At 43.5% G+C, this 144,179-nt stretch overlaps 3 protein-coding genes across 11 annotated transcripts; 1 reads left to right on the forward strand and 2 right to left on the reverse strand.

Annotated features, from left to right (window-relative positions):
- Window positions 1–2,035: 2,035 nt before the first annotated feature.
- Window positions 2,036–11,790, reverse strand: FBXO48 (F-box protein 48). The gene is made up of 2 exons (XM_084823906.1): window positions 8,150–11,790; window positions 2,036–5,503 (listed from the first exon to the last, which is right to left on the reverse strand). The coding sequence occupies exons 1-2, from the start codon at window positions 8,474–8,476 to the stop codon at window positions 5,306–5,308; spliced, it is 525 nt and encodes a 174-aa protein (XP_084680032.1). The 5' UTR covers window positions 8,477–11,790; the 3' UTR covers window positions 2,036–5,305.
- A 164-nt stretch (window positions 11,791–11,954) lies between these two features.
- Window positions 11,955–63,066, forward strand: APLF (aprataxin and PNKP like factor). Of its 9 annotated transcripts, none has more exons than XR_014786278.1 (12): window positions 11,955–12,072; window positions 18,741–18,812; window positions 20,596–20,762; window positions 22,868–23,033; window positions 34,723–34,846; window positions 46,326–46,405; window positions 49,595–49,989; window positions 53,532–53,657; window positions 54,864–54,910; window positions 56,550–56,591; window positions 61,093–62,558; window positions 62,904–63,066. XR_014786278.1 is itself a non-coding variant. In XM_084823972.1 (12 exons), the coding sequence occupies exons 2-12, from the start codon at window positions 12,256–12,258 to the stop codon at window positions 61,299–61,301; spliced, it is 1,431 nt and encodes a 476-aa protein (XP_084680098.1). In that variant the 5' UTR covers window positions 11,955–12,072; window positions 12,190–12,255; the 3' UTR covers window positions 61,302–63,066. The 9 variants fall into 9 exon arrangements, 8 of the variants coding, with proteins under 8 accessions (XP_084680098.1, XP_084680054.1, XP_084680088.1 ...); XM_084823972.1 differs by adding an exon at window positions 12,190–12,258 and having other exon boundaries at window positions 61,093–63,066; XM_084823928.1 differs by adding an exon at window positions 16,381–16,546 and having other exon boundaries at window positions 61,093–63,066.
- A 41,401-nt stretch (window positions 63,067–104,467) lies between these two features.
- On the reverse strand, window positions 104,468–120,458 carry PROKR1 (prokineticin receptor 1). Its single transcript, XM_084823993.1, has 3 exons — window positions 120,122–120,458; window positions 116,319–116,966; window positions 104,468–108,280 (listed from the first exon to the last, which is right to left on the reverse strand). The coding sequence occupies exons 2-3, from the start codon at window positions 116,834–116,836 to the stop codon at window positions 107,584–107,586; spliced, it is 1,215 nt and encodes a 404-aa protein (XP_084680119.1). The 5' UTR covers window positions 116,837–116,966; window positions 120,122–120,458; the 3' UTR covers window positions 104,468–107,583.
- Window positions 120,459–144,179: the final 23,721 nt, after the last annotated feature.

A 144,179-nucleotide genomic window follows, 5' to 3' on the forward strand; every position in this document is an offset into this window, starting at 1 on the left:
GGTACAATGCTCTCCACCCAACAACCTCTGTTGAGCTGTGTAGCCTAATTTTTTCCCATAACAAATGTCTAATTTTGGAAGTGTGTCTTTCAGTGAAAAGCAAGCCAGAAAAGTGGTCATGCCCATACACCCATGCCTCACCCTAATTCACGTGTGGGTCTTTTGCCATTATTTATGAGTTGCAACAGTTTGTCTTTTACAGAAATCTACTCACAGCAAGCCCTTCCTGTACATCATCAGTGCTGATGGGACCCCTGATGTTTCAGTGGTTTTGCAATTAAAAGGGAAGCCAGGAAAGGACGATAAAGCTTGCTCATGAAGCTATTGCCTTCTTGATGACTGCTGTGTGGTCACACTTTTACTTCTAAAAATATGCAGTCCTGTCACAAACCAAGGAAACAGGAACTCATCCTATTTTTTATTACTATGTGAAGTGTCAGCCTCTGTGATACCCAAAGGTCACTGGGGCTGACAGCTAGTCACTGACCCATTGCAAAAAAGAAAAGAGAAAATGCATCACCAAGACAGAGAGCAAAAGAGGAACAAGGTTACCAGAAAAAGCTGCATATGCTAATTTATATATTTAGAAGTCAATTTAAACTGAAAATAATTCCTACGATTTAAAAATAGAAATACAGTAAATTGCACCACAGGTTTACAATGGAACCAATTCCCTAGGGAGGTGGTGGGCTCCCCCACACTGGAGGCGTTCAAGACGAGGCTGGACAGCCATCTGTCAGGGATGTTCTGACTTGGATTCCTGCATTGAGCAGGGGGTTGGACTTGATGGCCTTGTAGGCCCCTCCCAACCCTACTATTCTATGATTCTATAGTGAGAAAGACTGTGACCTGTGTGCTTGCTCAGTTTGCTGTCCAAGTGCTAACTCTTCCTAGGCAACTTCAAGGCCCCCCTTCACTCTCCCTTCTTAGGGTCCTTTGACTTCAAAGCAGACTTGGATTGAACAGCCCTTCAAACAGAGGGCACCTTCAGTCATAGACTCCTAGGATTATGGGGTTGGAAGGAGCCTACAAGACCATCGAGTCCAACCCCCTGCTCAGTGCAGGAAGCCTGATTCCCAGGCGGTCTCCCATCCAAGTACTAACTGGGGCTGACCCTCAGAGGATTGTCCTCTATAAACTAGGACATGTGGCCTCCCTAAGATCCCTGTGTTTCTGTGTTACCTAGATTATTAGGGCAGACTCCCCCAACCTGGTGCCCTGCAGGTTTTTAGGGCCAGAACTTCCAGCATTCCTGACCATTGGCTATACTGGCTGTTGCTGATGGGATCTGAAGTCCAAACCATTGGGAGGGCCCAGGTTGGAGGAGGCTGCTTCAGGCTTCCTGTCCTCAGCTCCAGTAACATAGTCTTATGTGTTCTTCACTTCCCCAAGCGCTGGGAAGTTCTTGGGGCAGCTCTTCCCGTTCTGCTTCTGGTTTGGCTTCCTCTTGGAAGAGTGATCACTGGACACTTTTGGCATTTTTGTAATATTTGCTTTATTTGCAGATATACAAATGCAGGTAAGCAGCCTTGTACTCCTAGCAGGCATCTGATGCCTCACATCAGATCCCCAGAGAGAGATACTTGCACCCCAAGACGCCTCCAGAGCTCACAGCTGGTGTTCAGCTCTCTCTCTCTCACTCTCGCTCTCTCTCTCGCTCTCTTTCTCAAATGGCATTTTGTTTTTGCACACACAGATCTCAGATCAGACACACACACACACGCACACACACACAGAGAGAAATACTTAGCTGGGGTGGATGTGGCTTTCACATTCACATTTCAGGGTTGATCTCTGTACACATCCACCATTAGCTCCTATTGCTGGGACATCCGGAGCCATTATCAAGCAATTTCCTCAACAAAAGTTATGGCTGGCATTGCTTGGCCAGCATTCATTACAATGTGAAGCTCTAGAGCACTGGTGCAGAACACTAGTGGGGTGGTGGGCCAAATTCCACCCCTCCCAACAGACCCTCTGTGGGCCAGATGAGTCTGTGGGCCTGGCCACGCCCACTGATGTCCTCACCCTGCCCTCTGTGCATTTTACCTTTCTCTGTGCTGGGAGAAGCACGGAGTTCTGTGCCTGTCTCTCGGCACAGAGAAAGGGACTCAGCCAGCGCTTGGGGGAGCCGCACCAGCTGAGCATCGAATGGCTTTGCACACCATGTGCCATCCCCATAAGGATGCTGTGCACTGTGTGAAGCCACTGAGGACTGAGGCAGAATGGCTGCTCCTCCCAGCTCTGGGCAAGTCCCTGGCTTCATGTGGCATGTATTGTCCCCATGGGCTGAACAGGACATTCATCTGAGACATTCAACCTAGTCCTGAAATGGCTTTATTACTGATTTTCAGTGACAGAAGTAAGGACCTTTTCCTTTTTCCTAAATACATGGTCATTGTAATGGTGGTGACTGTGTGGATGGAAGTGGAGTTACCTTGGAAAAAGCTGGTGATCAGCTTAGCTGGACAATGGTACTAGCAGATTTTCCTTGATTTGTTACTGTTTGATAGAAATGTTTTTCCTGCTTCACCTCAGGAAGCAAAATGTCTTGAGCTGGCATGGCCAGTCCTGCTCCTAGCCCAAATTGACCATATTCTTGCCATTCCTTCTGTTGTGGCTCATCTTCGTATACCAAGGATGGGGAATGTGTGGCCTCCAGATGTTGTTGAACTGCAACCTTCCCCAGTCCTAGCCAGTATAGCCAATGGTGAAGGATGGTGGGAGTTGCAGTGCAACATCTGGAAGGCTTCATGTTTTCCATCCCTGACATATACTTCAAGATAAAATGAATTTCATGCTCAAAACTGATTGAATGACTGTGATTCTACCTCCCATGATTACATCCTCTCCTTGCTATCTGGCCCTGAAGAGACTGAGATAATTGCTTATACACTGGATTACACTGGTGATGCTTTTTACTTCCCATGAAAGTATGTGGCATGCAGTACTTTACAAATGCTCTTTGAAGGGTTTTTCACTAAACCATGCAATTTCAGGCCTCTGACCTAAAAACCACAAATGTCAGGAAAGATAGATGTTTATGATTTCACAACAATATTAACTCAACCACAGAGCATGTCATTCATATAGTATTTTTGATCTTTTGCATTGAATCACTAGTCTGATTATGACTATGTTAATACACTGTTGCAATCCCCTTATGCAGATTTCATGTTTGTTGAAGACTCTTTAATTCCCTGACATATAACAGTGAAAAGCATATTGTGTATGTGGAATGAGTGAAACTATTTGTTCAAGGCACACAAGTAGAACGTTTCAATAATGGGTGATATCCAATGTTGCATGAATGGAAGGCAAGCTCATACAATAAATCCTTCCCTTCCTCTTCCCCGCCCTGAAAAGTCTTTCCATAGGGTCTGGTGGTGGTGTTGGCCTACCAAACTTTGTGGGCTGTGTTTTATTAGGTTAGATGGGGAGGGGAATCACCCAATTAGGCAGAGCAATTTTGCACCACTTGTGCAAGGTTCCCAATTTTGGCAATTTCCCCCTGCCACTATGGTCCTATAAGACACAGCCCACAATAGGCCACCCCAACCCTCTGGAGCAGCTTTTCAGGGGGTATTGGTGTGTGTGGGGGGGAGATTGGTTGTACAAGCTTGCCTTCCATTCATACAACACTGGATATCACCCAATATCATTCTTGATTTTCACAAACTTTTCAGTGTTAAAGTTGGTGTAAGAAAAGTCAGTTGCTTTTTGTGGCTTTTCTAAAACCTGCTGCTAAGGCTGGAGTTGAATGCCCACTTAACAAGGGAGCAAATCTCCATGAAATCAACAGAACCTCATGTCTAGTTCTTACTGAGGTGGTAAACCCATGCCTGCTGTACCAGTTCAGACTCTAGGTGGGGGCTTACATTATTGAATGCATCATATAACAAGAACAAGCACCACAATCCTAGGGAGGTAGAGGCATTCAAGATGAGGCTGGACAGGGATGCTCTGACTTAGATTCCTGCATTGAGCAGGGGGTTGGACTCGATGGTCTTATAGGCCCCTTCCAACCCTACTATTCTATGATTCTATGAATCCCTGCACATATAAAAGAATGTGGGTTTTTATTGGTATCAAGGAGAATTTAGTCCTGTGAGTCTCCACCTGCAGTTTGAAGTGGTGCAGCTCAAACCATGATTTTATTACTTTAGTGAGAATTCAGCTTTACTTACAAAGAAACATAGATAGGACATGACTGTGAAAGTCACATACATATATCACAATTTCACATGCTTCAAAGGTCATCCAGATTGAAAATTAAAGCACTTTCAAAGGATGCATTACATCACCACTTGGAAATATTCTGAAATAGGTACATGCACGCTTAAGAATTATTAGGATGGTGACATTAATAGAATCCTACATACCAGTGTAATTGGTGACCTATCACCGCATATATACAAGCTGCTTAAGGTAATTCTATTTTGGAATAAATTGTATTGAACTCATGGATATTTAATGCCAAGTTATTATGTACAGGGTTGGATGCAGCTTCCTTTTGCACCCGCAGAATGGATGCCGCTGGCAGAACAAGACTTCTGCATCCTCTCCTTCTCCCCTGCAGTCCTCCAAATCTCTATTTGGGGGGGGGGCAGGGGGGAGACTTGGAAGGCATGTGGGGGGGAGCTCAAGGGGTGAAAAGAGGATGCATAAGTCCTGTTCTGTCAGCAGTTCTGTTCTGCAGGCACAGTGAGGAACCTGAGCCAGCCCTCCATGTTCAGCTGCAGCCTTAAAACTGTATGTTTATGAAGGGACCCTTGTAAAACAAATGGTGTGATTAGATAAATGTGGTCCTGACTAGGTATATGCTTAAAAAAATCCAGACAGGGAATCCTAGGGGAAACAGATAGTGGATTATAACCCGCCCCCCCCCACCCCACACACACACACTCCAGACTCCATAGTTTGGTCTCTCTGCTGATTTTATTAATGTTGCAAGCACGCTCCTTGCCTTCTCATGACTATTCCATTACAAGCTTATCTTATAGCTTATTCCTACAACAGGTCAAGAAAGAAAAAACACACACTCAAGCTTTCAAAGCTATTTCACATTATTTTCAAAGTGCATTTTGAGGGGGCCCAAGAAGCATGTCCTTTTAGCAGTACACTACACTGGAAAAAAATAAAAAAAATAATATATATATATATATATATATATATATTCTCAATCTTTAAATTAAAGAATTAAAATATCAGCAGTTCCAAAAGTGCAAAACAAACAAAAGATGGGTAAACAAATGTAAACTATTATAAACAGAAACAGCAGTATTTTTTACAGATGAGCTCAGCTCTAGTTCCTTCTGTACAAGACCCTTATGTGGGCCTCTTTTCTTTCCAGTTCAGCTTCCAAGATTTCTCCCCAGGTGTCAACATCCATAGGATACATGCTCTTTTCTGGCAAACCACTGCGGGAATGAATATTGCTATATTTCCCACTCAACCATTCATACTTCACTTTGCTTTTCCAGTAGTTTCTCAGCAGTGTGACCTGATGAAAGTAAATGGGGAAGAATTAGGAGGTGAGAAAGACATGAAAAAATAATTAAAAGGACAATTTAAAGACTTCTTAATTGTACCAGTAACCACAGTTTGCAGATCACTTCATAAACAGAGCATAAGACTATTATTTTTTAGAATTCTAAAGTCTTTCCACTTTAAAGCCAGCTTCAAGACATCGTATCCTTATTGTTACATGTGAGACTAAAACACATTTGAAGGTCTCTCACACTGATTATGAAAATACCCATGAAAATATTGTTAATGCACAACAGAAGATGGAAGATAAAACAAATATTCATTCTAGCCAATATAGCTTTTAGAGTTGCATTGCAAACCTCTTTAAACCTCACCTTTGAAAACAACTTAAAACTGAGAATGACTTATTCTAGAAAAATGTATTAGGCTGCAGTCCTGTGCTCACTTACCTGGGAGTAAGTCTCATTGAACTCAACGGGGCTTACTTCAGAGCAGACATGTACAGGATTGCACTGCCAGAATTTAGAATGGACTCCTATAAACAAGATATAGATATACTACTGCCCACTACTGGGCCATGGAAACTTTTTACACTCTCATGGTGCAAGATTAATGGCCTAGCAGTATGATTATTGAAACGCTGAGGGCAGTTTTTTAAAAGAGGAAAGCTGCTTTGGGAGGGGTAATTTGGAGTACAGAAGTGGTGGGTGGGAGGAGCTCAACCCTTTCCCTTCCTGTCAATTCCCCACTCCAAATTGCACCCCCTCAGCCCCAAAGCATCTTTTCTCATTAAAAAGATGTCATTATGCACAATCATTTGTAACATTTAGTCGGGCCCTTTAAGTTTGAGCCCTTCTGTATATGAAGTTTAACATGGATCCTGCTGCAATTGGCTTACAATGTGAATGTAAAACCTAAATTGACCAGCATGCTCATTCCCATTACAAATGCTTCTCTTCCACTTTCTCTTCTCCATCAGCAACACTCAGATATTCATATAAATCAGAGATGGGGAATGTGTGGCCCTGCAGATCCTTCACCATTGGCTATGTGGGCTAGGCTGATGAGAGTTGTAGTCCCCCAATACCTAGAGGGCCACACAGTCCCCATCCCTGATAGAAACAGTGTGAGAGAAGCTGAATACCGATTTCACCTACATGTGTAAAAACACAGTTTGTGGTTGGCACCATTCAGTTTCTGTTCGCCATCCTTTTTTGTACTTTTGTGCATTGTAGGTGTAATGTGTTGAATCTTAGAACAGTCGCTACTATTAGAACTACTGTTTTTACATTGGGCAACCTCCCCACATGACACAGGATGCCATGAGGGAAGGCATTCAGACAGGCTTCAGGCAGATAGAGATGCTCCCATATTCTGGCTCAATCATCCTAATAGCTGATAGAGAGATTCCAACCACTGAATGAGGACCAAATTAGTACCAACAAAAAGGAGGAGGGTTAGAGAGGAGTTTTGACAGTTTTACAGATGGACCTTGAATATGACATGGTGTTGTAGCTCTTGTAGTGCAAGCTGGCTATAAGATGAATAACCAATTCCTGTATAGAGAAAGAGCCTAGTATCTGTTTACTTACACAGCATTTCTTTCTTTCATAGCTAGAGGTGCATGCCTCTGCTTACAGACAAGGGGTGGACAACTTGTGGCCCTCCAGATGGTTTGGCCTACAGCTCCCATCAGCCCTAGCCAGCATAGCCAATGGTGAGGGCTGATGGGAGTTGTAGGCCAAGGGATCCGGAGGGCCACAAGGTGCCCACCCCTGTTGTTAGACCTTTTTTTTGTGTGTCAATACCTGATTTGGCCCTTAGTAGGAGAAGACTTTAAAGCTGCTTCTTGTGATAAGTGAATGGAACAGACTGCTAAAAGCTTGACTGAGAATGCTCCTCTTAAAAAACTGGTCTGCTTTTGCCCCAGAAAGGCAGGATGGCTGGAAAAATGTGGAATTCCTACCTTGCACCTACTTCTTCCTATTGTAGGCATCAACAGCTGTACAAAGAGAAACAGTATCAATACTGCAATATCTTCCCAAACACTAAACTCATAACTGCTACACCATGGCAGGGCTTCTTTTTTTAGTAGTTACAACTTGCCTGTTACCCTAGGAGGATTTCCAAGTAAGGGGAAAACATGGTTGAAACCATGTTCTTGTCTGAGAAGCAGCCTGATCCTATCTACTCTTTCAAGAGTCAAGCAGGGCCATTTGGCCAGCTCAACTTTGCTTACTTCTGAAATGACTCTCAACAGCTGCAGCATTGACCCTATGCTAAAAAAAAAGAAAGAAGCACTAACTCATTCCACGAGCCACATGGGTGCAAAAGATTGACTCCATCACATCTCACTTTATAGGGTGGACTCCCTAGTACTTGAGCAAGGAAAGAAAACTGATCCTAGGCATGGTTTAGGCTGATCAGAACAAGCCCCCAGAACAACCATTTTCAGCAGTTTGAGAATATATCGTTCTCTCTCTTTTGCTTTAAGAAAAGAAGCCTAAACTACACTTTTCTGTGTGACAAACTGCCTGTCAAATAGGAATAGTACTTGTGATGATTGACAAATGGCGGTCGTGGCAAACTTGGATGGTACAGTTTTTTGGACTGAAGATCTGGATGCAAGAGGCCACCTACCCTCAATAAGCAAACATACCTTCCACGAATACCCATTTCCTCTGTCACCATCAATCTCTCGCTGACAGACAATCCTTACATTTAAACAATGAGGTTTCCATAAATTATCACAGTTCTCAATGGTCTGGTTCCAGCTCCTGCATGTCATGGAAGCATTGCATAAGCTCTGAATATCAAGTTCGCTAAAAATCTTTAAGCTGACTTCTAGAGGGAATAGCTGCACAAAATCCCTTTGACTTGTTTTTGTCTTCTGCTCGGGGAGTTTAATGGACAATTCCTTACAGGTAGTACTAGCAACAATCTGCTTGTTTCTTCTGGAAGTTTTCTGCTTACAGCCTTTCTTCATAGCTTAGATCTTGCTTAAGTACCAGCCACCCTTTCTGAAAAAGCAAAATTGTCAGTGAATGCTCCAAACTGAAATGGAGTAAGTAACATCAAGTCTTCTAGGAAACACTTGCTGGTATTTTGTGGCATTAAAAATAGCTATACCAATACTGCCTTAATACACACAAAAACATGTCTTTGAGCTGTGCCAGAATACATTTGTTTTAAAGGGCACAATCTTATGCATGTTTAGACAGAAAAAGTCCTACAACTCCCAGCATTCCCCAACGAGCTGGCTGGCTGAGGAATGCTGGGAGTTGTAGGACATTTTTCTGTCCAAACATGCATAGGATTGCACCCTAAAGTGCCAAAAGATTGTTTGGTGTTTTAGCTGCAATAGACGAACATGGATACCCCTCTGGAAATCATTTCAGGAGTTTGTCTCTTGATGCTAGTTCTTCCAGCTTTCCATGTTACATAATTTTATTGGCTTCAAAAGGAATTCTAGTACATTCTTTTTTCTTTTTTGTTACTATCCTTTCCTTTAAGTTAAAGTTGGGAAGCATCTCCAGAAATGAATAAGCAAAGAGAAAAGTAGCAACTGTCCAAAGGAACAACTGTTTGGAACTGACACCTGCATATAGCTGTGAGTTGTATCTGTCATAAGGAGCAATTAGGGTTGTTTTCCCCATAGCTTCAATATTGTTTACTTGGTGCCTAATTTAAAATTGCCTATGGCCTAGAGCAAGGGCTGACCTAAAACTCTTTGTATGGTTTCTTTTATAAAACTGGCTGGCTGGAGAGAGCAATAAGAAAGGGCACAAGAGCAATGCGGGAGAAGTGACCCCCAAGAAGCCATATGTGATTGGTAGTTTTACATAGTGTGATTGCTCTGATTGATTTGTGAGGAACTGTAGCTGTGGTGCTCAAATGAAGTGCTAATGTAGCACTAAGGCTTATGTCTTGTGTGCTAAGGGACTGTTATGAAGGATGACCTAAGGAAGCATACAGAAGGTTGTCTCACAAGAATCCAATGGGCAATCTCCTATACTGCCCCCATGCTAGTAGAATGGACTTCTTAGTGCAACAGGAACTAGTGGTTCCATTTCAGGTGGTTGTTTCAAACCAGCAACACTCATTTCCGGAACAGGGCAGGTTAGCAGAGCTCCACTGACCTGCCCCATCCTGGAAATGAGCGTTTCTGTGCTTATTTCAGGAACGGCTAGTTTGTGTTGCATTACTAGCAGAGGTGCAGTGGCAGTATACGATACTGCTCCATGTCTGTAACTTGGTTTCACTTTTTCGAAAGCTGGCCCACAATCCGTGTCTAGATTTGTGACATGCGTTGCCAACTTTGATTGTACAAATACAAATAACATCACCTTTCCCTGTCAGCAGGGGAAACTGCAATCTAACAAATCAAGGGAAGAGTCAGGGTGAAAATTGGTGGGTCATGAGCAGAACCTGGAGGAATAGGGCAGGTCAGCATCCAGCTACGATAAAATCTGATGGTTGCTGAATTATAGGTGGCACTGAGCACAATCTGGAGTTTACTGGCTTTTCAGCTCTACAGTTAGTTATGCATCAAAACACTGTTTACTGGCTGGTCCAGAAAATATTAGCTGGTTGGTAAGCCCTAGAGTTTTTAATCTCCTCAAATGCTAAGCCAGCCCTGCATCCCACATAATGCATGCAGCCTGACAGGTAAAGTCTGATGACTCAATATTGATTCTGTTAACTCTTGATTACTGCAGCCTGAGTTCAAGAGTGTGGTGAAAAGAAATCCATGGGATGCTATCAGTGGTCCTGTGCCATTCTGGCTGTGCAAATAAAGGGAGAGCCTCTCCCTTTGGACCTTTTATTTTCTTGCTGGCACAGTCAGTGAGGTGCCACACAGGGGTGGGCATAGTTTCTTTGTCTTTGCAGCAAGCATTGTGCAAAGGTGGGAGCCCACACTGGTGGGAGTGTTTGTTGGATCAGGGCTGAGGAACTGTACTGTAGTATTCTATCCCAAGGCCAAGCCTTGGTGGTGGTTGTAGGAAAGTTGTGAAAACAGGTGTAGGAATAAAAGAAAGGCATCACAACCAGAGCATGGTAAGCAGCTGAACTGTTCCGTGATAAGCTAAGAAAATCTAGGGCTGGATGCACAAGATACATAGCTCATACTCAGATAGGTTACCTAAGTGCAGCCCAACAAGTAATACATATACTTTAGCTGTTGCGGTCTGTTCGAGATGTGCAACAGTTGCCCACATAGGCAGACACCTAGTATCGTGTGCAATGGGAGAAAAATTCGATACTAAAGATACTAATGAAACTAGGGGCTACTGTTTACCATGCTAAGATTTGAATCTGGGATCCATTTTGGATTAGATCCAGATTTAGTCATGTGCAATGGGAGTTCCCCACATCTCCTTCCCATAGCAACCCCTCCAGACTCCCATAATGTTACACAGTGGGTTAGGGGACCTGCTGAATGGGGTGAACCGTAATGTGTGTGTGTAGGATTCCCAAAAATTGAGCAGAAGCCTTCCATCAATTGAAGGCAGATCTTGGATCCAACCCCCTTTGTTGGCTTGTTTGTACCAGTTAGCCTCAGTGCAAACTAATTGGCAATTTAAAGTCTCACAATTATAAACCGATCAAAACTCGTAAATGAGTAATGGCCTTCTCTCTCTCTGCATGTGTGTGTGTGTATGTGTGTGAAAGATGTGGTGTCATAAACATGTTTCTGAGAACTCTTTCTAGAATTATTGCACTTCCTCAAGATGCTAATAAAGATTAGCCCCCTCTTAGTATACGTACGCTTTTTTGTCTGCACAGCTGCAGTTGGTGTGAAATAGTAAAGGCGTGTGTGTGTGAGAGAGAGAAAGAGAGATTTTTGAATTATTTTTGCGAGCACAAGATGCCAATGCCTTGGCATCACCTTATCCGGGTCGTGAGAACATCTACCGTGATGGGAGACGCGTGCGCGCTTTCCCTACCCAGCCCTACAGCGCTTCATAGAGCTGAGGGGAACTGGCTTGACGCAGCGTCGCCCCGTTTACACGGCCTGCTGCGCCCTAGTAGGGGATTGGACGCCGGAGCGCTCGCGACGGCCGCCCAGCAGCGGAGGGAGGCTCGCGCCCGCAGATCTCCTCCCCGTCACGCACCTGGCTCAGTTCCGACCGCTCCGTTTCCGTTAACGGCTTAACCGCCTCCCCCATTCGAACGCCTTCGTTTACTTCTCTCCTCCCCCTGCCCTAGCCCAAATTACGTAATCATAGCTCCTCGGAGAAGCGTTGTTGCCGAGCATTGTGGGGGTTGTAGTTTGGTAATGAGGCGGGAACTGCCGAGATGCGTTTGTTTCGGGGCGGGTGTTTGTGTATAATGCAGTCTCGGCTTTAGAAGGTGGAGTATGGGCTCTGCCGGAACCTTTCTTCTCCGCTCAGTTGGGGGTGGGGGAGGAAAGAGAGAACGGGACTGTGCGTCGGCGTTTTTGTTCCCCCATGTAACGCCCTGAGGCGAGCGGGAGGGCCTGTCACCATGTCAGGGTTTGAGTTAGCGCCGGTGGACGGGGGCTGCCCTGTGGCGCTGCCGCCCGGGGAGACAGTGATAGGAAGAGGCGTCCTGCTGGGAGTAAGTGCCACGGCGGTGTGTATGCATGTGAACTGACAGAGAGAGAGAGAGAGAGAGAACGAGAACACGGGGGCGTCGGAGACTATTTGTATAAGCAGCTCCTGTTTTTATATATAGGTGTAATTGGACACACGAAGTTCTCCTATAGTATACACCTCCCATCAGCCCCAGCGTGCACGGCCAATGGTAAGGAAAGATGGGAGTTGTAGTACAAACATCTGAGGACACCAGGTTAGAGAAAACTACCCTACGATGATTCAGACAATTGGTCCATCTTGCCTGGTATAGTCTAATCTGACTGTTAGAGGCTTTCCAGGGTTTCAAGCAGGCAGAAGTCCTTCATGGCATCTACTGCCTGTGATCCTTTTACCTGGCGATCCTAGGCAAATGAACTTATGAGTTCCTGATTACAAAGGATGTGCTCAACCAGTGAAGCTAGCCTCCTTATTTCTTATTTATTTAAAGCTTTTTAAAACCCCAAATGCTTCCCAGAGTGGCTTACATGAGATTACTAATAATTACAAAAGACAGCCCCTGCCCGCAGGCTTATAGCCTTAAAAAATGACACAAAAGGTTAAAGGGTTGAGGGGGGCAGAAGAATCGAGCAAACCTGGGCGCTAATTCTTAAAGTAACATAGTTTTTATCATGACCAGGTGAAATGGAAACAGTTCAGGGAGAGGAGAAGCCAAATGGAGCTGGTCTGTTAGCAGAGCTGATGGAGTCGGCCTAGCTTCCTGTCTCTCCTTTTGTTGCAACCTGATAGAATGACTGCTACTAGATGACAGTTGAGGGAGGAAGGAACCCTTCCTTCAGTCACCACCTTCTCCGGACTAAAGAGTGGGAGTTCTACTAAATTAAGGCACAATCCTACGGATCTTTAGGCAGAGAAAAGGCCTACAGCTCCCAGCATTCCCCAGTAAACCCCACTGAACTCCATCAGGCTTACTTCTAAGTTAACCTGCATATGATTGCACTGTGGGTGTAGTTGGAAGTAATTTCAAGTTATACTGGAAGCTGCTTTCCCTAGAAGTAATAGTTAATCAGGTTCAAATCAAGCGTTTTGATCACAAATCCAGGAGTATGATCCAAGTCTTTAGGTCTTACAGCTCACATGCCTTTTGCATGGCAGAATAATATGTGCTGAGAGACAGAATTCCATTTGGGTCTCTTGTACACATGCAAGGATACTAAGCCAGTTCAATTAATGGCTAAGGTGGCAATTTTATGCACCCTTGTTTGGGTGCACCCTCTTATTGAGCCAAATTGGACTTACTTTCAAGTAACATGCATAAGATTTGGCTGTACTAAATGTCAAAGACTTTGCAAAAGCAAACAATGGTACTAGTGTGTGTTCATGGGATCTGTGCTGTTTGTGTACTTGGAAGGCATAAAATAGAATTAAAGGGTCACATATGGCTCAGTAGGTGTTCCTGCTGAGAAACACAATGGTTTCTCCTGGATCCTAGCATGTCTGATAACTTGCTACTTCCTAGGTCCATAGGAAGCCCACAATAAGAAATCTCGATATTCACAAAAAGAGGGCACAAAGAGGATTCACAAAAACCTTGCAAATGGAGTTATGCTGATTTTCTTATTTTTCTCCATCTTTCTGATGCATGAGAACAGAATATTAATTTGGGGAAAATATGCAGTATACTTAAGGTAATTGCATTGACTTTTCATCAAAGCGCTAAAGAAATCTCAGCTTAACATTGGGAGTATAGAAATAATGCAGAACTGCTCCATCACATGCTGAAAGAACACATGAGAAGCTTGTGGGGTCATGATGTCTTGCCTTCCCCCGATGATGCATACACTGGCCACACACCCCACAGACCATGTGTTTGGAGGTTGTGTGGAGCAGCCTTACGTGCATACAGATGTATGTGAATTGGGCTCCTCCATCTGAGTGGGACTCCTGATTGGCCCAGGATTCCCCTTTGTGTGAAGTCCTGTGCATTTACATTGATGTGTGCATAGTCGCTTCACATGGCCAAATGCACAGGGGATTAGGCACAGGACTAGCTGGCATGATCCCACATAGCCCTAACTAATGCTTTAGGTATATGAGAAGGGTTTGTTAACCCCCGTAATTACACTCTCCCCAGCCCACAGTAACAGGACTAGCGCCAGTGTGCTGCTCTGCTGATGGGAATATTCCCCAGTGGCAAGAGGGAAACATATATACACAATCAGCATTAGGGACAGCTTTGGGAGGAAACAGATTCTGGAGCCTGAATACATATCCTCACTGCTTCTGCGATGTGCCCCCTACTTGCAATGATGTGTATATGCTTTCATTTTGGACACTTTTCTGGGTAGTGGGCTCCTATGCTCATAGGTTTTCTGAAGATTGACTGACTTAATGTTTAGCTTGTGTGCTACTTTGTGACATTTAATTGATTTGAATAAAGGAATTATACTAACGTGGCTTTGGATTTTTGTGTAATGAAGCAACATGGCAACCTATACTTCTTGTGAAATTTATATAGTATTTTAAACAATGCTTTAAAAATACTACTGGTCTGGTCCATCTCTTATTTCATAATCCCCACTGTGCATTTGGAGTCTTATAGTGGTATGACTTGGAATATGCAGATTACAGCTTGCCTTCATTAGTTGCTCAAGGAAGATTTTATGTATATATTGGGCCAGTTCTCATGACATGACAGCACGTCATGGGTTAATCAACCTTCAAGGAGCCACTGTGTGTGCTGGCAGCCAATTTGAATATGCAACCCCTGATTGTGTCATCTGATCCTAACCATCTGAATCTGACACCTGGTTGTGTCATGAGAACCCTCACATAAATGTATAACAAGCCAGGCATTATGTTTGGATGATACAAACATAACGGGGTTGCATATGTAAAATGATGCCAGCAGGTGCTGCGGCTCATCATGAGTTAATTAACTCACACTGAGCTGTGGGCCTTGTGTGAACCAGATCACTGACATGATTTCCCCTCCTCATGAGTTGTGTGTTTGATCAAGTGCAAGTAACTGTGTTGCCCACTAGAGGTCATAATACACTCATACTGTGAATACATCCCCCCCCCCCCCCGCAGTTCATTATACTTTTTGAAGCTGATGGGAATATTCCCCAGTGGCAAGAGGGAAACATATGTACACAATCAGCATTAGGGACAGCTTTGGGAGGAAACAGATTCTGGAGCCTGAATACATATCCTCACTGCTTCTGCGATGTGCCCCCTACTTGCAATGATGTGTATATGCTTTCATTTTGGACACTTTTCTGGGTAGTGGGCTCCTATGCTCATAGGTTTTCTGAAGATTGACTGACTTAATGTTGATGACTGAACATAATCAAAGGATGTTCTTGGGAAACTATCTCTGCATTTTAATTAATTACTTTTCCTTTCAGTTTTATGAGTTTCTTGTGTTTGTGTGATTTGTGCACCTGGTTTTATATTGGTGCTTTTAATGAGTTTTCTTCTTTACTTGTGTTGGTTTCTTTTTTCTACCAAAATTCCCTTTGTTGGCCAGCTAGGATGGTTAAGGTAGTCTATGAAGTATCTCTTAAGGGTGAATTTGGAGATTGAAGTGATTTATATGAGGCAGATTTACTCCTGGATAAGCAGTATTTCTCTTCTGTGCTGAAATCATGTAAATGGCATGAGCGCTTATCTCAGCTGGTTTGGAAGTTGCAGCTTGTGCAAAATGCAGCAGCCAGATTAACAGATGGGACCATCTGTGATTAGGTCTGAGCATATAACACCAATGCTGGCCCGCTTATATTGGCTGCTGTATGTTTCCAAGCCCGATTCAAGGTGCTGGTTTTGATGTATAAAGCCTAACATGGCTCAGGACTGCAATACCTGATGGAGCACCTCTCCCTGTATGAACCTACTCGTACACTACTGTCAACATTTCAGTCAGGGTTCAGGCCAGGTTTTGGCACGGAAACATCCTTGGTCGCCCTGTATGATGACCTATGTCGGGAGAAAGACCGGGAGTGTGACCCTGTTGATTCTCCTTGATCTCTCAGTGGCTTTCGATACTATCCCCCATGGTGCCCTTCTGGAACATTTGAGTTGGGAGTGGGAGGCACTGCACTGCACTGGTTTTGCTCCTACTTGGAGGGTCAGCTCCAGAAGGTGTTGCTTGGGAAACACTGTTCAGCCCTGTGGATTCTCCAGTATAGGGATCCGCAGGGGTCAGTTTTGTCTTCTATGCTGTTCCACATCTACATGAAACCGTTGAGTGCAGTCATCCGGACTTTTGGAGTACGTTGTCATCAGTATGCTGATGACATGCAGATCTGTTTCTCCTTTTCATCTTCTTCAGGTGAGGCTGTGGATGTGCTGAATCAGTGGCTGGCTGTGACAATGGACTGGATGAGGACTAATGAACTGAAACTCAGTCCAGACAAGACCAAGGGGATGGTTCTGCTGACTGGATGGAGGGTGTTCAACCTGTTCTGGATGGGGTTGCAGGCCCCCTGAAGGAGCAGGTCTGTAGCTTGGGGACCCTCGTGGAACCATCGTTGTCACTTGAGGCTCAGGTTGAGGCTTTCGGTTGGTGGCCCAGCTATGCCCCTATCTGGATAGGAATAAGCTGGCTTCAGTTGTCTATGCTCTGGTATCTTCCAAGTTAGATTACTGCAATGTGCTCTATGTGGGGCTGCCTTTGAAGATGTTTCAAAAGCTGCAGCTTGTGCAAAGTGCAGTGGCCAAATCGATACTTGTGACTAGAATGTCTGCACATATAAGACAGAGTCTGGCCTGCTTGCACTGGCTGCATATATGCTTCCAAGCTCAATTCTCAGTGCTGGTTTTAACCTATAAAGCCTTACACGGCTTGGGACTGCAATACCTGATGGCATGCCTCTCTCAAAATGAACCTACCTATACTCTACGTTCAGCATCTAAGGTCCTTCTCCGGGTGCCTTCTCCAAGGAAAGCTTGGAAGGCAGCAATGAGGGAGTAGCAAATGTCTACTCCCAGACATTTGATGGTATATGATGGGATTTTAATGTCATTTGTTTTATCAGGTCTTAGCACCTTGTTGTAATTATTTTTAACTGTTTTCAATTGTTTTAAAATATCTGTTAAAGTTTTTAATATTATGTTATGTACTTTTTGTGAACCTCCTAGAGAACTTTGGCTATTGAAATGAAAGGAATGGTTATAGCCCAAAGTTGGTTCACAGCAAGAAATAATAGCATGAAAGAGACACAAAATAAAAAGAAGAGGCAAAAGATAAAAGGGAACCCTCAGTGGAGTCTTGCCAGTTTCACAACTGAAGTGACAGACAGCCATACCAGTGAATCAAATACTGGTTCAAGCTGTCTTGACACTGCTTGCCACCTGGCTTCCACTTCTTCCTCTGCTGCAGTGGGGAAAGTTAATAAAGCATCACAGCTGAGAAGCTTCCCATTTCAGGCATCTAACTACAAAACACTTTGCTAACTTTCCCCAGCTGGAGGCAGCAGGGAACAAGGGGCAAGACTGAAATCGTGAACCTGTGTTCCATTCAGTTGTATGCTAGCTAGTCAGTTCAGCTGGAGAGCTGGGAAGAACATACTATGAGTTGTTCTTTATATTATGCCTGTATCCACCCTTAAGATAAATCCCTTTTTGCCATCTAGGACCTAAAATAATCCTGATTTTCTTCCCCTCTGTGTGTGGTTTTTATATCTTGTATGCAAAGAGGGGTGATAGGCGATATCTTGTATGGCTCCCATGCTTTCTTCTCAGCTGTGACTGTAGCTGGAGAAGAATCCTAATGTGAAGCTGCAGGCAGGTGGGTGATCAATTATCTTTTGTTTGGCTTCCAGAGATTGGCAAGCCAACCTTTGACATCACCTAGTGAGGAGCTTGCTTTTTGGTGCTCTTAACGTTTTAGAGAGGCATAAGGTGGCCAGATGCAAAAGAAGACAGGACTCCTACACCTTTAATAGTAATGTAGAAGAGGGAATTTGAGCAGGTGTAGCTTGTCGTGCAAGTTGTAGTTGCTGAAATTCCCTCGTCTATGCTACTATTAAAGGTGCAAGAGCCCTGTCCTCTTTTGCTTCTGGCCGCTTTACTACTGCGTCTACATCTTTCCTAGAAACGTGAAAGCCTGGCACTTTGAAAGTAGGCAACTGCTGTATATAATATAACTGTATATAACTGCTGTATATAACTAGCTTTCTTCACCCTTGCAAGTGAAAAAAGCTGGTTGTCATTAAAAAAAAGATACAAGTGTGTCTCTGCATCCTACCAGTACTCTGCTTTAAATTGACAACCTAAGCATCTTCCTAGGATTCTAGTAAGCAGTCTAATACTGCATCCATACAAGATGGAAATGTGTTTGAAATTAGTATGTAGTTTTCCTCTGGAGTAAATTACTTAAATAGGGGAGTTCAGATTTTTTTTAAATCCCCTGGCTCCCCAGGATTAGCCTGAAATATAAATGTGAAGATAGCCTCTTTCAGTTCTTATTTAGATATCTTAAACACAGATTTAAGATCTCGATTTTGCATGTCTTGGCTTTGATGTTGGTTTTAGCATGTAGCTTGTAAACAGGGTGAACAAGCTTTTCAACGAATCTTGTTCTTAGTTTATAAATTGTATAGCGGCTTTTTTATTTTAAAGATCTTTATTGATGCAAGACTTCTCACACCCCATTGAATGTTAACATCTGGCTGCCTTGTCTCTTTCCAGATTACAGATAAAAGAGTATCCAGGAGGCACGCTGTTCTGAAGGTAGCTGGCAACCAGCTTAGCATCAAACCGGTAACTGGCTGTTTCCTATTCAGTGTAAAAAAAACCCTGAAAAATGTCAGTTTTGTATGACTGGTGATATTTTATGTCCCAACTTGTATCTTTTAAGCTCCAAGTAGAGACAGAGGTAAAAGCGGTAGTAGATATGAGTCTATTCCATACTGAGTACTGAGGAACTCAGGCATGAGTCTGATGCTAGCAGCTTTTGGACATCAAAGGAGGTTCTCAAGGTCTGTGCATTAGATTTGCATTGTCACTCTGAAAGCACAGAGACTTGCAGGGCTAAGAAAGAAGCAGAGAAACATAATATCAGAACCTACTCTTAGGCCTGGTTTGGCTGTCAAGAATAGGCTTTGTGTGTATCCTTCTTTCTCTCATGCACTCTGATTCATTCACTCCCTAGTTTGTGCAAATCGTAGTTTGACTGTTTCAGATGTCAAGGCAAATGTTGGTTTGCCCAAGCAAGGAGGTGAGCAGATTTATTGGAAGGCAGGAGGGGAGGGCGTTCATGACCCCAACATTCAGCAAAACCATGGTTTGACCATGCCATCTGAACCAGCCAATAGAAATGTATGGACTACTGTGACAAGAATGTGTGTTAAGTAGCTAAAGGTTGTATTTTTAAAAATGAATCTAAAAACTTAGGGTACTTGCAAGGATTCTGAAAAGACAACTGTTATTCCTTTGCCCTTCATATCTTTTTGTTCTCCCGGCTCTCTGTGTGCGCGTGCACGCATGCACATGTATGTAAAGCGCATGCATGCACATGTATGTAAAGTGCCCCTTCACTAGTTCCCATCACCAAAATCCATACTTGTGTGCTCTGAGTCCCTAGAATTTGGAACAGAATGATGAGGCAGCTTGACAAATGTGATTTGTGTTCCTTGGCTGGGATGCTTATACTACTAGTGATGTGCTGTGATTAGGTCTTTGAGTGAGTGGCAAAGGATGGGACATAAGTGGTGGTGGTTTACTTTACATCAGCTCTTCTGCAGGTATAATAATGTTACACCATCATTGGGGGCAGGACCAATACCTAGCAAGCCTAGGATTAAATCTATCATCTATCTCTCATCTGCCATGACCTCAACTCTGCTCAGTTTTCCCCCTTGTGCTGGTAGTTCTGCCAGTGATAGGTACTACCACCATATCTGTGGTGTTGTGCCAGCGTAAGATATTACTTCAAATAATGATTTCTCATTTTTCAAGATATTAATCTGCCTTAATGTAAATATATACCTGAAATCCCTAATCCTCCTTTGATCTTAGATGATTGAAAACTATCAAATCATCAGGTTTAAACCTGAATGCCATAAAGACAAATGAAATCCTGATAGTATTGAAACTTTTGAGATGGGATCCAGAAAACAACTACTTGAGTTCAGTCACTCAGTAATACTTTACTGCCTCCTTTGTGTTATAGCCTCTTGCATCTCTCTAAAAGCTGTTCCTTTGGGTTGGAGGCCCTCTATGCTGTGGGATATGACAGATAGGAAAGGGGAGGAGAATTGATGGGAATTGGAGGCTTCTTATCTTTTGCTCATGTAATGGGGTTTCTGGATGCTGCATTTGCAAATCTCACATATGGTATATGAACTCAAAATGTCATGATGGGAAGGAAGCAAATATGGAGAATGTCTTTTCCAGCTATAGATGATACAATATAATACAATATTAAGATAATATTGAACTCTTTTTTTTTTCTAAAACTCTACTATTGCATTGCAATGGAACCAGAGTGCTATGAATTTTCTACAAGGAACAGCATAACATCTGTACTCTTCTTAATTGGCAGGTTCATGTAAATCCTTGCTTTTATCAGGCAACTGAAAATGGCCAACTATTGCCACTGGACACAGATAAATGGCACCGACTGAGCCCAGGCGATAGTTTTTCCCTTTTAGTAGACAAATATATTTTTAGGGTTATCTTCACTCCCTCAGAGGTGGAAAGTCTGCTAAGGTAATGATATCTGATGTGGAAATCCAGCAGTACTATTGCTTATAACGCATAACTGTTAAGTTGCAGCTTTCTGTGTAATCTGTTATACAATATGCTAAATTAATCAAAATATGATTAAGTGAAAATAATGACCATTAGCTTTATTTACTTTAATTGCTACTCTTAATTGTGGACATCATCGCTTTCTATTCCATAGAAATATAACAATTCTACGGTATAAAAGTTCTATGCTTGCAGGATATAATTTGGAGTATCAATATAGTATTGATATACTGATGTAGATATATATATATATATATATATATATACCTTAAATCCCTAATCCTCCTGATCTTAGATGATTGAAAACTGCATCTCATGAGAACAGAAAACAGATAATGAGAATTGCCGTGTCAGAAATTTACGTGGAAAAGTGTAAGATCACAGTGCCGGTAGACTCCTCTCTATAGTAGCCAAGAGCTAGGAAAATTGCTTTTTTATCAAGTGTTTTGATAAATGGAATGAAGTAGCATTGTTAGCTCTATTAAAGTAGGTGTGAAATAAACATTGCTTTCAGTATACTGTATTCATTGCAATGAATGCAGTGCACTTAATGTAACATAAAATACTCCGTTATTTTCCACTTCTGTGAACTAGGTTTATATCTCCTACTAAAAATATAGTAGAAGAGATACTATGGTAACCCATGTAATGTACAGGCATAACCATATCTTAGTAGTTGGAAATATGTGTGTGGATATATGACAAGTGACACGAAGAATTGACTAGATGTACTATCATAGAAAAGATGATTTTAAGCAACTGGCTTTGAATAAAAGCTCTGCGCTTTAGAGAATCTGAAATTTACAGCAGATATTAGATTTTTCATGTGCACACAGTTGGGAGTCACAGTTCCATGACTTTGGGGATACTATCAGTGAATTGGAAAAGATTAAAAAAATTGACCAAATGAAATCTCCATCCTTATTATTATGTTTTTGGACCTTTATGATTCTATTTTCTGAAAAATACTAGCAGAGGTGTTGTCAATATATGAGTATGCAAGCACCCTAGTCATGTTTAAATAACAAAAATAGCCTGGATGTCTACGCTGAAATAAAAATATAATTATTTCAAAGTAGGGCCTGGTGAAGCTCCTTCCAGTGGGAGCTAAGTAAGAATATTTGTGCTTATACAGACATTTTTCTTGATATTGATAACTGCCTTGGCAGCTTAACTGTTATGAATATGTAACATGTTCCTTGCTCTGTATTATATAGAGTTCTGCATCTTGCTGCTTACAAATTGTATAAAGTAGAGAGTAGAATCACGATCCAGTGAAAAAAAAGAACAAAGATAGCCACATTGATCAATGAGAAAAAAATCCACAGTTAAGCAATACCTTTATTAGGACCAACAAAAATACACCAAAAGAGTGAGCAAACTTTTGAGTTCTTAGAACTTTTCATCAGGCTAGATGGTACAAAAAGCAGTGGGGGATGGAACCAAAAAAGTACAAAAATTAGGCCAGAGATTTTGACCATGAGGTCTGCAGCTTAGATACTGTCTCAAGATGTAGACTGCAGATGTAGACTGCAGACTGAATACATTAGTCATTGGTAGGTGTTGCAGATATTGGGTGACACCTAGCATTCTGAGATGAAGAAGCAATGGCTGACCTCCATATCTGAAAAACATAAAGGCCAGCTGCAACTGAGATTTGCCTTGAGCAAAAACACACAGGTTCTGGAGTAGGCAGAGAACAAAAGTAAAGAGAAACATGACAAGCTTTATATTAGCAAACCCCAATAGTAAATTAGACAAAAAAGTCAGTTGAAGCCAAATTGTGTAGTACTCCTTGTGGCAATGGAACCCTCAAAATGCAGTGTCCCTCTTCAGGTGGTAGAAAATTGGTCAAAAATCATGCCAAAATTAAGTGTGTATTTTCAGGCCCCAGTGATTTTAATGGGAGAAAATTAAGCACACATGTAACTCCCACTGAAATAATTGGAACCTAAAAGTGCTTAAGTTTGGCTGGATTGTGACCTATATTTTTAACTCTTCTGTGCTTTTACTAGCTGTGATTAGTAGTACACCATGAATGTTTCTTTCTTATTACCTTGCAGTAGGAACAACTGTAACCTCTCTGTAGCAAATCAAACTCCCTCAGCACTTCAGCCAATCAAGATGCCTCACAGACAGCCTTCTGAACAGCAAACAATCTCTTCCAGCAAGAGCCAACTTCTGGAAGTACATTCTCTGTTAGAAAAAGCAGCTGAAATCCCAAAGAAGGTAACTTCCAAAAATTAAGATGCATAGCAGACCTTAATAGATTGTCTATTTTTTGTTAATGGATAAGTGAATGGAATTTTATGGCACGGCTGGTGTGGACACATATCAAGAATGATGTCATAGAATTGTTCATTTCGAAGGGGCTATTTTTGATTAAAGTTACTTGTGACCTCATCAAAATAGCCTCATTAAGATGAGCATCTCAGGCTTATTTTAAGATTTGTTTTCCTAGTTACATAAGTTGGTTTGAAGCTTACAATGCCACTTCACAAAAGAGACTTAGGTGGCAATCCTTTACCCAGTTACTTGGACGTAAAGGCCATTAAACTCTGTGGGACTTACTTCTAAGTAGACATGTATTAGGATTGCATTGTTGAGTGATGAATCTGGTCGACATTGAACAGTATTGATTGGGGCAATCAAGGTGGTGTAAAAATGTAGCCAAGTGATCTACAACACATTTAGATGCAAACCCCCTCTCCCAAACAGTCACCACACTTGTTTCCTCAATCATTTTGTACTTTTCATTAGATATTAAGTAGTTGTCTGCGATGCCAAGCAGTGGGTATCCTTGATCCACCAATTTACATTTTAACAATGTTGCTGGATTTGCTTGTGGGGTCACACCTAAAGGTTTGCATGGAGCAGAATGTAGATATAGCACACGGTGAACAGGGAGAGCTAGCAGGAGTTTGGCAGTGGAGGTCTACAGGTAGAAAAGACAAGGAGTTCAATAGGAAGCTCCACAGGAGGAAGACAAGAAGTTCTGTAGGTATAGACACAAGGAGAAGAGTGAACCCAAGAAGCCGTGTGCTCTGCTTGATCTTGTGCTCTGTGAGGCCATTGCTTCACCATGTGGGTTGAAAGGGGTGTGTCCTGAAACAGCTGCTTGATTGCTCACTGTGTGTGATTGGGCTCCTTACTGCTGAGCCAGCAGAGGCTGCATCATTAGGTCTGGAAGGTGTATAAGCCAGCCAGTTCCCAGGCGGCAAGCTCAAAGGGAGAGCTCTCAGGAGTTTGGCAGTGGAAGTCAAGGACGCACCTTGACACTAATGCAGTGATCATGGATTTGTCAAGAACAAATCTTGCCAGACTAATCTTACTTCATTTTTCAGTTGGGTAACTTCCTTAGTAGATTGTGGAAATGCTGTAGACATACCATATCTTGACTTCAGCGAGGCATTTGTCAAAGTGCCCCATGATATCCTGATTAGCAAGCTAGTTAAGTGTGGGTTGGGTGACATTACTACTAGGTGGATCCATAGCTGGTTGGAGAACTGTACTCAAAGAGTGCTTGTCAATGATTCTTCATCAATCTGGAGGGAGGTACTGAGTGGGGTGCCACACTCAGTCCTGGGCCATGTACTCTTCAACATTTTTATTAATGACTTGGAGGAAGTGGTGCGAGAGGGAATGCTTATCAAATTTGCAGATGACTCAACTGGGTGGAATAGCTAAAACCTTAGAAGACCGAAACAACTTTCAAAATTATCTTGATAGGTTAGAAGACTGGACTGAAAATAACAGAATGCAATTTAATAGAGACAACTGCAAAGTTCTTCATTTAGGAAAGAGAAATCAAAAGCATAGGTATAAGATGGGGGACACCTGGCTTGGCAGTAGTATGGGCGAAAAGGATCTTGGAGTTGTAGTTCAATCACAAACTGAATCCCCTTCATGGATCACTTCCTTGTTGTGGCGAAGGGGCTTGCGTAACACAGTGAAGCCATAAGCTATGCCGTGCAGGGCCACCCAAGACGGACAGGTCATGGCAGAGAGTTCTGACAAAATGTGGTCCACTGGAGAAGGAAATGGCAACCCACTCCAGTATTCTTGCCAAGAAAACCCCATGGAACGTATCACAAGGCTAAAAGAGATGACGCCGGAAGATGAGCCCCTCAGGTCGGAAGGTGTCCAATATGCTACTGGGGAAGAGCAGAGGGTATTTCCAAGTAGCGCCAGAAAGAGTGAAGCGGCTGGGCCAAAGCCGAAAGGACACTCAGCTGTGGATGTGTCTGGCGGTGAAAAGAAAATCCGATGCTGTAAAGAACAATATTGTTTAGGAACCTGGAATGTCAGATCAATGAATCAAGGTAAGCTGGAGGTGGTCAAACATGAGATGGCAAGATTGAACATCGACATCTTGGGAATCAGCGAACTCAAATGGACAGGCATGGGCGAATTTAATTCAGGTGACCATCATATCTACTATTGTGGGCAAGAATTCCTTAGAAGAAATGGAGTAGCACTCATAGTCAACAAAAGGGTGGGAAAAGCAGTACTGGGGTACAATCTTAAAAACGATAGAATGATCTCAGTACGAATCCAAGGCAAACCATTCAACATCACAGTAATTCAAGTCTATGCCCCAACCACTGAGGCCGAAGAAGCTGAGGTTGATCGGTTCTATGAAGACCTACAACACCTTCTAGAACTAACACCAAAAAAAGATGTCCTCTTCATCATAGGGGATTGGAATGCTAAAGTAGGAAGTCAAGAAATCACCGGGATAACAGGCAGGCATGGCCTTGGTGTACAAAATGAAGCAGGACAAAAGCTAATAGAGTTTTGCCAAGAGAACATGCTGATCATAGCAAACACTCTTTTCCAACAGCACAAGAGGCGACTCTACACATGGACGTCACCAGATGGTCAATATCGAAATCAGATTGATTATGTCCTTTGTAGCCAAAGATGGAGAAGCTCCATACAGTCAGTAAAAACAAGACCTGGAGCTGACTGTGGCTCAGATCTTGAGCTGCTTCTTGCAAAATTTCGGCTTAAATTGAAGAACGTAGGGAAAGCCACTAAACCTTTCAGGTATGACCTAAATCATATCCCTGATGAATATACAGTGGAGGTGAGGAATAGATTTCAGGGATTAGACCTGATAGACAGAGTGCCTGAGGAACTATGGACGGAGGTCCGTAACATTGTTCAGGAGGCAGCAACGAAATCCGTCCCAAAGAAAAAGAAATGCAAGAAAGCCAAGTGGCTGTCTGATGAGGCTTTACAAGTAGCTGAGGAAAGAAGGGAAGCGAAAAGCAAGGGAGAAAGGGGAAGATATACCCAACTGAATGCAGAGTTCCAGAGAATAGCAAGGAGAGACAAGAAGGCCTTCTTAAATGAACAATGCAAAGAAATCGAGGAAAACAACAGAATGGGAAAGACTAGAGATCTCTTCAAGAAAATTGGAGATCTCAAGGGAACGTTTTGTGCAAAGACGGGCATGATAAAGGACAAAGAAGGCAGGGACTTAACAGAAGCAGATGAGATTAAGAAGAGGTGGCAAGAATACACAGAAGAACTATACAGGAAAGATTTGAATGTCCCTGATAGCCATGATAGTGCGGTCACTGAACTTGAGCCGGACATCCTAGAGAGTGAAGTCAAGTGGGCCTTAGGAAGCATTAGTAACAACAAAGCTAGCGGAGATGACAGTATTCCAGCCGAGCTATTTAAAATCCTAAAAGATGATGCTGTTAAAGTGCTGCATTCAATATGCCAACAAATCTGGAACACTCAACAGTGGCCACAAGACTGGAAAAGGTCAGTTTACATTCCAATTCCAAAGAAGGGCAACGCCAAAGAGTGTTCAAACTACCGCACAATTGCGCTCATTTCACATGCCAGCAAGGTGATGCTCAAAATCCTACAAGCTAGGCTTCAGCAGTATGCGAACCGAGAACTACCGGAAGTACAAGCTGGGTTTCGAAGAGGCAGAGGAACTAGAGATCAAATCGCCAACATTTGCTGCATCATGGAGAAAGCAAGAGAATTCCAGAAAAACGTCTATTTCTGCTTCATTGACTACGCTAAAGCCTTTGATTGTGTGGATCACAACAAACTGTGGCAAATTCTTAAAGTGATGGGAGTACCAGACCACCTTACCCGTCTCCTGAGAAACCTGTACGAGGGTCAAGAAGCAACAGTAAGAACCAGACATGGAACAACCGATTGGTTCAAAATTGGGAAAGGAGTACGACAAGGCTGCATATTGTCACCCTGCTTATTTAACTTATATGCAGAGTACATCATGAGAAATGCCGGGTTGGATGAATCACAGGTCGGAATTAAGATTGCCGGGAGAATTATCAACAACCTCCGATATGCAGACGATACCACCCTAATGGCAGAAAGCGAAGAGGATCTCAAGAGCCTCTTGTTGAGGGTGAAAGAGGAGAGTGCAAAAGCTGGTTTGAAACTCAACATTAAAAAAACTAAGATCATGTCATCTGGCCCTATCACTTCCTGGCATATAGAAGGGGAAGAAATGGAAGCAGTGACAGATTTTACTTTCTTGGGCTCCAAGATCACTGCAGACGGTGACTGTAGCCATGAAATTAAAAGACGCTTGCTCCTTGGGAGGAAAGCTATGGCCAACCTAGACAGCATAGTAAGAAGCAGAGACATCACCTTGCCGACAAAGGTCCGTCTAATCAAAGCTATGGTTTTCCCAGTAGTAATGTATGGCTGTGAGAGCTGGACTATAAGGAAGGCTGAGCGCCGAAGAATTGATGCTTTCGAACTGTGGTGCTGGAGAAGACTCTTACGAGTCCCCTGGACTGCAAGGAGGTCAAATCAGTCCATCCTAAAGGAAATCAACCCTGACTGCTCTTTCGAAGGACAGATAATGAAGCTGAAGCTCCAATATTTTGGCCACCTAATGCAAAGAGAAAACTCCCTGGAAAAGACCCTGATGCTGGGAAAGACTGAAGGCAAAAGGAGAAGGGGACGGCAGAGGATGAGATGGCTAGATAGCATCACGGATGCAATGAATATGAACTTGAGCACGCTCCGGGAGAGAGCGCAGGACAGGAAGGCCTGGCGTGCTATGGTCCATGGGGTCACGAAGAGTCGGACACGACTGAACAACAACACAAACTGAATATGAGTCAGCAGTGTGATGTGACTGCAAAAAAGGCAAATGCAATTTTAGGTTGCATCAATAGAAGCATAGTTTCAAAATCACAAGAAGTAATAGTTCCACTCTACTCTGTGTTAGACCTCGCCTTCAATACTGTATCCAGTTCTGGACACTGCACTTTAAGAAGGATTCAGATAAATTGGAACTAGTTCAGAGAAGGGCAACAAAGATTAATGGAGCGTGTGAGTTTTGAATGGTTGAGGATATGTTTGAGTTGTGAGTGGGTAGTGAGAGTGTGTGGGAAACTCTGTTGTGCAAGGATGTTCTTAGAAAATACAGAGATCCATGGAGATGGTGCCTGTATCCCAGCAATGTGGGGCAGAAGGAGATATGGCAGGAGGAGTTGGGACATCAGAGTAGAATAGGTCACAGATGCTTATACGCCGTTACCCTTCTACCCCCCCCCCCCCAAGCTCTCATGTACCTGGTAGGTCATCCACTGTGCCCTCCTATCTTGCAATGCTGCTATTTAATGCCAGGTTGGTCCGCGATAAAACTGCACCCATTCACAACCTAATTGTGGTTGAGAAGACTGATCTGGCATGTATTACTGAGACTTGGGTGGCCGAGCTGGGTGGGAATGACCTGACTGAGCTCTGTCCACCTGGGTACCCGGTGCAGTACCAACATAGGCAGGAGGGGAGCGGGGAGTCGCTGTGGTTTACAGAACTTCCATCTCTTCTCACCAGAAAACCACTCCACCTTTGAGGGGTTGCACCTGTTGTTGGGCCATAGAGACAGATGGGGGATTCTGCTAGTGTGCCGCCCACCCTGCTACCCAGCAGGTGGAGGTGGTCTCAAGTGTGGTGGAGGAACCCAGGATGGGGGTTCTGGGTGACTTTAACTTCCATGCTGAGGCTGTCTCCGGAGCTCCTGCTCAGGACTTTATGGCCTCCATGATAACGATGGGGCTGTCTCAGTTTGTCATTGGCCCAACACATAAAGTAGGGCACACCCTTGATTTGTTTTTTGCTCCAAGTTCTGAAATGAGTAATCTGAAAATTTGGGTAACCCCATTGTCCTGGCCAGACCATTTCCTGGTGAGATTTGAACTCATGGTGTTACTTCCCTCCTGCAGGGGTGGGGGACCCATTTGGATGGTCTGCCCCAGGAGACTGGTGGAACCCAATGGGTTTCTGAATGCTCTTGGGGATTCTCCAGTGGACAAAGCTGGTGATCCAGCTGAGGCCCTACTCTCAATATGGAACAGTGAGAGGTGGAGGGCCATTGACTTGTTTGCACCTGAGTGCCCTCTCCAGTGCTGTGCAGCCCACTCTGCTCCCTGGTATACTGGGAAGCTATGGAAAATGAAACAGGCTGGACATCGGCTAGTGCGCAAATGGTGCAAGACTCGAAGCGAAGTTGATTGAGCACACTCTAGAGCACATAATCATGCCTATGGTGTAGTTGCATGGGCAGCAAAGGAAGCTTATTTCGCTGCCTTCATTGCGTCCTCAAGTAGCTGTCCAGCGGAGCTCTTTCAGGTGGTCCAGGGGCTGTTAAAATTCTCCCAAGCAAATGGGGCCTTGGTCTCCTCAAAGGCCCACTGCGATCGCTTTGAGGACAAAATTGCTTGTCTCCGCAGTGAACTTGTTGTTGCTCTCACAGTTCCAGTCAAGATATCTGATGCCACCATCTGCCCGATTTTGTGAGATCCATTTCAGTTGCTGCAGCTTGATGGCATGGACAGGGTACTTGCAGCAATGCGACCGACCACGTGCTCTCTCGATCCTTACCCCTCCTGGCTAATAAAAGCTAGCCAAGGGGGTATGATTGGGTGAGTCCAGGGTGTGGTAAAAGCTTCTCTACAGGAAGGGGTAGTCCCTGCTGTCCTTAAGGAGGCAGTAGTGCAAGCACTCCTGAAGAAGCCCACTCTGGACCCAGTAATATTAATCAACTACTGCCCAGTTGCAAATATCTCTTTCTTAGGGAAGGTACTGGAGAGAATCTTGGTGGAGCAACTGCAGGAACCCTTGGAGGATACTGGTGATCTAGACCTATTCCGACTTGGGTTTCGACCTGATTATGGGACTGAATCAGCCTTGGTCACCCTGATGGATGACTTTTATATAGAGAGAAACAGGGGGAGTGCAACCCTGTTAATTCTACTCCATCTCTCATTGGATTTTGATACCATCAACCATGGTATCCTCCTGGATCAACTCTGTGGGATGGGCATCGGCGGCACTGTGTTACAGTGTTTCCAGTCCTACCTGCGGGGTCGATTTCAGAGAGTAACATTAGGTGACCATTTCTCAGCCCCTTGGCAATTGAGCTGCAGGGTACCATCTTGCCCCCCATGTTGTTTAACATCTATATGAGGCCACTGGGAGTGCTTATTAGGGGATTTGGAGCGAGGTGCCATCAGTGTGCTCTACCTCTCTGTAATATCTGAATCAGGAGAGGCTGTGCAAGTCCTGGGTCAGTGGCTAAACTGAGTAGTGGGCTGGATGAGGGCCAATAAACTGAAACTGAATCCTGGTAAGACAGAAGTCCTGTAGGTGAGTGGTTCCCTAGTCCGGGAGATAGGCTTATAGCCTGTTCTAGATGGGGTTGCACTCCCTCTGAAAGATCAGGTTCATAGTTTTTGGGAACTCCTAGATCCATCACTGTCGCTGGAGGCCCAAGTGGCCTTGGTGGCTTGGAGTGCTTTTTACCAGCTTCGGCTGGTTTGCCAACTATGGCGTCTCCTGGACAGGGGTAGCTTGGCCACAGTGGTACCGGCATTAGTAACCTCAAGACTGTATTACTGCAATGTACTCTATGTGGGGCTGCCCCTAAGGCTGCTCCGGAAGCTGTTTTTGGGAGCTGCCCCTTTTCAGCATGCAACTCCTTTGCTGAAGGAACTGTACTGGCTGCTTATTTGCTACTGGGCCAGATTTAAAGTTTTGGTACTAGTGTGCAAAGCCCTAAACAACCAGAATGCCTGAGAGAGTGCCTTCTCCCTTACCAACCTGCCTGGTCACTGAGGTCATCAAAGGGCACGCTTCTGGTGGTTCCACATGGACCTATGGCCTGATTGGAGTCCAACAGGAGAAGAGCCTTCAGTGTGGTGGCCCGTTTCTTTGGCACTCCCTGCCTCTGGAGGTCAGGCAGGCACCAACACTGTGCTCCTTCAGGCACCTCCTAAAAACAGCTCTTTTCCAGGAAGCACTCCTTAACTGGCCAGCCATAGTTTTTGCTGGCATTCTGTTTTTAAAAGAAAAAAAATAATATGGTGTTTTAATTCTTCTTATCTTTTTATTATTTTACCTTTTATGTTCACCGCTCCAGAATCTGTTTTAGATGTGGAGCAGTATACAGATGTTGTAAATAAATAAGAGCGAGGGACTAGAAACTAAGTCCTATGGGGAAAGATTGAAGGAACTGGGTATGTTTAGCCTTGAGAAGAGGAGACTGAGGGGGGATAGAATCATAGAATCATAGAATAGTAGGGTTGGAAGGGGCCTACAAGGCCATCGAGTCCAACCCCCTGCTCAGTGCAGGAATCCAGGTCAGAGCATCCCTGACAGATGGTTGTCCAGCCTCGTCTTGAATGCCTCCAGTGTGGGAGAGCCCTAGGGAATTGGTTCCATTGTCGTATTGCTCTAACAGTCAGGACGTTTTTCCTGATGTTCAGCCAGAATCTGGCTTCCTGTAACTTGAGCCCATTATTCCGTGTCCTGCACTCTGGGATGATCAAGAAGAGATCCTGGCCTTCTTCTCTGTGACAACCTTTCAAGTACTGGAAAAGCGCTATCATATCTCCCCTCAGTCTTCTCTTCTCAAGGCTAAACATGCCCAGTTCTTTCAGTCTCTCTTCATAGGGCTTTGCTTCCAGTCCTCTGATCATCTTTGTTGCCCTCCTCTGAACCCTCTCCAGTTTGTCTGCATCCTTGTTAAACTGTGGTGCCCAGAACTGGACACAGTACTCCAGATGAGGCCTAACCAGTGCTGAGTAGAGGGGAACTAGTACTTCCCAGGATTTGGAAGCTATGATTCTATTAATGCAGCCCAAAATAGCATTGGCCTTTTTTGCAGCCACATCACATTGTTGGCTCATATTCAGCTTGTGATCGACAACAATTCCAAGATCTTTCTCGCTTGTAGTGTTGTTGAGCCACGTATCCCCCATCTTGTAACTGTGCATTTGGTTTCTTTTTCCTAGGTTCAGAACTTGGCATTGATCCCTATTAAATGTCATTGTTTTCTGCCCAGTGCTCCAGTCTATCAGATCACTTTGAATTTTGTTTCTGTCTTCCAAAGTATTACTGTCCCGCCCAATTTTGTGTCATCTGCAAATTTGATCAGCATTCCCTGCCCCTCCTCCTTCAAGTCATTAATAAAGATGTTGAAGAGCACTGGGCCCAGGACTGAGCCCTGCGGTACCCACTCATTACCTCTCCCCAGTTTGAGAAGGTCCCATTGATAAGCACTCTTTGAGTCCGATTCTGTAGCCAACTGTGGATCCACTGGATCGTTGTTTCATCTAGCCCACTTTGAGCTAGTTTGCTCATCAGGATATCATGGGGCACTTTGTTGAAAGCTTTGCTGAAGTCGAGGTATATGATGTCTACAGCATTCCCATGGTCTACAAGGGAGGTTACTTGATCAAAAAATGAGATCAGATTTGTCTGGCAGGACTTGTTTTTGACAAATCCATGTTGGCTTCAAGTAATCACGGCATTTCAAGGTGCTTCCAGGTGGATTGCTTTATCATCTGCTCCAGAAATTTCCCAGGGATTGATGTCAGACTGACTGGTCTGTAGTTCCCAGGTTCCTCCTTTTTACCCTGTTTGAAGACAGGGACAACATTAGCCCTCCTCCAGTCATCTGGCACTTCCCCCGTCCTCCATGATTTCTCAAAGAGAATAGACAGTGGTTCTGAGAGTTCTTCTGCCAGTTCCTTTGTTACTGTAGGATGCAGTTCATCTGGCCCTGGAGATTTGAACTCATTCAAAGTAATTAGGTGTTCCTTGACCATATGCCTATCGATCTCAAGCTGCAATCCTGCCCCATTCAGCCTGTACTTTGCCTTTGCCAGGGGGGTCAGAGACCCTGTTTTGGGAGAAGACTGAGCCAAAGTAGGAATTGAGCACCTCTGCCTTTTCTTTCTCATCTTGCCATCCTTATTTAATAGCTGAACTACCATTTCTTTCCTCTGCCTTTTACTATGCACGTAGCTGAAGAAAGCCTTTTTGTTGTTTTTAGCATCCCTCGCTAACCTCAGCTTGTTCTCAGCTTTAGCCTTCCTGACGCCATCCCTGCAATTCTGTGCTACCTGCCTGTACTCTTCCTTTGTTACTTGGCCTTCTTTCCACTTCCTATATGTGTCCTTTTTTGTTTTCAGGCCATCCCTAAGCTTTTTGTGAAGCCACATTGGCCTCTTCTGTTGTCTTCCACCTTTTCTTCTTGTTGGAATTGTTTGTGATTGTGCCTTGAGAATTTCCTTTTTTAAAAGCTCCCACCCATCTTGGACTCCTTTTCTCGTTAGCGTCGCTTGCCATGGGACCTTACTGATCATTGTTCTGAGTTTATTAAAATCAGCTTTCCTAAAATCCAGGGTACGCGTTTGACTACACTCGGCTCTTGCTTCCCTTAGAACCAAGAACTCAAGTGCAACATGGTCGCTTTCCCCCAGAGTTTCTGCAACTGCTAGGATCAAGTCAAGGATAGCTGATCCTCTAGTTCCTTCCTCTACTTTCTGTAGGAGGAAGTTATCTGCCACACAAGTCAGGAATTTCCTGGAGGGGCCATGTTTTGCAGAATTTGTCTCCCAACAAATATCAGGGAAATTGAAGTCCCTCATTACTACTACATCATGCTTCCTTAAAACATTGGCTATTTGCTTTTCAAAAGTTTCATCCTCGTCTTCTCCTTGGTTGGGTGGCCGGTAGTAGACTCCAACCACCAGGTTCCTTTTATTCTTTGCTCCATTTATTTTGATCCAGATGCTCTCAATGGGGCTACCAAGCTCATCCTCCTGTATTTCTGTGCAGAGATATGTATTTTTCACATACAGTGCAACAACACCTTCCTTTCTGTTCCTCCTGTTCTTTTTGAACAAGTTATGATAACACTTTTCCAGTACCTAAATAGTTTTCACACAGAAGAGGTCTGCAACCTGTTATCTGTCATCCAAGAATGTAGGACACAAAATAACAGGCTTAAGTTACAGGAAGGCAGATTTCAGTTGAACATCAGAAAAAACTTCCCAACGGTCAGAGCAGTCAGACAATGGAGCCAACTGCCTAGGGAGGGGGTGGGCTCTCTGTCGTTGGAGATATTCAAGCACAGACTGGACAGCCATCTGTCAGGGATGCTTTAAACTGGATTCCTGCACTGAACAGGGGGTTGGTCTTGATAGCCTAAATGGCCCCTTCCAACTCTATGATTCTGCTATTCTAATTCATGCAGCAAGCTGTAGGTCTTCCCATATTCGTGGGTGGTATTCTCTTTGCCCCTTCCTCCTCTTCTGTATATGGTAGGAGAGAATGAAGGGAAAATGGATTCTGCCAGTACCATGGTGGAGAACCATGGGGGAGAACCTGCCTCTTTAGATCTGTTGCCTCTTGTGTATTGGCCTCGAGTTTATGAAACAATGCCTAACAAAGAATATTAGAACTTTATTGAGATAACTGCATACATCCACTTATGGAAGCACAGAACTTTATGGAAATCATATGAGAAGGATGGTCATTGAATCCCCTACATATTTTTCTTACCGTTTTGCACCTATTAGGAAATGTACAATATGATATTAATTTGTAAAGTCTTTTCCAGTTTTCTGCTAGAATTTCTGAAAATGAAGAATCAAGGCTTGCTCAAAGGAAAAGAAAGCTTCCAGCATGGATGCTGCAAGAAAACCTAAGGGTTCAAAGTCCATCAACCTCAGTCCCTGAAAGAGGTAATTGTGCAGTACACTTATTATGGAAGTCTCAGCTGTTTTCTTTACTGAATTGGGTTTTTTAAACTATAGTTAACACAACTATGCAAATTCTTAATGTATTTTCAGTTTGATATGACTGTGTTGTGTCCACATCTTAGTCTCTGTCAGGCCAAAGTGACAAACCCAGTAAACTTAGAGTATGATGAGATTCTGGGACTAAAACCTGAGACATCCATGTGTTTGATGTAAGTGGAGGATGTGCATGTAGATTCCTATGCACATAAGCCCAATAATACTCCATTCTTACACTTCAAAAGTGCAGTATTGACATTACACATCAGGCATAGATGAGTGGAGACCTATGTGCTCATGTGTCACTTAGATATAGCATCAACTATCTGTAGGTGAGGTTGGGCATAATTCTGTTCCCTAGCTGCTCATCAAGCTTGCAAATGTGTGTCATTCCTTACCTTGTTTTTCACTTACAAGTTACATTCTCCAACAGTTAAAAACAAAGGAGAAACTTGTGAACAAGGTGCTCTAAACACCTAGAGCTAATTTTAACACAGCTGGCCCATCTGCTCTTTCAAGTCATTCTTGCTAAACAGTTTATCATTTCTTAATAGTATTGTGATTACTTTGTTTGTCGGCGCATTTCTTCAAATACACTGTATTACGTAACAGCTGTTGCATTGTAAAGAGGTTATGGAGCAATGAAATGTGGTTCACTTTAGTGTCAGTTGCCAGAACTGCACATCAGAAGTAGGATTGTTGTATATACTTAATTTGCATACACACCTTAAGGATCCTGACCAAATAACAACTGTAGGAATCTTGCGGCTATTGCTGGTTATGTCAGTTTTGTTGCTAGTGTTGTTGGACACTAGATAGGGCCAACTAACTATGTTGCTCATCAAGTAACGAGGTGCTTTTGTGCACTTGTAGGTAGCAATTGGGATGGTCAAAGGATGGGTGGGACAATAGAGAGGTGAAAGGATATGTTCTTATTGGCTTTAAAAGGGAGTTAGACAAATTCCTGGAGGAGAAGTCTATCGGTGGCTACTAGTCCTGATGGCTATGTGCTACCTCCAGTATTAGAGGCAGCATGCCTATGCCCATCAGTTGCTGGGGAACATGGGCAGGATGGTGGTGTTGCACTCATGTCCTGCTTGTGGGTTCCTGGTTGACAGCTGGTAGGCCAGTATGTGAACAGAAGGCTGGACTAGATGGACCTGTGGTCTTATCCAGCATGGCTCTTCTTATGTTCTTATGATAACTATAACTAAAATCACAGCTATGGTGTTGCCTGTGAGCTGCCAGCATGTGAGGTAGTTGCATCTTGCCTCATAGGCGGATGTTTCTGCTAAAAGTGACTCTACCTGTTAATATAGCCCCCACCAACTTTCAGTAGAAATGTCACCCACTTTACATGTTGCAAGTGAGGTGGAATGTAAAGCTAGCCCACAACTCTACATTGGGCCAAGCAGTAGGTGATTCTGTGAATTTGCAGCATGTGCTGCCACAGTTCACCTGCTTGGCCTTTGCATTATGTATCGTCATAGATAGGGGAAGGAGGACTCACTAATAGTTAGGTCCTGATAGTGTACAATGTGGTCAGTCCTGCTTGGGTAGCAGTAGCTGAGATGTCAGTGATTAATCCATTGAGTGCAGGAGGCCAGCCCAGTATGGGGTAGGCTCTGCCTCTGGGGCCAGGAAGGCAGTCTCAGAGAAGACTTTCCAGAGGAGGTAGGGCCTCCCCCATGCTCGTCAGTTTTACTTCCTGCCTTGTGGAAGGAGGCAGCTTCTCCGAAGCTCTTGCGTGTGGAGAACAGCAAAACAAGACAAAAAAGAGGCAAAGAAGAAAGAAGACCAAAGAAGGAGCAACCTTTGGTCACATGAGGAGGAGGGGACCACTCCTTTGACACACAGAGGGCTGGCTTGTGGTGGGGAGAAGGATCCAGGACCCCCTATCAAGGGCTTTTTACCCATTGCCGCACAGACGGCTGCAGGACTTCTCAAATGCCTGGAGGGGGCTCTGCTCAAACAGCTGGGTCCTGGAAATGGTGACAGAGGGCTATTCCATAGAGCTCCAGAGACCACACAGGGAACGCTTCTTCAGCTCCCCCCATCGGAACAACCCAGCTAGGCATTTGAGGACTCTTGCAGCAATACAACACCTCTGTCAGGTCCGAGCCATTGAGAGGTGCCTTGGAAAGAGAGGGGTGTCTTCTCCCTCTTCTTCGCAGTCCCGAAGAGGAACGGCGGGTCCAGACCCATTCTTGACGCCACCAGAAGGATCTCTGAGCTGGGGGATCTTTCAGCAGAGAAGGACCTTTGCATTTTTCACAAGGACAAGGTGGTCCTCTGCCCAGACCCAATCTTCATCCCCAAGATCAACTCTGATTTCCACAGAACCCAGGATCTGGTCATCCTTCTGCCCTCACCCTTCCAACCCCCAGGAGAGGGAATGGCATACCAGGATCAGGCCCCACAGGCAACACAGCACCCTATTTGTGTCCTTCAGACCATCCTCTTTGGGCAAGAAGATGTCAGTAGCATCCCTGGCATGCTGGCTACGTGAGTGCGTCGCACTAGCCTACACCTCCAGCAGCCTAATGGTCTGCGAAGAGGAGAGGATCTATAGCCACTCCTCTCTGGGAGTGGGTGCAGTGTTGATAGTTGAAAAGTGGGAAATTTGCTTCTGCACTCTATTCAACAAAGAAATGTGTTGGCAAGGCCACAAGCCAAACACTGAGTTTAAATCAAAACTCTCTGAGGTGGCTAGCTATACTTCCTTACCTTGATATTGACATATTGATTAAGAGAGACAGATTTGATGGTCTGCAAATCAGGGAGCTTAGGAGTACATCTTGCTACTGTAGGCCTCCTCTGGTCATCTACAAAGACAGGAGAATAAACTAAAATGTGAGCAGACAAGATCAGAGAAAACATCCCTGACTCGTATATCTCACTTTTCCTTGACAATAGTCCAGAGCAACTTATGTGGGCCATCTAGCAGTTTCTGACCTAATTTCAAACACACTACAGCATTTCTTGCACCTTGATCATTGTGAAGACTAAGGGGCCACACTGATGTGGGGGTCTGTCTGTTATAGTCTATTCTCAGAATCGTCAGGCTAAATTTTGAATCTCAGCACAAGAAGGCTGGCACAAGAGCAAATCTGTCATGGGCCTTGCTAGGTTGTGTCACAAATCCACAGGGAATTAGAACCTTGACACCCTGGCGAAACACAATATCACACGAGTGGAATGTCTGCTTGCATAACAGGACTTTCTCTTCCTTCTTGCCCCCCCCCTTCCTCTGCACCCCTCCATTTTCTGCTCTGGAGAGTCCCCCAACCTCCCAGAGGTGATCTTGAAGATGCATGGGGGTTGCTAGGGAGAGTTCCCCATTCTGCTGATGGAAGCAGTTCTATCAATGGGAAGACTTAACTAGATACATCCATAATATGCAAAATATATGCAAAATGTTGTTCATAAGAGACCAATCCACACAGTAACTAAGCTCAGACAAGTCTCTTTTGGAACAAGTATGCAGCATCAATACTTATTTGTGTATGGAGAAGGGTTATCCTGCCATTCTACACTATTGTATTCTAGAAAAACAAGAATTTGTCTTTCTGTGCATAGTGTTCATTACAAATATGGTACATTCTTCTCTTCCCCACTTTGGAGGTACTCTGCTTGCCCCACCTAGTTAAGAAACTTTATATGCCTGCAGCCCTTGCAGCTTAGTGGTTAATGAGTTGGGGCTGAAGTACAAGAGAAATTAGCCTTTCCTTGCTAAGCTCAAGCACTCTTCATAGTGTGTGTGTATTCCCAGTGCTTTGCTGCACTGTATGAGGGAGGGGATTACAAGGCCAGCCGCAAGAAGCTCAGACGGTCATATAGGTGAAAAATGGAGTATCATTTCAAATACATTAAAACAAATAAGTACAGTATCTAAATGGATGACTGTTCTATAGACCAGTGTTCTGCAAAGTGTGCTGAACAACTTTTTAGCTTGCTACATACCTAGCAGGTTGATTGCTTAGATAATGTTTAATTACACCATAAACAGTTGAAAGTTGTCAGAAATATGCATTTAAAAACTGGTTCTAGACTGCTAGTTTAAATTATTGGCTGATTTCAGAGAGAGGATTGTTGAAATTACATTGCTAAAGGAAATTGGGGAACATTTGTGTACTATTTTGACTGAAGTCATCTTAGATTATTTTCCCCATGAAGCCCTTGGAGACTTGATACCCTTCCCCTTGACCCTGTGCCAGGATTGACCCTGACAGCCTTGCTAAAGTGGAGAAATGATCACTGCAAACCGAATGATTGGCGGTATCCCCAGTTCAAGATGGAAGCACACATTGGGGCTGTTTACATGTCACGGTAACCCGTGGGGGGTGATTAGCCATGCAGAGTTGGTTGATTTGCAAACAACCCCATGGGTGGCTAGTGCACCCACTACACAATTGGGCAAACAACACACCATGGGTGGGTTGTTTGCCTGATTGTCCCCCTCCCTCTCAGTACTCCAGCCTGCAGTCCTGGTGGCAGATCCATCTTGTCTGCCGCCAAGTCAACCTTCCCAGCTTCGATTGTGATCTGGATCAGGTCCCTTTTAAAAACATTTTCCTGGTCCTATTTTTGCATAAAAACTTGACCAGGAAACATTTCCCACACTTCCCTGTAACCGGGGAATGTCTACAAATGGGGGCTCGTTTTATTTTTTTAAAGATGATATGTGTGAAAAATTGGGGGGTGGGGCAAATCCAAGCTCTCCCAAGGACTATGTTTCCTCAACAGTCTGGGGGGGCTGGATTAGCCCTCCCACCCCCGATTTTCCACACAGCCAGTTTGAAAATCCCAGGGAAACCTATGGAGATAATTGCCCATAGGCTTCCATTGGATTTTCAAAGTGCCCATTCTCCAGCCTCCACCTCTGAAACTGAGAACCAAGTCCCTCAGGAATGCCTGCTTTAGCTCACTTGGTTCTCTTAACAAGAGAAGTAACATGGAAATAGAATTAATAAAGGTAGCGTAACAATTCAATCAACATGTGGGGATTTGGATGTTTAAAAAACAAATAATGATTTATTTAAAACATGAAAAGTTATAAGTTATTATTAATCAATGCTTATACCTACTCTTCCCTGCTAAAATACTACACACAAAACCCACTACCTAGAAGTTCTTTCTTTAGTCCCTAAACCCTATCTGATTCCTATCTGTCAGCTTATCCTTTATATAACCTTATAACCTCCCACCTTTACTCACTCTCTGGCATTAACCGCATCTCACCTGGGTTAAATTTAACAATATAACAACACATCTAACAATATAAAAACATATAACAATATGACAAAGCAGGAAGATGTTACAGGGGGTAACCCAGCCCCCTGCAGTGGGTCCTTGGGGCAACAGGACCCATGGTGGGAAGGTGAAATCCCCTTCCCGCAATCTGATTTTTGGAAGGGGCATTTAAAAAAAAAATTCCTCAGCCCCATTTTGTGCAAAATGGGGCTGCGGACATTTTTAAAAAGGCAAAAATGGGGTGGGGGATCTAAGCCCCCCAGCAGGGACCATGGGGGCAACACAGGCGGCTTGGTTTGGCCCCTGCCCCCAATTTTCCTCACGGGGCACCTTTAAATCCCCATGCAAGGCAATGGGATTTAAAGCATCCCATGCACAAAATTCCTCTTTTTGTATGGCAAGGAGCAAGGTGCCGGGGTGGCAATGCAGGGGACTCCCCATGGCCCGCACCCACCCTGGCACAACTATGAAACCCTCAGGGAGGTGGATAATTTTAAAGGAGGTGGGAGTGGGGGAAAAGGGTTACAGTTACCCACTTCCCTACGTGTTCCCATTCGTGCCGGGGGGGAGCTTGGGGGGGCTCCCCCACATAGCCCTCATCCCCCCCAGCACCCCCTGCTTGCCATACAAAAAGAGGTTTGTCTTTGGTGCATGGGATGCTTTAAATCCCCATGCAAGCCAATAGCGATGGCCTCCATTGCCTTTCATTGGGATTTAAAGAGACAATTTAAAGACCCAAATGCAGGCTCTTTTCTTTTTTTTTTTTCCTTTGGTTTCCCAAATGCTGAGCACATGTGAAGTATCAGGAAACTGAAGGTTACCGGCTCCCCCCCTGCGCCCCCCACGCCCCCCACGCACCCCTACATGTTGCCCAAACATGGAGGGGTGCAGGTGGGGAGAGCCAGTATCCAACCCTGCGACTGCTGCCTCTGCTTTGCTGCTATCACTTGAGAAAAGGCAGAACAAGCCATCCCTATGGGGAGGTGGGAAAGCACCCCATTTCTACTGAAGAGATGGGGTGCCCGGCATGGGGAGGAATCAGAGGGGGTGCCTCCACCCCCTCCCCATGCTGGGCACCCCTGCTTTTTCAGAAGAAACAGGGCACTACATTTTCTTTCCATTTCCTCATTCAGATCTTGTGAAAGATCGGAATGATGGAAAGAAAAAATATACATGGAAAGGAGGGGTGGGGGGAAGTGAATGCCAAAGTGTGGGAACCGCCTAGGGTGTCCCCACCCCACCCCACCCCACCCCATTCCGAATAGGGAACCAGCAAGCAAGTGGGTGTTTGAGACCCTTCTCCTGTCCGCCACACTATGAGGAGGGAGAAGGCATCAGGGTCTTGAACACCCACCTACCTGCAGGATCCCCCTTTATGCCAGGTGGACCAGCACCCCAAATGGGTCCTACCCTTGGGTATGCACTCTCCCCCTCTCCCCTCCAACCTTTTCAAAAAAGGGTTGTTTCCCAGGTCAGGGAAAAATCCTTCCTTTTTCAAAGTCAAGCCATGGGAAGGCTTGCTTCTGCCACTCTTGTCAAGCAGCTCGCTGCCTGATGCTCTTTATCCACAATGTGCTGGCAGATGGCACACCAACCTATTGTGCGTAAAATAACCCTTACTGCAGACTGTGGGTTCTCAGGGTGACTTATTTGGGAGAAGTAATCCACCGTGGGTGGGGAAAAACAGCTCACAGATGACACTCTAACCCATCACTGGTTACTCCGAAAAAGAAACCATCGTGGGTTAGCATGTTGTCCGAACCCAGTCATTGTCAGTTGAGTTGCTTCACCGCAAGCAAAGTGAGAAATCTAGGAGGAGATGTGCCTCGGCAGATACCGAGATAATAGGCAAAATTTATTCAACATTTTCTAGCCATCTTCAGTATACATAGCTGAATAGGATGGATGGCTTCAAACTTCTAAGGATATTATTCTGTATTATCTTCTAAAGACTAAAGTTCAGAAGAAGTGCCATATAAAATAAGCTTTAAGATTTGACATTTTACCTATGTAAGTAACTACTAGATTTAAGGTGTTTTTTTTTAACTGGGCTTTAGAACAGTAGGAATTAAAACAAGAAGTTGTTTTCAAATAAGCTCTAGGATGTGCAAACTTTATTAAAGTGTGTTTTTACATAAATGCAATTTTACATTTAAAATGCAACTATTAGATCATACCACACAACATAATTAGTGCAGATAGAGTGTGCATTGATAGTTAACATAATAAAATAAAAAAACAAGGATTGCGTAATGTTTGTTTGCTTGCTGAGCATAATTATTCATGTAAATGATTAGTCTGTTTCAGCGTTCCCTCCATTTGCTGAGTACATTTGTTTCCTCATTGAACTGGCAAATGAAACTAGAAAAATAAGTCTTTGCTTTGCTTTAAATGTAGTCAATCTGATGTCCATATAAAAAAGATTTTACTTTCTTGGGCTCCAAGATCACCGCAGACGGTGACTGTAGCCATGAAATTAAAAGATGCTTGCTCCTTGGGAGGAAAGCTATGGCAAACCTAGACAGCATAGTAAGAAGCAGAGACATCACCTTGCCGACAAAGGTCCGTCTAATCAAAGCTATGGTTTTCCCAGTAGTAATGTATGGCTGTGAGAGCTGGACTATAAGGAAGGCTGAGCGCCGAAGAATTGATGCTTTCGAACTGTGGTGCTGGGGAAGACTCTTACGAGTCCCCTGGACTGCAAGGAGGTCAAATCAGTCAATCCTAAAGGAAATCAACCCTGAGTGCTCATTGGAAGGACAGATACTGAAGCTGAAGCTGAAATATTTTGGCCACCTAATGCGAAGAGAAAACTCTCTGGAAAAGACCCTGATGCTGGGAAAGACTGAAGGCAAAAGGAGAAGGGGACGGCAGAGGATGAGATGGCTAGATAGCATCACGGATGCAATGAATATGAACTTGAGCACGCTCCGGGAGAGAGCGCAGGACAGGAAGGCCTGGCGTGCTATGGTCCATGGGGTCACGAAGAGTCGGACACGACTGAACGACTGAACAAAACTGGTGTGGTATAGCAGCAATAAAATAGAAAGTTAAAAAGTATGAGCAGTTCTTATTCATCTGTCTATTGTAAAGGTTGTAATTTGTAGAAATGAACATCTTGATGAAGATGACAATGAGAAACTGTCACTGCAGTAGTGTATTGGAGTGCAGTTTATTCATGCTGACTTCTTTTTCAGTGAGTACAGGCAAATATTACTGAAAATGTCATCCATAATAGCAAGTGCTTCATAACACATGCTGATCATCAAGGCCATTGTGAAGTCATGCAGCCCATTCAGCATCATAAAAGCATTGGGATTTGTCTTCCAGGATGACTAAGTGTACATTCTAAAAAGATACTAACTTTATTTATTGCTGATATGCTCCTATCCACCTGTTGTACCATGACAGAGGAAAATAAGCCCATCAGTTCTGATAGACATTTACTAGGCTTTTAAAAAGAGACTCTTTGGCCAGTGAAGAAATGGCAGGTGGCTGCTGATGTCCAGTACGAGCTGGTCTACATCCCCAGATACTGAACAAATGAAGATGTATACCTAGCAATTACTCTCTCAGAGCTTTTACAGCCAGCGGTTGATCACCTTGCACCCAAAATGACCTCCTGAATGGTTTACATATTTTGGCTTTTTAAGGAGCCAGTTCAGCATCCAGCGAAACATGCTGAATGTTTGGTAGTCTGGATCCACCCACAGGATTAAGGGGGGCTGTTTTATTCTGCCCCATGAATCAGAGATGGGGATGAAGCGTCTATGTGTCACTACAGGTTACTTGTTTTCTCTCATCTTAATAAAGAACACATGCTGATAATGTATTGTATTTTTTATTTTTGTAACGGGTAGCTTTTTGCACAAGTTGAGAGGCACAGTAAAAACAAGACCTGGAGCTGACTGTGGCTCAGATCATGAGCTTCTTATTGCAAAATTTCAGCTTAAATTGAAGAACCTAGGGAAAACCACTAAACCATTCAGGTATGACCTAAATCATATCCCTTATGAATATACAGTGGAGGTGAGGAATAGATTTAAGGGATTAGACCTGATAGACAGAGTGCCTGAGGAACTATGGACGGAGGTCCATAACATTGTTCAGGAGGTAGCAACTCAATCCATCCCAAAGAAAAAGAAATGCAAGAAAGCCAAGTGGCTGTCTGATGAGGCTTCACAAGTAGCTGAGGAAAGAAGGGAAATGAAAAGCAAGGGAGAAAGGGGAAGATACATCCAACTGAATGCAGTGTTCCAGAGAATAGCAAGGAGAGACAAGAAGGCTTTCTTAAATGAACAATGCAAAGAAATCGACAAAGAAGGCAGGGACCTAACAGAAGCAGATGAGATTAAGAAGAGGTGGAAAGAATACACAGAAGAACTATACAGGAAAGATCTCAATGTCCCTGATAGCCATGATAGTGCGGTCACTGAACTTGAGCCAGACATCCTAGAGAGTGAAGTCAAGTGGGCCTTAGGAAGCATTACTAACATCAAAGCTAGTGGAGATGACAGTATTCCAGCTAAGCTATTTAAAATCCTAAAAGATGATACTGTTAAAGTGCTGCACTCACTGCACTCACTTGATGATGCCAACAGATTTGGAACACTCAACAGTGGCCACAAGCCTGGAAAAGGTTAGTTTACATTCCAGTTCCAAAGAAGGGCAATGCCAAAGAGTGTTCGAACTACCATACAATTGCGCTCATTTCACATGCCAGCAAGGTTATGCTTAAAACCCTACAAGCTAGGCTTCAGCAGTATGTGAACCGAGAACTACCGGAAGTACAAGCTGGGCTTTGAAGAGGCAGAGGAACTAGAGATCAAATCCCCAACATTTGCTGGATCATGGAGAAAGCAATAGAATTCCAGAAAAACATCTATTTCTGCTTCATTGACTACGCTAAAGCCTTTGATTGTGTGGATCACAACAAACTGTGGCAAATTCTTAAAGTGATAGGAGTACCAGACCACCTTACCTGTCTCCTGAGAAACCCGTACGAGGGTCAAGAAGCAACAGTAAGAACCAGACATGGAACAACCAATTGGTTCAAAATTGGGAAAGGAGTACGAGAAGGCTGTATATTGTCGCCCTGCTTATTTAACTTATATGCAGAGTACATCATGAGAAATGCCGGGTTGGATGAATCACAGGTCGGAATTAAGATTGCCGGGAGAATTATCAACAATCTCAGATACGCAGATGATACCACCCTAATGGCAGAAAGCAAAGAGGATCTAAAGAGCCTCTTGTTGAGGGTGAAAGAGGAGAGTGCAAAAGCTGGTTTGAAACTCAACATTAAAAAAACGAAGATCATGGCATCTGGCCCCATCACTTCCTGGCATATAGAAGGGGAAGAAATGGAAGCAGTGACAGATTTTACTTTCCTGGGCTCCAAGATCACCGCAGACGGTGACTGTAGCCATGAAATTAAAAGATGCTTGCTCCTTGGGAGGAAAGCTGTGGCAAACCTATACAGCATAGTAAGAAGCGGAGACATCACATTGCTGACAATGGTTCGTATAATCAAAGCTATGGTTTTCCAAGTAGTAATATATGGCTGTGAGAACTATCAGGAAGGCTGAGCGCCGAAGAATTGATGCTTTCGAACTGTGGTGCTGGAGAAGACTCTTACGAGTCCCCTGGACTGCAAGGAGGTCAAATCAGTCAATCCTAAAAGAAATCAACCCTGACTACTCATTGGAAGAACAGATACTGAAGCTGAAGCTCAAATATTTTGGCCACCTAATGCAAAGAGAAAAGTCACTGGAAAAGACCCTGATGCTGGGAAAGATTGAAGGCAAAAGGAGAAGGGGGCGGCAGAGGATGAGATGGCTAGATAGCATCACCGATGCAATGAATATGAACTTGAGCACACTCCGGGAGAGAGCGCAGGACAGGAAGGCCTGGCGTGCTATGGTCCATGGGGTCACGAAGAGTCGGACACGACTTAATGACTGAACAACAAATGTATTTAAATAGGATCTCATATTGCTTAGTTTTGCAGGGATCTTTAACAAACCAGTACAGTTGGTTTTAAAATGATACATTGAGGTGGATTATTTTTTTAAAACACACACATTTGCATTCTAAAATTTTCTAATTGGTTAAGTTCTTCATAGCTTCAATATTAGTTTTTTATAATTAATGTTCTTTGCATTTTCCATAGGAAATAATGAAGAAATAAGCAAATATTCAGGAAAAAAACAGAAAATGACTGAAAGTGAAGATGCTGCACTTGCAACACAGGTTCTGGTTTCAGTTTGCTTTGTCTTTTTTCTTTTCTTTCAAATTAGACCATAATTCTAACAGGCAAGAATGGGTTGCAAGGGTCAAGGTGTGCAGTGTTTTGTGCCCGAAGATGTATTGTGTCCCCAGTGGGGTCCCTGTCAATGTAGAAGCAGCTGATAAATGTCAGGACCAAGTGGCCAGTTTTGTGCATGCTCCAGTTCTGTCCCTCCCTGAGTACACCTTGCTACTTCCACAAAAAGGAGAGCATTCACTTATGTCAGAGGAAGTAACACACTTGTAACCCCATGTGCAGGGGCCAGATTTTGCCCCTCTTCTGATGGTATCCTAGAATAAAGCTGCTTTTTCTGACATATAAGATGTTCGCTGTCTTTCACTTCAGTGGATAAAACTCAAGCATTAGGGATGCAATCTGATGTAGGTAAAACCTGCCCCTCTCATACTGATACTGGAGACCTCAGAGTGCAGGGCAGAGGGCAAGTGTTTGCCCATTCCATTGGTATCCTTGAGAGTAGCACTTGATTTTATCCCATATAACTGGCCACCATTTGTTTAAATAGGAAAAGCAATGTTAGAGCAGCTATGGACATACTGCAGAGTTTGGCAATCCAGCTGTGCAATCACCACCAAATGGTGCAACCAAAATAATCAAAAGCTTAACAATATATATCTCATTAAGGAGACATTGAGCCTCGCCAGATGCATGTGAATGAGTCCAGAGGAGCCTTGGGCTCACACCTTTGTCCTCTCTCTTCCCCTTGTGCATAACGATTCCGTATGTCCAGTCCTTGTTTGCAGCAAACCATAGTTTGCTTATTTGGATGAAATGGCAAAAAAGATTGAAACTGCTGTGCATGACGGGTGGTGGAGGAGAAAGCACATGAGCCCTCAGGGGTTGCTTGTGTAATGTTAAGCCATGGTTTGGCATTATGTCTAAGGAGACCCACTCTTTGTTGCAAGGGTTTATGTTATTGTGGTGGTGCAATGGCAGGTCTGTTCCCTCTGCAGAATCTTATGTATCTGGACTAACAGGGATTGGAAGGGGGATTTCCCCTCTTCCCCAGCGTGCGGATTGTGACTGGCAGGTGCCGCTCCAGAGCACCGTGATAATTTGTTCTGTATTTGGAATGTTATACTTCAACTTCAGTGTAGTGGGAGCTTGTCAGAGAAGGACAGTATAAACCAGCTTTACCCAAGCTGGTACCCCCAGGGCTGGCTGGAGAATGCTGGGAGTAGTCCAACACATCTGGAGGGCACCAGTCAGGGAAGGCTGGCATAAACTCAATCATACTTAAGGCTATCTCTCTCAGCATCCCTTTGCAATACATTCAGTGTTTTATGTGTTGCTGCTAGAGACAGACAGCTTTTCCAAAGTCAAGTTATAGTAACTACTTCTAAATGGCTTAATACTTGGGACACAGCAGTGGACTTTGACATTGGTGTGTGCATGTGTGTGTAGTCCACCTGCCAGTTACTGACCCTGTGAAACACAGGCACAAGTCAGCAGGCAGATAATTGTTTGTGCCTTTGATAGCTTAAGCCTGGAGTGGAGCCAAACAGCCTGATTTTCAACACTTCTGTTTGGAGGTATATCACTTTGTTTTAAATTTCTGTTTTTTTAAATTTCCAAATAAGCTTGCTTAGAATTTCAGCCACTGCTGTTTGTGGGGTGGTGGGAAACAGTAGTTATAACTTCTGGTTAGTGGGTGGAACCGACAACAACAAAATCCGTTGGACATGGGATTAACCTTAGTGTTCTGTGATTTAGCCAAGAGAGATTCTGTTAAGAGGAGTGTGATGTTTTGAATTCTTACTAATCAACAGCTAGCCACAAGAGAGCAATTTGGGTTCTAATCCTTCAACACATATTATGAAAATATATGCCTAGAGTTGGTAACATTTAAATCCCAGTATTTTTCTTGGCACAGTAGAGGGAATTATTCTTGCACATTGCTAATTAGACATTTTGCCAGCAGAATTGTTAAAGGATACTATGGGGACGATCTTTAAAGACACGGGTGGAAAACAGGCTGTCATCCAGTCAGCTGCTCGGGGGTAGCTTTCTGCACTGTTTTGGCCCTTTTAATCTACCAAGCACTGAGGCATGTATAAACTTCTTTAATGCTGTTTCACAGCCAATTTCATTGTTCCCATTTCAGCATCTTAATGCTGGGAATGGTGCTTTGCTATTCAATCTAAACTTCACTTCATCTTAGTGAGCACTTGACGTGTTTGTTAGCTTTCTTTCTTTAAATAATAACAAAAAGGTTTGAACAAAGATTGCATGCATACTCACACACAAGGTGGGATTCCTGGGGGGACAGGACGGGGAGGCTACCCCCCTCAGATCCCAGCTACATTGGAATCAATGGAGTTGGGGAAGAGGCTGCACCAGGAGAGGTATTCCTGTGTGCCCTCTTCCCTAATGTAACCACTTCAGCACAGTGTGAATTGGGCATGGCTGTGGGCCACACAGGTGGCCTCTGAGGGCTGCAGGTTGCCCAATCCTGTTGTGCAGCATTGCAAATACCATCCCATTCCCCTGTGTTGCCTAAGCTAAACCCTGATTTATGTTTTGGTCATGTCTCACTTTGACTACTATGACTTTTCTTTTCTTTGTAATTCTCCTATTGTACCTCAGTCATTTCACTTCTATCCAAAACTCTACTGCCACAATGAATCTTCTCTCCCATTAGTCAGACCATGTGACAGACCTACCTCACACTTTTTGTCTTTACTTTAAAGGTCTCCCTGGCATGGGCCTTAATTTCATTATATCCCTGTTGGTGACCTCCACTCCACAGCTTTACCACCCTCCGCTGTTTAAAGGTGTCTGGCTCTCTAACATGACCCTACCCATTCTCCCTTGCTACCCAATCCAGATATGGAGGTTTTGCCAAGTCTCCTTTCCCTCAAATCCCTCCTCAAAATGCTTTTGTCAAGGCTGCAGCTGACTCCCAAGTTCCAACACACTCTGAAGTTTCAATACATGTAATTATATACACTCACCATCCGGACCCTAATTTTCCTAATTGCCTCTTAAAACTGTAAGGTCTTTGAAGCAGGAACCTGTCTAGTTTTGCTTGTAAAATGTTATGTACACTGATGAATTAAGCTAGGCTCTGTGCTTATGCAAATAATTATGAACTAAAATCTGTTTCATGAAGAATTTCACACCAATTTCCACAGGATATACAGGGAATATCTACTGAACCTGTTGTGGAAAAAATGGAAAAGAGTGAAAGCAAAATAGTACCTCAAATTGCTGAAAGTTCTATGGGGCAACGTAGTCATCAGCTTGAGAATAAGGAGTTGGACCTCAACCCAGATGGACAGGCTTGTCAGCCCACTGAAACAGATACAAGGAAAAACAAATTGGAGAATGTTAGCTCTAAAGCTGAGCAAGTTTATCAGGACAAGCCATCACATTCTTTGCTTCACCAGGGCGAAATTCAAGAACTTATGCTAAATCAGGATAATGAAACAGACACTTCTAATTTAACTGAAAGTCAAGATGTACTACGAAGCTCCAATGTAACCAGACACCAGAGGACAGCTTGCCAGTATGGGAGAAGCTGTTACAGGTAAAATCAAATTGTGAATCTTCTAGATGGCCAGATTGAAATACCTGCTGATATGTAACAATGTAACAATGTAACCTGTGGGCAGTGAAGTTCTTGTACTGCCAGTTCTTGTGTTTAAAAACATGTTTTAATTATTTACAGTGAGCAGATGAGCTGCCTCTTCAGAAGTGAGTGTAGGAAATTATATTCAGATGGATAACCCAAGGATGTGATGGCCATTATGACCGATAAGCAACATGCAATCTAGGTGAATAAAAACCAGCTTGTGCCAGACAATGCAAAAATAATTTTATCAGGCAGTAATAGTCTTAAAACTTACACTATGAATAGGCAATGTTGTGGCATGTTTGTATTTGCTTCCCTTTATTTTCAATATTGGGGTTATTTTGCTTCTGATATTTTAGGGCAGAAGACAAAGTTTAGCTAACAGTGTGATATTAAGCTGCTTTACTTAAAATAAATCCTACTGCATGTTGTAGGTAGATGTGTTTAAGAATGCTGCTGAAGTCTGCAAAGCAGATTTGGGGTGCGTTGGGGGCTTCATGGGGGAGGAGTGCAAGGAAAGTGCCATTGCATCAGCAGAAGTTCTATTGCATGTACTGAAGTCTGCTTGCACAGCATTGGATCCAACCCAATGTTGGGAATTTGTTTTGAACAAACAAATGTTCAGGGATTCTGTAACAACAGGTGTATTATTGTTTCTCTTAACATTCTGTACAGAGTGGTGAAAGGTAATCTGTTCAGTGTGGTATAAACTCTAGTGCTAAAAGAGAACACTGGATTGGAGGCAAGAAGGAATGGTTTTCAGAGGGTAGCAATGTTAGTCTATTGCAGCAAAAACAACAAAGAGTCTTGTGACACCTTAAAAACTAACAAATTTGTTCTGGCATAAGCTTTTGTGGTCTGTAACCCACATCATCAGATCATTGGAATGGCACGCTGAAGAATTATTGAAATATAATAGCCGTGCTCTTCAGGTTTTGTAAATGGAATGAACCTCATTTGTAAATGTGGTGACAACATGGTAAGGAGTGGTCTATATATATTGATAGTACTATAGGGGAAGTAGGATTGCATCAGTGAACCATAAGTATTGTAGCCAATTTAATTCATTTCCTAATATATATTGTTGTAATATTGGGGCTGGTTTTGATTATTTTAGTGCTGTAGAAAAACCCAACTGCCATAGGTGTTATATACCAACTTTTTGGTATATATCTGTAGTTGCGCTAGCAATTAATACAAACTATATTTACTTGCATGTGGGGTTTATTTTGGTTTCACTGTCAATGCTGTTTGTCTCTTTATGACAGTAACATTGTCAAAACTTATTTTGTGAGACTAAGAATATTTCGTCACACATGGTTGCATTTTAAACAGCCTTTGCTTACGAACATGATAGTTTTGTAAAAGCACTGTTCTCATGTAAAAGCTGCAAGTTTGTTTTTCTTTAGAATAAGCTGTAATGAGAAGAAAATGAAAGAGCACAATTTAAGACCAGGGTAGTAATTGTGTAGCTTTTTGCATATTAAAAGAACATTGAAGCAATTAGAAAATGGACATTTGGGAAGTAACTATACATTCTTGAGCAAGATTAAATGCTAGGAGAATTGTGTAGTATGCAGCTTTTATGTCAGTGTTTATGACTGACATAAAAACACAGTGTTATGTGTTTATGTCAGTATGTCATGGGAACTGCTGAATGTTAAGATTTTTCTGTTTCCCAGTAAGTCTGTAATCTTTTGTTTAGGAGGTAACTTTGTGTGGCACCAGATAAATATATTAGAGCTAGCAATATTTCTGAAAATCAAAAGTGTATCCTATTGATTTACTGAGTGAACTTTTAACAAAATATGTACCTTATCATTAAAACCAGAGTTCTTACCAGAGGATTAAAAAGTAGCCAGTTTTAACACCAGTTAAACTGGCATGCTAGCTTGGCCATGCTAGCTGGGAATGATAGTAGTTGTGTCCAACACATCTGTAGGTCATCAGGTTGAGGAAGACTGGGCTAGCTTCTTTTCCAGATAAGAACATAAGAAGAGCCATGCTGGATCAGACCAAGGGTCCATCTAGTCCAGCATTCTGTTCACCCAGTGGCCAATCAGCTGTTTACCAGGAACCCACAAGCAACAAAATAGCAAATGAAAATCAATCTAAGTACAAACAAACGAAACAAAGATAAGTGTGTTGGCCATAAGAAAAAATCCAAAATCCATATTAGTGTAATAAAGGTATGACACTATTATGAATTTTGGGATCCAAGTGCAAAGTGATGCATACTGAGGCAACAAATCGTGACTTCATATCTGTACTGATGGGGTCAGAATGGGCTGTGAATACTCAACAAAGAGATCCTGTGGTTATGGTGGACCGTCCACTGAAAGAAAAACAAAAGAGAAAAAGAAAAAGTCAGCTTGGTGTGCCGGGGCAGTGAAAGTGGCCAGATCAGTGTTAGGAGCTGCTTAGGATCATGTGAAGGGCCCAGTGAAATTGTTGATTTTGAATAGCTGATTGCCATGACTTTGAGATGCCCCTCTGTTTCAGAAAGAAGGCTGCAGCAGAAAGGGCTATTGTTCAGTTAAAAAATATGCCTAAAAATCCATCGGGCTCATGGAATTAATTTCACGATTCTTTGGTGCTAGCCAGTGTTATGAAATAATAGGAATTGTTATTCCTATATAATAAAGCTGTCAGTATCATAATTCTTTTATATGAACCATGGGTACATGTGCATTTGAAATACTGTGTAAAGGTCTGTTCTCCCCATCTCCAAAAGGCTATAATGCTAGAAAGGTACCTAAAAAGAATGACTGAAATTATCAGGGGGTTAGAACATCTTCCCCAGGAGGAAGGGCTAAAGGATTTGGGATTTTTTATTTTGGGGGGGGGGGGGAGATGCATAAGGGTTGGGGACGTGGTAGTGATGTATGAAATTCTGAGTGGTATGAAGAGAGTGGCTATAGAGAGAGCTTTCTTCCTCTGATAATACTATAGCTTTGGACCACCCAGTGTAACTGGTAGGCAATAGGCTTAGAACAGATTAAATTAAGTATTTTTTTTCACACAATGCGTAGTTAACAGAATTCACTGCATCAGGATGTGGTCATGGCTGCTAGCTTAGATGGCTTTACTGGTAGAAAGGTCTATCAGTGGCTGTTAATTATGGTACGTTAATAAAACCGCCATGTTCAGAGGTAGTATTCCTCTGAGTTCCAAATGCTAGCCCTATGGGAGAGGGTTGTTACCTTCATGCCCTGCTTGTAGGTTTTCCCAAGTCATCTGCCTTGCTGCTGTTGAAAGCAGGATGGTAGGTCCTCAATCTGATCAGGACTGCTCTTACATTCTTAGGTGCAACAGCTTTAAATGTCATTTTCAAAAGCTATGTAGCTTATGGTTAATTGTGAATACACTATATGGGTGATATCCAGTGTGAACATGCGTGCTTGGTTTAGTTTGTTGCATTGCATTTCCCCCAGCCCTACACTTATATGAACTGCATCTTGTTGGTATAGCTTATGGTGTATTTCTCAATTTTACAGGAAGAATCCTATACATTTTCAGGAGTTCAGTCACCCTGGTGATAGCGATTATCATGACACAGAAGCTGTAACTCAAACTGACACTGATAACAGACCTGAATGTCCTTATGGAACTGATTGTTACAGGTAAGAAATCTTGCCTAATACAGATGGTTTCTTTTACTATTTCTAGAGGGGATAGGCTTATTTCTAATATAAAGTGATATTAGGAGGAAGCAGATGATCTAAAATAAGCTTACCAGTGGTATCAAGATTCAGTTGTCTAAATAAATCTTTTGCGGTAACATACTAGTACGTAAGGTGAGACTTGCACATTACATACCGTTGACCAGTAGTCCAACATTTTCAGATCCAGCTCCAACTTGCAACATGGGACCCACGTTTTAATGGTTCTATAGAATGGGATAATTTTAGCAATGCAGCTTGTTTTGTATGGGTGAGAAGCTGCACCTGTTGAATTTCCTCCTTCATGAAGTACAGGAGCCCCCTCTCTACTGGCAGCTGGTCCCCCCTATCTCTTGTTCTTTTCTTTCAAAACGAACGAAGAGTGGGTGGTGCCATGGTGCGACACACTTCAAGTTAAAATGAAGGATCCCAACCAGTCAACTGAAGTCCACTGTTCTACAAGCAATGACTATAGGACAGTGGTCTCCTTCTACAATTGGGACACCACTCCCTGAGTTGGCCAAAACCCCCAGAAGAGGATGTTTCCTCCTCTGTTGAGGTCTTAAGGGCATAGATTTTCAGAAGAGTGCCCCCATAAATGAGACTGAGTAGACCATTCTTGAAGAACCATATGTTACAGGTAAGCGACTCCCAAGGAAGACTATATTGCAAATACTAGTTACATAATACCATAGTTTAAAAAATCAGCAAAACCCAGTGCCTTTTAAACTCACATTCAGATAGTCTTAAAAATGTTCACTATTCCAATTTTCTGTTTTATAAAAACAATCAATACTGATATTGTCCAGTTTACCCTCTTCATGTTTCTTTCCATTTGTGATAGATGATATGCACTTTACTGGACAATTTAAATATATGAAAGGAGAGAAAGCAAATCTACTGATGGCTCAAACTGAAATCTTCTCTGAAAATGACAAAACATACTTCCAGTTTGATTAAGCCTGTTGTATTTGTCTTCCCTTTTAAACAAAGATTAAAAGTATTTTTTGCCTGCTTTTTGTTTCATTGAAAGGCTCAGTTAAGCATTTTGAAGTTACGGGATGCAAAATGCTTGATTTCCCTCCCCACTTAAATTTAATCCCTTGCAGCAAGTTATGAAGAATGGGAAGTTCAGGTATCATCTCCCTCTCCCCTTTTTTTTTGCAGGAAAAATCCACAGCACAAGCTGGAATACAAACACACAGCACACCCAGGTAAAATATTTTGTTGCAACTCACATGAAATACAGAACCCTACATCTGCTAAGGGCGCAATCCTATGGCTGCTAGACAGCGGCTAGATGGCCATAGGATGTGTTATTTTCTGGGAATCAAGCTTGGAGCCAGTTCTCCGAGGTCGGTTCCCAGAAAACTGACTTCCCGCTCCCTCCCCTGCCGCCTCATAGGTGATGCCATTCGCCCCCAGCTCTGTGCTCATAGCAGTGTGGAGCGGCCAAAAAGGGGGCATTCCTGGGGGTGGGAAGGGGAGGGAACGGCAGAAGTGCCATTACGACGCTTCCTATGTGCTGTCCAGCCTCCCTCCCCATTCCAAAGCGCCCTGACTAGACAGCCAAAATTGGCCGTTTAGCCGCAAATGCAGGGCAGCCAGAGCACAGAGGAGAAGATCCCCTCCACACTCCGCCCTCCCCACATTGGATATTCGGTCGCCTCCGAGTTCGGAGGCGGACGACTATCCCCATAGGATTACGCCCTAAGATGATTCGATAGGGGTGTCAGAGTGGGGAGGGCCAAAAAGAAGGCCCACGTAGTGCTTTCAGAGTGTTTCTGCCTTATGTAGCTTACGCTCTTTTTCTGTAGGCTTGTAGCTCTTTTTCTGTAGGATAGAAGTAGGTATGGTTTCTGGAGTGCTGAATGCTTTTTATTGTAGTTGCATGTATTCTTATCAGTGCACTCATGAAAAGAAAGATTTTCCACCTAACCGCTGCAGGTGGAATTTATTACTCATATTTTCAAGGTAAAAACTAAATTAGCCAGCAAAACCAAATGCTCCAATAGTGTAAAAATAGCGGGTTAGATCCAGGCTGCCCCTTCCACGAACAAAAGGGCTCCTTCTGTTTATGGAAGGAACTGAGATCCAGTGGAGGTTCCTGCTGGAGGAAGGGGATGTTTACCAATCCCCTATTCCCCCTGCAACCACTTTGGACTACTTGCGAGTCCAAAGTAGATTTGCAGCACAATTCTAGGCATGTTTATTCAGATCGTTGACTGTCTTGCAGCATGATCCTATGCACATTTACTTTGAATAAAACAAGCCTAAGGCTGCAACCTAAACACACGTATAGGGGAACACTACTCAACTGGCCTTATTTCAAAGAGAAGTCCTTCTCCTTCCCCTAGACTTCATGGTGAACTGCTTTTGAAATGGAGGGGAATGTCAAAATTAGCTGGTGATACAGCACGAGTGGATGCTGCCTGCTGTTCGAATAAAAAAGTCACAAATTCCATGGGGCTATTGCAAGCACCTTGTATATGTTTGACTGTTGGTTTGGATCCCATACGTTGCCTTTAAGTATCTTGCTGGGGGAAGAGAATTGAGAGCATGAGGAGATGTGTGCACAGAATTTCTGTGGTGGTTCAGTGAACAAAAGCAGATGTAGGTTTGTTCACAGAATGAGGCTTTCCTGCCTCCCCCTTCCCTTTGCAGTTTTCTTCACCACCTGAAAATGTGCTCCCGGGGCTTGGGGGACCCTTAGGGATGGTGTGGGACATGGTGCAGGAGACTACAATTGGTGGAAGGAGTTGGTGGAACCTTCCTCTTCCAATTTTAATAGCATTTCACATTTCTATTTATTGTTGCCTTGATAATGGTATATATTTTTATTTATTTCTTTAGAATCTGAGCGAAGGCAGCTGAGACCAAAGGTTATTAAAAAAGGTTAGAATACTGTGCATTTACAAATGGAGTAAATGGAATTACTCTTAGTAGTTTCTTTATAATATGCTTACTGTAAACAAGGTGAAGTTGCTCTGTAAAAGGCTAAACCTTTCTCTGCTACTATCAAATGGATTGAATTAAGCCTCTACCTGAAATGTTCCCATTGGAAATAAAATAGATTTACTCTGGTGAACAACATTCTATATGAAAATAAATTGTCCTTTTTTGTTTATTTGGTTACATTTATAGGTCACCTTTTTTCCATCATTGAAGGTGGTGTCCATGGGGGTTCCCAGGTGGTCTCCCATCCAAGCACTGAACAGAGCCAGACATACTTAGCTTCAGCAAGGTGGCTGCATTATGGCTGCATTATATGCCCTCAGATCATGTCCTGGGATGTCTCTGGTTAATTTTGAAAATGTATAATGTTTTGGATGATTAGAGCTCTTTTTTAAAAACTGCTGTCTCTTGGTACATATATCTGCAAAAACCATAATTTGATCTTTAGTCATAACATTCAAGAATTCAGTCTTAGAAGAAGTTTGGCTTAACAAAGCTTTTTTGAGGAATCATGTATTTTGATTGCTAGATACCCATGCTGGTATCTTTGGTATTCTTTTGTGGAGTGTCATACAGCTAATGTGCAGTGGTTCTCATAAAATTTGGATAAGTTAATCAGAGGGCAGTTTATAGACATAAGGATGTACAATCTTTATCCCCACCCCCCAAAAGTGTGTGTGTGTGTGTGTACAAGATTGCATGGATCAGGCCCATGCGTAGACATGTCACATCATGTATACCTATGTATACCTACTCCACTGCCAAACACAGGATTTACAAGCTGGGTGACCTTATAAACTAGCCCTAGGAGCTCATAATTACATAGAACCTTAATATTCTAATCTGGTATGCAGAACAAATTGAAGTAACAAGTCTAGTTGAGTGTTCTGACTTATTAGATGGTATCATAAGCTTGATATTTACTGCAGTTGGTCCATAATTTTTTTTTTTTTGCTGTCCATAATCAATGCAACAATAGTAAGTGGGCAAGCATAAATATTGAGGCTTTCAACTGCGTATTCCATGTATACCCCTAAATTATGTATGGCACAAAATGAAAGTTTCCCTCATAACCTACATATCATAGCATTTTAAAATACGTTGTAGGGGTGAAATACTTGTCAGAAATAGGTATTTGGGCTCTTGCAGCAGCTGGGTCACTTCAACGCAGAACTGACAATACAGGTCTTCCCCCCTTACTTACTGTATCTTAAGAGTACCAGTCACCAGTGGATCCAAGGGGGTGGGGAACTAGGATGTGTCAGACTTGTCAACCTAATTGTCCCAGATAAATTGGTGTAAATCATTATTAAAACTTGAATTGTTAAAGACGTAGAACAGCTCTTGGTATTGTCAGTTAATAAGTGGCTTTAGGATGAGGAGGACTTTGACTTTTGCACATCCCAGAGTTCCATAGCCCAGAGCAATTAGGATTTTCAGTTTTCCATGTATCAGTAGAGGGTGTTGACTGGTTTTGCTATTCCACTCTATTCTTGATTGCCAGCTCATGCCAACTAGGCCGTTACAGATAAGATGGTGAATGAGACACAAAATGGGATTGTGGGGACAAAATAGTGACAATGTGACTACACCTGTAGTTCCTTTGGCTGCTCCCAATTCAAAGCTTGTTGAAGGTTAAGATTGATGAGTTCCATTTCACACAGTCCTGCTAGTCTGTGTGTTCTTTATCTTGCAGCTGCATAGGGTTTTATTAACCTTTATTACATGCTATTTGGCACAGCCGCAAGGTACAAAATAGAGCTCACAATTTCTTTTAATGGAATATATGTGTAAAAAGTATAACCAGAAAGAAAAACCTTGGCTCATTTGTCCTTAAAGCCATTATCTTAATTATTATAGGATATATTGCCAATTGCTTAGTGTGTGTATAGTGATCTGCCAGCTTTTGAGACCTTTTCTGAGGACCAGAGGAAACAAAGAGCAGTGATGCTTCACAATTCTTGTTACTATGATATCACTTTTGGGTTCTCCATCCTCAGTATGCCTGGAAGGACTATCTGACCTGGCTAAAGACTCTCTGCAGTACTGCTACAGTAGTTTTTCATTATAGCAAATGGGAAAACCTATTCTTAGAAACACTACAAAGAGGATTCTCATTTCAGGATAATTGGCATGACAGTGTCTTCTATGAAAAAGCCCAAGGTCATATTAGCATCCTAGGGAAGTAGAATGATGTTTAACTATAGTAGTTCCTTTTCCTTAGCAAATACCTATAAATGAAAAGGGGGCTGATCTAATGCTAAGATTGAAAGCCCAATTACTTGGATATGTTCCATTGATACAGGTTTGACTGACCTAAAGCAGTACATATGCTTAGTATCATGGTGTCACTCATCTAAATCAAAGTTTTCTGTTACAATATAGCAGGGATGGAGCACCTCAGAACCGGGGGACAAATCCAGCCCTTATGGGATCCCAATCTGGCCCTCCAGGGTTCCCCAGATAGCCATGCCTCCTTTTCTCCAACCACTAATCATTTGGTGGTTTCTCAACTTTTGTGCAGCTTTTCATCCACTCTAAAGGGTTGAAATGCCTCTCCTAAGGCTTAGTTACTGGCAGGAAGAGCTTTAAGCTAAAAGAGTGTGGCATTTAAAAAAAAATGGCCCCACCCCCTTTCGGCTTCTTCTGAAACTGGCATGTGGCTTCTCTGAAATGGAATTTGGCCCTCAGGCTGAAAGAGGTTCCCCATCCCTGTTCTATAGGATGGTGAGTCTGCCACCTGTAACCTTGAATTTGTATGGTCCCAGTCCCCTCAGTGGAATTGCTCAATGAAAAATAGTAACAGTCAGACCCCAGGGCACCTGAATCCTTTCTCATGCCCACAAGATAATGAACTGGTTCACACATCATAACAATCCACAATTAACAAACTGAATGCTCTTGAAAAGAGCAGGAGCAAGCATGTGTGCAGGTTCCCATGTGCCCACCTGATCCCACTGTGATGAACAACGCAGGGATGAAGTGTTTATGGTTTTAGAACCTGGAACTCGGTGTTGTTGGGGGACAAACAAGTCGGCGTTTGAACCCATGGTGGTTCATGGTAATAGTAGGGAATATTTGCTGGAAGCTGGAGTATTGGAGTTGGGATCTATTACAAGATGGGCTTAGACCTCAGTGGAATTGTGGGCTTAGCTTATAAATACCTTGACTGGGCAAGACTCCTGAGTTTACTATTATGAGCCTCAGTTTACAAATTTTCAAGCCATCACTGATATTAACTCTTAATTTTGTCCCAATTATTCAGTCCATATTTATCTACTGCTATAGCAAAGCCAAGGTTACTGTAAAGTGACTTATATATGGAAGATCAAATATTAAATGATACGATTTAATTCATATAATGGTCCTGTACCACTATAATTTTGCATTGTTAACTGACATTCACATTCTTAATTTTTTTAAAAAAACTTTTTATTCTATTTTTTAATTTTATAAATGAAATAAACAATACCAACAACCTAATCAATAACTACAATTTCCCAACAATACAGTATTCTTAAGAGGACACAGCAATAACGGAAAAGAAAGAGAAAACAGAAGGAAGAGAAGGAAGGGGGAAAAAAACATGAAAAAATATAAAAAATTATTTAAAGAAATTAAATTTAAACTCCATTACACAGAAACTTCAAATCCCATTCTGCTTAAAAATTATACCTATAACATTGGCAATACTACAATTCAGTACAGCATAAATAATCAACCTAACATTTCAATATCATATCATCAGTCTTATAGCAAGGAAGCCGGCCTACAATTCATTTCCAGTAACCATATGTTGCCCTTCAGCTAACATATAGTAATAAAGCTTAACAATTTAACCAGCCAAAAATCTTACTAACCAGTAATAATGGTAATAATAATTTTAAAAGGAGATTTAAAAGGATACATAACAATAATAACAAGTCACTAATAAATTTTATAATGTTATATAATAATAAAGCTTAAAATCAACCTCACAACAGTCACTAATATATTTTGTACTAGATATATAAATGAGTGTATACATTGTACAGTATATCATATCCATTTTAAAAAGAAAGGATTTAAAGAAGAGAGAAAAAATACGAGAGGAAAAAAACCACATCTCTGGCCTAGCCTGTATCTTCTAGACTAAACATAGCCAGCTAGCAAAACATGTTTGTAGATTCCAGTTCATGGTGCTGGAACAGAAATCTCATGCGATTTTCCATTTAGCCACGCCTCCTCCATTTCAAGATTTAGAAACTTCTCCATCTGACCTTCAGAAAAAAGGCAAAATGTAGCAGGATATTTTAAGTGATACTGTAAGTTTATTTGTTTTGCCATATTTTTTACCTTGGTAAATTGCCTTCTTTTATCAACGATTTCTTTGATGTAATCCGGAAATAGCATAACTTTATCTTGTTTCCAAAAAAGGTTTTTAATTTTTTTAACTCTACAGGAAGAAGTGGTTTTTTAGAGGATAGTGATAATGATGGTGAGCCCAATGAATACAACCTAAATGACAGCTTCATAGATGATGAAGAGGAGGAAGAGTGTGACCCTACTGATGAGGATTCTGACTGGGAGCCAGATTTTCAAGACAAGGATAATGAAGATGTTGACACACTTCTGAAAGAAGCACAGCATTTTGTTAGAACCAAGAAGTAATTATGTCCAAAGCAATATGCATGCTTTGGACTTAATTAATGAAAGTTAAAAATATAAATTCTACTGAAATCCATGAAACTCCCTGAAACTAAGTTTTTCACTCTACCCTTAAAGTGATTATAAATGCCATTTAACTGTACCTAAAAGTGCACCTTGTTTTTAAAATGGGGAAACACAATCTGGAATATAGTTGTAATACTTGTTTGAGATAAATTTATATCCATACTTGAGACTAAATGAAGAAAAATACATTGGTCACCATCCAGCCAGAGCCAGGCACTTGGAAGTTTGGTTCAGTTTAATGGGGGAGAGTTCAAATGCTTAACTCTCCCCCACTGAAGTGAGTGGGGTGAATAGTACTTACATCTGGCTGGATTCTGACCAATGTATGTATCATTGAGTGGTAATTTCCCTTCTTGAATAGTGATTTAGCTGAGCCTTTACCTCGTGAAATCAGATTATGTACGTAAATCTCCTTAAAAACACAATTCCTCCACAGCTGATAATGTCAGAGGGAAGAGCTTGAGTGCTACAGCCCAATATACAGCACTACTGATTTTATGTAAGATGTGCTGTGCCAGATAAGCTTTGGGGCTTAAACTGGGAAGTTTTTATTTGCATTACTAAAGTTTATAATAGGCTTCATGTTAAATGAAGGGAACATTGCATTGCATAGATGGGTAGATCATAACAATTCTAGATCGACAGTTAAACCAATTTGGATTTTGGTTCATTTATTTATATTGTCAGGCTGGTAAACAATTACTGTCTTTCATTACTTGGAATTTCCCATCTAACACTAAAATAGGATTCGTTGTATTAGAGGAAACAGTTTATAAACTTATGCTTAAAGGCAATTATGTCTCAAATCTCTTTCTAGTATTTTAGTTCTTCTGAAAGTCACCATATACCAGGACATGCTGTTGGCTCATGCTGAAACATAAATCTCAAATAACTTGACTTTACATTGGTTTGTTTATAAAATGTCTCATTTGCATTTTAATATGTTATGTACAGATATATTGATCATGGAAATCTGCTTTTTAAGGGAAGGATTCAGTTTGCTGCTCACCAGTGGCAAAGGGAAGATGCCCTCTGGCAAACAGCTGAGTGGTAGCACCTGATCACCATCCAACTACTGTAACACATTTTTTTTAAGATTCCAAAACTGTGCTGCAAGTCTTACAAAGCTATGATTCTGTCCTCCTAAGACCGAGAGGGTCAGTCTTTCATGGCTTTTTACAACATGAAGAAAGAGTGCTGTAGGGCTATCCATCTCCCTTTTCAAAGCCTTTAACACTGGGTTAAGCAACTGGGATAGTTCTGTGTTGTTCTTTCCAGTCCAAGGGAGACCACTGCCATGCTCCCATTTCATCCCGCAAACTCAAGAGCAATACAGAGTAGTCCCAGCTGCCTCTCTCAGCTTAAAGATCCAGGGCTGGGCACCATTTCCCTAATTACCCACCCTGGCCCGGCTTGTTGTGTTTTCCAAACCCAGGTGGCATGGCTTGTTTGATGGAGAAACAAGCCTCAAATAAACAATTGGCCAGTTGTAGGGTTAGTTTGGACAACATGAGAAGCCACATCAAGGTGGGGAATTAGGGAAATGGTGCCTGGCACGTGCTGGAGATTAAAACAAGCCGCTGCGACTTAAGTAAGTTTTGATCGTGCAAATCAGGTCATTGTGTTTTGAGCAGAAAGAAGAAAGATTCTCTAGCCTGCCTTTAAAAAAAAAAACCCCATAAACCCATCAAGATTGGGCAAAGAGTCTCCACACATACCCTTCTCTAGGGTATTCCACTGCTCTTGCCACCAAGTTCTGAGGAAACAACCATGATGATGTGAGTTATCCCACTGCTATAGACACCAACTTGTGGATCTCCACCACCGGTAACTGATATGTGGGAAAACACCTTGTTGAGGTCAAGTATTTTTTCCTCATTGGAGGCTCTTTCCTCCTTACCAATTATTCTTTATTCCCTTTCCACTGCCACCATATGAAGTCATTTTTTTCTAGTTACCCTTTATCCCATCCAGTAGCTGGATTTAGGCATAGCACAAGTCAGTCCAGACATTCTAATAATTTAAAGCAATATTAAATGTATTTAAAATTATAAATATATAACTCCAGAAAAATGTTACATGTATACTAAAAGCTTAATATTAAATGTGTTAATGAAGGTTGAGCCAAAGAAGGAAGGATAGGATTTCTACTTTGCCTCTCCATGAGGCATTCTAGATAAGAATTAAGGAGCAATCCTATGGCCACTAGACACTGTCTAGAGGGCCATAGGATATGCTCTTTTCCAGGAACCGACCTCGGAGCCTGTGCTCCGAGGTCGGTTCCCGGAAAACCAACCTCCCCCCACATCCACACTGCCTTAGAGGCAGCGTGGAGAATCCCCATCCTCTGCGCTCAGAAGAGGAGCACAGAGTGACTGAAAAGGGGCAGGGCTGGGGGCGTTCCGGGGCAGGGAGAGCAGAGCTGCGTGTACGACACATTATATGTGTCATACACGCAGCCTCCTCTCCCAGTTGGCCCCCCACAGATAGACAGCTGAAAACAGCTGTCTAGTGGAAAATAGCAGGGTAAGGGTGGCGCAAAGGGAATGATCCCCCCCCCGTGCCTCTCCTGCCTTGCTTAGGATAGGTGGTTGCCTCTGAGTTAGGAGGCGGCCGCCTATCTTGATAGGATTGCGCCCTTAGAAAATTAACAGAGAGCAGGTAAGGGTGAACAGGCAGCAATTAACTAGGCAGAAAGAAGGAGAGCTAGGCCTGGTTGCTTAAGTGACAGGGACAATACAGAGAAACTCACTACTTTGCAAGTTTTGTTGGTTCCCAGTCTCAAAGACTGTGCCTTAGTTGTCAGTGATTCAAATCTAGTCAACCCTTAGCCAGATTACCCCATAGGGAACAATATACATTTCCCTGGAAGCATACGGCAATTTACGGTATTGGGCAGTCGTTGTGACTATTGGGAACCTGGTAAGGATGAGCTAAATTGTCAGATGTTGCACAGATTTGATTAATTCTGGGATCTCAGCATCCTTTGGAAATCATCCAGTTTAATAGTTCCATAGTGCGAATATCAATCTGAAGATGGAAAATAATTGTATCTTAAGAAAATGGGGACATTTTCATTTCTCAGAGGTGACCAGGTCGTGGAGAAAACCTACAAACTCCTTTTTGTTTGCTTGGTTTTATGTAATTTAACAAACCCTGTAATTCTTATTGGGACAGAGAATGTACATTTGATAAACAATACATATATGTTATAGTGCTACACAGCTATTAATTGCAACCCTGGTCCTTATTTTATTGTTGGAGCGAAAATACTGTTGCAATAAAACCTGGAGCTTAACATTGCTGCTGATATAGTTTGTAAGTTTCTCTTCCCTTTTCCCACCACAACCCATATATTTACCATTCAGTAAGGAATTTAGTTTATGGAGTACATGTTTTGCTTTGGTTTTTTAGTATATTTCTAAAATGAAAACTGATTTGTGGTAGTTGACATTTTTGTTTATATAAATATGTAAGAAATTGTTCCAGAAGAACATAGAAATCCCATGGAAGCTAATAGAGGCATCATTCATTCATGGTAAAATTCCAAATTCATCTGTAATGGGGGAGAGATGAGAATAACCAAGCAGAAACATAGCTGAGGGGTCCCAGTATTGTAACTGGGGATGCCTTTTCATATTCTTACAATTAGTTTGGCATCTGGTTAACTTAAAATGACATCTTATTTAAAAAATTTGCTTACTGCTAGCAAGTTGAACTAGAGGGGGCTTTTTTTGCAATGTAAATTGCTATTGTCATAAGTCCACTGACTTTTAAAATGATAATTTGGATACCTATTAAAAAATGGACTGAATGCACACAAATCTGTTGCCTTAATTTATGGCATTGAAAATTACAATATGAAAATCTTCAGTTCAAGGAGCAGCTGCATTAATTTTTCCTCTCCACATTCCCTGCTTTCCTAAAATCAATAGTTATTTCATTGTATACAAGAATATCAAGGCTGAGGGAATTCTGTTCGTCCCTGAGAAATTTTTTGGTGATGATAAGGATTGCAGCCTCAAACTTTTACCACCAGTAACCAAGTCTTTGGAGGGAGATTTCTACCTTCTAGGAAGTGGAAAAAACTGCGCAAAAGCAGAGAAACCACCCAGTGATTGGTGGTTGGGGAAAAGGGGGTGGGGCCATCTGATGAGCCCTGGAGGGCCAGATTGCGATTCCAAGAGGGATAGATTTGGCTCCCGGGCCTGTGTTCTGCACCACTAGTCTAAGAACTCTAAAATGATGAATACTGGAGAATAAGCTATCTCATGCCCCTATTGGAATCCTCCGAGTAGGAGTTAGAGGCCCCAACAGAGGATGATGCCCAGTTCCTGCCACCACAACAAGGGCCTCAATCTGTGGAGGAGCCTGCTAAGGTCCCAGTTGCTCTGGGAGAGGGGGACTCTGCCTCAGAGGAGGAGGGGGTTGAGCACCCTCCAAGTCCCAGGGACCAACAGCACCAAAGGAGGTAGGCCCAATTCAGGGAACCTGGACAAAGTGCCTGGCTGCAGCAGAGGTCTCCTTGGGAGGGAATGGGCTTCTTGTGAGTAGGGCTCTGACCAGAGAGCTCTAATGAACTTCAGCTGAGCCCTGGGTGGGGCAGCAGGTTCTGCTGTTAAAAGCCTTCAGCATCTGTCTAGCTAGTGCTGGAAACAACACTGTTCCAGAAGTTCTAGTGCCTTGTACCTTGTTCTGTGATACTTGGACTTCTTGACTCTACTTCTGGACTTCGTAATGCATCTGACTGTCTTACTGTGTTTTGACCTCTGCCCACTCTTGACCACTGCTGCCTTAGCCTGACCCCTCCTATTTGACTGATTGCCTGCGTTGGCCTGTTTGCCTGCTTAATGGACCACTCTGTTGTTTACATTCCTGTATTGACTAGTAAAGAGCCAGGACTCGGTTTAGAGCAGGACACTATCTCACTTCTCAGCCTGCGCTTTCAAAGCGAGAACTGGACATGCGAGAACTCATACTTGCCCTTGGTGCATGTTCAGCATGTGAAAATGCTGCTCACACAGTGGCCAACAGTGTGCAACCCACAAGTAGGACATGAGTGCAATAACACCCTTTTGTGCGTGTTCCCCAGCAACTGGTATGCAGAGGTATACTGCCTCTGTCATTGTAGGTGGCATATAGCCATCAGGACTAGTAGCCATTGATAACCTTTTCTTCCATGAATTTGTCTTTTAAAGCCATCCAAATTGGTGGCCATCGATACCTCTTCTGGAAATGAATTCCATAGTTTAACTATGCCCTGTGAAGAAGTCCTTCCTTGTATCTGTCCTGGATCTCCCACCAATCAGCTTCAGGGGATGACCCGGGTTCTAGTATTTTGAGAAAGGGAGAAAAATGTCTCCCTCTCCACATTCTCCACACTGTGCAGGGTTTTGTATTCTCTATAGGTGCTGCTTTGGAGGTGAGACTGTACAGAATAAAGAAATGTAATTAATGGTGGTTCTGTGTATATGTAAATGAAAGAGATGATTAGATAGAAGTATGATTTTGCAAATATATAATGAGGTATCTTAGGAACTGGCTGGTTTGGAAAAGAGGAACTTGAAGAAAACAGAGGAATTGGCTAGGTTGGGATGGGGCGGGGGGGAGGAGTGAGCAGAAAACCGGGGTGGATCTTCATGACAATGGAATGAGAAGCATGTTGGAGTGTTATCCGGATTTTATGGAATCAGTTTTGGTCCATCAGGGATACACAAAGCAAGATAAGTCGAGTGTACTGTACCTTTAAAATCTGGTTATCAGGGGTCACGCAGGGGTTGAAAGGAGCATATTTCCATGTGGGGTGGGGGGAGTAGAACTGAACATCAAACTGGCAGGGGCTGCTCAACCAATGAGAGAGGCTTGTTTCCTGGCCATGTCCAGGCTCCCCCCTGCTACTACATTATTATGAATGGAAAGCAAGTTATAGGCCCCCTATTAGAGCATCCCCCACCCCTAGTTTTCCCACATTCTAGCAATCTGCCACAGAGTTATTCCTCTCTCCCATGTCCCCAATGTGCACACTTTTGCCTTGAGAACACAAAATCCCCATTTCTCGAGTACAGCATCTGAAGGCTCCCCCCGGGAGCATCCCGCCCCCAATTTTGCTCAATTCCAGCAAACTGTTGCAGAGTTATTCCTTACACACACACACACACACACACGCACACACCCCTTCTCTGGGCATCTTTTCCCTGCTTGCAATGACAGGCTCCTGAGACCTTGCCAGACTGGAGAAGCGACTTTACATAACATCAAAGAAGCAACTTTACACAATATTGGAGATGCAATTAAACACAACAACGGAGAAGCGAAGTAATGCAAAAATCAGAGAAGTGAATCATCATGGAGGCTAATTACTGGTGAAATGGGAATGCAGGGTGATTCTGAAGACTGGAAAGCCTCAGTGAGGTTACAGCCAAGTGAAAGACACCACCCTGAGCAGGACTGTCATGCCGAAGTAAATGTGGAGGATAGGGGCACACGGCACCAGAAGGCCAGATAACCCAAATTAAAGAAATAAAATGGAGTAAAAGTAGTCTCCGAAAATCCAGCTTTTCCACTGGAAATCTCCATGGGTGGCTGCAGATTGGCCACGACATCATCTGCCACCAATGACCTCGAAATGCTCCCAATTCGCAGCAAATATCCTGTGAGGACAGCCCCCAGGAGAGCTAAATTTGCAAATGGAATAAGGTAATGCTTTGCTTAAAGGAAAGACTAGCTGGTAAAATATGAGAAGGATCCAAGACCATCTTAACTTAGATATGAATTGAGTGACATTGGGGTGGATCCAGAGTAGTGCTTAGTCAAGTTCTGTTTGTGCTGGAGGAAGGGGTGGGGAGGGCATCTTCCCAATCCCCCTTCCCTCTGCAGCCCCCTGTCCCTCCTGGAAAGCTGCTCTGCATGGCTAGTGAACTGTTTGCAGTATTATAAGAGGTGACATGGGGTTGCAAGAGAGAGAGGGGATCGGGGAGATTGCCTCCCTTCCCCTTCAGCGGGGAGCCCCCACTGCATCCTGGTGCCTTCCATGAAGGAGCCTTTCCATTCATGGAACTGCCAATCTGGATCCAACCCATTGTTCTTCATCCTGTGTCCTTAGGAGGTGGACAATCCATCAGTGCTCTAACACATTTTCCTAATCTATCATGCAGTATTTAGATAAAGGCACACTTAGCTGTTTGAGATGTTTCCCTCTCTTTTTACCACATTTCAAGTCCAGGAAAAATGTAATGTTTTCTATAGAACTAAATCATTACATTTCCAGGGACAGCTGGTCTGCTTGCATTCACCTTATTGTAGACAATTACATTGTGTGGAAAATTGATGACCAGGAGAGAACAAGATTAGAAGTGCAGTTAACTTAAAAGTGAAGTCAGAAGAATTACAACTATGGAATGATGGCCTTCATCCATGTTCTGAATAAAGAAGAAGGGCACAACCCCTCGGCCTGTAAAAGCAATTGAGGAAGTGTAATAGCAATAAAGAGTTCTGTGGATTATTTCAAAGGATCGAAAATTAGCCCCATCTGCTTGGCAAATTCAGTGAATATTATTAATGGTCATGTGATGTCTGATTACTCAATTGTGGACAATTTATTTATTTGTTTGTTTGTTTGTTTATTTATTTATTGCATTTATACCCCGCCTTTTTTCCTCTTGCAAGGAACCCAAGGCGGCTTACATTATCCTCCTTCTCTCTATATTATCCTCACAACAACAACCCTGTGAGGTGGGTTGGGCTGAGAGTCTGTGACTGGCCCAAAGTCACCCAGTGAGCTTCCATTGCCGAGTGGGGACTAGAACCCGGTATTAAAGGCGATCCTTAAGTTTGAAATGATGTTGGTTTGTTCTATTACTTATGAGCCACCAACGACGGGTGTGTGTGTATGCCACTGGCTGTACTTCCTGAATGGTTAGTGCCCCACTTTTGTCAGACCCCTTGAATTACAGCTGAAAGTCCTGACTTCGCTCCCATCTGGGTGTGTTTCCTTTCAACTTCAATGTGGTGGTGTACAGAGGCCAACTGCCAAAACAGTTATCCGTGTTCCAATATTTCTGGCCCTGACTGTACCTCGACTTCAGCAAAGCTTTTGACAAAGTGCCCCATGATATCCTGAACTGGCAAACTAGCTAAAAGTGGGCTGGATGAAACAACTGCCAGGTGGATCCACAGTTGGCTACAGAATCGGACTCAAAGAGTGCTTATCAATGGGATCTTCTCAAACTGGGGAGAGGTAATGAGCGGGGTACCGCAGGGCTCAGTCCTGGGCCCAGTGCTCTTCAACATTTTTATGAATGACTTGGAGGAGGAGGTGGAGGGAACGCTGATCAAATTTGCAGATGACACAAAATTGGGTGGGATAGCTAATACCTTGGAAGACAAACAAAATTCAAAGTGATCTTGATAGGTTGGAGCACTGGGCAGAAAACAATGAAATTTAATAGGGATAAATGCCAAGTTCTGCACCTAGGAAAAAGAAACCAAATGCACAGTTACAACATGGGCGATACTTGGCTCAACAATACTACAAGTGAGAAGGATCTTGGAATTGTTGTAGATGACAAGCTGAATATGAGCCAACAATGTGATGTGGCTGCAAAAAAGGCAAATGCTGTTTTGGGCTGCCTTAATAGAAGCATAGCTTCCAAATCCCGGGAAGTACTAGTTCCCCTCTACTCAGCACTGGTTAGGCCTCATCTTGAGTACTGTGTCCAGTTCTGGGAGCCACACTTTAAGAAGGATGCAGACAAACTGGAGGGGGTTCAGAGGAGGCCATGAAGATGATCAGAGGACTGGAAACAAAGCCCTATGAAGAGAGACTGAAAGAACTGGGCATGTTTAGCCTTGAGAAGAGAAGACTGAGGGGAGATAAGATAGTGCTATTCAAGTACTTGAAAGGTTGTCCCAGAGAGGAAGGCCAGGATCTCTTCTCAATCACCCCAGAGTGCAGGGCACAGAATAATGGGCTCAAGTTACAGGAAGCCAGATTCTGGCTGAACATCAGGAAAAACGTCCTGACTGTTAGAGCAATACGACAATGGAACCAATTCCCTAGGGAGGTGGTGGGCTCTCCCACACTGGAGGCGTTCAAGACGAGGCTGGACAGCCATCTGTCAGGGATGCTCTGACTTGGATTCCTGCATTGAGCAGGGGGTTGGACTTGATGGTCTTATAGGCCCCTTCCAACCCTACTATTCTACAATTCTATGATTCTATGTACTAAATCTGGTTGGTCTGTGTGATGTTACTGAGAGCAAATGAAGGAGATCTAGAGTGAGGCCAGTGCTGCCTGAACTGATCTCATGGGTGATCCAGGAACTCAATGGATATGTAGAGGATACATACACAGACCCCTGGATTTGGTCAGTGGATCTGAATCCAGACTAAGGCTGCAATCCTATTCATTACATACTTAACTGAGAGTAAGTCCCATTGAACTCAATGGGGCTTATTTCTGAATAGACATGCATAGGAGTGTGCTGTAAGTTAATTGCCCATAGTTCTCATTGGCTTGAGTCTTTACTAGGCACCAGTGAATGTAAGGAGCCCTTTGTTTCGTGGACAGAACTGAGATCCAGCAGAGAAACCTGCTGGTAGAAGAGGAAGAAAGGCTATTTTCGTCAGTTTCCCACTCATCATGAAACTCCCTCCCACTATTCCAAAGGTTCCCCCCAGCCACGCAGACCAGATTTTTGGGTGCACAAGGGACTGCAGGTGGAAGGGGGAATCAGTGAATGTCACCTCTTCCCTTCTACTGGCAGGACCGCCCAGGAACAGAACTCTGCTCAGGAGATTCTCCTGCCAGTGAGAGCAAAACCCATGATCCTGGCGACTGAAATCAATGGGACAAGTAAGTCATTTCAATGGGAACTAATTTAGTTTGGGTAGCTCTAATCCAGCTAACATTAAGCATGACTTTAATTAACGCGACTTAAGTTTGTTGTGATTACTAATGTGTTCCTTTACTTTTTATGGAACTAAAGGGTTTTAGCTGTACTGGAACATTTATGTTCCACTTAGCACGTGGGGCAATATCAGGCAGACATCAGATAAGTAGGGTTTGCTATCGTATAGTTTTCTAAAGTTCTTTTAAAAAGGTTACATCTTACCTTCATTAATAAATATTTTTACTAATGAATATTAACTCCCAATCACTGTGATAACAAATTTTGAGTTTTGGCGCTTAAATTGATTAACCAGCAGGGTCTCTCCTTCAGATGGATTGAAAGGAATATTTCTCAAGTCAACAATTCCTTTTCCTATTTTTCTGAAGTTTTTCAGGAAGCAATTTAACCCTTTTGTTCAAGGGCTGTCAATGAGCCAATTACAATGTGTGTGCTCTCACTTCTTTTTTCGTATGCTTATACTAATACTGATAGATGCAATGGTGATCTCTCTCTTCTGTGTCCAACTTTCTCCTTTGAATTGAGGGTAGATTGTGAGAATAAATGTGAAAAATAATGTTCCTGGTTATCTAAAGATAGACTGACTAAGGTGGATAGGGACAACTTGTGGCCCTCCAGATGTTTTAGCTATAACTCTCATGATCCCTCACCATTGGCTATGTTGGCTAGGGCTGATGGGAGTTGTAAGCCAAAACATCTGGAGGGCCACAAATTGCCCATCCCTGGGAACAATCCTGGGAGAGCAGTTTAGGGGTCACTGGATGCTGAGGACCTCCCTGTCTTTGAGTGGATATGACCCTCCATCCTGTAAGTAAGAGGTGGACACAAACAGTGGCAATGGCCTCAATCCACTTGCTGTGAATGCAAAATAATAAAAAGAAATTTAAATCCTATACCGGATTTACTATACCTATCTGAATCTATACTGAGCAATGTGTAGTGAGTAAATAAATGTACATAAATGTCAGTGTGCCTTAGGCATTCAGAGGATACTCTCATGGACAAATCATAAGGAGCTTTATGCATTAAGCCAGGTTTACAGGGCAAGCCCAAGACATTTTGCTGCCTGAGACAAAGGACAAGATGCCCCCTGCCCTCCATTCCACATGCAGAAGCCGACCGGACTGGCAGTTGAATCTTACTTTAACACTGGCTGGCAATGGAATTGTGTTCACCAACACACCTGAGGGCAGCAGGCTAGTTTAGGGACTACAGGACAGGCTGTGTGGTGCACACAGCTCTACCTGCCATGAGAGGAGAATTCCCCAGTGGGCTCAGCAGAAGGGGCTTGGGGAGCTGCCACTGCTGCTCCCCCCCCCCAAATCTGCAGTCGCCTAGCTCATCCTAATGGTAGGGCTGGCCCTGCAAGCTTATGCCATTTAATGGGGGTGATTGTGACTGACAACTAATTTCCCACACACCCCACCCCAGTGCCTCTTCCCTGAATGCACTGCAGAGGAGAAACCCACGTTGTTTGTATATGGCAGGATACCATACACAGGGTGGATGAAGTGAGCATCCACTCACCCTACCTGTTTGGACGATTACTACCACTAGCACTGGCAAGCAGGTGCTGCGCCTCTCACGTTGACCAATCAAACAGATGCTCACCTTGTTCAAATGGCTCCCTAAGGGTGCGATCCTAAGGGTGAGAAAAGAACGTCCTACCACTCATGGCTGGCTAGGGAATGGTGGGACTTCTTTCCTGTCTAAACCTGCGTAGGATCGTACCCTTAATACCCAAGGCCTTGGCCACTTCTGCAGAGCAAAGGGAAATTGTGCTCCACATCACTAAAACAGCTTTAAAAACAGATGGCAATAATAACAAACTTATAAGAGGTCAGGCAGAAGTAATAGGAATATGTGGGGAAAACAGGGGCTGTGTTTCCACCAGCGATTTACTCCAACCTGGCTGCGCAGTGAAGTCTCTGTGTTTCCATGACATCATGGCCATTCAGCACCAGCCCTGCATTTTAACGCGGAAAAACCACTTCTTCTGAGGCTGGTTATAGTCCAACTTTTCCAGCTTGCTTCAGCTCCATTAATGACCCATTTCCACAACCGCACTGGGTTCTGCACTGGGTCCTGCCCATGGGGCATGTAGCCCGGCCTTTGTGGGTGTTTTCTCCCATTGTGCTGAATGAGGCTTGCCCTCTCAATGACCAGAGGAATAACAAAGAAGCCCCTCAACTGACACGGCACATATCAAAGCCCAATTCCTTAAATGCGATTAAGCATGATCTTGAGGCTTCGTTCCATTGCCTTAGGACATAACTCCTTCACAGCTTCCATATAGAGATCCTGTGCATTAAAATGGGGGCTGTTTTTGGTCTGTTTCCCACAACAAACCCATTAGTGTCTCCTCAGAAGTAACTCCCATTGTGGTCAATGAGGCTTGCCTTTGAATGCCCACATTAGAACAGAGATTCCCCCTCAATTGAAATGGCACATGTTAAAGCCCAATTCCTTAAGTACGATTAAGCAACCAAGTGGGATCTCGAGACTCCGGTGAATTGCCTTAGGAAGAAAGTACTTCACAGCTTCCTTATAGATAACCTGTAGGTTACTGTGGGGGCTGGTTTCCATCTTTGTGTTTACTGCTCTCTTTCCCACAACAAATCCATTACTATCTCCTCAGAAGTAACTCCCATGTGCTCAGTGAGGTCCTCTGGGTTAAAATGGGGGCTAGTTTCCCTCTTTGTGTTCTCTCCCCCCTTTTCCAGCTCAAGTATATGTGTGTCTACTCAGAAGTAACTTCCATTGTGCTCAATGAGGCTTGCTCCTGAAATGCAGGTGCATCTGAACTATCAGGGGAAAGGAGAAAGGGGGGGGGAGAGGGGGGAAGCCTCTCTTCACAGCAAAGCTGATTCCTTTTTAAAAATCTGGTACTCCTCCATTAGCTTCTCCTTCAGTTGTCCTGGAAACATGGCCAAGGAGGCGGGAACACGGATGAGGTAATCAGCCCCAACCCAGACTCCACTCAGACTCCATCAAGCCATTAAGAAAATAATTCCTTTAGAGCTCAGTGGAAACAGCACAGGGCCCCCTGCTACAGCGATGACAAGCTGGGACTTTAAGCACTGTGGAAACTGGAAAAGGAGAAGATGCGATTGGGGACACATCGCAACAAAGTTGCAAACAAAGTGAAGCTGATTGCGTGGAAACACGCCCAGGGTGTGGGTAAGAACGCAGTAACTGTGTGTTATAGTAAGACTGGCCAAGATGGAGACATATGGAAGTAATCATCAATCAGTACAACTACCTCTCAGAGATACAAATGAGTGCCAGAGCAGGACTTGAGAAGGAAGAAGGGGCAGCGGTTTGGAGGGGGAATGAAGGTACCATGCAGACAGCACCCCCAAATCCTGTTCATTATGAAAAATAAAGATAGGCGTGGTGGTCCATGAAGGGGGGAAAATGCAAAATCCAGAGTTGGGCAACACCTTTATTAGGCCCAACTGAAATGCCACAGATAATTGTGCAAGCTTTCGAGTTCCCCAGAATTGTACATCAGGCTAGGTGACCCCTGCCTTTTTACCACCTAGCCTGATGAAGAGTTCTGGAGAACTTGAAAGCTTGCACAATCTTTTGTGCCATTTTGGTTTTCATTATCAAAGACAGCCATCCTCAGGCCACATCTCCATACATATTTCCACTTTTTGGTAGGCAGGTCTCCAGCAGATTCTTAATTTTGGGGCACACATCATAAAACTCTGTTTTGGTTAGCTTCATTTTGGAGTTCATATTTGTTGAGTTTGCAGACAGAGAAGGGGTTTGTCATTAATTTAGCAAACATTTGGACAGTTTGGCAAAATAATATGCTGAAAAAAGCCATATGACAGTTGGGAAAAATAAACATTATGCTAAGTGGAAAGCTATTTCCATTAATGACTCCCTTGTGTTAGTCGAACCATGAAGCTTTTACTACTCTTAACTGAAAGAGTGAATCAGTGACTTCTCAGTAGGGGAACTCTTAGTAGCCAGCTTTTATGAATTCAAATAGAAATGGGGAAATGCTAATTTCACTGTGCACATCAGTGGACCTAAGGATGCAGGAAGCATAATGGTTGTGTGAGTTCTGCTATGTCTATTCCCAGTATGGCTTCTGGTGACATTAGGGCACTTTGACAGAGGCTACTTGCTGGAGCGTATTACACACAGTTGGCAAGCCACAGACACATGGTGCAGATCCCACTTAGCATGGAAGATTAGAGCAGATGTCCTCAAAGTCCCCCCCCCCCTACACACACACACAGAGGCCACTTGAAAATTGCTGGGTGTTGTTTATTCTGCAAATCAAAGCACATACACAACTCCTATTTTCATACCCTTAGACTTACCTTTTAAAAGCGATGGATGCACTTGTTTTTGTGAACAAAGTCAGGTCTAATATTTGTCAGCTTTAATCTCCAGTCAGGTTCAGTGTTCATCCTACTTCCATATTTGGAAATACAGTGGATGTCCACCTTTCTATGGACCACCTGAATGGACCATCGTTGGTCCATGGACCCAGGGTCCAAACATGATTTTTGGGGGCTCAGTACAAACTTGGAACATGGGTTCCCTCCCACACACATACTTTGATTACATCCCAGATATACAATCTCAAGAATCATGAAGGAAACATTTATGTTTTAAATCTGGTTACAGTTTTTCCATTTCTTAAATTATATCATGGCCCAAACTGAGGCTTTCCTACAATCCCCCCCTCCACTTTTTACTATTTTTATTTAAGAAAAGAACCAGCCGGAAGAAGAGTCCTATAAAGTCGGTTGACTATTTTATAATTTTTGCTTGGTCCTAATAAAAGTATTATCCTCGCAATATTGGGATCTTTTCTTTTCTTTTGTTAAAATTAAAATGGACCAACGTGGCTACAAACATGTAATAGAGCAAGCCGCTGTAAATTTTTAGTTTTAATTGTTATCAGTTGTCTCCAATGTCAGTCCTACTTAGAGTAGAACTACTGAAATGAATGGGATTTAAGTTGGACTAACATTGTTTATAACTCCAAATCATGAAAAACTGCAGGATTGATTGGTTTCTTTAGGTTCTTTTAGTATCCTTTATAAAAAACCACCTTATGTTTGTGGCTGCCTGATTTGTATTGATAGCTAGACATGGCAGTATGGGGTGTGTGTGTGTGTGTGTGTGTGTGTGTGTGTATGAGTGAGAGCACTAGATATTTATCCACATAAACTGTGGGCCTGTGAATCATACCAGCAGAACTGACTCCCCTGGGATCAATGTCCCTAATCTGTCCCTTTCTCCTGCCTAGGCACAAGGAACTCTGGAATTGGCTGTTCTTAAGAGAGCAAGTCACACAGGGAATTACAAATCTCTCTGTCTCTCAAATGACAAGGCCTAGTTTAACTGCACAAACATCACTCCCTGTGCTGTTCAAGTGAAGGGCCTGGGGCAGCAACTCACTGTTTAGCATGTTATTTGCTCTGCTCTAACACTGCTGATTGGCTCCAGCAAATCTCACAAGGTCTGGGCAGTTAGGTACATAGAAATAAGTTTTCATAAACATCCTCAATTTAGCATCAGTTTTTCCCCTCATGGTAATGGGGTTGCAGCCTGGGCCAGGCCCTCTGAGATGTCCAAGCTCCAGTAAATGGTACTCTTCTGCCCTTGCTTGGGTCCTGTGCAGACCATAGTTTGAGAACAAAAAAGAGAGAGCTGCACCAATATTTGTAGTACCTGACACATTTCAAGGACATCTCTTTATCAAAGGAAGCTGAAAAACATACAATACAAAATATTTTTTTATAATTTGGGTGGGTGGGTCATATTTTCATTTCATTTCATGTATTACATTTCTATACTTGTAATATTTGGCTCAATAGCCAAAGCTCTCTGGGTAGTTTACAAAGATTAAAAACCTTAAAAATACAATATTGTACATAATATAAAAACTGTTTACATACAAACATACGAACAGATAGCGTGTGCACACACCCACACACACAGGCACAGACACATATAACTTAATGATTTTAACAATCAACAATAAGAAAACCCACAACCTGATTAAAAGCCTTATTATATGCTGCCAAATGCCTGATAGTAGAGGAAGGTCTTAACCTGGCACCAAAAAGATGAAAGTCTTAACCTCGTGCCAGGTGGGCCTCACTGGGAAGATCATTCCATAATCGGGCAGCCACCACCCAGAAGGCTCTCTCCCTTGTTGCCACCTTCTGAGCCTTCCTTGGAGGAGACACCTGGAGGAGGGCCTTAAATGATGAGCATAGTAGGTTCATGCTGGGAGAGGCATTCTATCAGGTATTGTGGTTATGTAAGGCTTCATAGGTAAAAAAAAAACAGCACCTTGAATCAGGCTCAGAAACAGGGATTTTACAGCTGTTTTTAAATCCCCTTTGTTGTCATCACAGTTTGAGAGGCTCTGGGCCACAGAAACTGAATGAATGAAGTCAAAATTAGAATCTTGAAATGCATATAGAAGATCTCCAGAATGAATCATTCCTCCCCTCTCCCCATGAACAAACCCTACCTAGAAGCATACTGGTATATACTCTATCTATCTATCTATCTATCTATCTATCTATCTATCTATCTATCTATATCATCTATCTATCTATATCATCTATCTATATCATCTATCTATCTATCTATCTATCTATCTATCTATCTATCTATCTATCTATCATCTATCTATCTATCTATCATCTATCTATCTATCATCTATCTATCAATCAATCATCTATCTATCTTCTATCATCTATCTATCTATCTATCTATCTATCTATCTATCTATCTATCTATCTATTTATTTCATTTAGATCCCGCCTTTTCACCTCCAACTAACCCAAAGTGGCATACATAATCCTCCTCCTCTCCATTTTATCCTCTGCCTCTAGCAATCAACAAGAGGACCCTCCCCTTATAGATTGCATTAGACCACTTCTGATATAAAGGCATGAGTGATGATCTTTTGTCCACAGCTGAATGAAGGGATCAAAGCCTCACAAGAGTCAAAGAGCTCCTGGCCATCACAGCAGTCTGAAGTTGTATTTATCCTATCCCTGAGCAATTTGGAAAAGAATCTGTATCAGCTAAGGGTGGGTGAGGCTGTTAGCATTGGTTCCTCTTAGCTTCTTATTTTTCCAGTCTTAAGTTGGGTTTGCCCTGAATTTTGATAATTTTTTATTTGAAAAGTTTATATGAAAATTCATAAATATTTTTGTGCTCATTTCTCCTGATACATTTTTGCCCTAATAAATGCATCTTTGTATTCATATTTTGATTGGTGAATTCCATTGCAAAATTCGGAAAAGTGTGAATTTCAAAGGATAACCGAATTTCAGTTTGCATGGAGGTTCAATAGCGCGAAATTAGATAAGTTCACATAAAAATGCAAACAGAACAAATTTCTCCCCCATCCCTAGTATGAACTGCAGTCCGTTGAAATGTAGAAACAGAGGCATTGAAGGAGTCCTTATTTTCAATCCTATTTTATACTGCAGAAATTTCAACTTTGTTCACCTGGACTGGGATGCTTTGGAACTTGGGAGAATCTTAAATCTTAGAGCATCCTTTCACGAATCATAGCAGAAAAGTAGACTTTCTGAAGAACACATGGGGGAATTTCTAATTATGACTCGACCACACTGTTTAATTTCAGACAATACACGAAGCAGCCAGAACAGTATGTATGATGATTGTTTCCCTCAAAGGACTGTTAATAGGATTTAGCCCATTCTTTCTCCCCCAAATTGCCAGGCAGGCATGGTACAGAACTGGAAGCAATCCAATAAGCCTGCTATTTAGAGTTCAGTGAAACTCTAAAGGCTACCACAGCTGTGGACATTGATTCTCTGCAACATATGGCAGCTGCCACGGCTGCTGGTGGAAACTTGGCTGTCCTACTGATTTTGGTCTTCTGAAACCTTTATAAATCTATTTATTGACTCTAAACTGAAGGACGTGAATTGGCCATTTGGTTGAGTCAGAGGACCAGCTGGATAAAATATTGTGCAAGCCCAAAGAATACCATTGTAGATGTGACCCATTCTAAATGGATACATTGTTCTGACTTTTGGATATCAGTTTCAACTTTTCTTTTCAATATGTCCCAAGATAACAAGTTAGTAAATATATCTGCCTTTGTGAAGAAATTAAGGTAATACTAGGATGCCTTCTTGGACTGTGAAATGCATTAATTTGACCAATCAAATGCCAGGCATGGGGAAGAAACACAAGCTTTTGTTCAAAACAGGGATAATTCATAATTGCAGCAGAGTTATGAAGCTGCAGCTAAACACCGCTGTGCCAAACATTGGTTCAATCAGGAAGAGTTTAAATCAGTGAGCGACTCAGATGGACACATATTCCTGGCAGTAGGCCTGGGTAAAGCCTAAATGCACCTGTAAAAAGCTACTTTGGGTCTTGGATCCATAAATCCTGGCTTTGAGCAGGTGCCTCCTTTTTGGGTAAAGCTCCATGCTGTCTGAGCAAAGCAGGTGAATCAACTCTGTTCATTGATAAAACCTGTGCTGGCTGTATGGAGATGATTTATTTGTTTAGAATATTTTAATTTATTATTTATTTGTAATTTCTTAATAATACTTGCATGCTGATTAATATAATAAAATCTCTAAGCAGTTACAGACAAACTGCTGTTAAAATATCATACTAATGAACAATTACAACTACTATAACAAGGATAAATAGATAAAATGAAGCAATAAAAATATTGTTGGATTGCCCCTCCACTCTGTGAGCACTCAAGGTGATGTACAATAAAAATAATAAGATACGTAAACTACAAAAACCTAAACAGTGTTTTGTACAACAAAAACAGATTAATAGTAAAAACAGCAGCAATAACGATTAAAAATTTGGTGAAACAATGTTGTCTTGATCAGCCATCTAAAGGACAATAAAGAAGAGGCTAACCTATTTTATTTTTATTTATTTAAAAGTATTTGGGGGCTGCCTTTAAGGTAGAACCCTCTCAAGGCAGTGTACAAGATAAGAACCATACAAAATGGATACAATAAGAATTCAGTAAATACATATTCAGTAAAAAATCAATAAAAACAGAAGTTATCAAAAAATCCTTCACAGAAAGGCCAGTGAAAACAGGTGGATCTTTGGAGCTTTCCGGAATCCAGCAAAGCAGCGCTCTGATGAACACCTGATGGAAGTTAACTCCTGAGGTGTGTGGTCACCGCTAAGGAGGGCTGTGCACAGACCCCCCACTTCACTTTGGATGCCACTTTGGACCCTCCAAATCAACCCCGCTTCAACTCTGACTGATTCAGACCCCCTCTGCTTCAACTCAGTTCCGGATCCAAAGTGAGATTTGGATATCCGGATCACTCAGTTTGGGCATTTTCCCATTGACTTGCATGGGAAAACACAAATGGCCATAACTTTTCAGTTTTCATGATAAATACATGAAACTTGGGGGCCTCTCTACCGGCATGGAGGGGATCCCACCTGCCAAACTTCAGACAGTTTGGCCTAGTACTTTTTGTGCTAGGTGCACCTGCACCTGAAATTTCATTTTCCCCCACAAAAACTCTCAAAGCAGAGAGCTATACCTCTTGGCCCTGCACTGCCTCCTCCTCCTGCTTGCTTGGCTGTCAAGGACTGCTCACCATCTCCTGCTCTCGAGAAGGAGACAGCTAGCGAGCAGCGGGGGCATGCACCACGCCTCCTCCTCCTGGGCGATTCACAGCACTTTTTGTGTACAAGTCTATGTGCACATAGACTTCCAACCACCATGTTTTTAAAAAACATGGCAATTGCGGTGGAGGTGGAGGGACTGGCAAGCGGAGCAGGGCTGTGGGGGGGGGGATTCCAGAGAATCTGGATGGGGGTAGGTTCTCACATCTCTAAAGAACACCACCAGAATGATCTCTGTCTCTGAAATGCAGGTGTTTTTCTCCAGTTATTCAGTCTTCCCCCCTCCTCCACCACTGTCACTGATTGGAGATTGCTGGGTTATGTTCAGCCCTGATTTGGCAACTAGAGTTTCCATTCATCGAAGCTCCATCCCTCCCTTCCCCTCCCCTCCCCTTCCCTTCCCTCCTCCTCACCCCCTTGCTGAACTTTCTCAAGTTGATACTTTTGGCTGTCTGGGTTCTCAGAATGAATCACTGAGTCAGACGAGGCGCTTCATATACAAGCTGCTTCACTTCAGGGCACCTCATTGTTATTCTGCTCTGCCTCGTATCATGCAGTGGCACCTCCAAAACAGCCCGCTTCAACTCGTTATTTGGGCTTCGGACCAAAGCAGTGCCCAGCCCTACTGGGGGAGCTCCAAGAAGCTTGGGACCAAACTATTTAAGGTGTCAAAACCAGCACTTTAAATTGGGCTTTGAAACACACTGGCAGCCAGTGCAGCAGCTCTAGTATTGGTGTCACATGAGCTGACCACCCAGCCCCCACCAAAATCTGGCCAGCCATATTCTGTCTCAGCTGAGTTTCCAAACAGACCCTCTTTAGGAGCACAGGAAATTGCCTTATACTGAGTCAAACCTTTGGTCCAACTAGGCCAGTATTGACTGGCAGTGGCTTTCCAGGGTTTCAGGCAGGGGATTTTCTAATCCTACCTGGAGACACTGGGGATTGAACCTGGGACTTTCTGCATACAAAGCACTGAGCTATGGTCCCTCCCCATGTACAGCGTGCTACAGTAGTCCAGCTTGGATGTCACCAGAGCCTGAATAACTGAGGCAAGATCTTCCCTCTCCAGATATTGCCACAAGTGGTATATCAGCCTATGCTGGTAAGAAGTACTCCTGGCCATCACTGCTACATGAGCTCCTCCAGTTAGTGCCAAGTCCAGGAGTACTCCCAAACTGCACACCAAGTCCTTCAGGGGAGTTCACCCTATCTAAGACCAGATGTATTCCTTTATCCAGATGAATCATTTCCCCTAACCACAGTATCTTTGTATTGTCTGGATAAAGTCTCAGCTTGTTTTCCCTCCTCCACCCCCAAATTGCTTCCAGACACCAGTTCAGACATCCAGAAGCCTCCCTGGGATCATTAGACAGAACCAAGGGACAGAGCTGAATGTTATCCACCGACTGATAGCACTTCAGCCTAAAACTCTGACTTCCCACAGTGGTTTTCATGTAGATGTTGAAAAGCATAGGGGACAAGATGGAACCTTGCAGCACTCCACAGGCCATTGGCCATAGGGTGGAGCAGAAGTCCCCAAGCACCACTTTCTGAGACCATTAGGGATGTTAGAGAATTCTGCCATGGTTCCCAGGGGGCCCGAATTCTAGTGGATTCGGGCCCCTGGAATCTGTGGCGGAACGGAGCCCCCCGCCCCACCACCCCGTGAAAGCCCCACAAAATGGAGCCTACCTGGCTGCAGCGGTGGCGGCTCCGGCTGCTGCTGCTGCCGGGCTGCTGCGGACGCCATTTGTGTCCCTATGCCGGCCCGTGATAGGCTACGTATATATTTACGTAGCCTATCACGGTTAAAGCAGGGATGCAAATGGCGTCCCCTACTCAGGACGCCATTTGCGTCCGCAGCAGCCCGGCAGTGGCTGGAGGCCCCGCTGCGGGTTGGCCCAGCTGGCAGCTCCGCGGCCTGGCTGCAGAGCAGAGCAGACCAGGCAGGGTTCCAGGGGGGGAGGAACAGATCGTCTCCCCACCGTCGAGGATTCTGGGGGGAGGAATGGATCGCCTCCCCTTACCTGCAGAACCCGGCAGAGCCAGGTAATCAGGGTTTCGTACACCCCTAGAGACCATTCATCCAGGAAGAACCAGAACCACTGCAACACCGTGCTTCCTATGCCCAACCCAGATAAGCAATCCAGGATAAGAACATAAAAAGGGCCATGCTGGATCAGACAAAGGGTCAATCTAGTCCAGCATTCTGTTCACACTGTGGCCAACCAGCTGTCGACCAGGAAACCACAAGCAGGGAATGAGCGCAGCAGCACCCTCCCCAGGAACTGGTGGACAAAGGCATACTGCCTCTGATACTGGAGGTAGCACATAGCCATCAAGACTAGTAGCTATTGATAGCCTTCTCTTCCAGGAATTTGTCTTACCCCCTTTTATAGCCAACCAAATTGGTGGCCATCACTACATCTTGTGGTAGCAATTTCCATGTTGTAACTTTCCCTCATAGGCGAGTTGCTCCAGCCCCTTGATCATTTTAGTTGCCCTTTTCTGCGCTTCTGCAAGCTTTACAATATCTTTTTTTAGGTGTGATGACCAGAGCTGTACACAGTACTCTAAGTGTGGTTGCACCGCAGTTTTGTATAAAGGCAGCATGATGTTGGCAGTCTTATTCTCAATTCCCTCCCTAATTATGCCTAACATGGATACCATGGTATCGAAAGCCACTGAGAGGACCAGGGCCACACTCCCCACATCCATTCCCCAGCATGAGTCATCTACTAGGGTGACCAAGGTTGGTCCCATCCCAAAGCTGGGCCTGGATCCTGGATTGGAATGAATCCAAATAGTTAACATCATCCTGGGGTTGAGAAACCACCACACACAGAATGGCAAATTAGACACTGGGTGGAAACAATCAGAAATCAATGGATCTGAGTAAGGTTTCTTTGATAGTAGCCTCACCATGCTTCCTTTAAGCTAGTGGGGAACACCCATCCCCTTTAATCACCTCCAAAGCCCAAATACTTAGTCCATCTCTGGCTGATTTCACAAGCCAGGATGGGCAAAGGTTTAGAGAGCAAGTGGTGATGGGTCTCAATCCTCCAAGCAGTTTGTTCACGTCCTCAAGCTGTATATGCTGAATGATATCCATAACAATAAGACCAGGCAGCATTCCGGTCACACCCTGCTCAGACTCTGTTGAAATGGCTATGAGAGAGTGACTTTATCTGCAAAATGTCCAGTGGCTTTTGATTACACTAGGCTTTTGAAAGCTCACTTTGTTGTTTTCCAGGACTTACTCCAAGAAGGCCCTTCACCATTCAAAAGAGCTTGGCTGGGCAAAATAGGGTCCCAAGGAACCCATAAGCCAAGGATGGAAGCAATATCCCCACCACCACCTTCTGGGAACATTCAACCAAACAGGACTAGAACTACATCATTACTGTGCCTCCAAAACCCATATTTGCCAAGCATCTGTGAATGTTAGAACCATTGCTTGGGGTTGGCTTTAAGAACACATTTTGGGATTGGCTGGTATTGCTGCCTTTGAGAAACCACACTATTTCCTCTGCCAAACAACTTGTAATTTGTTGCTTCAGAAGTGAGAGGAAATGAGTGATGGAATGTCTACAGGAAATGTTTCAGTACTTAGAAAATAAAAGGAAAGGATAATAGTAAAATATTCAAGATGATGCCAAAAGAAGGTTACATTTTGAGAAAATATATATAGAAATGCACATTTAAATATTTACATTTGTATTTATGTGTGGGAGTTTTAAAAAATCAGTCAGTCAATCACAGATGGGACTGAATGGACAAATGAGTGAACACAGGTGAAAATGAGACAGATTGGAAATAGACAGATTCATCCATCCCTACCAGGATATCTGATCACTGGAAAATTAAGGGAATTGTATCCCTTCCTCTTTTTTTTACTGGGCAAGTAATAGACTGTACAATGATATATTAGAGGCTAGACAGAGCAAGGCAAGGTAATTAAACTAATGAGAGAGAAGTTTAGTTTGGTTCATTTTGTTTGTCTAAAACTGATGGTCATCACAAAAAAGGAGCATCGAAAGTGCAGATAGTCCACAAATGCTACCTCCAGTATCAGAGGCACTATGCCTATGAAAACCAGTTGCTGGGGAACATGGGTGGGAGGGTGCTGTTGCACTGAAGCCCTGCTTGTGGGTTCCTGGTCGACAGCTGGTTGGCCACTGTGTGAACAGAATGCTGGACTAGATGGACCCTTGGTCTGATCCAGTGTGGCTCTTCTCACGTTCTTAGGCCACCGCCTCTTATAGTAAAGGGGCACCATTGCAGGAAGTAGAGGAGGGCAACCTGGCACCCTCCAGATTTTTTGTATGACAAATCCAATAATCCACAACCATTGTTCATGCTGACTGGGGCTGAGGTGTAGTCCAACACATTTGAAAGGCACCTATTTGCCAGGTTGCCTATCCTTGGTATAGATGACAGAGCATTAACCTGCACAGCTTTAGTAATAAGTGGATTAAAAAAACACCCCAAAACTTCATATGGAGGAATTTTAATATGTTTCATGCTTACGTCTTACCTGTTTAACTCATCTGTGGCTATCATCCCATCCAATATTATAGTCCTTTTTTCTGCTGGATATACAGTGCACAGTAGATGGTATAATACCTCACTGTTTATACAGTACATACATGCCAGTTTGCAGGGATCTTTAAATATCTACCAATATGGATAGAAAGAAGGCATTGTCTGCAAGTAAAAGTGCAAAAATGGAGTCCTGGCTAATATACAGCATTGTCTTCGTGGGTGAAACACTGCCAATTTTATTTCCCTCCACCCCTCACTTACCATTCCTGTACACTGTACAGCAAACAAGATTAATATAGCTCTGTTATGCTACCTTAATGGATAAGTAGTAGCTATATATTTTCCTACTTTCATAATAATATGAAAGCAAGCATTTTCCAGTGGGGATTTTGAAATTAAGTAATAATAGTTTAAATGCTTCACTGAATGAGCAGTTTTGGGAAACCAAAGCCTCAGTGTAATCTCCAAAATCTTTTTGGCCAGATTGTCACTTAATGCAATGCAGGGGAGCTCAATTGACTTAAACAAACCTCGGGCTGCTTTTATCTTCCTCTCTCTTTAAAATAATATCTGTTGTGCTAATACATACCCACTTTATTTGTTGATTATATGATGTTGTACATTGTAAATACATACAAGCCCTATTCAGGCATTCTGTAGGCGAACAGAGCAAATGTGCGGGAGAGGGAGCATTCTAGCCCTCTGAGTCATTGCATTTGTTGCCCTGTGCTTTGGGATGGAGATAGTCTGAAGAGGAGAGGCTCCTGTGCCCATGGTCTGTTCAGGTACAGAACATTGCTCTGTTGAGGTACAGAACACCTGAATAGGGCTACAGAAATCAAAACAAAACAGTGCAGTGGGAGGAAATATCCTTTCCCCACCTCTTCTTCCAGGAAACGACAGTCTTTACCAGGCATCCCCAACCTGGCACCCTCCAGATGTGTTGGACTACAATTCCCATCATCCCCAGTCATGCTGACTAAGGGTGATGGGAGTTATAGTCCAGCACATTTGGAGGACACCAGGGTGGGGAAGGCTGTTTTAAACAGAGGATTCTGAAAATACAAGTGGACCCGAAGAAGCCGTGTTTGACAACAAGCAGTTAGCAGGTATATAATTGCAGAGAATCTCATACAGTCTGTTGTTCTACACACAGGAATGTATGGGATAAATTAGGGGCAAATACTGGAAAAGCTAACCACCTGCCAACCACACAACTGGAGGATTTTGATGCTAAACATTGCAAAAGGGTGAAGTACAATATTCATCAGTCCCTAGAAAAACCAGTAAAGGCTGAAGACTTTCAACACATATTTCTCTGGGGATGATGGAAGCTGTAGTCCAACATAACTGAAGAGCATTCGGTTGAGGAAGGCTAGTATAAAGTGAATGCTGAATCATATTAAATGATTATTCTAGCATCGTAAGGCTTGGACTGCATCTTTTGTACACACACACACACACTCACACATTTCCAGCATATATTTCACTCCCTGTTCAGACAATATGTTACTAAGTACATAACAGATACTTGGAGTTTCAACATAAAGTACTTCACAGGAAGGGTATACAATTAAAGCAGAACGTTGTGAACAGCTGTTACAATATGTGACATTACAACATGAACATGGCATAATTTATCCAAGGGGACAGACAGTGACCTTGTAGAGTACAAACTTGGTCCTGTTAATCCGATAAAACTAAACAGATTATCCCCCCTTCTTTTTGGCCTATTTTCCCCATCTCAGATTAATGGAAAGGCTTAAGTAGATTTGCGCGCGTGTGCGCGCGCATGCACGTACACACACACACACACAGCAAGCAAAATTAAGGATGTAAACACTCTTTAATAAAATCACAAAAAATCTTATGTACCTTTTCCCTGTGTGTGTGTGTGTCTGTGTGTGTGTGTGTGCAAAACTAATCCTGCAAGACCTTGGGTGATATCCTGGCTGCAATAAAATCCATGGGAATCCTACCATTGATATGAGCAGATCAGTATTTTATATTGGGTATTTTTCAAAGTTTACACACCCAGAGAGCAGGGCCCAATCTACATGGCCAATTTAGTGCAGAGTGAGAGCACACTGGGGTTGTTCATGGCAGATGATGCTGTTGCCAATCTGCAGCAACAGAGAGCTTCGGCTATGGGGTGGTATAGAAATATAATAAATGAATGAAATGAATGAATGTAACATTGAGAGGATAGGTGGCCCTGTGGCTTCATCGGGTGCTCGCCAGGCCGCAGCGAAGCTCAGGCCGGGTGGAGGCAGCAGCTCAGTGAGCGCCTGAAGCCAAGCATGGGGGAGTCTGTCCATCCCTATTGCCAAGTGTCCAAGAGCAGGAACAATAGGCACTGCTGATGTACAAGTGTCAGTTCTATTTAGCTGCATGTGCGTTCAAATGCCCCATTGCTTAACCTTAAGATTGCATTAAAATAAAGGTCAGATGACAGCCCTATGCATAGAACGGAGCCCATTATACTAATTGTGTTGAAAATAGCTGTGTGTAAGCCAGGCAGGCTCCGACGGCTGACAACAGGAAAGGTCCCCTGGAGACAAGCAGAGAGGGCCAGAGAGAATCATAGGCAAACACATGGCAATGCTGGGGGGTGACTGCGTCACACAGACAGCCAAGGAGGAGCCCCTCGTGCTGAGGACATACCCTGAGAGGGCTCCTGTCCCTTTATGCGACACCTACATGAATATTTTGTCAGGGGCGGCCCTTCTCCTTGCTGCGGTGCTGGCCGATTGTGTCTTCTACCTGGAACACTTAAAGGGACAGGAGCCCTCCCAGGGTACGATCTTGGCCATCCTGCACTGGACCTCTAGGTGCTGTGTGGCGTTCCAAGTGCAACTTGACTATGTACGGAGGAGAGGTAGAGTGGCGGGTGGCCTTAGTGGATGCCACTAAGTGGGCAAGAGTAGTGCAGCCTCACAAGGCAAGCCGTCAGTGGTTTCTGGCTGCAATGCTAGCACCTTGCTCCTGCGGGTTCAGAACTGACCCCCATTTGTGTGGCGCTGCCTGCACCACACCGCCGTGGCAGCCAGGACCCCCCAGAGAAGCACTTCCTGAAAGACTGGCGCAGCAGATCTCAGGCTCAGACTGTGTGAATCAGCCACTGCAGCAACCCTGGAGCAAGCCGGCCTTTCTGAAAAGCTCTCTGAGCCCCCCGCTTCTCCCTGGAGGTTTTAATTGAATTCACCAGGCACTTCTTCTCTGAGGAAATCAATTAAGCGCACAAAATTGCTGCCTCAGTCTTGGCTTAGAAAAGGCTGTTGCTGTCTTCCTGATGCCTGTGTGCAAATTCCATTAATGACAAAGACAGACCTTGGATTCTTGGGATCCTAAAACAATTTCTTCCCCCTGTTGTTAATATATTGCGCCACATATACCAGTGCCAGCTCCAGGTTTTGAGGGCCCTTGGGCAAGACACCCTCCATGGGCCCTCTGTGAGTCCACCTTCTCACTGCCATTGTCACCAGCTGCTGCTCCTCATCCTCTTTCTCAGCATTGCTACCACTCGCTTGCTTGACAGGCAGACAGCCAGTGAGCGAGTAGGCTGTGGCACCTCCTCCTCACCACCACCAGCATTGTCTGGGCCAGAATGAGAAGCAGGTCAAGAAGCAGGTTCCAGTGGTGAAGAGGAGCAGCAAGCCCACGTGGACTCTTGTTAGTGGGCTCCTGTTGGGGTGTGGGCCCTTGGCAGATGCCCAGCCATGTCTACCCTTGATGCCAGCTTTGGCATATACCCATATTTCCACTGATTTTCAGGGAATACCCGTCTGTCTTCTTTGGGGAACTCTTTTACTTCTATCTGGATATGTAAAACATCAGGGTGGCTACAAGCAGTGGCAAGTATTTGCTGCGTATTTGTGCTGGGACAGGTGTTTGTGTATTTTGCACTAATTTCCACCTTTTCAGTCAGTTGCCTGGGCATGGTTTCTCTTTCTTTCTTTCTTTCTTTCTTTCTTTCTTTCTTTCTTTCTTGTTGTCTTTTGGCTACTTGAAAGTTTAAATTGCTTTCTGATGAAGGAGGCTTCATCCTGCCATCCCAGGCAGCTCTCAAAGAGTTTGTACAGTTTCCCCAAAAGAAGCCAGGGAAGAGCAGGAATTGAAGAGCAGAAATTTGACAGACAGAGAGTAATCAGTTTCAGCATTCTCTGTTGTTACCTTCCTGCAATATACCTATTCTAAAATGTGCACTATCCAGCAGTTTAATGCAAAACACAACTGAGACCCAAACAAATATATTTGGGCTACAACCCTATGCACATTTTCCCATGAGTTAGTACCATTGAACACAGTGGGGACTTCTGAATAAATATGCATAGGGTTGAAAACCACACAATTCTTTATTATATGCAATCCTATTACATAGCTTTCGTTAAATACGTATTTTTATTCCTTTGAGCTCATATAATATTTTTCCTAGGGAACAGCTCATCTTTGAAAGACTGTTCTTAATTTTTTTAAAACCTCCAAAAAGGTGACGTTGGCATTGTTCAAGCTTTGTGGATTTCCTTATCCAATCTTCATAATTGCCAATAGATTAAAATAATGATCTATAGGTCCGTTCCCCCCCCCCCCGGTGTGCAGAATAATCTAGCTCTTGAAAGTGAATTGTTAATCCTCAAAATGGATTTCATAAAGTGCACTGGAATCTAAGCCATTTGGACAGATATGTGCCCCTCTCTTCCTCTTCCTCTCCTGCAAAGGAAGAGTGCTGATATGTTTTTGTTTAGGAATGCAGGTGACAGAAAGACTTGAACGGGATTTACTGTACATCATTGATCACAAATACCACCAGTTAATAATGCTACCAGTCAAAAGACTTAGTGGAGCTTCCATTTTCTCCTCAACTGATTTTTTTTGTGAAATGGAAAGAAGACAGAAGAAATGGTGGGAAAGCACAGGAGAGTCTCATGTGGAAGATGATATCATCTGGACCCCCTCTGCAATTCTGTGAATGAGGCAGGGTGAATGCATGACAGAAGTCTCATCCGGAAGCACCCAAAACTCCAGAATCTGTTCTTTAATTGTTGGGTCTTTATAATGAAGGCCTGAAGCTCAGTGGTAGGGGATCATACATGAATGCTGCTGCCACACATGTGAACGAGGCCTAACACAATTACTTTAGGTATCATTGGATTTGATGGGGGCACAGAGGAGGTACGAAAGACCAAAATAAAGCATTTTTAAAGTACCCACAATTCTTCTCTCCCACTGAATTCAGTGGGACTTAAATTGTGGCTGGAATCTTACCAAATTGAAACAGGTTGGGATTTTTTTAGTTATTAGTATTTGCTGGATAAACAGTTTTGAAAAATACTCTGTAATTTGCTGTATACAAATATGTGTAATTAATTGAATGAAAAGGTCACAGCGTTCAACATATGAATCATGTGCACAGGTCTGTGAAACTCACCACGGGGATGCTGATCCCCTATGGCCACTGTAACGAGGAGCCTGGCTTTTAGTCTATTAGAATGAACGGATCTAGTAGTCCCAGTGTAGAGCTGTGCTTTTAAAAACATTTGTTCCAGATGAATTTACTGTCTGAAAAACTGACTGAACAATGGGCATAAGCTCCATCCCCAACACACACAAACCAGCTGCAATTCAAACAAGGAAATGTTGTTGTTCAGTCGTTAAGTCGTGTTAAGTCGTTAAGTCTCTTCGTGACCCCATGGACCATAGTACGCCAGGCTTCCTATCCTCCGCTCTCTCCCGGAGTGTGCTCAAGTTCATATTCATTGCATCTGTGATGCTATCCAGCCATCTCATCTGCTGCCATCCCCTTCTCCTTTGGCCTTCAATCTTTCCCAGCATCAGGGTCTTTTCCAGGGAGTTTTCTCTTCGTATTAGGCGGCCAAAATATTTGAGCTTCAGCTTCAGTATCTGTCCTTCCAGTGAGCAGTCAGGGTTGATTTCCTTTAGGATGGACTGATTTGACCTTCTTGCAGTCCAGGGGACTCAAGAAGGTCTTCTCCAGCACCACAGTTAGAAAGCATCAATTCTTCGGCGCTCAGCCTTCCTTATAGTCCAGCTCTCACAGCCATACGTTGCTAAAACAAGGAAATACTTCTCCATTATTTTGATGATCTGGATCTTGCTGTACTCAGGAGGACCACCTGTTGTGCAGGAAGGCTGACTTTTAGTGCATAACGCTTTGACCATGTGCATGCTGTAGGGCAGGGCTGGCCCCACCATGAGGCAGAGTGAAGCGTCCACCTCAGGCAGCAGATGCTGAGGGAAATGGGATCGATAGAACTGTATGTAGCACGTGGAACTGTCCCATTTATGCACCAGTTTAAGAGTTTTTTATGCACATTTCTTAAAATGTATGCATTTTGTACACATTTTTCAAATTATGCCCATATTTGCAGGTGATTTCCCCTAAGATAAAGCACTCTTATGCGCATTTCTCTGTAATATATATGTTTTTGTGCACCCTTTTCTGTACCATCCACAGCATAGAATCATAGAATAATAATTCTATGCATCCACAGCATAGAATCATAGAATAATGGGGTTGGAAGGGGCCTATAAGACCACTGAGTTCAACTCCCATGTTTTGTCTGCATTTTTTTAATGTGTGAACTTCGATTGCAACCTTTGGAAAACTGCAGGTATTGACACTTAATGGTGCTCCATTTGTGTATGAATCTGGGTAGTGTGAATTTGGTAATTTTGCATAGAAATCTGAACTGGATGAATTTCTCCCCCATCTCTAGAGGGAAGTTTGTGTGTATCTGTTTTAGACTCCAAATGGGCATGCATTAGAGACAGGGTGCTCTGCTCTTTTTCCTCCGTAGTGTCTTGAGCCCAGCTTCTCTAGCGTCTGACTTGGCAACTAGAAATACTGGCCAGAAAATCAAGGTCTGGCTCAGTATTCAGCAGCCTGGAGATGAGAAGATTAAGGGGACACATGACAGTGGTCTGCAAATATCTGAAGGGCTGCCATACAGAAAACGGAGCAAACTTGTCCTCTGTTGATCCAGAGGACAGGACTAGAAGCAATGGGTGGATATTGCAAGGAAGCAGATTTCAGTAGGAGAAATGTTCTACTGCTAAGAAGAACTGTTGTTCAACAGTGGAATTGGCTGGTAGTGGGGGCCTCACCTTCACTGGAGTTAAACAGAAGCTTGCCATCTATCAGGAATGTTGTTGCTGCATCCTGTATTGCAGATCCTGCATAGAGCAGGGGTTGGAGGAGATGACTGCCAAGGCCCCTTCCAACCCTGTTATTCAGTGATGTATCCCCCCCCCCAGTGGGTGCCCATCTGTCTTTTCAAACTTTTTTTTTAAACAGGCACAATATGAATGTTCATTTATTTGAATGTTTTTTCAGTGCCTTAAATAAAAGCACCATACAAACAACTTCTTAAAAAACACACACAACCTATAACCAACTTCTTAAAAGAGGAAGAACTGCTATGGGAAGTGGGGGTGGGGAAGTGACCTTGTGACAGAATAGGAGTTAGCCAATCAGTGCTTTGCATGGCCAGCTTCTGAGGGAAACAGGATGCAACGTCAAGAATCGGTTGATGAAGACAGAAGACTGCGCTTGTACAAAAGGCACTAAGTACACTTTCTCAGTGGCTTGCCATTTGTTATGTACATTTGCATTCAGCCATAAGTTACATCAATGCAGAACAATGCACTCCAGAATAATTTGTGTATCTTTCTTGACACTATTAACAAATGGCATGCTGGTGGTATATCTGAGCATAATAACTCCATGATACTGTTGTTTTGTATCTTGACCATACTTAACAATTATTGTAAATCACGAATGCATTATTTCTTTCTGAAGTTGGATCTATGCCACGTACTATTTTCCCCTAGTTTATTGCCTCCGCTGTGCAATTAGATTGCAACTCTGTTCAGGGGAGCATGATTTAGGAATGCCATTTAGGACTAGGGCAAACCCAGATAAGTTTCTTCTTTCATTTCTTAGGGTCAGCTTTAAATGTGTTCAAAGTTGCTTTTGTGGGAGGTTCTGTGGTAAAGAACTGTGCCATCAGTGAGAGTAGTATTTTTATCTCAGATATTTTGTGAAAGAAAAGTCATTTATCATCTAGATATTAAGGCCTAAAAAGCCAGCTTGTATAAGTCTGGATGTGCCTCACAGCGTAGGGCTGAAAAGGAAATTACTCAGAAATGGGATTTTATTGTTCAAACTGTAGAACATTCATTTTCTCTCTCCTTCTTTGGATACTTTTTTGTCCTGCAACACATTTCTTCCCTCTCTCTCTCTCTCTCTGCCCTTCAATCTTCTATAAAGAGTCGAGAAATGAAATCGGGGGCAATTTATATGTGATGCTGCTTGTGTCAGGGCTGCCTCTGAGCACAGAGAGTGGCTCAGTGGCTCAGATTCTGAAGAGGAATTGCAGGAGGTGGAGGAGGAAATTTCCCAGGCTTGTCCAGAGATAGAGACACAGACTCCTCAGGCTTCAAAGGCCCAGATGGACGGAGAGGGCCTCTTTTCACCCGCCGCCCCATGAGAGATAGCAAACAGGGAGAGGTGGGGCTTGGAGAGCCTGAATTCTTAGACGCCAGATGCAGACGCAGAGCCAAGAGAGAGATGGCAGGGGCGGAGCTTAGATGGTCTGTCCAATTGGCCTGGCGTGAACAGCGGTGCTTAGAGACCTCATGAGAGAGAAGGAGGTCCCCCACCCCCACCCCTTAAGTTAGGACAGTAGCCCGCCTTTTCTTCAAACGGTGGGCAACTTTCATAGCTTTCCTTTGAACTCCCTGAAGGCATTGCTTTTGCAGACTGTGAGTCACTGACCATTTGCATCTGTATGACCCATTGAAGTACTGGAGTAAAAGCCGAGAATTGAAGCCTCTTGTCTGTGTTTTGATTTGGGTTCTGAAGTTTACAGCAGGGGCAAAAGGGAATCCTGACAGCTTGCATGTTGTGCTGTGGAAAAATGTTTGGCTCTGTGTAGGAGCTCCTCCCTTTGAAGGAGTGTGACCTGAGAGAACCTTTCAAGATTTATACTCTGCCTTACTATCAAATGATTCTCAAGGTGGCTTACTAGCAACAGGTTGTAATTAGACAACTCCCCTTCAAACTGTCAGGGTTGGATCGGAACCCATAGAGCCCCAAAGCAGTTCTGATTCTGAGGAAGAGATAGAAACCGTGGGAGAGGAACCTGTGCGCTGTTCAGAGGCACCACCAGAGGGAGAGACCTCCCTGCTTACATTCCTGAGAGTGGTAGCGACCCTGGCGGGCAGGGGGAGGGACAACTGGAGCTTCGGGATGCTATGCGCTGGTGAAGGGACAAGTGGGAGATGTAGGGTGCTGAGAGGAGGCGCTCAGCCCACTTGGCGTGACTTCAACAGCTGCACCCCGATGCCCCACGGGAAAGGGGTGGACTTTTGCCTCCTAGCCCTTAAATTCAGAGGTTTCCTGCCTCTGCCCTCCAAATGGAGATCACCTAAGGCTAGAAACTTCTGGTAGGCAGCTCTCTTAAGTTTCCTTCATTAGGCTCATACAGTTAGCATCTGTAAGCGTCATTAGGTTGAATGGAAATAAAGCCTTGGAAAAGAGCCCTATCATCTGCATGTTGATTCTGGCTACTTGAGGATTTCAGAAGGCAGCAAGGGCGCTCCTGACAGCTTGATCTCCATTTGGAGGGCAGAGGTGGGAAACATAAGTAAAAAATACTTATATGTACTATATGTTAAAAATACTTATGTCTGTACAGAAATACAGGAGGATGAGCTTGGTAGCCCCATCGAGAGCATCTGGGTTAAAATAAACGCATAAACATGAATTCATGGTGGTCAGCAGCCACCCAATCAAGGAGAAGACAAGGATGAAACTTTTGAAAAGCAAATAGCCAATGTTTCAAGGAAGCATGATGTAGTAGTAATGGGGGACTTCAATTTCCCCGATATTTGTTGGGAGACAAATTCTGCAAAACATGGCCCCTCCAGGAAATTCCTGACTTGTGTGGTGGATAACATCCTCCTACAGAAAGTAGAGGAAGGAACTAGAGGATCGGCTATCCTTGACTTGATCCTAACCAACAGAGATGACTTAGTGGGTAAAGTAGCAGTTACAGGAACTCTGGGGGAAAGCAACCATGTTATACTTGAGTTCATGGTTCTAAAGGAAGCAAAAGCCGAGTGTAGCCAAACACATACCCTAGATGTTAGGAAAGCTGATTTTAATAAACTCAGAACAATGATCAGTAAGGTCCCATGGCAAGCCACTCTAATGAGAAAAGGAGTCCAAGAGGGGTGGGAGTTTTTAAAAAAGGAAATTCTCAAGGCACAATTACAAACAATTCCAACAAGAAGAAAAGGTGGAAGAAAACAGAAGAAGCCAATGTGGCTTCACAAAAAGCTAAGAGATGACCTGAAAACAAAAAAAGTACTCATATAGGAAGTGGAAAGAAGGCCAAGCAACAAAGGAAGAGTACAGGCAGGTAGCACAGAATTGCGGGGATGGTGTCAGAAAGGCTAAAGCTGAGACTGAGCTGAGGTTAACGAGGGATGCTAAAAGCAACAAAAAGGCTTTCTTCAGCTACATGCATAGTAAAAGACAGAGGAAAGAAATGGTGGTTCAGCTAATAAGGATGGCAAGATGATAACAGATGACAAAGAAAAGGTAGAGGTGCTCAATTCCTACTTTGGCTCAGTCTTCTCCCAAAGGAGGGTCTATGAGCCCCCTGGCAAAGGCGAACTACAGGCTGAAGGGGCAGGATTGCAGCTTGAGGTGGATAGGCATATGGTCAAGGAACACCTAATTACTTTGGATGAGTTCAAATCTCCAGGGCCAGATGAACTGCACCCTAGAGTAATAAAGGAACTGGCAGAAGAGCTCGCAGAACCACTGACTATTATCTTTGAGAAATCATGGAGGACAGGTGAAGTGCCAGATGACTGGAGGAGAGCTAATGTTGTTCCTATCTTCAAAAAAGGTAAAAAGGAGGAACCTGGGAACTACAAACCAGTCAGTCTGACATCAATCCCTGGGAAAATTCTGGAGCAGATGTTAAAGCAATCCATCTGGAAGCACCTTGAAAACAATGCAGTGATTACTTGAAGCCAACATGGATTTGTCAAGAACAAATTCTGCCAGACGAATCTGATCTCATGTTTTCATCAGGTAACCTCCCTTGTGGACTGTGGGAATGCTGTAGACATACTATATCTTGACTTCAGCAAAGCTTTCAACAAAGTGCCCCATGATATCCTGATGAGCAAACTAGCTCAAAGTGGGCTAGATGAAACAACGATCCAGTGGATCCACAGTTGGCTACAGAATCGGACTCAAAGAGTGCTTATCAATGGGACCTTCCCAAACTGGGGAGAGGTAACAAGCGGGGAACCGCAGGGCTCAATCCTGGGCCCAGTGCTCTTCAACATCTTTATTAATGACTTGGAGGAGGAGGTGGAGGGAATGCTGATCAAATTTGCAGATGACACAGAATTGGATGGGATAGCTAAAACCCTGGAAGGCAGAAACAAAATTCAAAGTGATCTTGATAGACTGGAGCGCTGGGCAAAAAACAACAGAATGACTTTTAATAGAGATAAATGCCAAGTTCTGCACCTAGGAAAAAGAAACCAAATGCACAGTTACAAGATGGGGGATACTTGGCTCAACAACACTACAAGCGAGAATCATCTTGGAATTGTTGTAGAACACAAGCTGAATATGAGCCAACAATGTGATGTGGCTGCAAAAAAGGCAAATGTTATTTTGTGCTGCATTGATAGAAGCATAGCTTCCAAATCCCAGGAAGTAGTAGTTCCCCTCTACTCAGCACTGGTTAGGCCTCATCTTGAGTACTGTGTCCAGTTCTGGGCACCACAGTTTAACAAGGATGCAGACAAACTGGAGAGGGTTCAGAGGAAGGCAACGAAGATGATCAGGGGACTGGAAATAAAGCCCTATGAGGAGAGACTGAAAGAACTGGGCATGTTTAGCCTTGAGAAGAGAAGACTGAGGGGAGATAGGATAGTGTTCTTCAAGTACTTGAAAGGTTGTCACAGAGAGGAAGGCCAGGATCTCTTCTCGATCACCCCAGAGTGCAGGACACGGAATAATGGGCTCAAGTTACAGGAAGCCAGATTCCGGCTGAACATCAGGAAAAATGTCCTGACTGTTAGAGCAATACAACAATGGAACCAATTCCCTAGGGAGGTGGTGGGCTCTCCCACACTGGAGTCACTCAAGACGAGGCTGGACAGCCATCTGTCAGGGATGCTCTGACTTGGATTCCTGCATTGAGCAGGGGGTTGGACTCAGTGGCCTTGTGGGCCCCTTCCAACCCTGCTATTCTATGATTCTATGAACATACACAGTTCACTTTTAACACAAATCCTTCAGCGTGTGTGTATTTCATCACCACATCTGGGTGAGATTTTATCACTCTACTGCCCCAACCTTGTACCCTCCAGATGTTTTGGACTTCAGCTCCCATCAGCCCCATCCAGCATGGTTCTAGGGATAAAAGAGCAGAGCAAAATGTCTTCTTGTGGTGAACAACTCCCCTGAATTAGCTTGGCAGTCCAGCAGGGAAGCCAACACTTCTTTTGGCTTACCCTTAAATCCAGACTGTGTTACAGGTGGCCTAATCGGAACACTGTGTTAGCCTTTTGCTTCAGAAAAATAATTAAGTAAAGGATGGAAGGAATGGTGTTAATTAAGGTCTGATAAGCATACAAGGGGTCATAGATCCTGGTGGCATTTGTGAATCCCTAACTAGTCATCTGCACTGCGAAATGGTTTACAAGAGGCAGCTGCAGAGAAGACAGATGCCGATGTTCTTTCTGCCTACAGCCAAGCTCCTCAGAATATAGTCAGATGTCCTGACTGTGACCTTGGTTCACTCAGATGTCTAGGTATTTATGAGGCATAAAGTATGAAGGAATCAGTGCTATCTCTAAGGGGCACTGTCTTCAGGGGCCCACTTCAGGCTGCAAACATGGCTTGCCTGCCTGACTTACTTTTTGGTTCAGTCCTACAGCCCAAATTACCCCTGCTGTACATCTATGCACGTACCAGTAGCTGAGTCCCATTTAGATCACAGCAACCTCTTCAGGGGGTGACTTGGAGTGGAGAAACAGCAGGAGAAGCATCAGCTTCACCTTCTCCCTGTCCACCATTTCTCCACTCCAAATCATCCACCCAGCGGTGCAGAAAAAAGCATTGTATGTGCATTAAATGTTGTGTGTGTGTGTGTGTGATCTTCCTAGAAGCATCTCATCAAGAGGTCAAGATGCTCTCTCTCTCTCAGACCATCCTTCCTGCGCTGAACAATGCATATGATTTGAAACCCCAAATCTTACACAAGTAGTTAAACAATATTAGCTAATTTGGACTTACTTTATTGGGTTTATTTGGAATTTTCTGTGTGTAGTTTTCCCTTGTTTTCACTCCCTCCCCCTGCCTCAATAAATGCCTTTTTAATATTTGGATGTTTGGCTGCATTGTTTTAAAAGGGAATTTCTCACAAAAAAAACTTCCCTGCATGAAGGACTGCATGGTTGCAAAACTACTGCTTATGTGTTTAACAGGATTTTAGTTAAGTTCTGTGTTTCTGGGCTTCAGGCAAGAAAATCCAAAGTGTCTTTTTTATTTTTTCCTTAAGTTGGGCTGAAGAGAGGGGTCCCTGCCAGCAGGGCTCAGAACTCCCCAAGCCACCGTCTAATGTTTGTACCAGACATATGCAACCTGGTGCCCTCCAGATGTTTTGCACTTCAACTCCCAGCATTCCTGACCACTGACCACACTGGCAAGGGCTTCTGGGAATTGAAGTCCCAAACATCTGATGATCTGTCTAATGCCCATCCATGGACTAGGGTGTGTCAGGAGGTTCATCAAGACTGGTGGCAGCCTATCAGTAGTTCTTTGGGGCTGCGGTGGGGGGGACCCTTGTAATGAAGGGGTCCACCTGTATGGAAAGTCATCCCCCCTTCCAGTATCACTGTTGAAACTCTCTTGGAATATCATTGGCATTTGCAGCATCTGAGGGATGTATTACATCCAGTCTGATGTAATGGAATATCAATGATTTGGCTCCACATGGAAACAAGACAAGTGTATTTTAGGATGATTTCTTTGACTGCCGCAACTAGCTACATTTTCATATCGCTGAAATTGACTGTGAGCTGGCCAGTTCTATGCTGTGCGTATATTTCGTGCTTTGCCTGATATTGCAGGTGGGGATGCTGGAAGACAGCGCGGGAGGTTTCTCCGAAAAGCCTTTTGCTGATCTGCCACACTGATGGAGTGGTATGTTGTGTGTTATGATCCTTAGTGCAGCCTTTCCCAAACTGGTGCCCTCTGTGGCCTTCAACACCCATCATCCCCAGCCAGCACGGACAATGTCGGGAATGCTGGAGTTGTAGTCCAAAACATCTGGAGGGCAACAGATTGGGGAGGGCTGCCTTAGGGGGTCAACCAAGGACTGGAAATTTAGCCTAACAAAGTGGTTCTCAAACTGTAGGGCAAGTCCCCTGCTTTGGTGCATGTGGGACACCTGAGGGGAGGGCCAGAGTTCCAGGTAGGTATCGGATCTGAAAGCAGATGGCACCTGTGGAGCAAGGGCTGAGAATAAAATGCCTGTCGCTTTGAAATCCAGCGTCATTGACACAGTGGCCTAGCTTCCTCATTACGTAGCCATTCACCGTATGTTTCAAGCATCCTCCATGCATATAGGCTGGAATTCCCCGTGATGATTCTGTCTAGCAAGAGCAGATTGCAAATCTCTCCCAGCTCTCACCTTGTACTTCCACCTTCCTGGATTGTCGAAAAGTGCCAATGGCCCACATGGTGGATGCACTATCTGCCAAGTGTTAAAAGCCTGCCCCTAGAGCGGTGCCATGAGCACTTGGCTGAATGGAGGAACCACCTCCCACATTGCCAGACTCCTCCCCTGATTCTACAAGGTTAAAAACAGGAATTATACCCGATGAAAATGTAACATCTGGTGAGCATGATGGGTGATCCTTGCTCCTAGGAAGTATGTTTCAGATGCCTCTTTAAGGTGGTCTAGCATAGGTTATTTGGAGAGTGAACTGATTAGTTTCTTTCTTTTTTAATGCTACTTATCTGTTTTCCACCTCATCCTTTATATCTCCAGCCCTCATCCCAATAAGGCATCTTAATTTGGAACCTCGGATTTAACAATATAGTTTTGACAACCCAAGGATCTTTCCTCTATGACACTTTGGCCAAGGGGAAGTAAGGGGAAAGTAGGTTGAACTCACTCATCAGTGAATGGGGACTGGGCTTTTCTGCACAAGGCTGTTAATCTGCTGCATCTACTTCCAGTTTTGTTGCAGAATTGAGATCCAAGCACTACATGAGGAGTGGTTCTTTTCCTGCTTTTCCATTACATAACCTCTTGGTGGTATATAGTGGAATAGCACGAACACGCAAGTGGAAACAGTGTTTTCTTTCACCATCAGAAATAATACCCCATTCTTCCTGCTCTAAAAAACACTCTGAAAGTGCTGTTTACAAACAGAAACAAAACTGGAGAGTCACAATGTTGTCTAAAGAACCCGTAAACAACCATGAGCAGGGAATGAGGAGTGCACAATGTAGAAAAGTTATTTGCTGCAGAGAAAATTTGTTATTGGTCAGATCAAAAATATAATAAATAAATACATATATAATCAATCAATCAATCCACAATTCCTGGCGATCCTCTTGTTCAGATGTTATGGAGATTGCAAGAGGATAGCAGACATAGGTTGGGCTGTCTTGCCATGAAGGTATCTCCACAGTGTATCTCCACAGTGCCTTCCAGAATTGTTTTAATGAATTCTGCACACAGATCTTGTAATGAAGGGCAGCACGGAAATATTTGAAATAAATAATAACAAAAAACAGAAAAAAAATCTGGCCTAATTTGGGGGCTTTTCTGTTTCTTCCCCAGTCCTCTTCTTTTTGTAGCCCCTAGCCTGATGCAGAGTTCTGGATAACTCGAAAGCTGCACAATTTTTGTGGCATTTTGGTTGGTCCAAATAAAGGTATTGACCAACTGTAGATTTGGGATGTTTTTCCTCATAGATTCACATGGCTATCTTTGGTTTTTAAGGCTTTATCAGTAATTTGATTATATTTGTTTAGGCCCTGATTGAAACAGCGTTTTCCTCTCCCACTACTGGAGTTAGATTAAGTTAACACAGCAAAGCTAGAAAGATGGTTTTATCGTCACCCATTACTCCTGTGATGAATGGACACTGTGGTTTCTTGCATATGTTTAATTGTTGGTCACTGTGGTTGCCTCTATATGGTTGTTGATTGGACCTATTGTGTTTAATGGCATGTTAGTTCTACTATTTATGTTTCCCCCCTCTGTCCTCATGTGTGAAAGTATGCACACACACATAACCTTGAGTCTAAGACTTTGTACATCTGACAAAATGGCCTGTAGTCCATGAAAGCTTTTGCCACAATAGATCTGGCATGAGAATTAATCAATCTGGCACAATAAAGTTATCCTGAAGGTACCACATAACTCTTTGTTGCGACAAAAGAATAACTCAAGGATTCTTCTGGCATCCACCTTGCAATGTGATCTGGGAACAAGGAAGAGCTGCTGGGTTTTTTTTCTTATGATGTTCCCCTGTGAATGATTTTAGAAGAGGGGTCAGTGAGATTCTGTTCTACTCCTTCTCTGCTGCCAGTTTGGGATGAATCCTCCAGCAGTGTAGTGGTAAGTGTTGAAGTGCAGGCACTTCATGACTGTCCCTATAGCCACACACCCCACAGAGGGTCCAAAACTGCAGGCAGCTGTGTGGATCCATAGCAACAAGCCAGTTATAGGAGTTTTGCTCTCCACCAGGAGCAGGTCTCTGGTAAAGCTAGTCAGCCTCCATTGCCCATTCAAGACCAAGCCACCCGAAATGCTTTACATTACAACAAGGAGCAGTATATTGCTGGGGAAATAATTTCCCCCCAGTTGCTGTGAGGACTGCAGCGAAGCACAGCGGGAACAGAGGGAATTCTGAGGGTGGTGACGGATAACATTAGCGTCCCCGCTAATAAAAAAGGGCTGGTGCTGTGTTCCTGCTGTAGCAGAATATGCATTGTACTGTGTGGAATTGATAAGAATCTATTGCATGTGACTAGTTCTATGTGAGTGTTGTGAGATAACTGTGAGTAATGGAATGGATTCTTGGAAATGAAGGAAGGCTGCCATAAGTGGGTCAGTCAGGTACTAGAAGCAGCAAGCTGCTTAGCTTAGCAGGGATTCCTTCATCTAGGTGTTATTGATATCAATGGCAGACCTGGCTACATTAAAAGAAATTGGAATAGTGGTAACACCAGGTCTGAAAATCAGGATGAGGTCATTGACATTATGGGGGTTATAAAAGACCAGAGTCTGAATTGTTTAAGAGAGAGATCCTGAGACAACAAGAAACCTGCCATATGCACTTAGGCTGGCTTCACCCACCATGCTTTCCATTTAGGTAAATATGGAATTTTGATACTGACAGTTAGATTGAGAGGAATCTCAGTTTTACTATGTTAGCAATATGCTTGCTACTATTTTCATCTTAGTGATTATAACTTGTGTGTCTTTAGAGATGTTTGTGATCTGCCTCATCTTAGCTAAAGCTTGTTATTCTCTTAGACTGTTTGAGCAATAAATATATATTCTTGAATACTTAATGTGTGTTGTCTGGCTTGAGAGACATTTCAGGGACCACTACCCGTACATTAATTCTTAAAGCCCAAAACACTTGGGATAGATTTGTAAATCTTTCACAGGGTGGGGTCTGTCCTTAAAGCCATTGTATTCTCTCTTGATATGGTGAGTCTCAGACACACTTGTTCAAGTCTGGGAAACAAGCTAGTCAGATGGAGTGAGAATAATTTGTTGTACTGTTTTATTTTTTGTGTTCACTGCTCCGAAATCTGTTCTAAATATGGGACAGTATATAAATATTGTAAATAAATAAATAAATAAATAACTCATCTCACTGCGAGGCCTGGCTCCACTACACCACTGGAATCCCCCAGTCACATCAGTAGCAGCAGGCTATGTGCCCATAAGAGTGGGCAAAGAACTCTACAGGCCTACCCACAGAACAGATGATTGGTGCTAACATCCCACCCCACCCTCAAAAGATAGAATAAATTTAGAAGGGGGTAAGCTTCCTCCAGCTTTCCTGATTACCTATCATTTCTGGGTGAAAGAGATAGGGAAAATGTGGCAAATACATAACATTGAGTTAAATCCCTCCCCAATCAGCCGCATCACCACTCTGCAAAGCACTCCCTTAAGAATGGTCTGCGGTGCTGCTTCTCTTGGCCTGCCATGTCTTAGTATTTTATTGAGCAACGTGAGCTTTCTTTCCCACAAAGATTCATAAATAGACAGAAGAACTATGTAACAAAAGCTCCACGGACTTCGGAACTTGGATACCATTGCACACTTTACAAAATGACAAATGTCATAGCACTACAGCACAAGAGCCTTTGGGTTGTATGAACAAAGCAAGACGATCCTGATTTAGAATAAGGAACTGCCTTGACTTCTATAATCTGTTACAACCATGGTGATTCATTGAGACTTGGTCATAGAGGTGTACAAGAATTGAAAGTCTATGAAAGTCTGATGACAGACTTCCAGGATGTTATGTATAGTTCATCTCAGTGGGCTGCATGGACTCAACTCAAAGCACTTACTGCAACAACTAATTAAGTCTGCAGTTCTATCCACTTTTACTTTGGAGTAAGTCCATTAGACCAGAGGTGGGCAACTTGTGACCCTCTAGATATTTTAGCCTAGAGGTCCCATCAGCCCTAGCCAGCATAGCCAATGTTGAGGGATGATAGGAGTTGTAGGCCTAAACATCTGGAGTGCCGCAAGATCCCCCCCCCCCCCGCATTAGACTCAGTGGGATAATTCTGAGTAAACTTGGACCACAAGGGGCAAAGGTTACAGTACTAACAAGAATCACAGAGATCCAGAATCTACCATCTCTTCTCACAATCTGAGTTCTAGTTTGTCCCCTTTATTATGTATGACAATCGTAGTAGTTGTACATTTTGTTGGCCAATACCAAATGTTTTGAGGTCCACTGGATAGATAAATGTTTTAGGTTTATGTTAAACTAATTAGGGCTACACAAATGTTCAACCATTACCATTTTTGGTATAAGAATAGCGCTTTCAGGGGCACCCCCCACACACACACACAACTCATGCCCTCCCCCTTTCTCATGGTTTTTTTTTTGCTGGCCGTTTGGGGGCTGCTTGCTAACCAGTTGGCAGATGCTTCATTACCATGTTTGGAAAATAGCATCTTCATCCTGGAAAAGTAATTCTAGCCAATGTGGGATCATGGAGTATGATGATGTCACAAGGTCATGTGGCCAATGAGGTATTGCTATATGTCACAAAGTCAATGCACAGTGACAGCAGTACCTTTACTCCAAATGAACTTTTCACTCACTTTTGCATCTCTCCTCTCTCTCTCTCAACCCTCTCAATGGCTGAAAGGGGGTATGCTTTTCACAGCAGATGAATACTTCAGTTAAAAGTGTTCTCATTTTGATTGAGCCCTAAAAAAAAAATAAAAAAAAATCCATGGTCTGGCAAATTTATTTATTCACATGTTAGTTGGGCTGAATTAATACAAGTGGGTGGCTGCTTTGAGCCTTCACTTTTTAGACAACTTCATACATCTAAAGGAAATATTTTAATAACTAATTTAGAGTAGTTTTATAATGCCATGGTAGGGTAGGCCAAAACATTTTTCTGATTCAGCTATAGGGCTTTGTTCCATGGGTATGTATACATGGCTATCATTTTTTAAAGCAATGTTTTTAATACTATGCTTTAATGTAATGTACACTGTATGTAGATACAGTGTCGCGTAGTGGTTAGAGAATTGGATTGGGGCTTGGAAAATCTGAATTCCAGTCCCCACTCACCCATGAAGCTCACTGGGTGATTTTGGGCAACTCACTGGCCCTCAACCTCATCTATGTAAGCAGGTGAGGACCGTGTATGCCGCTTTGGGTTCCTTGCAAGAGGAAAAAAAGGAAGGATATAAATGTAATAAACAAACAAATAAAATACATTTGGGTGTGCATCATGCAGAAGCAAACTGGAATGGAAGAGAATTGGATTTGGATCCCTGTCTTGCCCTAAGCAAGTCAATATTTCTCAGTCTAATCTCACAAGGTAGGATAGGATGGAACAACCCCATGTTTGTGTCTTCAGCTCCTAGTGGGAAGGAATACAAATATCAGGAGAAGCTAATTTGTGGCCCTCCAGATTTTTGGCCTCCACTCCCATCATCCCTTACCACTGGCTATGCTGGCTAGGTCTGAAGGGAGTTGTAGGGCAAAACATCTGGAGGGACACAGGTTGCCTCCCCTTGTGCAACCTATATCTATATCCCTCCCTGGTTTCTATTAATGGGAGATTCCATGGATTGAACCAGTGAAGGCTGGTGGATCCTATTTCAGTAGGGCAGTGAATCTGCTCTGGGTTTCAGTCAGAATCAATCAAAACTCTAAAGGAGCTGCCCAAAGGACTGAACCCTCTTCCTGAAATGGGTTCAGCACCTTGGATAGCTCCTTTAGAGCTCTGACTGAAATCCAGAGCGGATTCACCAGCCCATTGACATAGGACCCACCAGCTTCCACCGTATTGAACCAGAGCCTTTTGCATGCAAAGCCTGTGCTTCGTTATACTTCTGAGCCGTGGCCCCGCCCAGATCATCCCACGAATGGTGCCTATCCAGGAATCCATTTTCAGCTCCCAGAATAATCTATGCACATGTTAATTGATTACCCATTTGATTATTTTTCTCAAGGTCTATGCAGCTGCAAGAATAATTTTGAAAGCCCTCAACTCAGTACTTGAATTATGATTGATTGATTAATTAATTAATTAACATTTATGTACTGCCTTATTTGCTACAAAGCCATCAAGGTGTCACACAACCATTTAAAATGATAAAAACACAAGGGAATCTGGAAGTGGATTCCATTAAGGGCCCCTTTACTCCTCCCCCAATTATTTGAGTACCTCAGCTAGATGTAAACACTGTATCAAGACACCATAGCCTAGTGGGTAGACCACATTCTTTGCATTTATAAGATTCCATCTTCATTTAAAGGAGCTTAAGATCAAATGCACCTTGGTGTAGTTGATATCCTGTAATATCATATGGGTTAACCAGCTTTAAATAGCAGACAAATCCCATCAATTAGGTAATGATCACCACAGTAATGAAAACCTTGAATATGTGATTTACCAGCCTAGGGATCCAACTTCCCCATACACCCCACATGAAAACGGAAGTTAGCTTTACATCCACCTTTGAAAATCTAAGGAACTCAAGAGACTGATTGCCTCAAAATGTAGCTGCTCCATGTATCAAGCATACAGGATGTGTAAAGTAACATTCCACCCATACTTCCACAGTGGGCAGACATCAAAGGACTACAAGATGTAGTGGGCAGACATCAAAGGACTACAAGATTTCTGTAGTAAAACACTATTACTGAACCAGATAACAATATTACAGGAGAGGATAATTTTTACTGATGGCTACCCTGGTTCCAGAAATTCTAGTGTCCATCAGGAAAGAACTTATCACTTAGGAAGATGCTGATGCCAAGGGCTGGAATTGTTCGGGTTTGCTCTGAAAATGTAAGAAGCATATTTGAAGCCATTGATCCACAAATCAGTTTGTTGATCTTAAATGTTAGCCTAACTTCTGTCTGTCTTACACAAGCAATGAGTTGGCATGCATTTAGCCTCGGGATAGATAAGGAGCTATGGGGATTTTGATGAGAGTCAAGGAATAACCCCATTTTCTTGGATTAAGATCTCTTTTTGACTTCAAGAACTCTAGGCGTAAATATCATAATTTCACATAAAAGAAATGGAGTCATGTCAAAATGGAGGACTGTGGCAAAACTGTTTCATTTCCCATTGTCTATTAGAACATTTGAGTATTCTTGTTCAGACCGTGCTCTGCTCTGCAGCACCTTCCCTGGTGAATTTTCACCCATACCAAAAAAGACAAAGGAAAAGGTATGAATTAATGAGGCCATGCACCAAAAAGGATCTTTGTTGTGCAGAGATGTCTGGCAAGAATTCACTTGAGTCTAATGCAATCCACCTCCTCTGTGACAGGCATGGCACTTGTTCTGATGTCCATGTCGACACTGGACTTGGACCCATGGTAGGTAGACCTCCACCTTAGTAGCATGATCTTTTTGAAGTACTTCATGGTGTTGTTCTTTACTGTCACAAAGCACATGGTATTGATCATGCTGTTGCTCATGGCAATGCACTCGACTATGTAGAAGGCAGTCAGATAATGCTTCTCCTTCACAAACACAGTGGGGAAAAAGTCACGGACGATTGTGAAGCCGTAGAACGGTGCCCAGCAGACAACATAGGCCGTCAGAATGCACATGAGTACCAACACAGTTTTCCTCCTGCAACGGAGCCTCTTCCTGATCTGTTCTGTCTGAAAGCCCGGCACAGTTTTAAACCAAAGCTCCTGTGAGATCCTGGCATAGCAGAGGGTCATTGTGAAAACAGGTCCAACAAACTCAATGCCAAAGATGAAAAGGAAATAGGATTTGTAATATATCTGCTGATCGACTGGCCAAATCTGGCCACAGAAAATTTTCTTTTGGTTTTTGATCATGAACAGTACCGTTTCAGTTGCAAAATAGGCAGATGGTATTGCGATGATCAAGGATACAATCCAGACCACGGCAATTAGGAAGGTTGCAGTTTGGTAATTCATTCGAGGTTTCAGTGGATGAACAATAGCAAGGTATCTGCAAAAGACAAGGGTTTCCAAATTCATGTTAGGAAAGTCTTGCAATTAAATCATGTTTTGCAAACTAACTTACTTGGCATTGGGAAAAAATGGCAACTCTTTTTTTAAAGTAACCCCCCACCCCACACCTGAAATCCATGTTGAGGAAGTACCATACTCTCATTGCAATATTGCTGATGTTAGCTGGTGTGCTAATGTTGAAACTGGGGAGAGCTGCATTGCCCTGGAATCAAAACCTGAATATCTGATCCTAAGAGCATCTCTGCCGACGCTGCAGTGTACAGCATCAGACTATAAGCTACCAGGGTCCCTATGGGGAGTCATAGAAGGAAATACCATAACATCAGGAAAAGGCCAGGTCATAGAGCTGACTTAGCCAATGCACTCCGCCCCGCAGTACCACCTGAAGCTGGGTCTTTATTCTCTGAGGGTTCATTCCCTCCAGCTACTAGGTAAAGCTACCCAATTTGGCTTCGATTGACTTTTTTAACCTCGTGCAGTATCTAAAATCATCTCCAGCCTGGTTAATATAAAGACTGCTTAGTTCTGTCAGTGATCTACTGATAAAACGGGCCAGTGTGTTTCACTCAGCATGGAAACATGTCTGAGGAGCAGCAAGATTTTATATTTACAAGTCGGGGGATCCAACTTTTTCCTCTTTCTGGTTCCCAGCAATCCTAGGGACAGTTCCAGGCCCAACCTTGTAACCATCATATGACTTGCAGAACCTAATTTGAATATTTTTGCAGAGCCCTCAAACCTCCTCTTTCATCTTGGCACTCTGAACATGCAGTCATTGTGACTTCACGATCAAGCCAAGGTTTTATTCTCCCCCATCCCCCCGCCTGCTTTTTGTAGCATCTTGCCTGCTGAAGAGATCTGGAGATCTTGAAAGCTTGCACATACTTTGTGATCTTTTGGTTTGCCTAATAAAGGAATTACACTAATATGGATTTTGGCATTCTTCTTATATCTTTTATATTTTCTTATGTCTTTTTCTTATTTTCTTATGGCATTTTTCTTATGTCATGTATATCGCATTGCCTACATATTGATTTATTTTACTTGTAGTCAACATGGCTGCTTATGCTTTTCTTCTTCTTTTTTGCTTTATCAGTTGATCCCAGGATCATACTCCTGTGACTTCTTCAGAATTCAGGATAGCGTTATAGTAGCTGGTCATCATCACACAAGGTCACCTAACTAGTTCTTTACAGCGCTTTGAAGTGCCAAAGTTATTTCAGCAGTGTTCTTGTTATGTATCAAATCAGCAAAAAATACTTTACTGCATCGACAGCTCTCATAGGCCGCCTCCTAATTGTACCTGATGCTTTCCTGAAATGTGAACTCTTTTCAACACTTCTAATCAGTAAAAGAATCTTGAGCCTGCCTGCTGCCCCGTTGCCCAGATACCCAGATAGACAGAATGGGCACATTCTGTATTGCACAGTTTGCCCATTTGTTCTCTTTAGAGATAAATGTTCTTAATCAACCGAGAAAGGAATGTGCTCACATTCCCAAAGCTGGACAAAGGCAAGAGGTTTCCATTGGTTTCTGGTAGCCTTTATGAATTAAGGGTCCTCTGAACACAAAAGAAGACACCGAAAATGTAACATTACTTGTAAAGCTTTCTCCAAGCCAATTGGTTTGGGTTGAATAGAGACAGCTGTTCTACTTATCTGGATTCTTATTCATAGAGTCTGAAGAGGGTGGGCTTGGAAGGCCCTCTCTACCCTCCCCAAATATCTTCAACAAGTATAAGCACTTGTTTTAAAAAAATTGCTTTGATCTAGAAAGAGAGATCTGTGTTCAGGAGCAAAGATACACCTGGATGGATAATCCCAGCTGCCTCACAAATTGCGATGCTTATCTGGTCTCCATAGAACTGGCTGGATGTAGCTTTAAATGGAGGTGGGGGCCCTGGCTGTGACACATGATTAGTTGCTCAGGACATCTGTTAGATCAAGGCCATTGTGTACAGCCGAAGAAGGAAAAGTTGTAAATTGGAAAGGAGGATGGTTGAAAGGACTTGCATCTGAGTAGACATTTTAGGACTACACTCAATTGCATTCAATTTGATCAAATTAAAAATAGATAGATAGATAGATAGATAGATAGATAGATAGATAATAAAAAGGTAAAGGTGTCCCCAACCAGTCGTGTCCGACTCTAGGGTGCGGTGCTCATCCCCGTTTCTAAGCCGAAGAGCCAGCGCTGTCCGAAGATGCTTCCGTGGTCATGTGGCCGGCATGACTGAACACCGAGGTGCACGGAACGCTGCTACCTTTCCCGCCGAGGCGGTACCTATTTATCTACTTGCAATTTCCTGCTTTCGAACTGCTAGGTTGGCAGAAGCTGGGACTGAAGACGGGAGTTCACTCCGTCACGCAGCACTCGGGTCTCGAACTGCTGACCTGCCGACCTTCCAGTCTGCAGTTCAGCGTCTTAACCACTAAGCCACCGCAGCCCCCAGATAGATAATAGGTAGATCCTATTTAAAACAGTGTTCTGAAACAGTGCCAACATCCCAGCTGGAACAACCTGAGCCAGATCTACCCCTCGTGTCATAGTGACACAATTCCATCATGGTGACACTACATCCCTCATGCACATTTATACCTCATAGCACACACAATGACATCTGTTGTGGTATTTTGGATAATATGGAAAAAGAAGTGGGAAATAATGCTAGAAAAGCAGCATCAGCACATGGAATGCGTGATGTGCCCCAACGGTTATCAGGGCACTGCAATACCAATCAAAAGCACTAGTGTAGATCTAGCCCAGAATGAATGAGGGCCCTGATTCTCTAATATTTCAGTAATATATGAACTATGGTTTTGTTGTGTGTGCTTGTGCATCTCTCTCTCTCTCTCTCTCTCTCTCTCTCTCTCTCTCTCTCTCTCTCTCATACACACACACACACACACACACAGCCAGAGAAATGCTCAGAGTGGTCAGGGAACAACAGTGCAAACTGCCTCCACAATCTGAGTTGGCTTTTGATCATGTGGCCACAGTAGGGTGCCACTTCCTGCAGCTGGCACAGAGATGGCTTATCAGCTTGGCCTTTGCCAGGGAGGCAGTCTCACCCCCTATCCAAAGCAAACAACCCAAAGCAATAGCATCATAAAGCAATAGCAACATAAAGGGGAACATGACTTGAGGTCCTCACAAGTACTAGAGTTGTTTTTTGGTACACAAGGGGTGGGCAGTGTGTGGCCCTCCAGATGTTCTCTGACTGCAACTTCCATTAGCCCTGACCAACATAGCCAATGGTGATGGATCATGGGAGTGGCAGTGCCACAACATCAGGAGAGCCATACATTCCCCATAGCCCTGTGGCAGACAATTCAGGTGACAATCCACCTCTGTCGGTGTAGATAAAAGCTGAGGTGTGAAGAACTGGAGGGCAGGGAGAGAGGGAGGAAGGGGGGGCAAATCCACAAGTGCAGGCAATAACACATTTATTAAAGGTTAAAAATCCAGGTGGAGAGATGCTTAAGATGTTTAGTGAAATGGATCTGCGAGTTTAGTGACAGATTTTGCAGGTGAATTGGTAATGGCCACAAGAGGGCACGGAAGTGCCCCTGGACATCTGTGTGCGTGAGAGGGAGTTGTTCCAGTCCATGCTTGAAACCTACTTTTATTTGCTCTTAAAGAAGTGGCAGAATGTACTAACCTATCTGTCCTTTAGGTTATGATGGGCTGCTAATCACAGAAGAGGATGCTGGCTAAAACCTAATGAATATCTATTTCTCCCTCCCACCCCAAGTCAGGCTGTACACTAGTCCATTGGATCTCTCCCTGCCTGCCTGCCTTCCTTTCTTTTACTGCCACTGAATCCTTCCTTCTGCAGCCTAACATTTTCTGCTGTCCTCACTGTATTTTCTAGGTAGCCCTTGCTGAGCGAGTTGTTACTTATGATTTCTGACACAGAATTAAAACCTCAGACAGTGGTATGTATACCGTGAAAAGTATCTGTATAATAACACTATTTATTCTATGTAAAGGATGCGAACTACTTCAAAGGAGGAGTGCAATCTTATCTGAAGGTTTTCTACAGTGGAGGCTGGTGGCTCCAATATCAGTTGGGTAGTGAACCTGCTCCAGATTTCAGTCAGAACCAGTCAGAACTCTAAAGGTTCGTACCTTGGATAGCTCCTTTAGAGTTCTGACTGGTTCTGATTGAAATCCAGAGTGGATTCACAGCCCCACTGGCATCCAGCCTCCACTAGTTTTCTATATATGGCTGTTATTAATCTACTCTCTTAAAAATAATAAGTAAACATTCAGACAATGAATTTTCTTGGTAGAAAACATAATTTGAAACATAATATTGACATCTATAGGGTTGGTGGAGACTAAAACACACAAATAAATAAATAAATAAATAAGAAAATATTCCAATTCTTCCATATTTACCACTCCATATTGAAAATATATTGTCAGTGTATTACCACTAAGAACAGAGTTGCCTGTAGAAATAGTTTTGTTGAAGGAAATATAAATTTATGAGTGTGCCATATAAATGTTAGGAATTTCAAGGACCACTGAATCCCCCATAGAAACCCTTATCACCTGCCCAAAATAGGTTTTTATGCAAAAATGAAGTAATGGTTGATCAAAGCTATTTCAGAAAGGGTTATAAAGAAGGGGGCTGGTTTTGCTCTCTCTTTCTCTCTCTGTGTGCGTCTATCTCTGTTGTCTTTGTAGGGCAGCCACTCTAACCAGGCGCCCTCCAGATGTGTAGGACTACAGCTCCCATCCACAACCAGCATGGCTGCTGATTTTGGGATGATGAGAACTGTATTCCAACACATCCGGAGAGTGCCAGGTTGGGGAAGGCTGTTGTAAGGTATCCTCTACAATAGAACTGAGGAATCCATGGGCCTCTAGATGTTGTTGGACCTCAGCTTTCATTACCCTGACCACTGGCCATGCTGTCTGGGGCTGATGGAAGCTGAAATCCAACAATATCCGGAAGTCCAACAATATCTGGAAGTCCAACAATATCTGGATTTGCCCTGCCCTTGCTTTATGATATTAGGTGCTGTGGGAATATGCATCTTCAAGAATCAAACACGAAGAGTTACTAATACAACATTTTCATCTATTTGATCTAAGGTCTGCAGTTTTAGGGATGCAAAAGAATCCCATAAATACAACTTTATTTCAGGGTTTTTAAAAAGGCCTTAAATGCTCACAAATTTAGATAATGGGTCTCATCAAGGATTGTTGCCTGAAACTACAGGTTTCCTTTTGGGGGAAAAACGTTCTATGGCTATTAGATAACACAAATTAGTGGTCCACAAGACACATTGTTATTAACAACACACACACAAAAACCTAGTATTCATTATTTATTCCATTGTTCTCTCCTTTATCCTCTGCTTCTTCAGAAGTCACTGTTGTTTCTGTTGAACACAGTTTGATGGGCCTTTAATACAAAAGAGCACTGGTTGTGCTGATCGCTCAGGGTAATTCTGCTCAGTAATCTTATCTATTTCTTATTACAATCTCCCCATAGTCTTCTTAATAATTATACTGTTATCATTAGCTAGTTCTGAATGTATCCTTTTCAACCTTGCTTGTGTCCCATACTCAGCGAGGATACTGCTCAAATTCTTCAAGATGCTTCAAAACTTATTCTTGAAATAAATTGCTGGATGAACAGTTCCCGCTGGGAGAAAAAACTACCTTTGATTGCAAAGGTATGGCCCTAGGGCTGACATCTTCTCTCTGATGCTTATAAAATGGTGTTTCAGTCTAATCAATCGAAAAAGATCTATTCTTATTTCTATGGGATCATGTTTTAGACTTGAAAAGAATGACAATCCACTGTAATGCTTCCTTCCATGTCTATATGTTGCCATGCCTGTTCCCAATTAACCTGCACAGTGAAATCTTTTTCTAATTCCACAAATAATTAAAAATAAATAAATCTTTGCACAGTTTTTTTTTTAAGTGCATTAGATTTGTTATTTTCTGCACCATGAGGTTGGATCCAGATTTAGTCATAGTTAGAATAGATCCATTGAAATCAATGAAACTGAAGTTAGTCATGACTTGGGTCTACCCTAAGTACGACTAAATCTGAATCCAACCCATTGATTTTTCAACCCCCCTTTTTCATTTCAAAAGTCCAGAAGGCCAGGGCAGATGGGTCTGGTGCTAGAGCACAGGGCTGTTATTACTCTGGAAGTTTGTATCCAAGGCTGGTTACCTGATGAGGGCCCACTGACAAAAACCCCTTGGACCTGTTCCTCCTCTCCACCATTACAACCCGCTTCTTCACCCTCCATTAACTCTGGCCCAAACAACAGTGGTGGTGCAATAGATGCCACCGCCTATTTCCTCAATGGCTCTTTGCCTGGTGGCAACAATGAGGAAGAGGAGGAGTTGGCAACCATGCTGGTAAGAAGGTAGACTCACTGAGGGAAGTGGCACCAGTGAGGTGGTTTTACCCAAGGGCCCTCCAAAACCCAGAGCTAGGACTGCTTTTATCTCTAGAACCATAATTGGTATCCAAATCAGGGAAGCCAAAGCTGGACTGTCCTGTACCCAAGCCAGTGGGTAATGAAAAGCAAAGCCTTCTACTTGTAAAGAATGGCAAGCCTCAGTGGCTCAGGGTGGGAACTTGCTGGTTGCTATGCCCCAAGGCTGACTGGCTGCCATTTCCTGTCACACCCGCACTGAAGGAATCCTCCTCAGAAGAGGAGCCAGAGCTCCCAGAGATGGATAATACTGAGGAACAGCCCAGGTCTGGAGACCCAGGGAGTTTGGCCCTCAGGGGAGATTGCTGTGGGCCCATCTCTGCAAGAGGAGGGGAATTCCACCTCTGAGACAGCTGAGCCACCATCTAGCCCCCAAGGGCATGGTCATCTCAAGAGGCCGGCCAGTACGACTATGTGAAGGAGTGTTCTGTTGCAAAGGAGGGTTCCTCAAGAGTAAAGGCCTCCTGGTGAGCAAGACCCTCTTCATGAGTAGGACATTTGCCAGAGGGGCTGTGATGAATTTCAGCTGGACGTTTTGGCTATATAAGCTTTCAGTTAGAGCATGGGGGGGGGGGAGAGGCAGGAGAGAACAAGAACTGTAGTACCTTGTTTCCCTGAATTTGCGCTGTGTCTGAAACTTTGAGCTTCTGACCTTTGGACCCCTGCATGACTCTGCTTCTTGGATGACATTTGTATCTGACCGCTTACCTGTTTTTGGACCCTGAGGGTGCCTCAGCGCTTTCTCCTGGAACTCTCCCCTGTGCCTGTCTAATACTGTAATACTGTGGCTTTGGCCATTGCCTGTTTACTGATTACTCCTGCCTTGAACTGCTCTCTTGCTGGACTGATGTGATTGACCTTTTGTCCATTTATTGACTTGCCACTGGATTTGCTTCTCAATTGCCTTAACACTAAATCTGACTCAGCCTAAGCAGGCCATTTATTTCAGGAAGGGCCTCCCTCTTTCATCTTGCACACAGCACAGCCAAGCTGTCATGGAGCTGTGGGATGTTCTCTTCTGGCAGTCCTTCTTCTCAACCTGCTGTGATAACTTGGATGAAAGTACTTGGGTTGCTTTCACTGAAGTGATGGTGACAGTGCTGGCCCAAGACAGGTTGCTGCCTGGGGCAAAGGACAAAATGCTCCCCCCCCTCCATTCTATGTACAGAAGGTGAACAGACTGGCAGTTGAATTTTACTTCAGTTCTGGCTCCCTCTAGTAAGAACAGCAGGGTAGCTTAGGGAATGCAGGGCAGGGTGTCTGATACACATACAACTCTGTCCTCCCATACCTTGCTGCCTCTCCCTGCCCTCCTGAATCTGCCACCTGAGGCACCTACCTCACTCAGCCTAATGGTAGGGCCGGGCCTGGGCCCTGAGATAGAGGAAAGACATCAGAGCCCAATTAACTATCTAATGTTTAAATCACTAATTTGGGTGGGGGAGGGAGAATCAATTTGGAAAACGTTGACGTGGGTCCTAGAAAGGAATACAAAATTCTTGGCTACAGACCACCCCACTTTCTAATTCTCCTCCTTACCTGTCCACAGCGATAGCCAAAAGTGCATTGGTAGAGACATAGAGAGAGACTGTGCGCAAGTAGTTGACAGAGGCGCAAAGCACATGGCCATGTTCCCAAGAGAGCTGTCGCACCACATAGTAGTCCATCTCAAAAGGACAGCAGACGATGGCCACAATGAAGTCAGAGATGGCCAGGTTTGCAATGAGAAGGTTTGTGAGATTACGGAGCTTCTTATAGCGAGCCAGAGCAGCAATGAAGATAAAGTTGCCAATGCCACAGACCAACATGATGCCAACCAGCGCCACGCCAATGACAATCCTGGCAGCAAAGAAAGTGCGTGTCTTGGTCACATCATCGCCATTGTCCAAGGGCAGATCATAGTCGCTGTAGCTGACATTGAAGGGGAAAGTGAAGTTTGGGTAAGAGGTAAAGTCTCCGCTATGGTGGCTGTAGATAGCAGCGAAATTGGTACTTGTGAGTGTGTTATTGGGATGATGCCCTTCCTGCCTCATGGTGTGGCTGTTGGCTTTGCTCATTTTCAGTTAAGTTGTCTTGAGCTTTGCCTTCTCAATTCTCTCCCGGAAAGGGCTGTCCAGGGACGGGGAGACCTTATGCTTCTGTACATCATGCTCTCAGCATCTTTGACAGCAACACATGTTTTCTTACCTTTTAAAATTAAAAGAGACAGAAAAGCAGAATCAGATACAGAAAAATGAGAAAATGAAGAAGTAGTATCACCCCTGTGCTAAAGCTTTCTTTTAGAAATGCCACCAATGGTTTTGGAAAGGAAGGGTGCTTCCAGAGGTGGGCTCCTAGCACTAACCATCAAAATATACATTGTGCTGCTATTCTGTCTTTTTCCTTAACCACTTTTTTCAGGTAAGAGAAATGACAGAAGAAGCAGCAGAAAACACAGGAGGGCTACAGATTGAAGGCATCTCATCATCTGGACCCCCTGTAAGATTCCATGAATGAGGCAGGGCGATTGCACAGGGAAACCTCATCTGGAAGCACCTGAAGAATTTTTTCACAGATGTATTGTTTCCAACCTCTTTGCATTTGAAGCTCTTGCAAGAAACATTTCCAGTTTGGAAACCCAAATGCAGTGCTTTGTCAAGTGGCTTTATTTTGCAAGATTTTCTGTTTCTTTTCTTTCTTGCACAGGCTGAAATAACATATTGGGTGGAGGGACAAGAAGAAAATTGATTTCCCTGTCTGTTCTATCCCATCTGAGCATAGCACTTACACAGAGCTCAGTGTATAGTCCAGCCTTCCCCAACCCAGTGCTCTCCAGACTACAACTCCCATAATCCACCAGCCAGCACAGCTGTAGTCCAACACATCTGGAGGGCACCAGGTTGAGGTGGTTCAGGAGACGTTACTCAAATATGCCATCTCACCAGAGCATATATCACCCACTTTTCCTTCAGTAGTTTTACATTTTCTGAACGGCTCAGAGAGGAACTAAACTGCAGCTCTTGCATTGTACTTCAAGTAATTAAATGGAGTGAAAGGGGTGTCATGCCAAAAAATATATTATTTTGGAAACAGATATAGAGTACCAGGTTTCCTAACTGTACCATGGCATAACCTTTTGTTGAAGTCAGTCAATAGAATGATTTTTCTCATGGAGCCACCAAAAAGACTTGGGGACACTGGGAAGTCTTGGGGACATCTGTCCTACAGATTGAGAAATCCTGATCCATCAATCACTCAGGAGTGTCTTGCATATTCATATTTGCAGTGGTGCAGTTAGGTCATTTCAGACTCTGGACTCACTGGTCTTTCAGCCACCCCTCTCTTTAGGTAGCAATGTGTATTACTTTATGTACTTTAAAATGTGGTAATTTGGACTTGCAATGAGCAGCAGGGGCCCCCTCCTACTCATTCTGCTAAGTAGGGCCCTGGATCTCTGCCCCAAAGTCCTACCCTGACAGCACCACTGGACATTTGGCAGATAGAGAAGTTATTTCCATGCCTTTATATGGAGAAAAATGTAATGGTGCTGAGCCAAAGTTTTGTGTGGGGGTCTGATGCGCTCCTTGAGCACTACCCAGGAAAAGGTTTTCCCATTCCCATAAGTGATGGACATCTTCAGCACAGGAAATCCAATGTGCACACAGGATCTGTTGTCTTGCAGCACTAATGTGAATTTGCAATAAATAGAGCTGGTGGATTTATGTCAAAGTCCAGATTCCAAAATGGGCCTGGGATTTCACAGCTTTGTTTTTGATTTCTGTGTTACTAATTCCCATCAACATTGAACTCTTGTGAATATAGATCAGGAATGATTCTTACATTTGCAAAACTATGGCATGCAGATGACTACCTCTAAAACTGATTTGGTTGCACTGAAACCAACACTAGAAAGGCTACTGAAGTAGCTCATGGACGTCAGACAAAGTGATTCCTTTTGTCAGATCTACTTCTCCTGGAGGTCATGCAAACTTCACTGCGAAGGGGAGGCAGGGAGGCAAGGTAGATTTAGCCGCGGACATTTAAATTAGCTTTGCTTATTCTCAGATGGAATTCATCCATGACAGAGGGAAAAAGCTGATTTTTTATAACAGAATGAGACCTTTCCTCTTCTTGAATTGTATATTTCTTTACATTTAGCAGTGGACCCAACCTCCTGTCCTCTTGTGCCTGCTTCTCCTGTAAGCACAAATGAACCACTGGGAATGCTCCAAACCCATCACTGGAAGCAGGCTCAATTCCAGGTTCACCAATATTGGAATTCCAAGCTGTGTGCACAATTGCACACCTCCCAAAATCTCTGTGCAGCAATTGAAAAACAAACAGCTGTTTCTTCGCATGATGAGAATTGCTCTTCACAATACTATCCTATCTTTGGGCAGCAAAGAAGAGACTGCAAACTCCCACAACAATTAAATAGCATTTTCCAAGAAAACACATCAGTATCCAAAAGACACTGGTTGTAGGAAACTTCATAGATATCGTTCAATTCCTTATCAAGGTTAAGCCAGCAGAAGGGCAAATGCACGTTTGCCATTTACTTTGACCAGCTTTTCCCAAACCAGTACCCCCCAGATGGGTTGGGCTAAAACTCCCATCATTCCCAGCCTGTACTGCCAATGGTCAGGAGTGATGGGACTTGTAGTCTGACAGCATCTGGAGGGCACAAGGATGGAGGAGACTGATGTTGACAAACCTCACCTAAATCATCCAGCTAAAGAGCAAAAGAAAAAGAAAAAATGGTATAGCATTCCAGGGACTTTTCAATGATTTATTGACGCATCAGCTTTTGTGGGCAGCCCAGTAAAATGACTGGACTCTGAGGTCCCACAACACTGCCTTTTTGTTTCTATAGGACTAGCAGAGCTACTTCATCTGGGATTTGTAGCTAGAGAGTCTAAGAGTGGCAGCTTGAGCAGACTTATTTGGAAGTAAGTTCCACTTAAATCAATCAGACTTACCCCCCTCACCCCACCCCCAGTCGCAGGAAATGGGTTGCCTCCAATAATAGCCCTCCTCAGAGCAGACCTACTGAAATGAATGAGACTTCAGTTAGACTAGCATTAGATACAATCCATTGTGTTTAGGATCCAGATGTAAGTAATTTATAGGAATCATTCCAGTACGATCTCTGGGCAGGGGGAGGTGTGACATTGCTCCCCTATGGTTGCAAAAGAAGAGCAGAAAATATCTGAACTCAAAATCAATGTGTGCCATTATTATTATTATTATTATTATTATTATTATTATTAATTCCCAAGTAAGAGTTCTTCATACATGTTTCAAGCAACTTCCTGGCAAAATAGTAAAAGTCATTAAAAAAAAAAGTACAAATCAGACCATACCTGTTCCAGAGCTGGTGCCTATACCCCTTAATGGTGTTCTAGGGGGATTCTGAGCTTGTAGGATGCTGTGGGATGCTTGAAGTGCTGTTAGAAACACTGCGCAGGAGGTTAAATGAATGATGCTGTGTGGCACCAGAGGTTGGGACCATACGCCTGCCTTGTCGCTGAGCAGGATCAGAAGTCTGGCTGACGGTGTGCCTGCAACTGAAGCCTATCCTCAGTGGGTGGCATCTTTATGCTCCCTATGCATATGTAATTTTAAAGAGGCAGCACACCATATATCACCCACAGCCTCCTGTCTGTGTGTGCTCGCGCTTAAGATTCCATTGACACATTTAACAGGCAGGCAGTCTTTTAGCAAACAAGTCAGGCTTTTTTACTTCTAAGCTTGGAATAGGAAAGCATGCGGCAACCTTGATCATGGCATGCTGCTTCGACAGTTCGACAGAATGCGTGCGTGTGGCTTGGATCACTAGGCAGTCTTGACAGGATCTGTTGTGATCCCTTCCTGCACCCCCCCACCCCCCAAAAGGGATTACACTTTGCACAGCAGATTTGAACATATTGCAATTTTCCCCAACTGCTCTTCAGTGATTTGGGACCATTTTAGAGAGCCATTCTAGGATAATTGGCTGTCACTTGGTGCATGGTGTGATTGGACACACAGCATGAAGCACATTCTCAACCGAAACCAGCTAAATAAATAAATACTGGGGTAGAAGATATGTGTGCAAACTATAGACAAAATCTAGCCAAAATGAAGCATTTTAAAACCTCCATTGATCTCAGTGGGAGAGAGGATTATGATTAACTGATTGCACTTGATGAATGAAATTCTCCAATGGACTTGAATTAAGAATCAGCATTTAACTTGGTGTTGATTGCTTCCTATATTTAAAATGAGATAGATAATTCATATAATTTAGGGTCTGTCATAGGCAGCTGCTGATACTGTTAACTACTGTAGGTCTCTTAAAGAAATCTTAGGAGAAATCATGTGAGGTTTGATTGATTTTATATCTGCATATATTTGCATAAAATAAAAACAGTAAAGCATGGATAGGGCACGTCTGGCCTCGGGAGTTCCCCATCCACACTGCAAGCTTCTGGTATTATCTCTGATTGGTGAGATAAGAGGGTATTTAAAGGCAATTAAACTTTACCTGTATAGAATCTGAGCTGTGCTTTTGCACCCATGAGAGCATCCTATTGGGGTGTCCTCCTGAGCAGGCTTGCTTAGAACTGAGCTGTGCTTTGCATGCTTGGTGGTAAGAATGACCTCTTTCCTTGGCTCTGCCCTGTGGCCTTACCCCCACCCACTGCTGGAATGCACCCCTGAGACTCTCACTCCCAGATCAGTGCACCATGCCTGGGCTTGATGACACATGGGAGATGGAGTTCTCCTGCAGGCAGGCAGCACTTGGAAAAATATCACCGCACTGGGCCCAGGTGCAGCCTGCTGTGTAGCAGAGAGCTAGCATGGTAGCCCAGGAATGTTCCAAGACGCCATGGAGAGAAAGGGGAAGAGAGGAAAACTCCCCATGCATTCCGCCATTGCACCTGCTTCCCAGCCAGTTCAGACATTAACACAGGTGTGGGCAACTTGTGGCCTTCCAGATGTTTGTGCTTATAACTCCCCTCACCCCTTACCATTGGCTATGCTGGCTAGGGCTGATGGGAGTTGTAGGCCAACACATCTGGAGAGCCACAAGTTGCCCACCCCTGCATTAATGGGAAGGGCATTTTGTGGATCAGGAAGGGCTGGTGGGTAGGGGAAGTATTTTTTTTTTTAGCCTTGGCTTGGCTTGGAAAATAAATGGAGCTATTTCTCCTCCGGATATAACTTGGTTTATTTCCAAGTCAATCCAAAGTGAGTGAGGGCTGGCCCCTGCCTCAGATGGTGGAAAGGCAAATCACACCATGCCCCCCGTCCTGCCCCGACCAGGAAGGCAAGCTGCCACCACCTTCGGAGAGTTTTGCAGAAAGCCCTGCCAGCCGCTCTCCTGCTGTGGCATTTGCTGTGGGGCTGTCGGGAGCAGCTGCCCTCTGGAGGGCCACATCAACTGAGGAAGCAACCTGTCAGGCTGCAATGCCTGGTTCTGAGGATGCGCTGCTTCAGAACCAGGCACGGGCCATCTCGTGGGACATCCCTCCCATGCCTTGGTCTGAGGAAGGACCCCCTCAGGGCCAAGCCTTTCGTTTTTATGGGCTCTCTGAAGAGCCGTGCTGGCTGCTTCCTCCAGCAGAGTGGCTCAGCAGTAAGGGGAAGGGGGGGCATTACATGGTGAAGGGAAGGTGTGTGGGGCATGATGCGGGAGAGGAAAGGTGTTGGGGGCATGATGTGGTGGCAGGAAGGCGAAGGTGTGGGGGTGCCACATAGTAAACCGAAGGGAGGATCCGGCATGGAGGGCAGGTGCGGTGCGGCGGTGGGAAGGGAAGAGGGCTGGGGATCCCAGGGCAGCAGTGCCTGTGCAGTCTCACCTCAGGCGGCAAGAGAGTGTGTGCTGGGGCTGGGGGCAAGCACGCCCATCTCCAGACACGGTCCTTCTAGAGGAAAAGGCACACTTTGTTTTTAGATGTCGCACACAGGCAGTAGCAGGAACCACTTCAGAATGACTTTTGGGAGAAACTCGTAAGCAGTTATTTCTGGTGTGTAAACTCTTCTTTAGGCTCCTGGGGCAGAATCAGACCGGGTGCTGATGCCTCCGCTGAGTCTCTTATCTCTAATGCCTCTCCACAAGTGGGACCTGACACTTGTGCAAGGAAGAGCTAGCGCTTCCAGAGCAACTGGAAATGAGCAAAAACACCTGCTGCTGGAACGGAGCAGGTTGGCGGAGCTCCCATAAGGGAGCTCCGCTGACCCATCCCAAGCAAGAAGCAAGAGTTTCTGCTTGTTTCAGGGCTTCCTCTGGGAAATGCAAAATCTCTGTTGTGCAGCAGCACATCCCGCTTGCACAATAGAATCTGCAGGGTGCCCGAGAATCAGAGGGGCATAAGCGCCCAGTTGGATTCCACCCACAGTCCTAGAATTAGAGATGGGCAATGTGTCTGTTTCACTTCCTCACACATTGGGATGCTTACATCGCAAGTTCTTTCTCTTCTGAATATGTTTTTCTTTTCCTTGTTTCAGGTTTTTTAAAATACATACACGGATTTGTATATATCCATATAATGAATACATATGAAATGACATTCTCACCCATCTGCACTAGCCAAATTCAATAGGTCCAGCCACCCCCAGCATGGAGAGGACCACAATGTACCCAGTGGAAGTTGGTGGCTCCGATTTCAGTGGGGCAGTGATTCCATTCTGGGTTCCAGTTTGAACGAGCCAGAACCCTAAAAGAGCTTTCCAAGGTGCTTAATCTATTTTGTAGATAGAGTTCAGCACCTTGGATAGCTCCTTTAGAGGTCTGGTTGGTTCTGAGTAAAACCAAGAATGGAAACACAGCCCCACCAAAATCAGAGCCCCCAGCCTCCACTGCATGTACCTGCCTGCCATATCACTGTTAAAGATGATGAGTCTGTTGGGAAAAAGAGGTGACACCCCCAATTCCGCACTGACATGGTTGAATACACCGGGATTCAAACCCAGACTTTGAAGAGCTAAATGGGGTTTACTTGTGAGAAGACATACATAGGATTGGTCTGTACGAGAACTTGCTGTCCAGCTGCACCTCCTTCTCAGGCAGCCATAGATGAAGATAGACATATTTTTTAAGGAAATAGGCAGATATTCCCAAGTGTGGTGGAAGTGGTTTGAACATACATTGCATGGCATTTGTTTCCAGGGCAGAATGTATGTCTAAAAACTGTACTGACTTCTAGCCTGACTGAGTTCTCAGGCTCAAGAAAGTTTTTACCAGCGGGCTGTGCACTGCTTTTGTCCAAAGCCAGGATAACAAGGTGAAGCGGGCTGATTTGGAGGTGCCTCATCTTGCTATAAAGCAGATCAGAATGCACCGAGGTGCCCCGAACCAAAGCGGGTTGCACACAGGTGCCTCGGCCCGACTCGTATACTTGGAGCTCTTCTTATGCCTTCTGAGCAGCCCACACAGGCTGTCTCCAAAATGTATCAACTTCTGAAAGATCACGCGGAGGGGGAGGGAGAGGAGAAGGGCAGGGGGTGGGGGAGGGAGCTTTGCCTTTGCTGTGAGTCAGCCTCTGTTTGCTCATTGTGTGAAAGAGGTGGTGTTACTGGAGAGGACTAGAAGCTAGAGCTGTGGTCTCCAAAGTGGAGTACACGCACCCCGGTGGGGGTGCCAGACGGTCCTTTGGCATGTGCATGCTGCCTGATAATTGAGCAGCCTCCTGGTGCCCTGACGATCTGCCACTGTGTGCAATGATGGTGGCAGCGGCGGCACCAGCAGGATAGGTTGGGAGCCGAGAGGGAAGCTCCATGGCATTTCTCTCTCGGCTCCAGTCCTATCCTGCCTCTGCTGCGGCCACCGAGAGCATCTGCACCAGTCTCTGTTAGGTAGAGGAGAGGAAGCCTTAACCCTTCCCACTCTCCTTCGGCAGAACAAAGCTGAGAAGAAAGTGTGTGCTAAGACAGCTATGGTAGTGTCTCTCCACCCCACCCTTCTGTAAAAGGTTTACTATTCATTCTTGTTTGTTCATTTAAAACTCCAGAAACTTTCACTGTAGTTGTTTATCTCCCCCCGCACACACACACCTTTTCAGTTCTCTCTCGACCATTAGTTTGCCCTTACTTTGACTCTCTCTCTCTCTCTCTGTCTCAAACTTTCCTTGTTCTTGGCTTCCCTCCACCTCCCCTTCTCAATTCCTGGATTCCTTCCCATTTTTCTTTATCTCATTTCCCTAAAATAAAAAACAAAACAACTCTCCCTTCTCTTCTGTTAGGATTATAGTTAGTCCCCACCCCCACCCCCACACCTTTGGTTGTAGTTTAGCGTTCGCTCTTCTTTTGCTCGTGTGTGAGTGTGTTGTGCTTGTGCTGTATGGACAAGCAAACAGTGTGTGTCAAAGGAGTACACACAGTCCACATTTCCAAAAAAGTGGGCAAAGCACTACACACATTAACTGCTATTATTTAAATCATATAATACTACACTGTGTGTTGCAAAGCCAGCCAGCCCAATATGAGGCATCCTCGGGGTCTTGGCAGGGCCAGAGGTGGGCAAGGTGCTGCTGTGCCCTCCTGGCAGGGCTGCTGTGTTGCTTCCTGCCTCTCTCAGTCTGGCAGACAACTGTTGTTGCTCTTTGTTCAAGTCAATGTGCCTTCCTGGCAGGGTTGGTGCCTTTGTTTGCTTCCTGCCTACTAGCCAGTGTTTTCCCAAGCAATTCAGCCAAAGAGACCCTGAGGTTATTGCCTGTGAATAGGAAAGTAATACTAAGGGAAAGGGGTTATTTGCACTTCAAAGAAACCCACAGCAGAGTTTAGGGATAGTAACCTCCTTACCACTTCAGCACCTAACTTGGTTATCCCTTTATGAACTTTGGTTTGAGTTTCTGAGAACAGCATATTTTACCTGCACCTTGCACAAAACCTAGTGGGCCAAACTGTCTGAGATTTGGCAGGTGGGATGTCCTCCAGGGGGGCTGAGAGGGGCCCAGATGTCAAGCACTTCTGTGGAAATAGTGAAAAGTTATAGCTCTTTGCTTTGAGAGTTTTTGTGGAAAAAATCAAATTTCACCTGTGCCTAGCACAAAAACCCTGGTCCAAACTGTCTGAAATTTGGCAGTTTGAATCCCCTACAGGGGGGCTGAGAGTTCTCCAAATTTCATGTATGCAACATAAAAACTGAAAATATTATGGCTATTTGTATTTTCCTATGCAAGTCAATGGGGAAACACTCCAAATGAGTGATTCGGATGTCCGAATCTCACTTCGGATCCAGATCCGAGTTGAAGTGGATGGGGTCCAAATTGGTCTGAAACTGAGTGGGGCCACTTTGGGAGATCCAAAGTGGCATCTGAAGTGGAGTAGGGGGTCCATGCACAGCCCTAGTTTTTACACAGGAATTCTCCCCTTCTTCTCTCCCACAGCTAATTCAGCACTATGGCCATCCTGCACACTACACATGGAATATTTCTCTACATCCACTTGGCTGGGTTACTTGAGGCTTCTGGAGGTCAGCTGACCGCCTGCTAAGTCACATGATAACTCCCATAGGTCAGCCTCTGAAATGACTATACTACATCAGGTAGTATATTTCATGCCTGCTCAAGGAATTGACTGACATTCATAAACTGTGGCATTAGGGGCTTTGAAAACTCACAGTGAATTTAACTATATGTGATTGGCAATAGTTTGTTAAACCTGGGGGGGAAAAAACAAGTACCAAATGCGAAGATGAGGTAGTCATTGGTACCACAGCACATGAGAAGCAGAGGTTTTAAACCTTCCCTTCCCAGATGTTCAGTAAAAATCCACCTCTCCCCCAGCCAATGAGCATTAGAAAAACTCTGAGTGGCATCAATGGAAGTTCCCCTGCCCTTTCTAATTATAATTGTCCCACAGAGTAGGGATGTATGGATTGTGTAAAATCTCTTCCATCTGCATTTCATGGATTGTCTCAGGCGCCTTTCGGTCCGACATCTGCTCATCGATGGAATTGGAATTTTTAGTTTCAAAATTTGTGCAAATCACATATATGCAAATTCGCACCTGTGAAAATGTGCAAATCCCCCCAAAATGCACATGTTCACACTTTAGCCTATGGGGGAAATGCACATTTTCAGCTGTTTTTTTTTTTTTAATTTTGCATATTTTTCTATTACTAAATTTTCGCAAAAGTCAGGAAAGTTAGAAAAACGGTCCATAAGTCTGCAGAATCCATCTGACTTGGGAAAAGTAGGCCCGCTGCGGAATTCATGGGTTGGATTCATAAAAATATTAACTCATCTGATTCTGTTGCAGATTTCTCTGACATCCCTACTGCGGGGAGGGAGATTTTTGTAGTGATCGTGGCTGTCTTCACCATGCGCTACGGTGCCGAAGACATTGCCCCTCTGTGCCTGGTATTTAATTTTTAAAGATGACACAATTGCTCATCACGTTGTTAGCATCAGGCGTAGCTAGGCCCTAAGGTGTTTTTAGTATGATTTGAGAAAGTGGTGCTGTGACTGCAATGCAGGAAGAACTGATATAATATAAAAGTGTGTGTGGGGGGGGAGGTCAGACTGTGAATCTCCAGGACTGGGCCATGGCACTTGTGGAGGGGCTGGAATGGGTCCTATGTGGGGCATGACCTGGGGAAAGGCTGTTGGGCCAGACTGAGAGGCCCTGGGAGCTGCACTCCTCACCCTCACCTATAATATTCTTATCTTTACAATGCACTGAGAACTTTTGCTGGTGAAAAATGTCCTTCCCTTCTATTTCTTTCCCTCCTGTTTCTTTCTTTATAAAGCCACTGGCTTTAGGATGCTAATGCAGGTATAACCAAGTATTCTTTAAAGAGCACCCATAAATGATAGAACAAAATCCCCCCCGCAATGAAATTTTAAAATATACAGCATGCACCGATGGCAAGCAGTTTGCATTGAGAAAAGTGTTTTCTTTCATTGAGTGTAAGATGGGAAAATAATGTAGAAAGACATCATATTAGCATAATATAAGGATTAGCTGTGCCTGAAGAGATCAGTTGAGAATTATACTATTTTTAATTGTACATATTAAACATAAACATTATGCTGATTTCTTTTTAAGCCTGCCAAATTCTTGGATTTTCCCAGAGTAAAAGATCAAGACAGCTTTTGCTCGAAACTGGTAAAAAGGACTCCAAGCTAAAAGCTTGTTGAAACTTCTTAGCAGAAATTGCAGCCTTAAATGTAGAAATTAATCCATTATAACTGGCTGCCTTTTAGAAATGAGAAATACTCAATTGAACAGATACTTACTGGAAAGGTCAAACTTTCTTTTTTGGTACAATGATGTTTGAGATCTCTGTACAGCTCATTTGAATGAACAAGAAAAAGTTGATGGAACTGGGATTGAGAATCTGACAGTCTAATATGAACTGTTTAGTTCTTCTGTCACCAGGGATTCTGATATTATATTCCTGTGAATACCTTGTTGTTATGAATTCCTTAGCACATTGACCTCGGTGACCGAAGCACGATTCCTCCTGCTATTCTCTCTTGCCTTCTGGCCACCTCACAGTTTGCCATATCAAATAATTCTCAGTGACTACTGAGCTTCGATAGCTCAGTTTTTGAATGCTGAGCTGGAGATATTGTCTTGGTTTTTATAAGGCCCTCCGGGCTTTGGAAAGCAATTTTAGTTAGTTAGGTACCCAGATAACTTAGTGTATGCAAAGTGAACCAGTCTGCTGCTGCCCTTAGTCCTCCTGCACATTTCTTACGCTCCAAGAGTGTGCAAGGCACTCTGCCAAATAAATAAAGGGGGCCAAAGCATACTTTATTTTAAAGTAGTGATGCTGCTGAATTTCATAATTATTTCTCTCATTAGTTGAAACTCATGCATTTGCAATGCTCACTTTTGTAGCAACCTTGGACTGCTATCTTACAGTTTTGTTATTAATTTCAGATTAGACTGCAAGCTTTGGAGCATTCCAGTCTGCATCTAAACTACCACATTGCTAACATCTGCTGAGATGGTTGGTTTAACCCTTTTCTTTCAAGAGGGAAAGATCGGCATTTGAACTCTTTCCACAAATCAGTCATGTTCAAAGAAACAGCCCCGTAGGTTGCATAGAGCACAAGTGGCGTAGCAATTAGAGTGCTGGACTGGGACTCAGGAGATCTGGGTTCTAGTCCCCACTTGGTCATGAAGCTCACAAGGTTCCTTTGGGCCAGTCACTGACTCTTAGCCTAACAGGCAACAGGGTTGTTATGAAGACAGAAATGGAGAGGAGGACCACCTTGGGTTCCTTGCAAGAGGAAAAAAGGTGGGGTATCAATGTAACAACAACAACAACAACAGTCAGTGATAGTTAGTAAACATTACATAGGAAGGTCACATGGAAACAACCAATTAGAAAGAGGTATTTATTTATTTGTTTGTTTATTTATTTAGTGATACTTCTATACCACTTAAAATAGTAAAATCCCTAAGTGGTTTATATAGAAATATTAAAATCACATTTAAAATACAATATTAAAAACAATTCGAATTACAAGAGTAGTACAGAGCAACATGTGGTGATGCGAGACATCGTGACGCATTTTGTGATTACAAACTACAGCTCCCAAGATGCAGCTTGATACTGTGCACGTACAAAACCTTGCATGCACAGAACAAGATCTTGAATTAAAACAGAACTCTCAGATCGCTATCCCTGCTCTTATTCTAGAGGAAAGAAAGAAAGAAAGAAAGAAAGAAAGAAAGAAAGAAAGAAAGAAGAAATTAGATGTCACTGGCTACATTTTTAAAGTAATATGTGCTTTGGGTCAGAGATTCTGTTCAGAAGGCTTAAACCAGGGGTAGGCTACCTGTGGCCCATGTAGTTGCCAGTGTGGCCCGTATGGTTGTGCCCCTTGGTGTGGTCCGTAGCCACTGGTGCCCCTTTATTTTTTCTCTATAAAAATGGCATCCATAGGGGCTACAGAGTGCTCAAATGGCCAAATGTAGCTTGTTTACAAGCTGAATTTGGCCCATTTGGCTCTTCACAGATGCTACAGAGTGCCAAAAGGGCTAAAGGTACCTTACAAACAAGCTAAATGTAACCACTGTAGCATTCTGTGGTACTACAGAGCAGCTTGCCACTGGATTTCAGCAGCAAACTAGCAATTTCAGTCTTTTTGGCCCATGGACTGTCCGGTGACCTGCAGTAGGGTCCAGGGCTGAAAACAGCCCCCAGACCTCTGGAGGTTGCCCACCTCTGGCTTAAACAGACAAGGAAAAGTCAGGAGAAGTGAGGAGCCAGCTGGCGGTGGCTGAGGTGGTCTGAGGAAAGTGATTCTAGTTGACCCATGCCTAGTTGACCCATGCACCGTAGTAACTTGATGACTGTGGCATTAAACAGCAATTTGAATGCTTGATTGCATAGGCACAAGATCAAACACCACAGACAAAACTTTCATAGTACCTCAACATGGTAATTTGAACTGCTTAGGTTATATGTGAATGGCTTAGAGATTTTGAGCTTTTCTATAAGAGGCTGTTTTTCCACTGTATCAACTTTTGGTTTTGTTACAGAAATGAGATTTTAGCACTACATGAAGAGTGTTTCATTTCTTGCTTTTCCTCTACATAAGCTATAGGTGGCACTGCGGTATAGTGGAACAGTGCAATTACACAGGTGGAAAAAAACATTTTCTTTCACTTTCACAAATACCACATTTTCCCCGCTCTAAAAAAACTCGCCCGAAGTGCTATTTAAAAACACAGCCAAAACTGGAGGGTCATGATGTTGTCTACAGAACACATAAACAACCATGAACAGGGAATGAAGAGTGCACAATAAATGCCTTGTGTAGAAAAGTGCCTTATTATATTAAGTAGTATTGTAGGTGCTGTAAACAAACAATAAACATGTTTCCTTTTACTGGAGTGTCTGTGCACTCAAGGGTGCTGAATGTTCAAGTGATTAAAATGTGCAAGTGAGCTCCCAATCTCTTAAAATTCCTACAGATTTAAGATGGTTCTGTCTCTTGACCAAATATGAAAAGCTGTACCTAAACCACTTGGCTTACTAATTCATGCATTCCAACCATCTGGCTTAATTATGTAGTCCCAGGACCAGTGCTAAATGCTATGAAATTGCTCTGGAACAAGTGAAGTAAGTATATAAGAGGGTGTATCTGAGCATGGGCAGAGTGACTCTCTCTCCCCACTGACCAACCATAACCATCCAATATATGTCTGTGATTAGAGGCCTGAGGTTCTAGGTTGGAGGGGGAGGATTTGATTAACGCTTTCAGTGCTCATCAGTTCGCTGTTCCACATTTCCTCTTAAGTGACTTTCCCCATGTGTTGGAAGCCTTATGGGGGAGAGTGTGATTTGGAGACTGAATCACTACCAGTCTGTCATTGTAAGCTCATTTTGAAGTTGGGAAGCTGACCCTGCATGAAACTTAAACAAGTTATGTAACCAGTTTCTTGCCAGAAACTCAAAAGTACTAACATTTTGAAAAAAAAACATCCGTCCAATAGTAAAGTTGGGATGTGAGACAGGATGTATCCAATGCTAGCTCTACTTAGAATAGAACCATTGAAATGAATGGGACTTACTCTACTATTTTATGATTCTATGAACCCATTAGATATAATAAACCCCAATGGCAAAATTGGACAAGCAATTACCTAGGGAGGTGGTGGGTTCTCCCACACTGGAGGCACTGAAGATGAAGCTGGACAGCCATCTGTCAGAGATGCTATGACTTGGATTCCTGCATTGAGCAGAGGGTTGGACCTGATGGTCTTGTAGGCCCTCTCTAACCCTATTATTCTGTGATTCTATGATTCTAGTATTAGCTACCATCTCTAAGGATTGGGTGACTGTAACATAAAAACGTTATGTTTTTATAACGTTTATGCCACCACCCACATAGGAAGGAGCACTTCATGGAGCAGGCACAGAAACACCACATCACTGAAAAGATGATGCTCTTTGATGACATGTTGCTTCCAGAAATGGCTTTCTTGCACATCAGCCTCTACATGTGATGAAGAAAGCTTGGAAAAACAATGGATTGTGATGTCAATGTGCAGATTCATCCTTAATATATATCCCAGGAAAGTATTTTTAAAGGGTTAATAATTCCTAAAATAGGTCCAGTTAGGAGCTTCTAGACCCCAACCTGTGAGCCTCCCAATGTTTTGGGCTACAACTCCCAGCATTCCTGATTATTGGCCATGTTGGCAGGTGGCTGAGGGGAGTCCAAAACATCTATAGGGCCCCCAAGATTGGGAGGACTATTCTAGATATATCCTATTATAAACCTTGGACATCCTAGGAGATAACAATCAAGTCCGCAATGGATCAAAAGGAAGAGAATGAATACCCCTTTAAAATGTGTGTTGATGTATGGAGCAAGTGATTGTGCCAAGGGCAAGAAACCTTATTTAAGGTTCAAAGAAACCTTGTTCCATTGTCCTGGGGGTAATGTGTTCCCACTCCCTCCTACACATGTTGATTATCCATCCATAGTTCTTAGAAAATCTGAATAGACAGTGTTTTGATATAACTGGATCTAGCAGTGTCCTTTAAAGACATTCCAGGTTATGCTGGAATGTTATGCTGGTACTCCCAGTCTGTAGGGGCTATTCCTTTTGGACATTGGCAAAAGAGAATGGGATGTATCTCCAGTGAATTCTGGAAAGGACACAGTGAAGCAATGGGATTCCTTCCATAAGAGCACAGAAGACTAATTTTGTGAGCCATGAAATGGCAGGCATACAATACATTTCTAATACAAATACAAAACCTTAGAAAACTGTGTTTTCAGGTATCAGCATGGAGTATGCTTACTGAATGTTCTACAAATGGCTGTATATTTAGGGACAGCAAAATATTCCATAGATAGCTAAATTGCACCAGGCAATTTAGGGAAACTGCTGATCCTTTAAATTGCTTTTATAGCTGGAATGGAATTTTTATTCTCACTAAGAAATGACAAGTCCCCCTGCAAGCTATTGATTTATATAAAATACCATTGCACTTTTTGACAACAATCTCAGTGGCAAGCAAATCCATTGTATTGGACTCTTTATATGTCAAAGCAGGAGAATGAATGCTTGAAGAATATGCTGAATGCTAAATACAAGAATGAATAAAAATATATATTACTCTGAAAATGGCTCATTCAGGAAAGGTGAGACTGCAAGGACAAATAATGTGCAAATGTATTGGACATTTCTATTTTTGCTTAACACATCAACCATAAATACCAGATTGTCTTTCCTCCTGATTTATTTCCCCTCTGCATTGTTTTCTTATTTATTCAGAATCCCGCTTCACTATGCAAGTGTGAACTGCTGATCACAGTTAGAGATTTGACAACCACAGGGGCAGGTTATGTTCAAAATATGACTTTCCCATTTGCTGCCATTTCCCGCTATTTAAATGCATGCTATGCTTTTAGGAGAAGAGCTGTAGCTCAGTGGCAGAGCCCCTGCTTTGCATGCAGAGGATCCCATCGCGGCATCTCCAGGTGTGGCTGGGAAGGACGCCTGCCGGAAACTCTGGAGAGTCCCTGCTGCCAGTCAGTGTAGACCAGGGTATTGAACCTCTTTCATCCCAGTTTGTAGAAGCTCTCAAGTGGTGGGTGGGGCCAAAGGCAAAGGGGCTCTGGGACCGAAGTACCAACGAACCCAGCTTATTGTAGCTTAAAGATCTTACTGCCAGCAGCTAAACCTTAGAAGATGCATTTCAACTTTGTAGAATGGGAAAAAATTGCACAAAAGGCAGGAAACCACCAAACTGATTGGTGGTCAGGGAAAAGAGGGTGGACCCAGTGGGAGTGGCCATCTGGAAAATCCCAGAGGGCCAGATTTGGCCTTTGGGCCTCAGGTTCAACACCCCTGGTGTAGCAATGCTGAGCTAGGTGACCAAAGATCTGACTTGGTATGAGGCAGCTTCCTATGTTCTGAAGAGCCAAAAAGAAAACTCCATCTTGGGCCAAGGGGTGTTTTGCCAATGGTTTTGCCAATAAGCAATGGTTATTCTTAGAATATTCAGAATGCAATGAACACTAGGGATATGCAAATCCACCTAGATCCAGTCCAGGGGATGGCTGTTGTTAGGAAATCCATCCCTCTTGGGACTTGATGGATTTCCCCAGAGCCCCCGGCACGGCTTGCGGATTTCATCTAAATTTTCCCTTTAACAATGTCAAGTGAAGTAAATTGCATAAGCCGTATTATGGCCGTAATTAGCATATTTTACACAAATTTGGGCTGTAAAGTGCTTAGTTATGTGCAAATTGTGACATAACTAAGCACTTTACACCTGCAATTTATGTATCTTCATGTTTTGAAAGGGAAAATTTAGACGAAATCCATGAGCTGCGCGTAACCCTCCTGCTCTCCCTGCTGGCGCCAATACCAGTGGGAAGAGCTGGTCCACTGGGGATTTCAGAGGAATCCGAATTTTCTTAGGAATCTGACCTCATGTAAATCCATTGAGGATTTCTTCAGCATCCTTAATGAACACACTAATGGGTGAAGGAAAGAGATTTTATTAACAGAATTCATTGAAGCAAAAGGAAGCAGAATATGATAATTGCATCAAATCCAAAACAAAGCCAGATAAACTTAGGTTCCTTCAGTCACTGGGATCCCTGCACTCTTATCAGATAGCAAATCAGATAAGAGAAGTGACCCCAATGGCCTGGCCCCATAGCACCTGTCCGGCTTGGCCCACAGTGAGGTTCTGTCTTGGGAGGGTCCCAGGAAATCATATACTATTCCCTTGATGCCGCCTATTCTGGTCATGATCCAGTCACTGCGAGAGTGTTCTGTACATTCTTGTAGACCAGAAAACAACCAGCCTCAGCATTTAGCAGGCAGGCAGCCCAGCTCAGGAAACTGCCATCTCTGCTGCCCTGGGGCAACAAGTGGCTAACCTTGAAATCTTGCCAAAAGCTGTATCTTCAAGCCTTTAGCTGTCAACAAAATTAGTCCTGGGAAAAGGCAAAAACAGGTCCAAACAGCACTCTAGACATGGGCAGGAGAACTGCTGTACCACTAATTCCTGGAGATACAATGGCCTTCTGCATTTCCAACTATGGTGGTGGTGCGGCAGAGATATGTGCCCTGTAACATTTGAAAAGGAAAATGGGTAGTCACCAAATGCAGGAGAAGGGAGGAAGCCTTCAGGGAGACCAAACTATGCTTATTGCTTTTCAATTATAAATGCCCAATGCAAATATAAATCTTTCTTTACGGCCACTCTTAGGCACAACTGACCTGAGTCTTTGATCTCCACCTCTGCTGCAAAAAGACTGCTAGAGATGAGAGATTCAAGTATGTTGTGCTGAAGAGTTCCAGTGAAGGATTTACATTTGAAATGCAATGGTCTCAACAGTTGTTGTTGTTTATTCGTTCAGTCGCTTTGGACTCTTCTTGACTTCATGGACCAGCCCACGCCAGAGCTTCCCATCGGCCGTCGCCACCCCCAGCTCTCCCAAGGTCGAATCCGTCACCTCCAGAATATCATCCATCCATCTTGCCCTTGGTCGGCCCCTCTTCCTTTTGCCTTCCACTTTCCCTAGCATCAGCATCTTCTCCAGGGTATCCTGTCTCCTCATTATGTGGCCAAAGTACTTCAGTTTTGCCTTTAAGATCATTGCCTCAAGTGAGCAGTCTGGCTTTATTTCCTAGAGTATGGACTGGTTTGATCTTCTTGCAGTCCAAGGCACTCTCAGAATTTTCCTCCAGCACCACAGTTCAAAAACGCATCTATCTTCCTTTGCTCAGCCTTCCTTATGGTCCAGCTCTCGCAGCCATAGGTTACTACGGGTAATACCATTGCTTTAACTATGCGGACCTTTATTGTCAGTGTGATGTCTCTGCTTTTCACTATTTTATCAAGATTTGTCATTGCCCTCCCCCCAAGAAGTAAATGTCTTCTGATTTCCTGGCTGCTGTCAGCATCACACCTAAAGGTTTTTTCCCCCCTTCCTTTGAATGACACAGATCAGGAAGATTAATCATCTGGGCCCCACAATGCCAAAGATACTCAGGCAGCTATATTCCAACATCTGCCCACCACTGTATGTAGTTGAACATATTTCAAGTTATATATTTGGAATCCAAATATTGGTATTACTTCCATTTCAAGATCACAAAGAATACAGCAGCGTACTAGTTTTAGGATTAAAGACTGTGATGCAAAGGCCTTTCTCAACTATATGTTTGCTTTTGTATAAGTGCTATATGAAATCAGGGCTAGTTCCTGGAATGGGTGGCTCTTGAAATAGGATTTTTTTTTCCTGAACTACTCTGGAAAATATAGCCTAGAAAATTTCAGGGGTGGGTTTTTTGGCCAATGTTCCTCAGTAGATACATTGGTAGTTTCTTCATCCCTTGGCTCAGGATACAAACCACAATGACTTATAATGCTCATATAAAAGATAAAGTAAGAATTGAAACTATGGATGATCTAGGATTTTGGTTTGTTTGTTTTACATTTTTGAGCAAACCAATCTGATCTGCACTTTCTGGATGTCAGATCCAAATGCAGTTATCCTTCAGTTTTCACATTTCTCTGAATTTTGTGATACATTTTCAGCGCAAGTAATATACTGAAGTGTGCTTAATAGTGTGTATTTTAGGTTGAAATGCATACCAAAAATTCTATTTTCGAATGAATGCTTACAAAAATATGTATTCTGTAATAATATGTTAAAATGACATGAGTTTTTTTCTTTTCAAAATCACATATGGATGCAGAAACAAGATGGGGTGGGCTATGAATGAACACATGCAAAACTGACATGGACCGGAAATACATTGATCCATCCCTTATTCCAAGCTCTCACCCCCCTGGGCAATTTAAATTGTGATCTGAGCTGAAAAAGCTCTCCCTCCTGTTTATCAATGCACTCACTTACCTGGTCTTTGAATGCCCCACTGGGGTCCTGGGTTGAACTCCCATGGTTTTCTGCCCCCACCCCCCTCCAGCCTAAACTCAGTGCCTTTGGGGGGGAAGGACCATAGCTCAGTGCCAGAATCCATACTTTGCATCAAGATTGTCCTAGGTTCAATCCCTAGCATCTCCAGCTGAAAAAAAGATCTTCAGTAGGACCATGGATGTATGAGAACTTCATTTCAGTTTGTTTTTGATCTGGATTTCCCGGTTCACATCTTCTGGACTGAACATGGACTTGGACACAATCTGCAGTTGAAGTCTGTACATTTCCAAGCTTGCAATGTTATTTTTGGACCCACCAAAAAAGTGTGTGCAGATTTAAAAAATGTACATGAAAAAGTGCATACTTCTGAAAAATGCGCACAAATACACTTTAATCAATGGCAGAAAAATGCGCACATTTCAAAGATGTGCATAACTGATGTATACATTTGAAAAAATACGAACATATGCCTGGAAAGAAAAAAACCCATTGCTTGCTATCTAAATCAGACTCAAGTCCGAACGCGCATTGAGATGGAATTTGCAGAACTTTGGCGAGCTCGGGTTTTGCTGATCTGCACATTCCTAAGTAGCATAGGTGGGAAAGATGACTGCCTGAGTCCTTGGAGAGCTACTGCCAGTCATAATATAATTAATAATAAACAGTGTTACTTGATAAAGACAACCTTATATAATATTCTCAGAATTGTAACTGTTAAAAAAGTATCTAGATTCCCCTTAAAGTTTGGTCATTTTCTGACTTTATCACTGTTATTTGAACTTCAAATATCTCAAAACACTTTGAATTGGATCCAGCCTCTTTTCTGCTGGCTGAGGATTCCCTGAGTGGACTTTCACTCAAAACACCCCTACCAGCAGAAAGGGGAAGGTGACCTTCACCAATTCCCCTCTCCCCCTGCATCCTCCAGCACCCTTCACTGTTTTGGAGGATCCCTCAACCCTCCAGAGCAGATTTGGAGGAAGGCACAGGGGACTGCAAGGGGAGGAGGGAATTGGCAATCACCCCCCCCCCCTTTGTGTTAGCTGGATTCCTCTGCTGGATCAGAACCTTCACACCAGCAGAAGGAGCCTTTCCATCAGTGGGAGGCAGATTCTGGATCCAGCATTTTTAAAGGAACAGGAAGATCAAACAGAGATGCGTCTTTCTGCACTGGTCTGCCCTTGTTTGAATGTCTTTTTCTACTTTGAATGGAAATTCCAACTTTTATATCTGTGGATGTGAACAAAATGCGGCATTCTTGCATTGCATGTCACAAATACATCTACTACAGTGTGTCCTAGTTTCAGAGAAGGCAAACAAACATTTGTTATTCATGGATGAATGAATCCAAGTGTAGCCATCATTTTGGCCTCTGGATAAATGGTCAGAAAATGTATCTGGGAGCAAATGTGCTTTGCCAAGGCATACACAGTCTTAAGCATAGATTATATTAGCAAAAAATACTGCTAATAATGTTGCTCAGTGTGAACTCTAGCTCCCTTTTAAGAAAGCCAGAGTTGATGACACCCCTTTTTGTTTAGAGCTACATCAGGAAAGGCCTTTTCTAATGTATGTCTCCATGCAGCTACATAATTTTAGATCCTGGACTTAATGGTCTTACCGGGGGGGTGGGGGCATACCCAGCCAGCTGCCCCCAGACATAAAATTTATTTAAAAATAAAAAGAAAGGATGCTACAGCAACCAACACCAGCCACAGTGGGATCTGGCATGCCCATATCAGCCCAGGTGCTGACACTGGGACTCTTTGCCACTGCCTCCATCACTGCCACCCTCTGGGTGGTCATTTGGGAGTGGGTGGGCTGCGAAGCCTGGACCTCAACCCCAAGGTCCAGCCCTACCAACATCACTGCTTTGGGCCAGTTAATTACCAAAGAATGACCATGTTTCTTGAATTTGCAACAGTCAAGGGTGGACTCATACAACACACCATTTTGTTTTTCATTTTCATTTAACATTTGTACCCCACTTTTCCTTCTGAAAGGAAGCCCCTAAGTGGCAGACAATAAATACAAAACAATACATACAAAAAACCAATATTCCAGATAATCTAAACTAGGCCTGACACCATGTTTTGAAAGGCCTTGGCTCACTTGGCTGGGAGAGACTGGTGTGGTAACGTCAGGGCAGGACTTTGGGATACAAGTCAACAGAATGAGCAGGTGGGCCCTCAAATGCAGCTGGCCTGGATTACTACACTTCAAATTGAGTGAAATAGTAAACGTTACCATCTAAAGAGCCACCTGCCCCCATTGAGTTCAAAGTCTAACATTACCTCACTGCACCACTGAACTGGTCTTTCTCCAAGGGCTGGAGCAACAGTAATTTAACAGAGTTGCAGGTAATCCCAGCTCTCTAATACAGGGATAGACACTCCGTGGTCCTTCTGATGTTATTGGACTACAAGCCCCACCATCCCTCACCAATGGCTATGCTGACTAGGGCTAATGAGAGTTGCAATCCAACAACATTTGTAGGGCCATGTGTTACCTAATCCTGAACTAATGCAGCTGTTTGATACATACACTTGCAAACGTCTCTTTGTTGCAGTCAGTTTTAGAGATAAACTTCAAAGATCTTACCTACTTTTTGAAACTGCCCTTCACCTGATAGGTCCAGTACTTTTGTGCCCAGAACAAATGATTTATTTAACTTAACTGCATCATCATAATTATCATCGATATATTTATAAGCCATCTTTCTGGACCAAATCCACCTAAGGCAGTAAATAAAAAATGTAAGTCTTAGAATAAAAATGAATTAATTTAATATTTTTTAAACAATTAAATGCAAAACTACAAAAGAATTATAGTCCAAAATATAATTCAGTCAGTTTTGAAAAAATTACACAGTCACAGCAATCATTTTATTGGGATTCTATGTTTCAGCTTACAGTCTGCAAATGGTCTTCTATTTTTTGCTGTAGAAGCCATTTTGCCAAGTAGATGTACTGCAGTGGAGCTCTTGCTTTTCCCTTGCAGCGCTCTGTGTCACTTCTGGTGAGCAGCTATCTGCTCCAGCAACTTCTTTGAGCTCCAGTTTTGCATTGACTGAGGGCAGTGAGTGTCCCTGGGTATCAAAGCCTCCTGTTTCAATATGGCCCCAGGGAGTGTCAAGAAAGCTTTGGAGAACTTTCGCAAACAATGCTAGATTGTAGCAAGTGTTGTTCTGGGAGGAAATGCATTCAACTGGATTTGGAAGTAATCTGCCGTATTTTAAATAAACCAATTAGTAGCACCGCACGTATTTCTACAGCAGGGCTGTCATATGATTAGTTGGTGACATGTCTCTCATGCAACCCTTGTAGGCATAAAACTCCCACTAGTGATGCATTTGTTTTTCTCACTGCTTCTTCTCCATTAACAGGGACAGACCAAAACATTTGCTGGCTGCAGCAGAGCACCAAATCCCATGCCTCTCCTGCAAGCATCAACAGTTTAAAAAATCTCACTGCTCCATTCAGACATTTGTTCCTGCCTTCATCGATTCCCCTACATTCTGCCACCTGAAGCAGTCTGCTTCACCTTTCATTTCAGTGGTGTGGCTAGCGAAGAATCTAAATCCACATGTTAAACTGACATTTTAAGAATTGCTTTTTGGCCTTGACCTTGTTTATTTGCTAATCCATCTCCCAAAGGCTACAGACATGTGAGCAGACACCCTATTAACATTTTTCATCTACCTTTCCCTCTGCATAGCAGACATACCCTCTGTGTTGCTATGTAGGGGAATTACCATTCAGCTTTAAAAACCTTTCAGCAGTGACATTTAACATATTGAGCTTCAATTCATAAATCCCTGAAAGAGCTGTGCTTTGACAGAATTAGTGCACAGATTAACTCAGTAACGTCAAGTTCACTGAAATTGCCTGGATGGGCTATTTTTGATTGCGAGCGGAGATGGGTTAAAGAAGATGCAGACAACAAGCTTGGGTTGAAAATTGGGCCACATTTATTGAAATAGCTGCAAAGGGGTAACTAGGACGGGCATCTAACTGTGTCAGCGGCTAGCTGGCACTTCTTGGGCGAAAACATACCCAGCCTGAGGGGTGGCGGTGATCTCGCCATCCCTCCGGACTGCCCCTTCTGGGGGAGGTAGACCTTCCGGTGTCACCCCCAACCCGGTGCTGTGAAACACCTGGGTGAGTGAGTAGGGTTGGTCTCCCAGGCAACCCTTATCCCCCCGCCGAGCCTCACAACCCGTTCGGGGGGGCCCTCAGGCGTCACCTGTCACCATAAGGTGCCTCTGCATGCACACCATCCCTGCTTTCCTGTTTTGCCCGTCCTAGCCGCCAACTGGAATGTGACCGATAAAGACCATATTCCCTTACAGGACACACTTGACCCGCAAAACAGTGTGACGTAGGCAAAAAAGACGCACAGTAATAGGCCAATCGAACTGTGAGCCAAAAAATTCCTACATGATTCCCAAAGGGCAACCGGTAATAAACCCACACTGCTTAGGGGAGGGTGGGAGGGAGCTGCGTTGAGCCAGAGAGCTGAGTTTGAGAAGGGGGCTGAGTTTAAGGCAACTCAGCCTGCCCCTCCTTGCATGGTGGTGCCACTGGGGTGCACCAATCAAAGGCCCCTACGTCATGTCACCCCACCCGCCCGCAATGCCCCCCCCCTTTTAGCCAGACAAGCTGGCGTCGGGTGAGGGCATATGGGTTTACTGGGTTGTTTGAGAATGCTGGAGAGGCTAACGTATCTTTCTCCCTGTAGCCCCTATTCTGTAACCTTTCCTGACCCCAGCTGGAGATCCTTGATATGATGTTCAGTAATTGCTCCATGGCTGAATGATGATGACCTCTCTCAGGAGAACTTGCTTCCTTTTGTAAGACTGCAATCCTATACCCACTTACTTGGGAGTAAGCTCCAATGGGACTTACTTCTGAGTAGATATGCGAAGGATTGCACTCAAGAGTCAAAATCCATCTATTCTGGAAGGTGTTTGGCTAACAGGCAGACTAATTGCTTTGTTTTTAATAATGTTTTGTAGCCGTTGTTGAAAATGAATGTTTTAATGTGTTTCATCTTGATCTTGGGAAGTGAAGAATAATTAAAAAAAACTGACAAAAGGCTGAGATTTTAATTTTACACACCGTCTTTTTATGGTGATATTTAGACATGTCTGCTCCTAAGTAAGCCCCATTGAGTTCAATGGGATGTACTCCCAGGTAAGTAGGCATAGGATTATAGCCGTAATGTTTTAGAAAGATCAGATAAACAAGTGGTGACATTTGGCTACATTCTATGCCCACCTCCTGAATGCACATTGCAGGTATTCACAATTTGTCACCCATCAAGCCAAACACATACCAGCCATGTGTATTGTGGCTTTTCAGGTGCTTGAAAGCCTCCCCATTCTTGCAATACCAGGGATTAAGGGAGTCACCCAAAGATTTTTACCCAATGGGCACAAACCACTAGCAAATTCTCCTGCATGAGACCCATATTGTTCTCTTATGGTGCCTCTATTCATTTCATTGGGGCTTGTGCAGGACAACTGCCTACTGGAATTTTTGTACCATGTGTTGATGAGTAGGATTTTGTGCCTCAAAATGCTTTGAGCCAGACCTGTTTGTACACATTTACTGATTTTATTTGCCCTAATTCCTAGCTTAGCTCATCCCCAGGTGCAAAGGTTAGATCTAACCATGTGGGTTGGAACTAGACTTCAAGAAGACCCACTGAAATAAATGGGACTTAAGTTAGTGCAACCCAAGAAAAGTTAGCCATGACTAAAGGGTGTTTAGGCTCTGAGCACTACCAGTCAAAAGGCACTGTGCAGCTATTCTGTCTTTTCTTCCTTAATGGATTTCTTTTTCTGGTAAGAAGCAGTGGGAAAACACAGGAGGGCTACAAACTGAAGATGTCATTGTCTGGACTCCCCTGTAGAATTCCATGAATGAGGCAGTATAATTGCACAATAAATGCCTTATCTGGAAGCACCCTTAGTCATGAAAGCAATGGAATGGGTCTTAGTTGCAACAAACTCAAGTCCTGTGAATTGAAATGGAGCTAAATCACAACTCATAAAATTTGCCCATAATATTAAATTATCATATTAAAATGTAGGGCTGAATTCCAAGCTGAAGCGGGGTGCTTTGGGCCACTTCAGGCCACATCTGAAGTGGGTCAAGTTTGGCCCAAAGTGGCCTGAAGTGGGTTGGGTTACTCTGAAGTGCTTCAGCATGGTTCGGAGTGATCCAGAGGCCCAGCTGTGCCCACTTCCCAGCTGCATGCCCCACCATCCAGCCGTGCCCCCCTCCCCCGCCCAGCCATGCAAGCCCTCTGCTCCTTACTTGGACCCTTGGGACATGTGCTGTGTTGGGAGTTGGCATTGTGACTTCCTCTATTTCCAGACATTCAATCCTGTGCAAATGGCAGCCATAAGGCCATCATGTACGCAACATTACAGGCGTTTACGCCTGTAATGTTGCATATATGATGGCCTTAAGGCTGCCATTTGTACAGGATTCACTTTCTGGAAACAGAGGAGGTTGCCATTTTAAAACAAAATGGCAACTCCCTCAAAGAGGCTGACGGTGCGTGTTCTGAGAGTCCAGGTACAGAGCAGGGGCCTTGCACGCTATGGCAGGGACATCCAGGGAGGGGGCATGAGCCCGATTTGGCCATCGGAATCCTGCTTTGGACCTGGAGCCCAAAGCATTTTGGATGGGACCCGAAAGGGCCCAAAGAGGGTTGGGTCCACTTTGGAAGCCCCAATGCAGTCTCTGGGGTGGATCAGGGCGATTCCTGCACAGCCCTATTAAAATTAAGCAATATGTGGTTGGAAACCACCTGATGGAAATCTGCTGGAGAGAAAGCACAAAACCAAACCAGCGCTTCTAGAAAGTGTTTTGGGTTAGACTTTGGTAAGTCTCCAGAGGAAGGGAGTTCCACAGCTATTGACAGCTCCTCCCTATGAGCCCTGGCTTTCAAGTTGGTTCATAGATGGTTTGGTCCAGAGAGCTCTTTATATTGAGCTTAACATTTTAAAAGAACATGAGGGATGGGGTAGGGATGGGTGAATCTCTCAGTTTTGATATCTCACACATTCAAACGTTTTAAATCTCAAGTTTCTTTGAAAATGGAGAACTTTGTGAATTTTTGTAACTTCTTATCAAAACAAGCGGTACTGCAGGTATGGACATGCAGGCACTGTTATACGGTGGCTCCAATCTTTCTTGAAGGGGTGATTTCAGAAGGTGGTACTGGGATATTCCTGTTGGACACCGTTGCCGTTGGCCTATGGTGTCCCTCAGGGTTCTTATCTTATCCCCCATGCTATTTAACATGAAACCGCTGGGAAAGATTGTCCAGAGTTTTGCGGTTGAGTGCCACCGGTATGCTGATGACGCTCAGCTCTATCTCTCCTTTTCATCTAAATCCAAGGAAGCTGTTCCAATTCTAAATTGGTGTCTGATGTCGGTAATGGACTGGATGAGGGAAAACAAGTGCAAGCTTAATCCAAACAAGACAGAGGTGCTCCTGGTTAGTTGAAAGGCAGAGCAGGGAATAGGGACTCAACCTA

Source organism: Heloderma suspectum, chromosome 1 (assembly GCF_057233095.1).
Source record: "Heloderma suspectum isolate Gila_16-S chromosome 1, 16-S_ref, whole genome shotgun sequence".
Classification (NCBI taxonomy): domain Eukaryota; kingdom Metazoa; phylum Chordata; class Lepidosauria; order Squamata; family Helodermatidae; genus Heloderma; species Heloderma suspectum.

Bases quoted from the DNA above. Each gene is read 5' to 3' on its own strand.
- APLF (XM_084823918.1), top strand. From the start codon at position 11,980: ATGTCAGGGTTTGAGTTAGCGCCGGTGGACGGGGGCTGCCCTGTGGCG. The intron at 18,813-20,595 runs GTAACTGGCTGT...CTTAATTGGCAG, and splicing joins ACCAGCTTAGCATCAAACCG to GTTCATGTAAATCCTTGCTT. The intron at 34,847-46,325 runs GTAATTGTGCAG...CATTTTCCATAG, and splicing joins AACCTCAGTCCCTGAAAGAG to GAAATAATGAAGAAATAAGC.
- FBXO48 (XM_084823906.1), bottom strand. From the start codon at position 8,476: ATGAAGAAAGGCTGTAAGCAGAAAACTTCCAGAAGAAACAAGCAGATT. The intron at 5,504-8,149 runs GTATGTTTGCTT...TACTTTCATCAG, and splicing joins GAAATGGGTATTCGTGGAAG to GTCACACTGCTGAGAAACTA.
- PROKR1 (XM_084823993.1), bottom strand. From the start codon at position 116,836: ATGAGCAAAGCCAACAGCCACACCATGAGGCAGGAAGGGCATCATCCC. The intron at 108,281-116,318 runs GTAAGGAGGAGA...TGTCTTTTGCAG, and splicing joins TTGGCTATCGCTGTGGACAG to ATACCTTGCTATTGTTCATC.